At 25.0% G+C, this 144,179-nt stretch overlaps 12 protein-coding genes across 14 annotated transcripts in view; 6 read left to right on the top strand and 6 right to left on the bottom strand.

The window, feature by feature from the left end:
* Positions 1-7,157, top strand: part of LOC112604384 (protein spaetzle 4) — a 10,666-nt gene extending 3,509 nt beyond the window's left edge. Inside the window, exons 2-5 of the mRNA XM_025353405.1 lie at positions 177-322; positions 4,366-4,908; positions 5,716-5,838; positions 6,710-7,157. Coding sequence (XP_025209190.1) covers positions 177-322; positions 4,366-4,908; positions 5,716-5,838; positions 6,710-6,986 — 1,089 coding nt within the window. The 3' untranslated portion in view covers positions 6,987-7,157. The remainder of the gene's footprint in view (positions 1-176; positions 323-4,365; positions 4,909-5,715; positions 5,839-6,709) is intronic.
* Positions 7,158-9,708: 2,551 nt separating this feature from the next.
* Positions 9,709-11,370, top strand: LOC112604194 (eukaryotic translation initiation factor 3 subunit G-like). 2 transcript variants are annotated; one of them, XM_025353122.1, is made up of 3 exons: positions 9,709-9,954; positions 10,021-10,534; positions 10,975-11,370. In XM_025353122.1, the coding sequence occupies exons 2-3, from the start codon at positions 10,029-10,031 to the stop codon at positions 11,318-11,320; spliced, it is 852 nt and encodes a 283-aa protein (XP_025208907.1). In that variant the 5' UTR covers positions 9,709-9,954; positions 10,021-10,028; the 3' UTR covers positions 11,321-11,370. The 2 variants fall into 2 exon arrangements, with proteins under 2 accessions (XP_025208907.1, XP_025208906.1); XM_025353121.1 differs by having other exon boundaries at positions 9,710-9,950.
* Positions 11,371-13,147: 1,777 nt separating this feature from the next.
* Positions 13,148-16,668, top strand: LOC112604238 (probable rRNA-processing protein EBP2). The gene is made up of 5 exons (XM_025353184.1): positions 13,148-13,352; positions 13,668-13,751; positions 14,142-14,249; positions 15,049-15,512; positions 16,472-16,668. Exons 1-5 carry the CDS (start codon positions 13,311-13,313, stop codon positions 16,641-16,643), a joined length of 870 nt encoding a protein of 289 aa, XP_025208969.1. The 5' UTR covers positions 13,148-13,310; the 3' UTR covers positions 16,644-16,668.
* A 12,213-nt stretch (positions 16,669-28,881) lies between these two features.
* LOC112604246 (sialin) lies at positions 28,882-46,041 on the top strand. The gene is made up of 11 exons (XM_025353196.1): positions 28,882-28,905; positions 35,612-35,716; positions 35,799-35,971; positions 42,039-42,308; positions 43,234-43,318; positions 44,222-44,445; positions 44,819-44,968; positions 45,077-45,209; positions 45,316-45,471; positions 45,556-45,641; positions 45,739-46,041. The coding sequence occupies exons 2-11, from the start codon at positions 35,662-35,664 to the stop codon at positions 45,934-45,936; spliced, it is 1,530 nt and encodes a 509-aa protein (XP_025208981.1). The 5' UTR covers positions 28,882-28,905; positions 35,612-35,661; the 3' UTR covers positions 45,937-46,041.
* A 1,580-nt stretch (positions 46,042-47,621) lies between these two features.
* On the bottom strand, positions 47,622-52,242 carry LOC112604247. 2 transcript variants are annotated; one of them, XM_025353198.1, is made up of 4 exons: positions 51,956-52,242; positions 50,903-50,998; positions 50,281-50,515; positions 47,622-49,699 (listed from the first exon to the last, which is right to left on the bottom strand). In XM_025353198.1, exons 1-4 carry the CDS (start codon positions 51,973-51,975, stop codon positions 48,569-48,571), a joined length of 1,482 nt encoding a protein of 493 aa, XP_025208983.1. In that variant the 5' UTR covers positions 51,976-52,242; the 3' UTR covers positions 47,622-48,568. The 2 variants fall into 2 exon arrangements, with proteins under 2 accessions (XP_025208983.1, XP_025208984.1); XM_025353199.1 differs by having other exon boundaries at positions 50,903-51,061; positions 51,956-52,241.
* Positions 52,243-55,050: 2,808 nt separating this feature from the next.
* LOC112604250 lies at positions 55,051-58,049 on the top strand. The gene is made up of 3 exons (XM_025353202.1): positions 55,051-55,131; positions 56,872-57,301; positions 57,449-58,049. Exons 2-3 carry the CDS (start codon positions 57,287-57,289, stop codon positions 57,800-57,802), a joined length of 369 nt encoding a protein of 122 aa, XP_025208987.1. The 5' UTR covers positions 55,051-55,131; positions 56,872-57,286; the 3' UTR covers positions 57,803-58,049.
* A 64-nt stretch (positions 58,050-58,113) lies between these two features.
* On the bottom strand, positions 58,114-60,823 carry LOC112604249. The gene is made up of 3 exons (XM_025353201.1): positions 60,724-60,823; positions 59,782-60,125; positions 58,114-58,611 (listed from the first exon to the last, which is right to left on the bottom strand). The coding sequence occupies exons 1-3, from the start codon at positions 60,736-60,738 to the stop codon at positions 58,185-58,187; spliced, it is 786 nt and encodes a 261-aa protein (XP_025208986.1). The 5' UTR covers positions 60,739-60,823; the 3' UTR covers positions 58,114-58,184.
* Positions 60,824-61,275: 452 nt separating this feature from the next.
* Positions 61,276-69,932, bottom strand: LOC112604248. Its single transcript, XM_025353200.1, has 5 exons — positions 69,545-69,932; positions 66,437-66,851; positions 64,508-64,576; positions 63,949-64,038; positions 61,276-61,363 (listed from the first exon to the last, which is right to left on the bottom strand). The coding sequence occupies exons 1-5, from the start codon at positions 69,856-69,858 to the stop codon at positions 61,286-61,288; spliced, it is 966 nt and encodes a 321-aa protein (XP_025208985.1). The 5' UTR covers positions 69,859-69,932; the 3' UTR covers positions 61,276-61,285.
* An 8,564-nt stretch (positions 69,933-78,496) lies between these two features.
* LOC112604239 (mediator of RNA polymerase II transcription subunit 31) lies at positions 78,497-81,757 on the bottom strand. The gene is made up of 4 exons (XM_025353185.1): positions 81,482-81,757; positions 81,071-81,160; positions 80,906-81,002; positions 78,497-78,844 (listed from the first exon to the last, which is right to left on the bottom strand). The coding sequence occupies exons 1-4, from the start codon at positions 81,492-81,494 to the stop codon at positions 78,568-78,570; spliced, it is 477 nt and encodes a 158-aa protein (XP_025208970.1). The 5' UTR covers positions 81,495-81,757; the 3' UTR covers positions 78,497-78,567.
* A 357-nt stretch (positions 81,758-82,114) lies between these two features.
* On the top strand, positions 82,115-84,468 carry LOC112604423 (target of rapamycin complex subunit lst8). Its single transcript, XM_025353466.1, has 7 exons — positions 82,115-82,356; positions 82,677-82,728; positions 82,791-82,953; positions 83,014-83,164; positions 83,226-83,416; positions 83,484-83,626; positions 84,291-84,468. Exons 1-7 carry the CDS (start codon positions 82,237-82,239, stop codon positions 84,404-84,406), a joined length of 936 nt encoding a protein of 311 aa, XP_025209251.1. The 5' UTR covers positions 82,115-82,236; the 3' UTR covers positions 84,407-84,468.
* Positions 84,388-85,724, bottom strand: LOC112604422 (3-oxoacyl-[acyl-carrier-protein] synthase, mitochondrial). The gene has a single exon (XM_025353465.1). It carries the CDS (start codon positions 85,659-85,661, stop codon positions 84,411-84,413), a length of 1,251 nt encoding a protein of 416 aa, XP_025209250.1. The 5' UTR covers positions 85,662-85,724; the 3' UTR covers positions 84,388-84,410.
* An 8,996-nt stretch (positions 85,725-94,720) lies between these two features.
* On the bottom strand, positions 94,721-100,516 carry LOC112604425 (octopamine receptor beta-1R-like; the record flags this gene model as incomplete). The annotated part of the gene is made up of 2 exons (XM_025353467.1): positions 94,721-96,109; positions 100,278-100,516. Coding segments are annotated over 2 exons (633 nt in total), but the record flags the coding sequence as incomplete, so codon positions are not given.
* Positions 100,517-144,179: the final 43,663 nt, after the last annotated feature.

Consider the following 144,179-nt stretch of genomic DNA (forward strand, 5'->3'; position numbering starts at 1 on the left):
TGCCCGACATACCGCTCCTATATAACACATAAAGCAGGTCATACTTTTCTCAAATTTCAATATTGCGTAGAAATTTTCCTAAGAAAATGTTAAATACTGGTTTCAATTTTGGGTAAATTGTATTTACAAAACAATTATATAATTGTTTCTAAAACATAATATATTGTTTGTTTCAGCTGCCGTTGGAGCTCAATGGTTACGGTTACGACGGTTATAGCACTTGCACGAAACCGTATCGCAATGCAAGAACTAAATTTCCTGATTTGCCATGTGATTTTAACACTCAATCATGGTGCATGGTACCTGGATCGACGTACCCGTGGTAATATATTGTAGTATTATTTGAGACATCAAAGTCTCAATGACTAAATAATTAGAAAGCAAAAACCCCATTGTTACCCAAAAATATACGTAGGATAGACGTAGGTCATTTGTTGTGAATGAAAAAAAAATTGCCCATTATATTGTTTGTCATGATTTATGTAACACACACATAAATGTAGGTGAAAGTATGTCTAATATGACACGAGCGAGTGAAAGTTCTAGATTTAAACGGTGATGTTATTTGTATATGTTCGGGATCTGATAAGACGTATATTCTAGGGACACGGTGAAAGTATACCTGTAGTTTTTATAATTTAAGTCTTTTCAAGGAAAACTAGAGTATTTTCATGTATCACAAATATTTCTGAATTTTTCTTTAGGTCAAGGTCAATCAATTTGTGTTGTTATATGATTTTGTAAATAAAATATTACTAAAGGAGGTTATAATTTATCAACACATTGATAATGATTTAATTTAATATTTTTTAGTTTGATATACCTTTTATATACTATATAGTAATTTATATGTTTATACTTTATATAATGATTGATCAATTATCATTGTGTAATAACTCCTAAGTGATGATTATTCATTTTTATTATAGCAATACATAATCAGTAGGTGCAGATTTTGAATGCCTTAAATATATATGTATAATTTATTAAAACTTGAAACTTACAAAAAAATCCCCAAATATTAGTGATGAATTATTATTTAATAAACGTGTTGAATTAATATAATAATTCAAATAATTGACATCTATACACAATTTGTCTATGGTCATGTGATGATGATTTGTTAATTAAGAAAAACCATAGACTTGTGTTATATTAAAACCAGATAACAACGTTAATTATAATGTATTTTATTTTTTAGCTTATTTTTTGAGCCATTAAAAATTTAAGACATTTTAAAATTAAGCTTTCTTTTTATAAATAGCCGATACTTGGTTAAAAATCTCAAAGATGTAAAATTTAAAGTTCCTCATATAATATTAAAATGTAGGTACCTATGGTAATTTCAAAGTTTCATAAATTAATTTGTCAAAATTATAAACACTTACAAATTATTTTTTAGCTAAGAATTCATGACATTTTTCATTAGTATGCTAAACTTTACAAATATAATACAAGTTTTGTAGATCGCAAGTCTTACAGTATTCTAAAAATATTGAAAATACACATATTTACAATTATTTTTTCAAATTTGAGGTTCTAATTTTGTCGAAATTGAATATTTATTTATAAATTTGTAAATTAACTATAAAAATATATTCTTAGAAATAGAAGTTGCAGATATATCGTCTCAACTGGGTATCATTTTCTATATGATTTGGTTTAAATTTCAAGTATCTACGGTTATTTAATTTTTATTTACCTACGCTAAAAAAACAAAATCGATTTTGTCGAAATTCTATTTTGCGTAAAATTGTTCGTTTTCATAAAACTTTATTTATTTATTATTCTTTGTTATTTGGAAAAGTTCTTAGAATATTTTGATTCTGAAAACCCCTTCCCTTCCCCCATCAACAAAAAAGTACTAACTAAATTGAAATTATTGATACTAAAAGCCACCCTTATAGAATTGAAAATATAAGTATTTTTACTGCACCAAAAAGTGATGACGGGCATAAAAAATAAACGCACGGTTAAATTATAATGCATTCATCGCTCCACTCTGAATTTACAAGATAAAATTATCGATGTAATTTATTGATGTGCTACTTAACGTATATCAGTATAAGTTCTATGACTATATAGGTATATCATATATATTATAAATTGTTGATAGTTATAAACTTTTAATTTATTAAATTAGCTTAAAAAACCCGAAGTACTGGATCTTATTTCTAGTAAATTTAAAGTGTATCTCATCATTAAAGAGATCGTTGTACCTAAAAGAAGATCTGAATGTAATCTGATGTAGTCTAAATAATTCAATAATACCTGGATATCATATGAAAATGATTTTGAACGGGGATAGTCTGTCAGCCTAAAATTCTAAGAATATTTTATTAGATATTTACATTGTCATCACTTCATCAGTAATTATTATAATATTATAATTTATAATAGTATTATATAAATTTAATAATGTATAACCTGTTTGCTGGTAAACGTAATTTTTATTTCAATACTGTAGAATTGTATGAATAGATTCATAGTTTCTAAACTCGGTTAAATATCCAATTTCGCTAAAATGCAAACTTGAAATGAAATGCCTCTAAAAAAAAAAAAAAGTGCACAGGTATTTTTGAGACTTTTATGGTTCAATTGTATGATAACTTTTCAGAAACCTTGAATTAAATACTTAAACTTTAACTATTGTAATTAAAACAGTTATATTCATTTTTGAGTTACAAAAAAATATTGATTTTGTTGAAAACTGGTTTTGCGTACAAATTTCCGACTTGTTAATTTTTTTGAATTATTTTTTTCGACTATTATCAAAATAACTAAGAATTTTAAAGGTTTAGTCCTTTTAAGTACCAACTGGCAACTAGATTACCAAAAATCACTTTGATAGTCAAAGATTATCTGCACAATAGCAAAAAAATGTTTAAAAAACACATCACATTATTGAAAAAACCATGTACCTACTGTTCAGAATTTAAAATATGTATAACCACGGGGCTCAGGTACACGGTACACCGTACATTTAGTTTAACTATAATATTAAATATTGTATGTACCATTTATGTTATTACGTTATATTCGTACATCATATTATAATAACTAGAATATTAAACATAACATTATACATTTTAGTGTTTTACAATATCATAGCCCGGGGATGGTTATTAAACTATCGACACACTTTACGATTTCAGACATTGATTTGCGACAGACGATTGCTATTATAGTTTATTTCTTTATCTTAATCACGTTTTATCCGGTTGTGATCCGAACAATAGGCCGTTAATCGTTATTGACTATTGTAGCAAAGCTACTGCGTTTAAAACTATACGTGACGTTACGCTTGACCTTGAAAAACAGCATTAAAACCACTGATAGAGATACATAGTCATTTATTAAGGGTCAACATTTTTAAGGCCCATGATCAATAATTGTTTTTATTTATGTCTTTAATAATTAAAAATTAAAGGATTATAATTTCATTGCTAATGCATATTTTGACTTTTACGTTCTGTGATGTTAACTTAAATACAATATTACAATTATTTAAAGTGCGCAAAAATTACTTCCCGAGATTGTTTGCATACAGTTTTATAAAATTTTATATCCTGATGGTGAGGTTAGGTATAGAATCATCTAAAATTTTTTTTTTTAGATTTTAAACTATTAAAAGTACACTATTGTCTATTATAGATGGGTATAATTATGCTATAGCTTTTTTTACTTTGTAATTTATAGTCGGAGTATATCTATGGGCGTTGTATGAAAAAACATTATAATTCACAATTTATAAGAAACTATATTATGATGGCGAACACGAAATTTGTTGGTCTATTATGCCGAGTGCCAACTTAAACATAAAGAATTTTATTCCATTTCACTGCATATAATTATTTATTTAATAAATTACAGGCATTTGTTTATTTTGGAATCGTATAATACTATAAGATTTATATTGAACGCTGGGTGTTGAATCTTTCTCCAACTATCACACTACAAACTTGATTTCAAAACCTTTATCTTTCTAGGAAATGCATAATTTCATTCTCCATTTCTCCAACCTTAAATTTGGCCACATGTAGTATGTATTTGTTGTGTTCACAGCATATTTTTGAAGGGAGATGTCTTAAATTAAATCGGGAATGTTCCGCTCAAAACTATTTTTTTTTACTCTTAACAGAAAATCATGGTATTTCTCGAAAAATGTAATGTATGTTTACTACACCTTTCACCAAAAATATTTTCAAAAACATTTTACGTTTTTTTAACATTTTTTACGTTAAGTGGATCACCTGTTATTATATAATATTATATGATTTTCTACCTATATTATATGATTTACTCGTTTTTCCATCGTGATCGTTGTATTATTGATTGAATTTCGTATTATATATTCATGTATAGGCACGCAGTCCGACGGTTCGTTTTCGAGAATCACGGTTTGATGAAACGCATGTACGGCGAACAGCGACACATATCGGTGTTACGCGCTGACATGGACTCCAACGACATCGAAGGAGGTGTCTGGAACCGACGCCGGGAAGAGTCGTCGTTAAACCGCTACGACACACAACCGTCGCCGCCGGCGCCAATTTCAGGGATTTCCGCCGGCAACGCTTCGGCTAGTAACAGTAGCAGCTCTACCACGACGACGACCTCCTCCACCACCACTACCACCGCGACCACGACTACGACCTCCACCGCCCGACCGTTGAACGTTACTGCCGCCCCCGTGGCCGACACCATGCCGCCTACGACGACGGCCGTTCCGGAAGACGTGGGAGACGGTACTGTGGACGACGTTACCGTGGACGACCAATTGCAATTCGAAACCACCACCGATCCGATAGCGTCAACCCAGCGCACCGACCAGGTGCAGGAGCAACCGGGATTCTTCCAGGAGTCGACCGACGGTGGCACGGACAACACTCAGAAATCAAAAGGCATGTGAGTACCCTATATATTTATATGGTTAAAAAAAAATCGATTACTATGACGTGAAATCAATCCGCGTGGTGATACAAATTACAAACATAATATACAAATATAGTAATAAGTACATTCTTTATGTCGTCAATTTATATTTTAAAGTTTAAAATTATAGCGGTGTATTATATTTCAACTTCGAATTCCAACCCTCTGTTAATCCAACAATAAAAATCATATTAAATATTACTGTAAAACGAGTTAATTCGTTTTGGAAAATAATGCTATAAGTATAGGAGGTTTAGTAGTATATACTTAGTATACTGTTGCAGTAGTATGTGCAGTGCCGGATTTAACATTTTTTTAACCTGGGGAAAAATATGAAATTTGTGCCCTTTTATATCAATAACATTATTTTATTTTTTTACTTATTGTATAATTAGAAATTTAATTGGCGCCCCTTTATGAGTAGCGCCTGGGGCACGTGCTCCGGATTGCCTTCCCCTAGATCCGGTACTGAGTATGTGTAGTGTATTTTTGTGATGTGCTTAGGAATATGCCCAAACAAAAGAAATATAAGTACGTACTACGTAGTATATTATTTTCGATTCCTGAATTTAGAATTTTTCTGGAATTTTAATTTAATAACTATGATACGATTACGCTATTATATGAAATTTGATTTGTTTTAAAACAAAAACTCAATCAATAATGAGCAAACTCAGCGTTTTTTGCTGAACGCATATTTACCTTTGAATGATGATACAATAATAATACTATTATAATATATCCTTTACAATTACGTGGAACCATACTTTAATGTTGTAGTAACGCTTGCCCTGTAAAGGAAGAAGTAGTCGCGCCATTCTGGGCGAACAACACTCGTGGCGAAGTGCTCGCGTTGCTCAATCTCTATCCGTTCGAGCAGTACGTCCACTGGGAACGATGCACGTGAGTATTGCGTTTAGTCAATATTTTATAATATATATATGCAAGATGATTCATAGAGAAGATATTTCTGGTAAATTCTTATGTTTATCAAAACCAATGTAATTATCAAATGTATAATTTGAAGCATTTAATATAATTCTAAATTTTAAAGAAAATTAAATTTTTAGAATGATGGGATCTGGCATAATAGGTTACTGCTTAATGCCTTGCTAAAGAACATAATCGAATGTTTAAAAAAACTTTAATAGTAGTTATGGAAGTGCCGTGCTACTTTTTTTATAGTGATATTGGTATCTACCTAGAGCGTACTGTTTTACTTTATTTTATTGTGTTAACACTTCATTTTTCGTAAAAAAAGCATACATTTTGTTACTAATAGCGAAATTAAATTATTTTTATTTTAGTTTATAGGGAAATAGTTTAATGAGTTTTTAGTTTCCTTATATCTTGTCGGAAACGTCAAAATGTGTTGGTAACTACTTATATAAACGGGAAATAATTTATGTCCATTCAATTGGTAAGAATAAAAATGTCTACTTTTTGAAGTAAAAAAAAGTAGCGCCCTTGTTTTAAAAAAAAAAACTCATTTTGCAACGCTCTATATATTTATAAATATATTTAAAAAAAAAATAGTAGTGACCATCGTGGCGAACATTCTTTTTTACGCGTTAGAAGCTAGTTGATACATTGAAAGCATAGTGATATATATCCCACCGTTGGCGGCGTGGATCACATCACTTTGGTCATTTTTGTGCGGTCGTCGAATCTAAAATATAGTCATAAAACTTACGTATCATAAAAATAAAATACAATTTTATTATGTTATGTCCACACGTCTAACCAACCGATGATATGATATTGTGTTGCGCAGGTTCGAGAACAAGCAGATGTTCTGTCGCCAGGGCTGCCGGTGCGAACAGCAGTACCGCCTGCACAGGCTGCTCGCCTACGACCCGTCCAACGACTGCCGCGGAATATTCTCCGACTGGTTCAGGTTCCCGTCGTGCTGCGTGTGTCGTTGCTACGATCTGCCGAACGACCTGAGGATCACGTCCCGCAGTCCACGCACCGACGGCGACGACAGTACCAGCGGCCACGGCAACAGCAACGACCTCGACACGTGGTTCCAAAATCCGTTGAACTCTTAACTTTTACTTTTCTTTACACGATATTGTATTATTATGACATGGCCGTGTATAGTCTTTTCTCCCTCCCTCTCTCTCCTTTGATGGTATTATTTGTGTCCGCGTTTCATTTATAACATAGCGTTGGGCAAAAAAAAAAAAAAAAACCAAAAAGTCCTTTGCGCGACTCTTGTAGATCGATGAGTTATTTGAAAGGTCGTATACCGTGCATCCCCATATATGGCAATCAGTTTGAAATCATGAAATTTCGATAAAAACGTAGGTACGTTCGTTGAATTATTTATCAGTTTATATTAAATGATTGACGTGACTTGCTACCTAACTATAACTAATAGATAATTTTTGATTATAATATTAAAACAACTAAAATCGAGTACCTATATACAGTGAAATCAACCTAACCTAACCACGAATTTGATTTCGTTTCTTTTTGTCATTATTAATCATACAATATATATTTTTAATTATTATCATATTTTATGCATATACAGTAGAACCTCGATTATCCGTGTTTGCGATTAACCGTGCCCATTCTTCCGAACATTTTTAAACATAATACTCGATATCGACAATCGTATTAATGACATTTTTGACGATAACTTCATATTTTAAGCCCTAATAACTTGTAGTAGGTATACAATATTATGGATGTAGGACGTATGTATAACATTATTGTATGTATACGTCTTCTTATGTATATTTCTAATTACAATTGAATCAAAATTTTTAAAATTTCATTATTATAAAATTGTACCTAGGTATTTCCAATTATAATTAAATAAAAAATTTCATTATCATAAAAAGTCTCGATTAACCGTGATTTTCATTTATCCGTGTGACCCTCTCCCCATCATTACCCCGGATAATCGAGGTTCTACTGTATTCATAAATTAAGCAAATGTTCACGTCGGTCTGCAGTAAAATTATTGTTTTTTTTTTGCCTTGCCTGTCGTGTTTAATATACAGACGTTTAGATCTATAAAATATAGAAGTCAGCCATAGGTTTATAATATCATTTTTGTTTTTAAATGTTTATCAAATATAACGCGTAGGTATCATCAATATATTATACATGTTGTACATAAACTTTAGTGTATATATAATATTTTTATATAGTGTTAAGGATTTCTATCTTGTGATACATTTAATTAATTATTAATATTATTTATTTAATTATATTTTAAGTTCATTCATTGATACAATGATGAATTATATGTGCATACTTGTGGTGTAATAACGTGTCCATATTTATATACACTAAAAATTATCACAAATTTGTGATTTTAAACTGCAAAATTTATCGTTTATCTATGAAAATAATGTTAAATAATAATGTTACATTGTTGTTGATATTTTAATATATTATATATATATATATACAGTATAGACCAGAAAGTCGTTCTATAACTTTCAAGTCTTTATACAATGGCCTCTAATCAAAATGTTGGCTTGATTTTTTTAGTTATGTTGTATCTAACAGTTTATACTAGTTTGATCAATGATAACAGCTTCCAAAAATTAAATTTATTTGATTAGTACATAATATACTGATATACATTATAAACTACACGAGTTCAAAAACAGTGTTTAGTGTTGGATTGAATGTTTCCTCTTGTACTATCGTCAGATGCTGGAATACTAGTTACCAGAGTTACCTAGATAGCAGATAGAATAGTACAAATAATTTGAACACATAATATTGTAATTATTTAAATAAAAATATATTCAAATGATTTTTTTAAAAAAATAATTAAATTAATTATTAAAATCAATTGGTTGAATAAAAAATTATTAAAAAAAAAAAAACAATTGTTTAAAAAATATATGAATAATTATTTACATAAAAATTTGTCCTACTGAAAGACAATTACATCAACTGTTATTTCAGGCGCCTACCGACAAAACTAGATTAATCTAGTCTTATGCAATTATCTATCCATCGAAGTAAAAAATTTAATTACATCGAAAATGTTTAACAATAATAAACTTATCTGATATGAATTTTAAATACCTTTAATAGGTATGACAACATCCACAACAATTTATGCAGGTATTTATAACTATTAACAAATATTTATGTGGCTACCTAATATCATAATAATAGCAATATTATACTGTACGTGAGCAATAACTTGCTATTTTTCAAAAATTAAATCCTTTCAGTGCTAATGATTTTATTGCGTATATACTAATTTATACTGTACAATTAAAAATAATAATACAATTATTATTTTGTATAAAATCATGATGATAAAAATAAATTGAATTTGTAAAATAATATGGAGAAAAATAGGAAATCGAAATTAACAAATGTATTTAAATATAATTATATACAATCAGGAAACATAATATGTGAAATGGAATAATTTATGAAAATATTAATTGTGCTTATATTTTTTTTAATACATTTCAGATTTAATGTATTGCACGGCGTTGTAGATAGGCTATAGAATGTACTCACGTCATCTTGAGTATATTATTATAATAGTTCACTTCACACTTCGTGATCTTGATCTTATTAATACTGAATTTCACACGTGGATTCGTGGTTTTATACAAAAATTCAATGACAATAACAAATTCATTGTTCATATTTTTTATGATTAAAAAATATCGAACCAGATTTAAATATTTTAAATCCTAATAGGTATATCATAACCTTTAAATATTTTTATCTTGTCGCGTGATATTGTGTTATCATTATTAATTATTAACTAACCTCTTTTCTCGCTATTTACTCTATTGACCACTTAGCTTTTGGCTGTGGAACACTGATATTGACCGAGTTGATTCATTGATTGCTTACGTTAACGTTGAGTTACGAGTTGCTGACTTGAATAATTTGTGCTACAAATTAACGGCATTCGTTTTTGCGGAAATAGAAATAATCTCGAAGACTTCAAGACTTCATTTACATTTGCATATATATATCATAAGAGTGTCCCATTGGAATTTGTAAACAACTAAGTAGGTAACATTTGATTATCAATATAATATCATAATGCAAATTTGTAATAGTTACTTACTATTTGTATAGGTTCAAAGATGCATACTAAGGATTTAATCAAATCCAGTTGGGCAGATGAAGTTGAAGATCATTTGGAGAAAACTACATTACCGCCAGCAAAAGTTGATACACACGGTAATACCAAAATTATTACTGAATATCGTTGGAACAAGGATGATAAAAAAGAAAAGGTAGTTCGTACATATAAAATTGAAAAACGATTAGTATCTAAGACTATTGCTGAACGAAAAACATGGGCTAAATTTGGAGATTCTCGTAATGATAAACCCGGACCAAATACTTCTACCACAATTCCGGCTGAAGAAATACAGATGCAGTTCTTGTCTGGTAAGGATGGTGATAAGGTTGAAGAAAATCCATTGGACAAATTAAAGAATGTAAACATGAACATTAAATGCCGAAATTGTGGTGGAGAGCATTGGTCGTTTTCATGTCATCTCAAAGGTACTGGTTTGGTGATTGAAGATAAAAAATTGGTTCAAGAAAAAGTGCCGGAGCCTGAAAAGAATACCAGTACCAACAGGTATGAATATATTATCTTTTCATTTATTAAAACATTGATTGTTTGAAGATGTAATGACTAAATACTCTCATCTATTGCACACATGTAATATATATACATGTTTGTGGTAAATAGTATCAATTTATACCATATTATTAGGTTTTTGGTTTTATTTTTGTTTATATTTGTATTATTATTAAGTTTATAAATGAAAACATTAACTTCATTATAGAGTTTTTTTGTATATTAAATATTTTTAATATGTACATTTCGGTTGTGTAGTTTATAATAGCTTTTAAAATAATTAGGGTAACAAAATTTTATAATTATTAAGGAATACAGATTATTTATATTATATGTGTTCAAGATAAACATGATTGTTGAATCCTCTTAAAACTATTCTTGTGTATAGATAGGCAATTATACAAAATAGTATTCTTAGTCTTTTTTTTTTTTTTTAGACCATATATTCCCCCATCAGCAAGAGAAGGAGCTACAAATACAGCTGGAAAACGAGATCCATATTCACGTGGTTATGATGAAGTACCTGCTATCCGTATAGAGAATCTATCTGAAAGTACATCTGAAGCTGATTTAAGTGAATTAGTGAACAAATTTGGTCAAGTTGCTCGAATTTTCTTGGCATCTAATAAGGTCACTGGAGCTTGTAAAGGATATGCATTTGTTAATTTCAAATCTAAAGTGGATGCCGAGCGAGCTATTAAAGGATTGCACGGATATGGATATGATCATTTAATATTAAATGTTGGTTGGTCGACTAATAACTATAGTAAGAGTACTTATTGATGATTTGATGGAAATTTCTTGAAAATAACAATAATATTTTTTCATTATTCTATGGATATCTTATTTTATACCTATTTTTCAGTCAATAATATAAATATATAAAGCACAATAGTTTCTATACTATTATAATTTAAATATAAATTTGTATTTTTTTTCTGAGCTTTTAATACAGTAAAAGCTTTATAGTTGGGTTACAATAACAAAAAAATAGACTTATAAAAGAAAGTATAGAGAATAAGAAAGAAAGAAAGGAAGAATATTATTCTTGATTAAATTAAAATGTTTACGTATATGATGCTCTTAAGAACTTAGTATATTCATTATAGGTTTTATTTATTCTTGAATTTTTTAATTATTTTATGTGGATGCAACTGTTGATATTACCGATGTATATTTTTCATCAGAAACCATGAACATCATAACATTTTTCTGGTAAAAGACTGGTTCACACGCATACACACAAATTAATATAATTATTGTATCAATTACATCTATTGCTCTACTTAAAATCTAAAATAGTTATTTAATACAAAAATAATTGAACAAGGAAACATAAATTATTTTATATTTATATTATTACTGTATATCAATATTATACCAAAGCATGTACACTTCATAGGATAATTGGTATGAAATTATAATTATCAATTTTTAGATTTAGTAGTTATTTATATAAATATAATTTTTCCTTAAAAATATGATACTCTAAAACTATATATTTTTAGATATACAAGAATATATTGTTATTACTGTTCATATTCAGAAAATTTGCATAATTATTTCATATGTAATATTTTTCTGTATATAATAGTAAAGTTATAGTCTACAGTAAAGATTCTACACTTCAACAGATGTACCAAACCACAGAATAAAAACCAGTTTTGGAATAGCCTATTTCAACAGTGTATCAAAAATTTATTATGTACACTCCATATGTTATTAGGTATATAAATAATATTATAATTAATAATACTAAATGTGAAAAGTGCTTAGATAGCTCATAACCCGAGTATGGTTTAGTTGTTGCACTAGAAGCAGATTTTTTAAATTTGAAGAAAAGAGGATTTTTAACACATCCAAAAAAAAATGTATACACGATAATGAAATAAATTGTAATGTGCTTTGAAAAACGTGTGAAGTCACTAAATGTATATGAAGATACTTTTGAAAAACTCTTCAATAAAAATATAAAATTTACATTCCCAAGTAATGAACACATAAGTGATATGTTTACTAATATATTTAATATGTATAAATGAGACAATTCACATATCCAAGGAATCAAAAATTAATTTAAAAATAATATTTCTAAATTAATGATAGTAGTTATCTATCAGTCGATTTTAAGACTTAAAATAATTATAAAAATTGGTTAAATATTAGCTTTATTCACATTATAGTCGACAGTTGTTATGCACAACTGTAGTCTATAAAGTTCAACTGTTCAAAGTATAAAAAAGAGTATTTTGGAAGTTGAAACTACAAAACTACTAATTAGTAACTAGACTGTGTTTGGTGGTATTAGAAAGAAATAAGAACTAAGAAGTAAGAACTTCTCGTGGACGCCTAATTACGCATTTTCCGGAAATCATAGTTGATACTTGATAGTATCAATATTCTATAGCCGTGGATCTAACTATTAACTGACCCTTTCACAATTTAACATGATTAAGTTGGTATTACTATTTTCAAACTTTTAAATGTGATTAAATTCCATAGAACTTATAAGATCTATGTTAAATTCATGGTTTAAGATATATCTTAAACCATGGTTATAGTGTTGGTTGATATGATTTATCTTGAAATTGATAACAATTACAATTTCAAATACGAAGCACATGTTTGAATTGTTTATTCACTACAATTCAGTAATTCTGCATTTAGTTTACACGCAATTGCTTTTAATTTTGGCAGTTTGTAGCAATTTAATGTTCAGTTGTGAGCTGTGACTAGTGTATTTTTCTTTCGTTTAATTATATTATAACTTACAATGCCTATCGAAATGTCTTCTGATGTCGATTCTGAGGAAGAGGTAAGTTATTAAATAAAGTAGTTATAATAATAATTTTTTCTAAATTTCCTCATATATCACTATGTAAAGTACGATGTATGTGATACTAAAATTAAATATCCTACACTTGTTTCTTAATAAATTATGAAATTAATTAATAATTTTAGCTATTCTTAACTTAACAATAAATTGGATTTATATAGGTACTATCTAATTTTTAATTTATTAGTATAGAACATTGTCTTTGTATTAACTTATATTAAACAATTATCATAATATCTATTTATAATTAACTAACTCATATTTTATTTATTGAAATTTTCTATTTTTTTTTAGTTGTTGGAATTATATGCATCTGGTAAATTAAAACCGGGTTTGAATATTCCTATAGAAGAAGAAAAAGTATTTATCAATAATGTTGTAAGTAATATTACTATTATGTATGTTTTATTAATATTTATAGACAATCTTGATATATAAAGAATATTACCTGTTTTGGGAGTTACACTAATATTAATAAATAATAAGGTATAGAAAAGTAACTTGATGAGTGGAGAGAAAAATATTAAAGTAAATTAATTAAGTTAATATAATGGCTAAACAGGTGAGAGAAACAGGTGGATAGTAGTTATCAAGTTGAAGCTAATAAAGTAAAAGAATATTATGTCTTTTATATATGTTCTAAGGGTAAAGGCAAGTAGTATATACCACTTAAGTAGAATAAAGACAAAGAAATATTTTTTTTTACACATAATTGTTTTTATAAATGCAATATTTAAAAAAACTATTCATTGCCTATCCTTCTTTTAGAATGGATTGAAAGAAGCTATTGCTTCATTTCAAAGTAGTTTACCATGGAGCGAACGACTCGATATTGTTGCTGAAGCTGCTCCAATGGCTCCCGAGCTTTCAATGGAAGTATGTATTTATTTGTTCTATTCTTAATATCTAAATATTTTACATTTTAAAAACAAATTTAAAATAGCAGATTAGACATTGGGATTTAATTTTGAAAATTAATTTATGTTACTACTTAGTCTTTTCAATGGCAGAATAAGAATTAAAAACCAAATAATTTTTCTACCTGCACCAAGTCAACACCACTAATATTCTTAGCATATACATTTTATTTTGTACCATACTCAAGTACTTGCACAATCAATCATAATTCAGCTTAGTCTTAGTGTAACAAATGTATACTATCTTGTTCTATTCTTACTACGACCGGCGTAAGAACTATATTTTATTATTTTATATTTTGATGAAATAATATTTACTATTTCAAATTTCAACATATCTAAGTACATTTTTTAAATATGGTACAATTTTAAGAGTTTAACATGATTTGAATTTTTATCATTATCAATTTTTTTTTTATGCTATTAGTTGTTACAATAGTTAACATTAAAATAATATCATTAGTTATTTAATTGATATTATATAACATAGTAAATAACTTAATAAATAAAAGAAGGTAGGTTATTTTAACTGTATTTTAATAAGTATTAATAATATAATTTGTGTATAATCTTAAATAATATTTGTTTTTTTATTTTATGTATATTTTAAAATATTCAAATAAAGTAGTATTTGTTGTACCAATTAAATTAATTTTTATGTAATAATTTAGCGCAATGTATTCAGATAAAAATCTGGTATCTTTAAATTGTTCATATTATTTACTTTATTGTAACATTTTTTTTTTTTATTATTTCAGATTACTGAACAACAACAATTTCTTAAAGCTGGTAAAATTGATGAAGTCGCATTAAATGACTTTAAACGAGAAACTATGTTCCACCGTCAAGCCCAATCAGCTGTTATGCGTGGCATAGAATTGTTAAGAAAACATAATATACCTACACATCGACCTGAAGATTATTTTGCAGAGATGTTTAAATCTGATGAGCACATGCAAAAAGTCCGACATGCACTTTTACAAAGAAAGACTGCTCTTGAACAAACAGAAAAAGTTCGACGTATTAGGCAAGAAAAAAAATTAGCTAAAGAGAAACAAGTTGCAGCTATACAAGAAAAACATAAACAAAAACGTGAACTTAATGAAAATATTAAGAAGTTTAGAAAAGGTTTAAGAAATGATTTAGACTTTTTGGAAACTGATAGTGGGAAGAAAAATAAGAAAAAAGATGATGGTGGTGACAAGAAAAAAAATCTTTCAAGGTATTTAAATTTTAAATTATTATTGAACATTGAATATTATTTTAATTAAGTAGATAACATAGATCATTAAATTAATTAAACATTTTTCATATATATTTCATAATATGTTATATATTAACGTATATTAATATATTTACTAATTTTATGTGAAAACATGATATTTTAACAAACATCCATACGTATAGCTTATTAGTTTTAATATTTATCAATTATTTCCACGTTACAATAAATAATTGTAAGAAATAATTTATTATACTATATACTATAATACTACTATATTTGTATATTTGGTTTTTAAAATTTCATTTTTGTATCTTTTTTATTTAATTTTTTTTGATGCGTTAAAATAATATGATCATACATTTGTTAACAATGTGGTACCTATATATCAAAATAGTGAAAGTATTCTAACTTCTTATTTGATTTAATTGAGTTTATTGGAAATACATTATATGAACTTAGAAGTAATTATTAACTTGTTTAGATATGTCAGTCGACCAATTGTCTTTAATTTATTAAAAGTAAACATGAAATATAATATAATATCATTCTTAACATTAAAGTACTATTGAACATAATTCTTCAAAACAAGTTTTACAGTAAATATTTTTTAAACTAATTCTTAAAATTGAAAAAGGTATTTAAAATGTATACTTAATTATTCAACAGCTATCAATAACTATATAGTTAGGTATATATTGTAAAATTAATTAAGTTATTCTTTAATTTATAGCCATTTTAAAAATTAATTTGATTTTTTTAAATGAGTTGATGATCTGGGTTCCCTTAAAATTTACATAATATATTATTTAAGTATATGTTTTCAGTTTTAAAATTAGTAGTCTAAGTATAATTCATTATCATGGTTTAATTTTAAAAGTATTATTTTTTATATGATTATTGTGATATTATATAATATATCTTAAAAATATATTAATTCATGTTATTTTATTTTATAGATCACAACATAAAAGAAAAGGAAAAGATACAAAGTATGGATTTGGTGGTAAAAAAAGAGGCATGAAAGGAAACACTACAGAAAGTACATTTGGCGGTAGTGGGAAATCAAATTTGAAAGGGAAGAATAAGGGTAGAATTGCTAAAAAGAAGAGAATGTCTTCAAAAAAATAAATAAACCAATTTTTAAAAATTTGAATGTACATAATTGTATTATCTGTGAATGTTTTTTACTGTTTAATCCTGTAGGAAGTTCAATTTCCTATTTAGACATTTCAATACAAAACCTTATATTAAAACAACAAATTATAATTTTTCTTTTTTGTAGTGTTTATTCTACTCAAAATAAAAAAGATAGCTAGCTGCAACCAATTTTTGTCAGATGGGGGTCAGACAATATTTGTTTGTTCTCCCTACTTTATGCTTGGTAAGTAGTAAAGTCATGCTCCTGCACATTAACTAGCTGCCGATTATGTTTCTTAACTTGAACAGGATGTAGTTAATTTATTTATTTAATTATCATAAAATAAGTAAAATATTAAAAAATAGGTATTTAAAATATCAAGTACATTTTATTTCTGCAATTAATGTATAGTAGAGTTTATCATTGTGTATAAAATAAAGTAGGGTTATCAACTGTCAACACAAATTTAACATGGAAAATTCATGTCATAAAATCTTAAAATATAACAAATTGGTGATGGTGTGCACGGCATAAATTAAATAAAATTATTTAGTCATGGTGTATATTATGTAGTATCCATAATGTATACAATACGATTGGTACATTAAGCATAACATTTTTTATCTCAAAATAAAATGAAAATTTAAATTTAATTTAAGAAAAGTTGAATATCCAAATTGTAATGTTCATTCAGGAATAATATATTTTTATTTTGTTAAATACATTATAGACTTAATTTTAATTAAAAAGTGCTGTATAAATATATAGTTGTAATTTAATAATATGTTAGTAAAGCGAAATTCTTAGTTAACTTAAAATTAAAATTTTTGATATGCTTATTTATTTCGTTTAATCACAAATTTATATTATGTCTATGTTAAATATATATGATATACATATTCCCTCAGACTAAATTTAAAAGATAATAAATAATATGTAATTTAAAATAATATTTTCTAAAGTCTTATACTAGAAAAATAATTAAAATGCAATTTATTTATCTAATGAACAAAGAGGTATAATTTATTATTGACTAGGTAATTAAGTATTGTACTACTTTTTATAATCTGTTAAGACCACGTAAATTATATGATTAGATTTAAAAAATGAATAATTCTTAAAATATAAAATTCATTGTAGCAATAAATGAGGCACTTACCACTATAAGTGTAGGTACCTATGATTAGGAATTATTATGCTGTTTGTTTAGCCTTTATTGACCTGCACGATTGTCTTGAATAAATATTACCAGAAAACAGTATGTCATGTTGCATGTTATTAAATTATTTGACCGACAAGGTATTGAGAAATTTGTATGATTAAGGTTTTGATAAATTACTTTTTCATGCTTTTAGTTTCAATTAAGGACAATTGAATTATTTTTTTAGGTACCAAACCATGGATTTACGTTATTGATTTCCTATATTTTACATCCACGATTATTTCATAATTTATAATAATTAATAATATCTTAAGCTATCGTCAGTTTTAACTTTTTGAATATGCTCAAGTAGGTACCTCATATTCAACTACTAATTACCTAATATTTCGTATCATATCAATTTGATTAGATTTTTTTGTTAATTTAACATAATTTAGTCTATGAATTGTAATAGTTGTGTTGCACAAGCTTAAATAAACTCGATAAAAATATTAAAATCTTTTATGCCAAATTTTACTGTCATAACATGACAGAATTATTATTTTTGTTCTTTTGATTTCAATTTTTTTTGTTATTGATTTTTAAAATTTATATTTGTCATTAAATTTAGTACAAATGGTATATTTGTTTGACATATCTATTGTCTACCAACTTAATATAATACATTTACATAATATGTAGCAATTGCAGGTGTACGGAGTACATTTATTGATTAAAATATTATTTGTGAATATAAATTAGGTACTTATACTTAGCTCGACTTAGGTAGTAAAAAACTTATTTATTTTCGAATGATGAACACAACTTTAGATAGGTAGGTACCTAATAATTTTTCAATGATAATTTAAATTTTACCATTGAAAATCGAAATGAACTCGAAACAATCTAAATTAATGATTATTGACTGCGTAAAAAATAAATTATTTGAAAACTAGAAAGTAAAACTGACAGTACAGTATAGTTTATTTGTATACAGTATTACAGTGTAGGTACTATGTTGTTTATATTAGTGGCTTAACCAGAGATGTATTTTGGCCGTTAAAACAACCCCAATTTATCGTACAAAAAATATACCTATGATTAAGATTACTACAAATCGTCAAATGGTTTTATTTTATATTTTATATTATTAATATGAAGGTTGATAACTACAAATAGAAGTCCCCATAATATTTTACTATTTTAGTATAAAATTAAAATAATCCGGGCTACGGTCATGACTATTTATAGATGCCTAATCATTAATAATTCTCAGGACCTTAAATAATTATAATATATCCACCTACACAGTTGTGTGTACAAATATTATATTAATTGTCGCGTTATCACTATTAACTAATCTATATTATTATTGTAATTGTTTTTATTTCATGGCGATTTTTAAGTAAGACGCATTGTCATAATTTCAATACTGATTGCTACGAAATCGCTGGGAATCATTCATCTGACACATCAAATAGATTTTTAATTTTAAATACAACATTATTTCAAAAAAACGATAGATAAATTATAAATAATTAAAAAATATAATTAGGTATATGCATAGGTTTTGTTAAATTTATTTAAATTGTAAACTTGAATCGCACATCATATTATAATTTATGGGTAGGTTAACTTGGGTAATAGGTAGGTAAATACATCATTACAAGTGAAAAGTCGAATTATATTGTCTCTCATTGAATCTACTTTGTATTCCTTTTTTTTTTATTATTATTTATACAAGTACTTAATTTATAAAATCATACTTAGGTATATTTAATATGCTTTTTATCATAAATAAGAAGTTGGTAAGTAAGTACTCACTAATTATTATTTATTACATATTTACATCCCGTATTATAAATTATAATTTTAACTGCATTTAGAATTTTATTAAGTAGGTAGGCTGGTGGTACCTAGCCTACTTAAGTGTTCATCTTTTAAATTTTAATTGTCAAAAGGCACTTATAAAGACATGTAAAAACTTATTATTTACGCAATATTTATTGAAAATTTTTCTTATACAATATTAAGAGTAGCCAATATAGGTACTTATTAATGCATTATTTATGTATACAACAAGATTTTGTTATTTTTATATATATGTAAAAACCATGTGAGTATAAAGTTTATACTACGCGAGCGACTAAAGGAGCTGAGAGTTATAAATATAGTATATTAAAAATAAATGAATGTATTGAAGTAGATGAAGAGTTTTAAAATAAATAAAATGGTTTTAACCAAATAATAATTAGATATAATTTATAATGTCGACTTTATTTTACTGTAATTGTTTAAATATTGCCATCACTGCTGTGTCGATAAATTATTATTTTGGTACCTATTTATCGTAATCCGCTACTACACCTGTATTTACATATTTATTGTTGTCTTTGTTCAACATAAGTACCTAGGTATATGCATAAATGTTTGACATTAAAAAATGTAATGTTCATTGCAATTTAGAGGAATGCCTTTTGCTATCTTTCGAATTTTATTTAAGTGGTAAAACAATATTGTATTTTCTTGACAGAAAAAAAGTATTGCTTAATGTCTATAACCGTCGCCCGTCGGAGATACTTTTGCTCAACCCTTCTGCTGAAGAGGTTTGGGAGGTCGGACGTCGGAGAGCCATTTTTAAATACTTAATTACGTAAAATGTTTAATACCTAACAATTTACTCACATTAAAATAGTTTTCTTGACAGCCAAATTCATCACAAATAGTGATAGAAAAGTGCTCACTGCCTTGAATTTTTTGTTTAAACCAAATTTGAAGGACATTGTTTGAAACGTGAGTTTATTGTTATGCGTAATGTAAAACAATGACAGTTTATAAATGCGGGTTCAGCGTCCTGTTATACCTAATAGTTTTTTGTAAAAATATTCAAATCACAAAAATTAGTAACTTTTTGAGTTTGATTTATAGATACAAACGCCGGACACACATGTAAAAGAATAACGAGTACCTAAATAACAAAATCACGCGATTACAAATTTATTTAATGAACAATTCGCACAATATGCAATAGTGCCTAGATTTGCATAGAATTAATTTCTACTTAGGCTAGTCATCTAATACATGTATGATGATAGTTATATGGTGATAAATGATAATAAATCTTGGCGTGACATCTAGTTATATATCTTTTTAAGGTTGATATAATTTATATATGTAACAAGAATGAAGAATTGTAAATTGGAATCATTAAAAGCGTCTGCATTCACAAAACTAGTTAAGATAAGTAGATAGATATAATCAGAGTTGGATTTAGTCCGTTTAATAATAATAATAATCAATTGATAAAAATAATAAAAAGTGTTTATTAGTGTTTACCTGGTGGCTATAGGTTTATTAAAAAAGTATACAAATGCATTTAAATTTTGATGTAATATTAAAAAGAAGCTTTTATAATCTTACGAGTGTACTTTTAGCTGGTTCATAGGTTAACTTTATAGGTCGAGCATTAAATTTTAATATTAGTTGTAATAAAATATAAGTAATAATATTTACATTCTTGGGTACTTAAGTGCCTCTATTGTGTATACAGTTAAAACACATATTTGTTCATACTAAAACAACAAAAACGCTTGTATGTCACCAATTTTTGATAAAAGGCTCTTATGGCTTATGCCTTTAATGAAAAATTAATTTAAGCCCACGTCTGTGGTCATCATAGCCAATGGTTGATTATTGATTAATTTTGAATTTCGACCAACCATTGTAATAGATTTCTGCTCTTTTTTATGATGTATAATAATAATAACTAATAATTAACCGTTTGGTTATTCGAATGGCGACGGCTCTTTATTATTTGATCGAAATTAGATTTTTAACTTAAGAAGTGTGCGTATAAGTATTAAAATAATTATTTTGAAATTGTTTTCGTCGTTTGTTTATTCAAAGAAAGAAAATATGTATCTATTAAATATTATTGCTTCATCTAAACATGTATATGAAGACAGCTATATCGAAGTTGTTTGTTCCTTAAAAAATATTCATTTATTTTATTATTTGCGGAATTTAATTTTAATATTTTTTTTATGGACTCCTGAAATATTTTTATTTGTAATAATATAAACTATATAAATTATATGTAAAGAGTAAACACTGACTTAATGTCTCATCTTGTTTGTCTTCTCTATTCACTTTCTCCTTTACTAAATATTAAAACTTCAAATTTATAATGATCATTTTTGAATATTGTATAGAAATAATAAATGTTACTGCTTCAGAAATGTTTACAGCACACTTTTGCAGGGAGATATTTTTAAGTTTAATCTGGAATATTTCACTTAAAGCCATTTATTTTACCACGTAAAGGAAGATCACTGTACAGTGTACACGTATTTCTTAAAAAGTGTTATGTTTGTATACAGCTAATTTTTACAAGGAAGATCGCACAGTCTTTGACCATCAATTTTTTCTTCAAACAAAAATATTTACCGTATACGCATCAATATACACAATTTATTATTATATAAATTGTTTATACAAGTAAATATTTATTTTATATAAATTTCTGTTTTTTTTTTTTAAACCTTTTGATAAAAAATGAAATAATTATTTAAAGTGATAGAAGTGCACAAAATATTTAAATAAAATGTTTTATTGATATTATTTAATGTTTTTTTTAACTTTTTAGTACAATACATATTTAATACTATAAATTAAATATAAATTATTTACACAATTTATGATATTTTATTTTTTTTTAAATAATTATTTTAGTTTTTATGAATAGGTTTGAACAAAATCAAAAGTTTACACAAGGTAAATATTTATTTGTATATGTAGTTAATATAATATGTTTAATAATGTTTAAAACGTATAGGAGTACGGTAAAATTTTTTTGTGTAATCTCCATATAAAAATGGATTGTGAACATATCTACATTATACTTTTGTATTGATTATAAAATGTATTTAATAATATACCTATGACACTTTGTAAAAATAGAAGGGTTAGATAAAGGATAAAAATTTAAATAAAATCTGTAAAATATGAAGAATTATATATTTATTTGAATTATATAATATATACACGTAAGATAGAAGGGAAGGTGGTATACTTTTCAATTTTATTTACCTTCTAAGAAAAAAGAATTTATTATTGTTTCACAAAAAATATTATTTTTAGTTCTAATTTTCATTTAATTTTAAGTTCAACTGTATAAAAATAATTAAATGGAGGAGTGTAATTATTATATTTTTTATAACGTAAGACTAAACTTATTTAAGTGATAAATATATACATATAGGTACCACTTACCTGATCTAACTGGTACAAAGATTAGGTTGGTAATGATTATTTTTTAGATTATTGTTTTGATAATTTCACAATTAGTACTTATAACTTATAAGTTATAGGTACTGAGTATAATTATGAATTATGACTATAGAAATCCATTTAAAAGTAGGTAGTTAATAGTTATACAGATGAAGTTGATATTATCTGCAAGGTGTACGTGTATAATGTTGTAGATTGTAACTAAACTATATAATATAGTAACTAGTAAGGTAAGTATAATAAATTTAAATAAGGCACGAAAATTTCCCAGAATTATTGATCGATATCGTATGATACAATTATTAATAAGCAATTAAAATTAGGTTGAACTACATTCATTTTTAAATTATTTGGAACCAGTTACTTTCTTTGCATATTAGTAAAACAAGTCTTCGAGCATTCAGGCATGCATTTAGCTTTAGCGTTTAGGTAGGTACTGTAATCTTACTAATATTTATAACTTACCAATAGCCTATAGGCTATGTCATTTAATAGTAATTATGATGACTAATGATGGATATAAACAACAGAGGCGTGTTCGTTGCATTTTAAAGTTGTTATTGGCACTTTTACATCTTTTGATTTAACATTCTAAACACTTTTAAATTAAAATAGTTTTTAATTTGATTTTATAATTTACTGTTTGTATAATCTAATAAATTATTATTGTTAAGTAATTAGTAGTCATCATATTATTATAACACACATTTCCCTAATTATTATTTACTCTGAAGATTATTTGTTCATTATAATATTTTTGTTAGTCTCGAGAACGTTATATTAAATTTACAATACTGAAATTGAAATGCATACAAGACTACAAGATTATGTTTTTCATTTCTGTTTTAAGACGATCATGTGATTTTTAGATCAAGGCTGTGGCATCATGTAATTATAATAAATCCTAAATAATGGTAGTTTAGTTATCCCAATACGACTAGTTAGATGAATCCGTGAATTTACAATGACGATTAATGTGCATTTTACCTATTTTATTAAGAACGGCTAAAACAGTTTAATTGAGAATTGGAAAGCATTGTAGATGCTGAGAAAATTGTGGCTGTTATAGTTTAAGCCAACGGTTCTTAACCTGTGGTTCGCGGCCCCCTGGTGGTCCCGGGTCCACAATACTCATGTCGAGGGTCCGCGACAGCCATTACCACCTAACATAAGTTAACATCATTAAACACTTGAATTAAAAAAAAATTGTAATATAAATTATTTTATTCTTAATATTCTTAAAACTTAATTTTTATTTACTTAATTAATAAGTGGTAATGCGATGGTTGATATTAAGTAAATATTGCACTCATGTCACGTATTAAAGTTTAAAATGATAAATTACGTTTAATAAAAATAATTATAAATGTATATATTTTGTTATGTCTATTTCTATAATTTGTAATATAAAATAGTTATTTTAAGTTTGGTTATAATAACTTGACATGTTTTGTAAAAAAAGGTATTCGACAAAAATTGGTAGGGGGGGGGGGGGGTCCGCGATTTAAAAAATATTTTATCGGGGGTCCATGTTCTACAAAAGGTTAAGAACCGCTGATTTAAGCCATTAAGACTGATCAACAGAAAATATCATGGTTATCTGTTTACAAATAAATAATTTATGGATGTCAATCACATCATAAAGTCAGTCACATCGACTGTGGTCCATTTAGTATACGGCAGGAGTTATTAAATGGTAGCCTGCTGGCTATATGCGGCCTGTGGACAAACTTTATCTAGTTCGCAAAAATTAAGTTGATTTTTTAAATAATGTTTTTTGACGGTGAATTAAATGAGGTTTACATATTATTTTTTTGATTTTGCTTAAATTTTTTTTCGATTACCTATTACGTATATTGCATATTTCGAATTCCTAAAGTGATCTTTCAAAAATATTAATTAGTGATTCTTGGTAAACGCACGGTATATATTATAATCGCGATCAGGCAACCCTAATATTATTTTATGTCAGCGGTCAGTTTTCGGTATGTCTGCCGCACCACACCGTTTAATTTTTAATGAATTTTATCAAATAATTTACGTAAGAGCGTAAATATTATATTATATCGTATTATAGTAATATTGATTGTACAGGATGACAAAATGATAAAAAATAATCAATATAGTATAACCTAACCTGACGCGTTGCCCGTTTCCCGAGGATTTTCTAATAAGATCGCGGAGCCTGCATTATAAGACTCGTATTGTATCACCCCATATTATTTACACGCTCTATGTTCGTTACTAGATAGACAGTTACAATAGCGTAAATAGAATATAAATTTTATAGGTATATGCAAAATGTTTACAAGACATTGGTACCTATAGACTATAGTAATCGGAGTAATATCACGAACGTTTATAATTACAATTAATTGTAAAACTATAATTACATATTTTAAAATTAAAAAATAAATACAGGAAAAATACGTTCAAAAAAAGAAAATAATTTAAATGTCAATAGATGTAGCAATCAAAATATAACTATATGAAAGTATAGAAATTAGAAATAATAACATTTATTTAAATTCAATGTTCAATAAGAATCTATGTAAAAGTTAGCAAGTTTGGAACACGTCATAATTTGAAGATTTCTGGATGGATTACCTGGAAAGGGTTTACGCAGAATTTTTTTTAACGAAATATGTTATTCGATTGAGACATCGCGATAACTTCTATAGTCTGCAACAAACTTATGTGTAAATATAATTACATATGAAGTGAAAAACTTTTGGGGGGACTATCATAATTATATGGTATGCATACACAGTAATATTCAGGAGACACGAATAAATAATCTATTTAAAAATTGTACGTAAGCGTATTTACCTATTTTTAATTTTTGGCCTTAAGGCGCATGCAATAATTAAAATAATTAGAAATTAACTATATTAGTAGGTATAGATAATTGAATATAAGTATATCCAATATCCATACTATTCAGTACTTATAATCAATGGTATTAGTTATTAGTTATTAATTTATTATATAACAATATATTATTAAAATGAAAAAAATAGAAATAAATAATTATAAATACACATCATATTATTATGTAATATTGTATATGTTTTTAAAAAATAACAGTTTTATTACCAAAATATAAGTAATGGGCTTCGCAGTTCGAGGAATTGTATAGGAGTCATCTCGAAACTGCAGGGCAAAAAATAAATCGTATACGTAGTAGTTTTTTAGACAAAATACGAATGTATAGATATTAAATCAATTGGGAAAAAACATTAAAAATTGTCATTCGTTACTCATAAATAGTCATAATATAGAAATATGTATATATAAGGATATCAAATATAATAGTATGTAAACATTGTAAACACGCGTACAACGCTGTGGGCGTCCTGGACAGTGTCGTTATAGTAATGAGTGTGCACATATTATTACGTATTACATGATGCATACTTATGGATGATAACACTATAATACATAAAATATAAAAATATTTAATAATTTAGTTTACGTCGAAATATTGAATGACAAAATATACAGGAGAAGTACTTACAGATCAGTCAGACTTTATCGTTCTCTCTTCCGCTGCCCTACCCGTCTCTATGTTCCATCACGCCAGTCTGCACGTGACAGAAATTCGCCATTTGTCGGTTTTTTTTTTTTGTGTGTAATCGCAGTTCACTGTCCGCATAAGAATATTTGTATATTATTATTAGATATCTTATTAAAACGATTTATAATACGCACGGAATCCGTAGTAGAAAATAGAAATCAATCGGTGTTAAACAGTAGTTGCCGCTTATTCACCTATTGGACTCACAAAGGCTGGTCCCGTATTACACGCATGCTAACAATTAACAAATTTGAAACAATTTGTTTATTGAATTTACTTCATTGGTTAATGGGATTAATGTGTATTTTTTAGGGCAAATTTTTAATTTTTCTGATTTTATCGCATGTATTTTTGCAATTAATAGTTAATACCGTGTTTTCTACTCATTAAATCGAAAAGCATTAACGTTATTAAAAATATTTTTACTATATAAATTGAAATGATTACGAGACAAAATTGAATATTTCATATTTTTAGCATTATTAAAATATTCATGTATCATTTCTATACGAATGACAATCTACATTTAAAATAAATAATAATAAATATCTAATAGTGCTTAACCAAATTTTAATTTTTTACTTTAATGTGTAAATACATATATTTTTTTTATTCTTGAACTATGGAATCATTCTGCTAATAGGCATAAATTCTGTGGTTCCAAAGTTAGTACAATTAGCGGCGAGTAACTATGTAAACGTTGAAAATTTAAAATACCCGTCGCGTGTCGTTGTCGCAGGGAAGAACAGGCATTGTCTAATTTTTTTTTATATTGTATTATAATTATTTATCCTTATTATACTATTGAACTTGACACTTGAGCGTTGAGCGGTTGCTCTTTTCAAAAAATGAAATATGTTTTAGTGGCTTTTGTGTTTCGATTGAGCGTATAAACACAATTGTTATTCTTGGCACCTATTTATACGTATTGTATTGTATAGATACACTAACCATAAGAAAATAATTGTATGTCTGCACCGATCTAAAAAAAATGTTATGCGCTGTGGAGTAAAAAAAAAAAAAAACATAATCAATTTTAATTTTTATTATACACTTATAATATGGCTCTGATAATTAGATTCCGTGCTGCACACGGGCTCAGGCCACGCAGAACACGAAAATACGTGCACAGGAAAAAATCGAAAAGGAAAAACAACAGTTGGCCATTGCAGCGATTCGATAGGGAAACCATTTACTGCAAACAAGGTCTCTGGGTCGGCGTGCGGGAAACACCATGACGCGGGAGCGCCGCGCTGACGAGTGACGATTCGAGAGTCGAGGACGCCGCTGCCGCCGAAGACACGCGCACGACTATGGGTTACGCGCGGGCTATATTTTGTTATTTCATTTTTATCGTATTTTTTGTTCGACGAGAGCGCGCGCACCTCCGGCAGTTAACCCGATGCCGGTTTCACGTGCGGTGTCTGCTGCGGTTCGCTCGTTCCGTTTGTTTCGCTCACAATAAATAAATAAACGAATATATAATAATACGATCCTGCGCCGATTTACGCGTGCACACCGTATATTATTATTATTATACACGTACAAATTACGGTTGCCCAATAATAATAATAATAATAATAATAATAATAATAATAATAATAATAACAATAATAATAATAATAATAATAATAATAACAATAATAATAAAAATAATAATAATGATAATTATAATTTATCGTTGAATTCTACTGCATTTGATTGTTATTGGATCGCCGACGTTTATTTGAAAATTATTTTTACCATCAGTGCATTTGCCACGCCACTGAGACGCTGTCGTCTTCTATCGACCGTCCGACAATCGACGATGTAACGGCTCGCGAGAAAATTGTTGTTATTCACAGTGCTTGCGCCACGCACCTGTAGCAGAGTGCAGGACGGTTGTCGCTGTAGTGTGCGCGTGTGTCCCCAGTGGTTTTTGCCCACCGCTTTATAATAATATCGTCGTGCTGCCGCTGCTATCGTCGTTGTCGTCGTCGTCGTCGTCGTCCGTTTCAATAATAATAATAATATACATATACACACACACACACACATATAATATATATATAATTCTGTAACCTCCCGTCTTTACCGACGCAAATCCTACACACTACGTTCGTACGTCGCTGCGTGGAACACACGTGTATGCGCGTGTGTAATCGTCCGTCCGTGTCTGTGATAATATTTTTTAATTTTCTTTTCTAAGTTTTTATCTTAAATTCAATCTCATCCACTCGCAATCGGGGTCCAAGTCACACAAACCGTGAGTCTTATATTTTGATTTGATTTCAATTTAAAAAAATCCATCAGTACAATATTAAAACGATGTGCATGTAATGTAGTATTTGTAGTATTTTGCTCTCCGTGACGCGCTTAATAATAGCGTTAGCTCGCATAGACCACCAATCACAAACGTAATACTTGTAATTAATATATTATAATACGAGAAATTTAAAAAAATAAATAATAAAAACGCACAACACGTGATCACTCAAAATACTAATAGCGTAGAGGTAAGCTAGTATATACATAACACCAATCGTTTTATGCGTTTTATCCGAGTGAACACATTTATTAGAGCATTAGGTTTATAATTTAAATAGCCGGAGAAAAATACAGAACACAAAGTATATAAGTGTATCATTGTTTGACCAAACTACACGTGCTTTTATTTTATATTTTATATTTACTAAAAGATTATAAAGTAGATAATTAAAAAAAAAAAATTAATCATAGGTATATTTTTAATGTGTAACGGATTTTTGTTAACTGTCGATTTCAAATGCAAAATCTTTATTGGCTTAAATTACACAAATATTTAAATATATTATGTAATAATTAAATACTTGTTTTGTAGTTTTATATAGCAAACAACTTACTTATTTAGTTTTATTTGTAAATAGAAATTCAATGATAAACGGAATTAATATCGTTGCAGTTATAGTGTTGCATAATATATTATAACAGATTTCTGAAAAGTTATTTTTTTAAGTGTTTTCTACATAAACTGATATACCTACTTACCTACTTTCGTTTAATCTCTTTCTTGTGGATGAAAAGAAATTATTTGTACCTATTCGGAGGTGACCAGTATTTTTGATTCTACCGTAAATTCTCATACTTGTAACAGTAATAATAATAATAATAATAAAAAACAACTAACCTACATATAGTACATAATATTATTAGTATACTACATATATAATACTTTGTTCATAGGTAATTTTATAAGTTTTTATTTTATATTTTTTATAAATCTGAATAAACAATTATTATAGTTATAGATTAATAAATACACAATAGAAAAAAATGGTATTGTAGATAATTTTGCGTTTATTATTTTATAGATTTTGAATATTTATACGATTACGATACTAAAGATTTATTTATTTCATATATCTTATGTAGGTAATCAGCTTTATATTTATAAATATACATCTGTATTATATTATATAAATTCATACATATACACGAAGTGATACATCTATAGATTGTTTACCTTAGAATTTAATTGGATAATTAATAGTTGTAAAATACTACCATCATACAAATATTTGATAATATACGTATACTTTACAATAATATGTATGCAAAATAGATGCTTGTCTAATGTTGAAACTTTAAACAAAAGTTTCTTTTAGTTCAATGAAAAATGAAAATTATAAGATTAGATTTTTAAAATGTATAAATTGTTTGATAAATGTGTGCTAATAACAGGAAGTATAGCTTTAGTCGAACTAAATTAAAAATCAATAATATTTACAGATCGATATAATTTACATCATAGAAGGCACCAATCTATACAGTATAAGTTTGAAGTATAATTTTTAACTTATTATTAATTTATATTAAATAGATATTTACAGTGTTTTATTTAATGTTATGTTAAATCTTTAATTTACTGAATTATGTTTGAATTTATTTTTTAAATAATTATTTAGTTTAATAATTCATAATTTCTTAATTCACAAAATTATCAACTATTCATTACCAAAATGTTATTATTTTTTGAAGGATACGTGTTATTATTGTCAATAATGTTTATTATATTTAAATTAATCTGGTTGGTTTTGAGTATAAAGCTTATTTGAAATCAAGAACTTGGCAATTTTAGTTACCTTATTTTATAAACTATATTTTTGTTATTTGTATCATGCCACTAAAAGATACAGTTTGTGTTTCTTATCTTATCAAACTACTTAAATATATTTTAAATAGTTTAAACAAAATGTTATATAATGTATGCTTTAAATCATGTTTAATTGGATAAATATGCGTAATACATATTAAATAATAAGTCATGAAAAATGTCTTTAATGTGGCAAAAAATTGTCCAAAAACAGGTATGTGCGGTGGTTTTAAATTTGACATTTTTTAATATTGAAAGAGATATTCATACAGATTTGGTTATAGTTGTCGCTTATGTTTTGATAAATGTATCAAAGTTAATTTAGTTTTTACAAAACTCAGTGTTACGTTTATTTTTTTTTAATATTAGAAAATTGTTTGATGTTAAAAATACACATAAAAAATAAAATAAGCGTCTATAAATTTAGAGAAAATTATATGGATACTATATAGTCATGTTATTATTATTATTTAATAACACATTTTTGACATTAATAACAGGTTTTTCGAAAATGGCATAATATTTTATTTTTATTAGATGTATAGTTGTTAATTTCATAAAATAATCTACTTTTTTAATATTTCCGATTCTTAATTAATAATTAATAAAAATCTGGGCATTTTTAATTTTTCTTTATTTTATTAGATATTGTTAAATTTTTTAAAAACTATTAGTTTTGTTTTAATGTTACTTTTTGTAACTTAATATTTTAATGAATTATATAATTTAACATTTATCTACTCTAATTTAAATCTATAATATTGTAAAAAAAAAATGTACAACTAATTAAAACATGATAAATATTTATTATAATTTATACTAATTAATTAGATCATAGTTTCAAAATGTATGTATTGTCCTTGTTTAATTTTTACGTTATTATCAGTTAAAGTCATAAGCGTCCCTAGAGGGGGGAGACGGGGCACTTGCCCCCCCCCCCCCTAGAATTTTAAATTTGTTTCCTAATTGTAATAATTTAATGTTATACTGACGAAATATAATAATGTTCTAAAAATAAAATGTATAATAATAATATCTAATTGTAATAATGACAAAATATGATAATATAATATAAATAAAATGTATAAAAAAAATCTTTATTTATTTTTTAAATTAATCCCCCCCCTTTGAAAAATGTCTGGTGACGCCCATGGTTAAAGTAGTTATTTAACAGGTTTAAATGTTAACAATTTTAATTAAGGTTTTTTTTTTTGTATGATTATTCAGCTTTTATATTCATACACAAAATAATATAAAACTAATACTTACATTAATATAATCTTTTTTTTGGATTTTTACGGGCCGTTTAGGTCCATTGTCGCAACCATCAATTGTTTCCATTTCTCCCTCTTATTTACTAGTTGTTCTACATTTTGTCCATCGATACCAAAAATGCTAAGTATTTTTCGATCCTATTTCCTTTAAGTTGCTTGCGCTGACTTCTTGGTCGATTTTGTGTAGTTTTTATCTTGTAGCAAAACTATAATGGACCCTTTTAATTTCCATGTAAGACTGATTCAACTTAGTCTACTGCTCTTAATGGCTTTGACTATATTTATTTCTCCATGCAGTTTTTTTTTTTTACCTCGGTTTACCCTTACTTCGTAATTTTCTAAGATGGTTTTCTTAATTCAAATATTCTTCTAAGAATATTTCGTTTGAAGTTCGTTTATTTTTAATTGTTTTTGTTTTAGAACATGGTTATGCATGTCTATCTTCATCAACTGTTAATTCAATTAATATTCATGTAATAATACATAATTTATACTCCTAGAAACAAATATTTAATACTTTAATATAGGTAAGTACATAGTAAAATATTGTTTTTTGTGAAGAAAATTGTAAAGGCTTATTTATTTTCAAACGTTTATCATATTTTTTTGCGTTTAATAACAGTAAATTGTTTATAGTCATATAATATATTGTGATAATAAAACATCTATCATATAAGTTCAATTAGGTATATCGATTTTATCAGTTGAAGTTTACTATAGTCCACGGATGCTTCATAATTCGGTATATATAATGATTTTTAATGATACATTCTATAGTTTATATACTGAGGAATTTAATTTACAAATAATAATAAATAATAATTGATAGTTAATACTATATTTTTTTAAATTTATCTACAAAACAACAGATTAAACTTAAAATTATATGTTAATGCTAAAAAATACTAACATTGTATTTGTATATGCATTAATAGGTTGTTTATTATTTTGAGAGTATATATAATATTAGCTATAAAACTATAGTATGTAAAAGAAATGTTCGCTCTATTTTTATTTGAAATTAATTTCTTAGTAAAATCAATTTACTTGAAATCAAGTGAATATAATTCGATCTCTTTTATAGAGATGAGATCAATCACTGTTCCTTTCTCTTTTTTTACTTAAAGAAAGAATTCTTTTAGTAGGTACTTATCTCAATATAATAAAATAATTACTGCATTATTGCAGTTTGTATTGTTATATTTAACTAATATAAGTACTAATATTAAACAGTACAATTATTTCCTAATTCTATATACCTAATAGAATATAGATAATTTACGTTGTAAAAATGATTTCGTGTTTGTATTATTCTTTTTCATACGACTGTGCTTATTTTTACTCTTGATTTTGTAGTAGATTATTGATTATTCGTATTTTAATATCTAATAAACTAGGTAATTAAATTTGTGTATTTTTAAACAGCGATTTATATTAACATTTATATGAAATAAAATACATATCTTAATAATTTACATTTTGAATAGTGTCTTCAAGATTTGTAAATAATATTATAAACGTAATATGTACAAACATTATATTATATGGTACTAGAGAGTGCTTTGCTTACAGTGTTGTACATGATATTATATAGATTTTCGCATAATATTAAATACAGTCTAGTAACACGCACTTGTAAGTATTAAAGTTAAGCTTAAATATATTCATTTTTGTATACATTTAAATGCATATAATTGAATTAAACCGTTTCGATGATTTTTTTTCCGAATAATTATAGAGAAACTGTATATATTTGTTAAATAATAATAATATGAATTATTTGAAAATAATATTTACCTAAAATACATTATTTTTTTGCTCACAATTTAAAAGTACAATAAAATAAACGAATAATATTATTTATTACAAAATATATAGGTATACTTTTTTGATATAAATATTATTTTATATACATAATGCTATTGTTATAACTTTTCCGTAATACAATGAAAATTGAATTTTTAGAACTTAGTTGAAAATGCATTAAGCTATTTCTAGTGTATTTATTTATTTTTATCTTTTTTGGTAAATAATTATGTTTTGATAAATTTGTGATTTGTACAGATTTTTTTTTTCGAATTTATGTAAAAACTGTAGTATCTTTCTTATGACGATGGATGTAGCTTACAATGATTTGAGGCTTCAATTAATTAAAATACAAATTAATAGAGGAACTACATTAATAGACATCCTGGAAATTGTATTAATAAATAAATTTAATATAAATTTATTTTTTCAGAATCTCAAAAAGTGTAGAAGATGCAGTATATCATCATAATAATAAAGAGCTATGTATTTTATTTAAATTTGTTGATTACTCTGTGATACACTCTATTAGATTCAATTTTTATTGATTAACTTTGTAACACATTTACAAAAATAATGATTATATTATGTAAGTTGACCTAGCTTTTTCGTGCAACCGAGATATATCGACTTTCAACAATGAACTTGAAATATTAAATGATGTTTGTGTTACCGATATTTCTTCTATACAGAATATCTATGTTTGGTTCTGAATTTTGTAAATTCTTTTATCGATTGATATACTCGTATAGTATAGTAATTACTATTAACTAAATAATATCATAAATAATATGAGTTATACATATCTAAATATTATATAAATTGTGCAGGTAATAACATTGATAGTAAACTAATTTTTTCTTTGACTAAAATATTCTGAATAAAAGTTGTATTTTAATCCACAAAAAAGTTCCTTTTTAAATTAATTTAAAATAAATTTTTGTATCTTAAATAAAATTTAATAATTTAATTTCATAAAATTTTAAAAATTTTAAAGTTAGCATTGGTATAGTAATAAGGTTTAGATGGACAAATTATTTTTGAAGAGACATTGGTAATTTTAATTAAATTCTGGGCTATTTATTTTGTTAAATTTTTTATTAATAATTAATTTTTATTGATTAAATAAATCCAAACTTTGTACATATTGCATGTTTAGTCCTTTCGTGTAAGATAGTTTAAAAAATAAAAGGATTAACTTTAGTTAAGTAGGTACATTATAGTACATATACGTACAAGGTCATTCGTGATACCTTATTAATATAATTTGTCTTTATTGTAATAATATTTATTTTAATCACAAGTATAACTTTCATTGATATTAATACAATTGTGCTACTTGTATATGTATAATATTAAATGTAAAATTGTAAAATATTTTTATTTAATCATCAAATGTTTATAAAACTGCGTGATTTATTTTATAGTTTAGTATGTTAAATAAAAAAGTAAAAATAAAATTTTTTAAATACCTATTTTAAATCATTCAAAGTTCAACATTTAAAATATAAGAAATATAATTATAGATGTATTAAAATGTTAGGATTTGCAAAAATTGTGTCTTATCTATGAATTTATTTTCTAGCTAAATAATTAAGCGATATTAATCTTCAATCTGTATTTGTATATTATTATTATTATTATTCGCTTTACATATTTAAATTGATAATAGTAATATATACATTTAAACATTAAATATAATATATTAATTTTGTTAATATCATCATTTGTAATTATAAAAAATTATTTGATATTTTTAGGACTAAAGTGATCGGTTTTTTTAGAATTAAAAGTTGGTAACTATAGAAATATGAAAAAAGAAGAACCAGCCAACGTGGAGACCGGATTGGTCATTAAACAAAACAGTAAGTATTTTAGTGGTTATAATACGATACTCTTTAAACGCATATTTTCCAGTTTTTGTTGACAAATTTTAATTTTATATAGAGTCGATGAACTGTTCAAGAGTATTAAATCTTATGGTTTTATTTGGATTTATGGTCAATTATATGCTACGAGTAAACTTCACAATAGCCATTGTAGACATGGTACCGAACCATAAACAAAATGTCTCAATAGAACAAGCCACTAATTTTTCATTACCATTAAATGAAACAAATGTAAGTACAACTAATATTATTTTTATTATACAAATTATACCGATCCACGCAAAATTGATTGAAGATTTTGTCAATGTTACCTATTATAATGATTAGTGAAGTACCTTACTAATCTCATATTCAATATTTTATAATGATATATTTTAAAGTGTTTTAAATAATATTAATTTCAAATATCGGCTATTACGAGAAACACTGCCCTTGAATTTAATTTCACTACTTTATGACAACATATTGCTGGTCAGTTATTTTACATCATTGGCACGAAATCTAAAAGTTTTTGGACCCACACCAAAACAATAAACATTGGTTTTTTATGATAGTATTATTAAAATCGGGTTCTATTTTTGTTGTCTCTGTGAAAACATGAAAAATTTTGCAAATTCAATTAAATTATCAACGAAATAATATTTTGTTTATAAATATTAGTTATTTGTTAGAAAAATAAAATTTGATTACAAGGTAATAAAATAAACTATTAGGAAATAAATATAGCACTCGATTAAAGACGTTGGAAAAAATCATTTATATGGATGATTTTCGTATTTATTTTATAATTAAATATAATTTATGAGTAAAATGAAATAAAATAATATTTAAATAAATATAAAATATTTCATGAATATAATATATACTGATTAGTGATTATTTTCAAATATTTATTAACAGATTTTAATTCTTCAAAATTGTATTTAAAAATATTGAATGAAAACTACATTATTAATACATAAATATATGGTAATCAATAAGTGTAATATTGGAATTTTTAGTAATTTTTGTGTTTAACTTAAGAATTTTTATTGTTCAAACGAAAATTGTTGTAACAACTTGAATACATCGTATACATTTTCATTATATTTATACCAGTTAGTAGTTCATAAAACGCAGGAAAGATATATTATATATTTGTATGTATCATTGATTTAAACGTATATCATTAGTAAATGTTAATTATTATATATTTAAACAATTATTGTGTTTATACATTTTTACATTATTGAGATAAAAACGTCTTAGAAGTGCTAAAACAAACAAACATGTAACATTTGTGGAAAATTAAGTCCTCGTATGTTTCTGTAATATAATATACTTTAAATTTGAAGTTATTTGGGTTTGGAGTTGGATACACGAGGTTAGTTTTATTTTCACTGAAACTGTATATGAAATAATTTAAAATATACTGTAGTCAACTCACGATGTAATGAATTTCAGAGGACCTAAAAAAAAAGTTTGTTACTAATATCGAGAACTTGCTATATTCACATTTTTAAATACATATCAAGATATTTTCAAGATAACGAAAGTGTTGTTCGTTGTACCGAGATTTCCGTTATATCATGAGTTGATTCTTAAATATTTTAGTATATTACAGTTATACTATAATATGCTGATTACTAGAATTGTCCATTTGTAATAATTAATAACCATTAATCGTTAGGTAATAGGTTAGTCATGCTCATTATTAAATTTGGTAAGTTAATTATTTATTATAATCAGTAGTTATTGTCCTATTTTAGTAAATAAATTACGAATGTTTACATGAATTTTTGAATAATATTAAATCAACAACTATTATTTAACAATTATAATATGTAGTATTATACATTCTTAGAATATCAGATTGCTTCAAGGATGAAAGTATAACAATAGGACATTTGCAATTCGCAATGATATAACTTATAATACATTTTACGGATTAATTACTCAGCGTTTAAAGAATGGCGGTAATTAAAATAGATAGACCTTTGGAATATACCAGTAAAATGCTATATGATATCTCAATGGTTTTATTTTTTCTGGGTTGCATATCATGTTAATATCCTTATTATAAAAAGTAGCGTTTTATCTTGTTTTATTAAAATGGCAACTTGATACTTTTCCTTCTCCAATAGATATTCACTGACATTAGCTGTAATATTAATTTTTTGATTTCGCAAAGTTAAAATTGAAATAAATTTAAATTATTTCAGCATTTTTGCGTTCTACTTTTAGGGTTTTAATTTATATTAAAATAATTTAAAACAAAATCAAGTCAAAAGTAGGTACAGTAAGTGACTATGTTATATTGTATATTATTAGTTATTCATTACCAAGTATAAAAACACCAAACTATGATAATTGTATAAATAGTATTGAACTACGTTGTAGTAATAATTTGAAGAATGTTTTGAAGATAAATCAAAGATTTGATATATATTAAGATCAAAGTACGATTTGTTTCACGAATAATTACGTATATATTTTAAACTGTTTAATATAAATAATTTATTGTAAATAATAAATATATTAGTATTTTATCATTTATGCCTAATGTATTATCTTTGTTATTCAATTATTTTCCTCGAGGGAATAATTTAAAATGAAAAAAAAAAAAAAGTATTAGAAAAGAAAAATATATTTGAATGTTTTGATTAATGATTTTAATCCACAGTATAAAACTTCATACCTTATTGCATTTTAACAGAACATTTATTTTTGTTATATTAAAAGCTTTTAATTTTACTGTTCATATTTTGGAAAAATGTAACAAATTTTTTTTTAAATAAGTAGAATATTGCGTACTTTATCTTTTTTTAATGTTATTCAATTTGAAGTTCAAACGCTCATAACAAAATTAATGTTGCTTTACAAAATACTTTCTATTTTAATTATTGTAATGAAAACTTTTGAAAATTCTGTTTTAAATTTTCAAACATAAGCTTTAAAAATTAAAAATGTAATGAATTATTAACTAAAATATGCAGTTTTCGGGATTTTATGAATTTTGTCAATAGTTGAATTTCAAATAGAAATAAAAATTGTGTTTTCAATATTTTTTAATTATTTCAAATAGATTGATAAATCTTTTATCAAGTTACTAAATTTTTTTACTTCTAAGCAAACGATATTAGTCGATATTAAAGTCGAAAAAAAAAAAAAAACCAAATTGAAGTAAAAAATTTCAAAAGATCCAAAATATTTTTAAAAAGTTTTCATATTTGGAAAATGATAACATATTTATTTATATTATATAAATAAATAATAAAAACCTAAACAATTATTGTAAAACCAATAAATTTAATATATTATATTATAATAATACGTCATAATATAATATAGGTATCTATTATAGATATTAAAATATTAAAATTTATGTTTTGATGGATGAATTGGTTGATATAAAAAATTTTAATAATTGTTAGATATTTAAAATACCGTTTTATTAAGTTGATTTCTTTTTCTACGATCCAGTGTTCAGTAAATCTTAAAATTCAGTTTTGATTTAGATTAGTTATTAGTATATATATAAATATTTATTATTTTTATTTATATTCAATAATCAATATAGGTTTATGATGTTATATATTATCATATAAATAAAACACACTTTTCAAAATAATCTTGATAAATGAATATTATATAATATTTATGAATTAAAATTCTTAATCATTAGATGATGAACGAATTTGTACAAAAATTATTACACTGTTGTGAATTCACACCGAGGACACTTAATGTTATGATAAGTAGATAGGTAATTTTTTTATCTTCAGATTTATAACTTTTAGGATAAATGATCAAAAAAATGATGATGATAAAAAAATATAAAACTAGCTATATTTTTAATTTTCTAATTTATGTATACTTAATTATTTATATTGAATGGTTAGTATAATAAAATTATTTACGATTAATATAAATGTATTATGTTTTCTAATTACTAGGTTAAGTGCCCCAAGGTAATGAAAATATAGTTTATAATTTATCAATAATAATTTAGGGCATCAAATCACGATATAGCTTAAGTTTTTAATGGCCATATAACTACAACCAATTTAATTGGTTTTTGTTTTCGATTATAACCAATATTATGACCTTTAATGTTTTAATATAGGTATAAATTACATCTGTATAGTCTACAATATTTTATAATAATTACGTCATCTAATACATTAATTAATTATTATTTAATGATAAATAATATTATGTTAGGATAAGTATTCTAAATAGGCTAAATCATTCTAATAACCAATAGGTGATAACATTTTTTTTTTGATATTTGTTTATTATATGTTATATTTTTAAGTTTTAAGCTATTATAATGATATGTTAAAGATTTTCAAATTGTATACTTAAAGTTTGGAATAATATTATTTTATAATAATTTCTCTCATTTAGGTCATTTTATTGATAAAATTATGTTACTTTTTTACAATTTATAATTTGTTTTATTTAAAATGTAAATCTTAAAATATTGTAATGATTATAAAAAAAAAAACAAAAAAAAAAAAAATGATATTAGTACTTAAAGTAATGGTTATAGAATTAAAATATTAGCTCAATACAAATATAACATGCTATAAATTATCACGATACCTGATACATCGAGTATATATGCTCGTAAATTCTATATGTTTTAAAGATCAGGTTTTTATTTTTTTTTCATATAATATAATAAATACTGTTATTTTTTTATTTCTTTTAATTTAATATGTTTGGTTTTTAAATGAATTGCAAAATTTAATTTAATGTATTGCCTGATTATTTATATATTTCATAAATAATAAATTTATGATATACTAAAATATATGTTAATTATATTTTAAAATTTTTAAATATCATTGTGATCATCCATCCGTTATGGCGCATAGTATAATGACATGCATTGCTAAGGCTACCTATATCCTTGTTGATTTTGTAAAATTTTATTACTGTGACATTCAGTTTATGCATTTTTTTTGTAATTCATATATCGGTTTTGAATAAAAACATAAAATTTTGATAATTTTACTATAAACAAACAATAGAAAAAGAAAACATCATAACTATGCTAATTTCTTATACTTGATTTTTATGAATTTATAGTTAAATAAAATTAAAATTATAAAACTATTCTTATATTTTTAATGTGTCTAAGTTTAAACGTTATTTCAATAGGTACACAATAAAAAAATAGAAGAATATGTTTTGTGATAGTTTAATATATGCATTATACAGACTTTCCTGTTTTCCACAATTTTTGTTCAAATGTGTACACAATTTTATTAATGTCAATTTAAGTATATTAAATTTGATTAAGTTAAGAAATCATCGGTTGTGGGTATTTAACTTTAACTTATATAATAAATAACTTATAGAAATCAGAAGTCATGTAATTTTGATTTATACCTACTTATTATTCATAGAATGTATCTACTATTTGTTTACTCAAAAAAAAAAAAAAAAAAAATGGTAGTAATAAATAAATAATTATAATATAAATAATTTATTATTTTTTAATTTATAATAATTTATGGACATTAATCAATTGCATAAATTCATTAAATTAAATATCAAAAATACTTTCATAAATATTTCAATTAAAATTAACCACAAAAAATAAATATAGCTGTGTATATAATAACATAAATATTAATATATATTTGCAACATTGTTTAATATTTAATATTTGAATAGATATTTAAAAGAGACTACAAAAAATTTAATGTATCTCTGTATTATATATCTAGGAACAATACGTATTATAATGTTTGGTTAATTTACACTAATATAAAATAATATTCAAAAGTGACAAATAATAATTGTTAGTAATTACTAATTAGTAAGTTTTTAGTAGGCACAAGAAAAGAGACGTAAGGGAGTGTAAAAAAAAATCCTCTCACAAGTCTATAAAATAATAATTACTTGGATTTTTCATACGACTTTGATAGTATTTTATTATATTATGCTTTTAGAAATAATAGAAGGCCATGATCAAAAATGTTACTGATGCATGGCGCTAATTGAATTAAAAATTGACGAAGCCTAGTGAATAATAATTGGATTTTAATTTTAAATTGATAAATTAACAATTTATTATCAAGACGGTGTTACACCAATGTTTGGTTTTCGTCTTTCACAATATAGTTAATGTAAACCAGTTAATCGGTTATGTTATGTTCTTATAAATTATTAGAAAGTGATCTCAGGATATAAACAATTTTAGTATAAATTTAAGAAACTCTTGGGTATGTTAAGGAAGGTAACTATTTTTTTAATTTTAGTATTTATTATCTAATAAGTAATTATAATGTATTGATTTTTTCAGACCACCGTGAGTTTGACATATTCCAATCCACCTAATGCTGTGAAATTTAATTGGTCCGAGTACGAACAAAATATGATATTGGGCAGTTTTTTTTGGGGCTATGTTCTTACGGAATTGCCAGGTGGTCGTTTAGCGGAAATGATTGGAGCACGACCGGTTTTCGGCTACTCTATGTTGCTAGCGTCTATGGTTACCTTATTGACACCTATGGCTGCAAAAATCAGCATATATTGCCTAATTTTTTGCCGAGTATTTTTAGGATTTACTTTAGTGAGTATTGTTCAATATATTTTTTACAATAAACATGTTTAAAAAGTAGATTGACACATTTTTTTTTTAGTATGTGCATCTATGAAATGGATTGTTTTATTTTTAGGTATATATATGTTACGCATATAATACGTGGAAAATAGTTTATTTTGTTGTTAAATATATTTATATAATTAATTAGAAAACTTAATAAACTTTCTAGTCGTAGATATGTGGTTAAAAAGTTTATTAAAAATAAATAAATCTCTAAAATAAAATAATAAAAAAAACTATTACTAATTAATAAAAATATTATATATCTAATAAATCTATCTTTAGTAACGTATATAAATTAATTAACATTTGTATTGGACTTATAGAATTAGAAAATACTGAAATAATTGGCATCAAATTTTGCATAGATACACATTCCTAAAGACTCAAGGAATGTTCTTTGCTTTGTTTTTCAAATTGTATAGGTTAATATAGGGTGGTTCACTCATATTTTATTTACGAATTTTAACATAAGCTTTAAAAGTTATTCGTTTAGATATCAGAAAAACTTAGCGAGTAGTTTGAACCATATTCAAAAATATCCTAACTTCTATATAGTTTATTCACCGATATAGTTCCTTATCTTAATAGGTTTATTCTTTTTTATCGGTTGAAGTCGTGTTATACATCTAGTTATTTATAAAATGAAAATTAATTTAACATTCTTGGAACTTAGTTATACTGTTTATTATATTTTGAAAAACTAGGTAATTTATTTAATTATTTTTAATTGTTATTCTTAAATTATAATTTGATTTACCTACAGTAATTTTGAAATGTAACAGTAGATTTAAACATTTTCAATTACTTTCTTCTATCATTTGTTAAAAAGTATGATCAATAAAATTATAATATTATTAAGTAACTTTTATCTGTTTTATTTTTATTTTAGGGAGTTACATGGCCGGCTATATTACCAATTGCTGCTAATTGGATTCCACCAAATGAACGCAGCAAGTTCATGTCCAACATGATGGGTACTGTGACATTTAACATAAAATTTTACTGCTTTTATATTAAACTATTTTTTAAACCATTTTTTTTTTTTTTTTTATTGATGATTACTTTTTATTTATACCTCTTTATTTTTAGCTATAGAATAAAATTACTTAGTAGCAATTTTTATAGTATACTTTGTATTGTTACGTATTTTTAAAACGAATAAGGTTTATTAATTTATTAAACTGCCATAAAAAAATTGAGTTCTTAACTATTAATTATAAAACACTCTGTATAGTATGTAGAAAAATTTAGTTTAATATGCTGACACTAAAAATAATTTGCCAATTGCACTGCAGTGCATTGTCTCGTATCTTGATTAATTCAAATTCATTTTAAAACTGTTTATTGATGTGGGAAGAAATTTTGAATATTTTTATACATCATGCATAAAAATATAATCTTAGAATGATTATTTAAAAAACAAACATGTTGTGAATTAGCTATTAGTCGTTGTACCTATATTTATGATAATAGTTGTATAATATAAAGATTATAGATATGAAAAAATATTGTCGCTTGTAAATAGATAATAGTACTTGTAATCCAACGGTAAACTGTACGAATTATGCATGATAAAACTATGAAATTATTGGATTTTGTTTCTAATTATTTGATATAAATTATATTTTTTTACGAATTTATTAAATTTTTAAAAAAAACTACACCATAAAACAAAAAAATTATTTGAACCCTATAATTATAGTCAATGTTCATACATTTTCTATGTATCAAGCAATAACAATGTCACTGAAATAGTAATAAACAATTATTCAAATAATATAAAAACAAATCCATTGAAATTATTTTTAATTATATTTAAGCTATCTATTAAATTGTTACTAAAATTATCTAATTTTTAATTGTATTGAAATTTCTAGCTTCTACTTTAGGCGCAGCTATTACATTGCCAGTTTGCGGTATACTAATTTCTGCATGGGGATGGGAATCGGCATTTTATATCACTGGACTAGTAGGTCTTGCATGGTCTGTATTGTGGTTTAATTTAGTTTTTGAAACACCTGCCGATCATCCTAGAATAACCGAATACGAAAGAAATTATATTGAAACAGAAATAGCTAAGCAAAGCAAACCTGGTACAAAGGTAATAACGAGTCTCAACAATATTTATTCTAGAACCTATCAATGAAATTAAAGATTTATCATGTTGATTAATATTAAGTACTTTACGATAATATCATATAATAATACAATGAATTTTAAATTATATGAATACAGTAAGATTTAAATACCAAGCCCATTTATTATTTAATTTTATTTCATAGACAACAAACTACTTGAAATTTGAATAATCCAAATTATACTTGTGTAGTTGTGCTATACAATTAATTAGAACGGATAAGAAAATATTCTGTTTATCTTGTACATATTCACTTAATTTTTGATTTAACCTACTTAAAAAGAGATTAAATTATAATTATTTTAATTTATAAGATTTCATTTTTTTTTTTATATAGCCAAAAAAACTGCCATGGATAAAAATATTGACGTCATTACCTGTATGGTCCATAGTTATTACACACGGAGCTAGTGTGTTTGGTTATTTTACTATTGTTAATCAGTTACCTACTTATATGAAATATTTACTTCATTATGACATTAAATCGGTATGCATATAATTAAGTATACATACTATGTTTTATTCATCGTGTTTATTTTTAATTTGTGACATTAATAAAGTTTAAAATATACATTAATCACTATCACAATTTCAGAATGGTTTCCTATCTAGTCTTCCTTATTTGGGCAAATATTTAATGGCATTGTTAGCTGGAATAATTGCTGATCGTTTACTTAATTCTGAGAAAATATCAAAGACAATGACTAGAAAAATCTTTACATTTATCGGTAATTTTTCTTTAAATGATTTTGTTTTGGAATTCCATGTTACTTGTTATAAAATTTATTTTACAGTTTTTTGAATTTATGTAAAAAACAAAGTTTTAATTTACAGGAGTATTTACGCCAGGTCTTTTGATGATCTTACAAGTGTATCTTGGAGATAATCAAGTGTGGTCGGTAATAATATTTACTATTGCATTGACGATGAACGGAGCTGTAACAGGTGGTTATCTTGGAAATGGTCTGGACATAGCTCCAAATTTTTCTGGTAGGTATTCAATATTTACTACCTTTTCTAACAGCTTGTAAAATAATTACTCGATGACATGAATGTGCAATGGTTATATTTCAGGCACAATATTTGGAATGGCGAACACATTGTCTTCGTTTGGAGGGACCTTGTCATCGTACATAGTGGGAAAACTAACGAATAACAATGTTAGTATAAGCGCGTTAAACACCAAATTTTGATTTAATATTTAAAATTTTACGTATACATAAATTATTATACGCATAATTTTACATATACTTGCAGCAAACATTTGAGCAATGGTGTATTGTATTTTGGATTTTGGCTGTAACATACATGTGTGGCGCTATGGTATTTTTAATATTTGGAACAGCGAAAACGTTATCGTGGAATTCGGGACCCAGCGCAGAAAAATCAAATGGTGTTTCATCAAGCGAATTGGAAGTGATGAACCCGTTGAAAACTTCATCAAATTCTCAATGATTTAACGAAAAACGAGTTTTGGAACAAAGACAAAACTATATAAAATGACCACTGTTATTTAATGTATAGATTACAATTTTTCTTTTTAAACAATGTACAAAGTTATTATTTATTGTATAAATATTAATATCTAACACATGATATCAAGTAAAATATTATATAATTATTCATATTGATAAATATTATAAAGAGACTAATAAACGAAATATTTTTTTTAAATATTTTGTGTTGAATTAGCCGTATGCTAATTGCTGATCCTATTTATTACAAACATACGTACATATAAAAGTTTAACGATGGAGAATAGATTACGGTCGATGATTGTTAATTGAATCTTAAATTTGTACGAATCATACAAAATATTTATAAATAAGTTATAAAGAGTGAAAGTTTTAGCCATAATTTTTTTTTTTGAATGTAAAGCAGGATGAGGGCCTCTTTATATCTGGTAACCTTCATGTACTTGGTTTGGGTCTTATTTATTGCATTTTTAATTTTTAATTTATTATTTATAGTTGATAAAATTGACGTTTATATTTAAAAAATGTATAAATCAATTTTAAAATAGTTATAAGGTATCCTACAGGGCATAACGATATTTTCGGCAATCTTATATCATCTAATTGTACGAATAATGTATTTATGTTGTTTTTAGATATTTAAATTACAAGTTGATTTAATTTTTACTATTTAGTATTTTTCACATTTCGGTAATTTTTTATGAAATTGTTATAAGATTATCTAATTATTTAACGTGTAAGTAATAAGTAATAAGTAGGTGTATTACTTAATTATTGAAGCAAAAAAGTAACACGTTTTGATGTTTAAACTTTTTAAAAGTCATTTATTTTAATATGATAATAATAAACTAGTTAATTAATAGCAAAAAACTAAAAAATATAAATGAATAGTTGATCCTGTACGTGAAAAATTAAATTCCTATGAATTTAACCCTACTTAAAACCCATTAAATGTAAACATCACAAATTTCTAACATAGTTATTTGAATTGTTTTGACAAAAAAAAAAAAAATAAAAAAATAAAAAAATATGTATATATATTTCTAAAAAATATGGATCTAAAATTATACATAGGTACAATCATAATAACTATTTTATTTACTATAACTAATGAAAACAATATAATATATGGTAACAAAAGTTTTTCGTGCGAGTAGATTATATTCAAAATTAATGTGTTGAAAAGTAAAAAGTAGCTTATGAGTTTATGACATTATACGGATTATACTGAATTTATAGACGAAAATTTTACGAAAGTCAGTCAAAAATTGTGGATTAAATCTACTGGATTTGCATAAAGGTCTTATGTTTTAGTCCCTTGATTTATATAGTAGAAATATTTATTAATTATATTTGTTTGTTCACGGCGTTGCTCGAGACAAGTTAAATAATGCTAATGGAATTATCCTGTCTTAAACTCTGCTGACTTTTTTCTAGTTTCTGTTACAACATTATATGAGTAGATTCCTACTTTAGACTAAAAACACTAGTGTTTAGTATATTTTAATTAGAAGCGTGTATCAGTGTTAGTGATATTGAATATTGGGGTTTTTTTTTTTTTTTTTAATTGATGTTTGATCTGATATTTTTGAAGAAAAAACATTTAGTGTTTTTGAAATAAAAAAATCATTTCTAATTTAATTTATTATTAATTACTTTGTGAAATTTAAAACATTGATTATTTTATAGTAATTATTAATGAATATCGATAAATCCTAAATAAATTGTGCTACGGCTAACATATTTTTTTAAAGCTGTATGTTTTAAAATATCAATAAAACAATATTGGTTAATAACGGATATCAGGCTTTCAATCGATATATTATTTTCATTATGGTTTTTAAACATCGGTTATCGATTTTATATTAGTTACAACATTTATATCGGTTCATCACAAATTTTAACTTACTTATTTTAAAAACATAGAATTAAATAAACTGAGAAAATATTTATCGATTCAAACTTGAACAATAATTAAAATTATCATGATCAATATAAACATCTAGGAATCTAAGAATATCGAATACAATATTATTTTTATACTAAATATGATATTATAATCATTTTAAAAATCATAGTTATTATTTTTGTAACATTTTAAATAGTATTTTTTGTAATACATTGTGATGTTTACACGTGGAAAATTGAAAGTTAAATTCCTAATTTCTACGCCAAAATTGTTAAAGCTACTTAACTTTAATAATTAGTAAAAGGGTTCCATCTATAAAAGTTGTAACATTATTACGTATTACAGGTAGGCACAGTATAATTTTTAGTAAAAATTTCATCGTTATTTAGTGTACAGTGTACTATTAATACTTATATTTATCTGGTCTTCCCCATATCCTTATAGCTTAACAAAAGATCGTTAAAATGTGTAATAATCATTAACAGACTAAATAATTATCTATAATTTTTATTCGTCATCTCTAAATCATTAAAATAAATTAAATGTTTTTGAATAAGTGTTATAACATTTTAAAGGGTTTTTAAATCGCTGTGATCAATAAAGACATAGTGATAATTGTCACTGGACTTGAAGTGTAAAAAAAAAAAAAATGAAATGATTGTAATTTTATAATATTATAAAATGTAATCAATTGCGATTGGGTCTATGTGACTGTGTAAACGGTTTTCGACAGTACGTTCGGATTGATGTTTTCTGAAAATTCTTCATCGATGGGATTTGGACCAGGTCCCAGGTCCACTGCTGCCTTGTTACCTTGTACTGTTTGCAATCCGACCCTGATGCTCTCCAGCGCCTCGCCAAGCCCGACTTTGATCTCTTTGAACTCCTGTGTGACCAGCGACAATCGTCCTAGCAAGTAGTTGAGATTCTCATCCACCTCCGTCATGCGGCCGGCGATCGCTGACACTTTTCCATTCATGCCGTCCACTGAAGTGGCCGTGCTGTTGACGAACACGTCCGTTTGCTGTTGGAGCGTGGCCAACGTGGATGCCGAGTCTGTGAGCGTTTGGTACATGATGCCGATCTGCCTCCACACTTGGCTGATTTCCGTTTCGATTTTCACGCTCAGGTTGGCCATACCTACAGACTGCGCGTCCAGCACGGTCTTCACCGCCAGCTCCAGGCCGGAATTTACCGAGTCGTTCAGCTCCTTCGATCGATCGTTGATTACCGCCGTCACTTCCATCAGTATCTGGTGCGTGCCGTATTCAATCCTCCGTTTAGTGTCCAGCACGTTGTCGGCTGTTTGCACGAGTACTTTCTCCACGTCTGACAGAGTCTTCACCTCGTTCGACATTAACCGGAAGCTGTTTTGCACGTCGTCTTGGAACGCGGCAGCTGATTTGGCCACTTCCGTCAGCTTTGCATCTGACGCCGCGCGCTTCCGGTCGCTATCGTCCATTCGATCTGACAGCGACTTGACCGCCTCCATGATCACGTGCCTGGTCTCCTGTACTAGTTGAGACGTGGCGTTCGCGGGCTCTGACACTGTGGCGTGGTTCTGTGAGCTCTGGTCGATCATTATTTTGTTCAGTAGTTCAAAGATGACATCGTTTGTCACATTGGACTTAGGAGTCCGTTCCAGAGAATCGAATCGGGTTTGTAGCGCACTGATTTGTTCCGACATGGCGTTTAGCTTGTCGTCGAACGATTGGTACAGCTGGTTCGAAGACTTTTGTTCTGCTATTAACATAGACTTAACCTCGGCCTCAGTAGAAACGATGCGTTTGTCTAAGTTCTCTAACATGAGTTTTGTACTTTTTCTATCGGCAGTCTGAAAATTAAAGTAAAATTTTTCAATACATGAAAAATTGAATTTTAAATTTATATCTCAAAATGTATGAACGTTTTTAACACAAAATATTTTTTTGCTTGGGGTTTCCTGTTAATATAACGTTTCAATCTCAGTTAAAGACATTTCGAGATGATGGTTTAAAATTTTTCCTATTTAGGTAAAATCCTCTCCACATTTTAACTAAAATAAAAAAAAAAAATATAACAATCTTAAAACAATACTTTTTATTTCATAATATATTTGTATTAAAACTTATTCACAATTATCTGATTCATTACTTTTGCAAGCATCTTAACAATTGAGGATCTTGATTTCGGGATTTAAAGTTATCGCATATACTTATTCATATGATGAGGAATCTTTTAAAATGTTGATGCATACTAATGAAAACTTGCATTTTTTCTTTAATGCTTTGATTATTATTATTTTTTTTATAAAATAAATTAATTTATAATTTTTATAATTTTATAAGCGTTTTGGCCTAAAATATTGATAGAGTTTAACCCTTTAAGTGTACTTTAATGATGCAATTTGTAAGTCTTTTTGTTACATTTTCTTACCTCCTCTGTTTCTGCTCTCGTTAATGTGCTCATACTTTCTTCCAATCCTTTGATGGCCATCTCGAGTTCCTTGCCTTCTACATTTTGCTCTCTCTGCTTATTCACAATCGTCAAAAGCATATTTTGCATTTGATCGCTCGATTGTTTTTCACGCCGTTCGTGTCGCTCCAATTTGTCCACATTATCGCGCAACGAGTGTGCGAATGAATATATTGCCGTTCTTATGTCTTCGTGTCTATACATGTTAAATATTTATATAGGTAAGGACATTTAATTTATGATTTTTTTTTTTATATAAATAACGCTAAAATGGCCATTTATCTATAAAAAATTAATTGTTTCAGGAGCGACTACAATTACGATAATAGTTTTGTTAAAAATAATTTGAGCTGTGGTAAATTTTTATTATTTTAAACCAAATAAATGATTCGAGAATTTCGTTAATCAGAAAAAATATGTATTAATAATTATGTCTTTTATATATTAAAATTTTTATTCCGTTAGTGGCATTAAATATATTACATAATTTGGCCTTTTTATACCGTCGTTATAATATATTAAAATATATTTGTCGCGATTTCAATGGTTGAATATATTGAAAACCGCTCGAATCAATACTCACGTGGCATCTTGGGCGGCGAACGCTAATTGGAAATCTGTGACGGCTAGCAGCCATAGATATGCTGTAAAAGTGACGGTTTTCGACCACATTGTGTCCCTGTATTAATAATATATCCTATTACAGTTCGAATGACAATATTTCGGTACGGACTGTGAGCGACTAAAACGATACGTTTTATCTCAAAACAAATGTTCTCATTTCCATTGTCCCCCGGAATGAAATACAAATAATATAATATGTGCATATTAAATGTTTGTAAATCAATATTATTCGTACACTGTTTGTGATAAAAGCCCACGATCCGTTTTGTTCCGTTATAGAACGGAAACGTTAATGATAGTGACGACGCGCGACCGATAAAAAATAGAAATACGTTTATCACAATATTCAAAATAAGATCAAAATTTAAAATGTGTTTGCTATAGTTTTGACAATTATAATGAATCGTAAAGAATATATATATATATTTAACGTGTCGCATTGTTGTGTTGCGGACTTAGTTCATTAATTATTGTATGAAGTTGTATAGTAAATGAGTTTAGTTTTTTCTGGAACATTTTATTTATTTCATCTGCTCCGAAAATTAGGCCAATATAAAATTAACGTGAATTATTTAATAGTTTTCCATTACGGTTGTACGAGTATATTTAATAAAAATATAAATAGCGCCCTACCTAAAATATGCTATACCAAAAATGATTGATTTCAGATTTAAAACTTTATCTCGGAATACTTTGAAAGTACATAATTTTTTTTAAATACATTTTAATTTGATAAAAATAAAAGTTTATTGTCTTGTGTATAATTATATTAATTTCTTACGAACGTAAACTTTATAACTGTGTTGTTAGGTACTTATTGATTATAAAGTTAAAGTCTAATAATAAATTATTAGAATGATAAATATTATATAATATAATTCAAATTTTACGTTATCAAAATATTTTATATACATAAGTTATGATATAACATAATAATCTATATTAATCAATTATCCCAAATTTATTATGGAAAACATAAAAAAAAAAATTAAGATTTGAATACTATACTTACAGTTTCCTTGAAATTTTCATGAATGTTGAAAAATGTAATCATGTGAAATACACTAACGTATAAGTGAATATTTTTTTAATTTGTTTAAAAATAAACCGTTTAATTGAAGATTTAATGCCATTTACATAAAACCAACATCCTCATGCATTACTGATGTAGTTGAATGTAAAATGTGATTGTTATCATAAGTATCAGTCAATTTCAAAAATGTATACTATTAATTGTTAACTATATAGTTTCGATCGCTAACCCCGTAATGTTACAGAACGTGCACTGTATAGGTAAAGCAAATATTTAATATATTTACGTTTCTTCAGTCCTATGTTACGTATAATAATATTTAATATAATAAACTATTAAACGATTTAAATGTTATTAATGTTTAAAAAAGCCATTTATTCGATTACAAAGTTCAAACAACAAGGTTAAACGACTAAGTTGAATTAAAATATTAAAACAAAGTAAACATACAATATTATATATTTTAATATATATATATATAAACATTGTAAACCATTGTAAATAATAAAAATTATTTATGTACATTTTTTTTAAATATCAATTTCAATCACAAAATAATTAGAAGCAAACTTTATTTGATCGGAAAATAAATTTTAAGCTATTACATAGCACAGTTCAATGTGCTATTATTGAATTTTAAACGTCCAAAAAGTTATATGATTATTCGATTGAGTTGAACAAGTGTAAACTATATTATCTGTATTTGAAGAATTATGTTTAATGAGATAAATTTTAAAGTTTAAAGCATAATGGCAATGAACAAATTAAAATAAAATAGGTCAAATATTAGCATTTGTGTCGATAGATTTTACGCGACCAGATTATTTAAATTATTTATAATATTTATTTATAAGTCCATTACATTATTTGACATACTTATGTAGGTATGTGTTGTAAGTATTTTGCCAAATAATATTTGATTTAATGATTTTGGCACATTGTTTTATCGTGGGTACAGAAACTATAACAAGTGCATTACTATCAAATTTTAATACCAAAGACCGGATTTATATGCAAATGCATAATATATGTATTGGAATAAGATTTTTGAAATTCGATGAGAATTGTCCCCGATTTAGATCATTTTTATTAAAATAACACTAATTGTGTTTTGCATATTTTTCATATTTCAACGATTTTGCCTATTTAATACATATTTAATGCATATTAGTTGTTTTAAAGCGCATATTATTATTTATAGCACATATATTTGTTTTTAGTTGTATTTTCACGTTCACAGCCACATAATATCGATAAAACTACGACCGATCATTATTGCTAAAGATAAGATGACATACTCATATGTAACTGAAAAATTTTCTAATATAATATAACAATAGCGAATTGATAATTTGTATCGGTTGGATATACCTATTTAAAATCTAAGCACGTGTTAAATTGATTATGTATATTTCATGTTCAATAGTATATATATTATACGTATTAAGAAATAATATTATTAATAATGAGCTTGTAGTAGATTATAGGTCTACTTGCAGCTATACCTACATTCCACTGATTAGTTTTATGTTGTAATATTATATTGGTATATACAAATTAACAAGAATACTAAACATTATGGAGATATGCTTTAAAAGGCAATTACATTAGTTTTTTTTTATATTGAAAAACGCATTTGGAGACACTAAAAATCACAGCATCTATATGGATTTAAAATTGAACATAGGTCAGATTTAAAATAGGTTATTTCTTAAACATTTTGGAAGTTTTCCAGAAAATGTTTATTTTAAACCTTGATAATTTTTGAGTAGGTACCGTACATATCAGACTTCATACGGCATTATTTTTTTTAATACAATTATTTATCATTGGCTCTGATTATAAGGATACCCATCATTCTGGCCAACTTTTGAGACAGCTATATTAGAGTTTGATTGATAGACAAGTTACCTGGTAAATGAAACGATTATTTAAATCCAATTTAAATCTTCAATTGAATTTTTATAGTTAAACATATCCATTATCATTATAACATGTTTTCAGTAAGTAAGTACCTATATTAATTGTATAGTGTATGTGTGTATATTTTAACTAAAAAATTAATTCTTCTTGAGAAATTCGCTTTGCTGTATAATATAATTTATAAATATCGAATGTGTCTGTCGCCATCGAGTAGGTCAAAACGTTACAATGATTCACTTAATCAATGAATTTGATTAAACGTACAAGATTGAGCTAAGACTTTGTTGGTAGATAGTTCACTTTATTTGTAGTTATTCATACTGTCATAATTTCATTTATAAATATTGAACTATGATATATGGTATTTTAAAAATTTCACATCTCAAGTCGTACAATTAAATATTTCATGTCTAATATTTTTGATATGTTCAAATTCTTATGGCAATTCATTAATGCTTTCTAGAGATTTATATGTAATAAAAATTTAATAAAATAAATGGGTTAGTTTTAGAATAATGTGTTCATATTTTAACAAATTTGATATTTCAATGCTAAAAAAACTATGTCGGTTACTTCATTGTAATTTAAAAAATATAATTTATAGGGACTTGAGACTTTAGGAAAACGTGTAGATATATTATTATTTTACTATATACTTGATGAAATTTTCAATATTTTAAATTAATTTATAGATGTTTTAACTATTTATATCCCAAAATAACTCACATCTTTTTACAGTTTATTGGTATTAACTTATACGGTTATATAAAATACCAAATATAAAAAAAAATATGCAATTTTTTTTGATAATTTAAATAGGCAATAAAATATTCTTAATAATTATGTATATATATTTTATAACGTTATCTATATGTAAAAAAATACAGTATTGATAAGTCTATGCATTTTATTAAGACTATAGCATGTTAATTTAATTTTTAACGATTAATTAGTTACACTAATACATTGATTTAATGTGTTAAAATAAATATTCATACTATAGTACTTCTAAATTATCACAATACGAAGATCACTATACCATAAACATTAAAATTAATTGCGTACAATAAATAAAAATTGTAGTCAGTAAGTACAAAGAACTTAAATAATAATAAATTATATTTTATATCATAAACCAATAAACTAAAGTCAAATTGAATTATACGAAGGAGCAAAAGTCAATGTCTGCATATTCTACTACAAAAAAATATAACTAATGTGTTATATGCAAGGTGACTTTTTTACCAATACGTTAAAGATAAGTACATACATTTTTTATGGCATTTTTTATTTATTACATTTTTAATATCTATGATTATCTTTCATACAGATTTTGATTTCTGAGTAGAGTGAGGGATGTATTAATTTAATATAATAATGTATGTCGTATGTGTCTAAGTTTTTTGTGTTTCTGTCGTTACACATTTTTTTAGGGAAAAATTAACAAAAGTAAATGTAAATATATGTGCTAAACTTGTTTTTGTCAAAACAGGTTTACATTTTTTGTTATATCAAATTCTTTTGCGAATTTTTTAAGACATTAAAATCTTAGCTCGAATTATTATAAATACAATCGTTGTAATTAAGTAAAATGGTTCAGTTTGATAATCTGTATGTTATATTTTTTAGTTGTATGATTGAAATAGGTTAATTTTGATTTGCTTATTGTGTTTTAATTATTTCGATCTTTTTCCTTCCAAATTAAGTTGCTGTCTATAGGCTATCAGTGGATCTTAGAAAACTGTGACTTGTAAGTTTAATTTCTGTTTCTTAATTTCCATTATATAATAATCTAATAATAATTAAATAGACAATACATCTTAATCAAATTACTAAATCTTTAATACAATTTAATTTTTTTTTTTTAATTTATTATAATAAATAATTTTTGTTTTTATTATTTTATAATTATTATAAATTGTTTATGTGTATTTCAAATACAATTCTATATAACTTTCTATATATTTATAACTAATGAGAGAAATATTTAATCTGCTGATATTATTTTTGTTATCAAAAAATGATTTATTAAACTCAATAAATTATTTTTATTTTGACGGGAGAGTAATAATTGTAAGTTTTTATTTATTTGTTCAATCAATAGTGCATTCTGTCCATTTGTATTTAAAATGTAATTCATTCATTACTTTAATTATTTTTATAAACTTAAAATACAATTAAAAATTGTTCTTTGCTTAAAAATATTGTATGGGTTTCATGTACATAATAATAATAATAATAAAAATCAATAAAAAGATAGGTAGGTTCTGTGAATGCTATTTTATTTTCTAAATGTTTAATTGGTTGTAGCTATTATAGAGATTTATTAGTTATTATAAATAAAAACACAACAAAATAAGAAACTTTATATTGGTACCTACGTATAATATGTATATTATGCGGTTTAAAAATGCATTGGCTTAAAACTTGTGTTAATATTATTGCAAATTTAAATTAATATAATATATGTTTAATTATATTAATAAATTTAATCATTACGTAATAATGTGTATTTATGTGGTAAAAATATGAAATGCGTTGCTTATAAATTAACTTATAGTTTTTATAATATTATTCATACATGATTCTAATTATTTTTCAGCTCTATCTCTTACAAGATTAAATAAATATATAAAAAATTAAGAATTATTCAAAATGTTTAAAACTTATCATTTATAGGTAATAAGGATATTTCTTAAAATTTAAATAACAAGTTTTGATAAAATATTTCATAAATCTAATTAATATTTTAGTAAAGTAATAAAAAATTATTATTTAGTGGTAAATGAATACAATTATTTTCAGTACTAAAATGAATCAAAAGCAATAGAAAGTGCAGACAGTTTGATATAATATATTAAGCAAATATAAAATATAAAATTTTTTTTTTTTTAACATCATTGTTATAAATTATTATTATTTTTAAGTTCTCACTCTTAATATTTTTGTTTTTGTTTTTTTTTTTTGGCCAGAAATTTTAACTGTAATTGTTCAACAGCAGTTCTAAGTTAAAATACAACTTGACTAGTGACTGCGTTATTTTATCTTGAGAGAAATAGATAGGATATTAGAATATTTGATTTGTGAATACTTTTGTAACTTGGTTGCTTAAAATAAAGATAAAAAAAAAAATAAAATATTATGTAATTTAAAATTATTATCAAATTGTTAAAAATCAATGAAACTGAAGCACTTATTCATTACGACTAAAATATTAAAATATATAAACAACAACGAATATGCCCAATGTCAATTATTCAGATACATATGGACTAGTTGACATTGAACAAAGACTGGAGCGCTGTTGTTTTTTCATTCGTTCTCCTATAAAAGCCTGGGGGCAACTGATTTCAAGCTCAAATTATATTTCCTACACTCGCTGTCACAATGGAATCTTTTTACGTAAGTATAAACCGTCAAAAAAGCGAATTGATTGTATACATTTTACATTATTATTATGATTATTCGTAAAATACACGTGACGTACATGCATAATATGAACTATTTCAAAAGATAATATTAATAATATTATATTACTATCGTTTGTAGGCAAAATCCGTCGTATTATTTTTAGTACTTACAAGAACGAGCTGTGTTCCAGGAAGATTAGGTACTATCGATCGATTTCTTCCAGATTTCACCGAGACCGATGATCAGTCGTATACGACTACTCCGACCGAGTCGGACGATTATATTTTGGACTACCATGCAGATTATATTACTAATGCGACTCCGAACGACATAACTTTGAAAAACTTAGTGGCTCATATCGAACGGCTCGCTAGACAGATTGGTACTACGAAAGGACATTACCTATACACGGACAGGGCAGGCCGTTCTGTTACTATCGTTTATGTTGCTGGTCCTTCGTCATCGCTTGCGGCGTACATTGATGCCGAATGAAAATTTGGTGTGCATTATCATTGTGTTTTATTTCGTTTGTAACATAGAATATGTTTTGGGTTTCGGAACATTACCTGTCAAAGTTGACGTCAAAAACTGTTTCAAAAATGCTCAATTGGAAACCGTTTATTATGAATGGTAATTAAATTTGACTTAATGGCCATTTTTATCAAAGAACATATTCTATGCACGATAAATATCATATTATGTAGTCGGAACGACAGAAATAATTAGATTTTGTTATATGTTTTAAATAGGTTATTTTATTTATTTTTTTTTTTTTTTAACGTGGACTAGTCTTTAATAAAATATAAAAACAAATCGATAAAAGAACAATATGTTACATTTAGTAGTTTTCTTAGGGCTTAGCTATAGGTGCGCATCAGTTTTGACTGAACGTGTAGCTGAAGCCATCTGGAGATCTGTTCAAGTTAAATTTGCCGGAAGCATGGTTGACGTTGTATGACGAGGGTGGTGGTGTCGGGGCAGAGTTCCATTGATTCCATTTGGCAGTGGTTGGAATAGAGTTCCATTGGTTCCATTGACTGTGTTTTGGCGCCGCAGTCGATGGAGCGGAGTTCCATTGGTTCCATTGACCGTCGTTAGACGATTCTGAACTCCATTGGTTCCATTGACCGTCATCATCGGATTTCGATGATGCAACTTCTGAGCTCCATTTGTTCCATTGACCATCATCGGAATCCGATCCGGTTTCTGAGCTCCATTGGTTCCATTGTCCATCGTCATACTTAGGTGTGGGTGCTGAGTTCCATTGGTTCCATTGGTTAGGCACCGCTGGTGGTTGAGACCTAAAATATAATCAAAATAAATTTAAAAACAGGAAATCAAGTTTCGGAGTATTGTTTACCATAAGTAGGACAGCATTTATTAATACAAAAATGTAATGAAAAACGCACGTTAAAAACCTATGTTGTTGTCATTGTTTGTAGGATACAGTCTATATATATATATATATATATATATATATATATATAACGAGGATCTACGGTTTAAAAATTTGTAATTGTGGCGAACAATAAATAATAATCCATTTTTAACCAAATAATAATATTTTAATCATTCGTTTAGCATAATCATATAATATATGTCAAGACCGAGTATTAAAAAAAATTTACTGTTATAAATACTAAAACAGTATTTAGTGGAGTAAAACAGTATTATAATATATATCGCATTAATTCACAACTATAAAATAATATGATATTGTTTTATATCCGGTTACAGATGAATTAAAAATCGTACCTATGTGGTTGACGATAATAATATTAAAAAGTTATTTGAACGCGTATTGCAATTATAACAAGCGGACAGTGTGAATAAAATTGAACACAGTATGTATAATAATTATGTTATTTTAATATTTCTCTGAACCGATTATATAACTTAAAAAAAAAATAAATATTATCTTTCCGAGAGTCACTAATGTTATTATGTCTCCGAAATCTATACACATACTATAGTACGTGTTCAATTCTAACCATCTCGCGTACAAATTTAATTGATTATAGGTACTTTTTGGAGTAATGTCATGATGATAGACTCATCAACCACGCATATCTACCCGTGGGGAAGGCGATTGTTATAGCTAAGATAATCGCTCATAATGAACCATCACAACCATTGCATGGTATAAAAATTAAGAAAAAAAATCACACATTAGCATCGGTTGCTTGTGAGTGTAGCCCTCTATATATTTTGAATTAAAAAAAGTAAATGCCTATTTACGACTCTTATCGAGCCCAAAAAAATAGTAGAAGCATATAAGTGTAAAAAAATGGATTGGTAACAATAAAAGAGATCATGGGATCAACATTTAAAAAAAAAAAAAATTGCACACAGTTTAAGTGACTTTACATGTGTATTGACTGTCTTTTTCTAACAACATTGGTTATTGGCAACTTATAGCACAGTATAGGGGACGCGAAGTTCATATGTATATATGTAGCTAGTGTACTCACCATTGGTCTTGCCATGAAGCCGACTTAGGCGCGGGCGCAGCGTGAACAGCAGGTACCGGAACCGGAGTTGGGGCTACCGGCAAATGGTCACCGGTGGCCTTGAAACCGTCCTTGCCGGCAGTGTAGCTGACTGTCCGCCTTTGGCCGTTGGGGTCTACGTAACTGTAGGAGCCTCGTCTGTTACCCTCAGCATCCGCTTCCTCCTTAAACTGCACACCATCGCCCTGCGTGTAAGCGGCGCCAAACTGACCGTTGTTGGATAGATACCGGGCATCAGTCAGTATGGCGGCGTTCTGCTGGGCGGCGGCCAACGCCACCGACGTCAACGCCATCGAGACAAATACCTGAAATTTCCATAGTATTCGGTGTAAGATACTTTCAAAATATTTTAAGGGACTGATATCGATTTCTACGTCTTTAAATTATTTTACCTATAGCTACAACAAAAACTTAAAAATTTGAATTGAAACGTTAAAATTACGCTGTCACAAAATCAAATAATATTTATTGATTTAATAGCTTATCGTACGTAAAAAAAAACTGTTTAGTATAAGTAATGTTTTATATTGAAATCTTAAGATATATTTTAACATAATATCGAAACGTTTTTAATTAGATTTTATCATATTAAATACATTATTATATGTTAAAAGAATACATAAACGAGAATAGTTTATATTCATACAAAAATTAAGGTATGCATTAGGCGAACTGAATTAGAGTTTAAATAAAATCAAATGTTTTCAAAGTATTTTTTCAAAATTGAACTTAGAATATATTTATAGCAACTTTAACGCCTTGCATCATAAAATATAATACAACAGTTTTATTGATCTAACAGAGTCTATTCAAACGTACCTATTACATACCGACACTGTAGAGTGAAATATAATGTAAAATAGTATATATAAAGATTATTTTTGTGTTGTAAAGTGTACTTACGACAAATCGGCTCATGATTTCTTCAATATTGTCTTGTGCTACGGCAACTAGTAAACGAGAACTGTACTGCTTGATGTCTGTGAATAGCGTATTTATAAAAGATCGTCGCCCAAGTCCTGATTGCCTTGCATTGCGAGCAAGGTTAGCGGATACGCCCTAAGGAACCGAAGATAATGGAGGGAAATATTATCGATGTAAAATTAAATAATAATAATAATAATAATCATAAAAAAAATCGTATCATTTCATTTACGTAGTGTTTGACTTCCTGGGCGAAATTACACTTAACCTGACCAAAACGAGATCAATCCAAATGGATAAATATGTGACGGTAATTGTTAATATGAATTTTCTGAAGGGCAATGAATGCCTGGAGTGTACGAAAAAATTCCTCGAGACGTGTTTTTATTTTTCATTATTTCATGGGCGTGCCCCAAAGAGTGCATCGGCTGAGTTGCCACCGTGCGCGTGGGAAGTAAGCGAGTGTGTTATTGTTTAGTAAAATTACATTTCTAAATGTATTCATAACTTATTATTATTATTATTACTGATATTTTATAATTTATTCGATAAATATGCGTCCTAAGTCCGGAGCCAATTGTATGAGTACTATAATGTACGTAGCCAATGATATTATTATCTAAAAAAACAATAAAAACACAAAAATGTGAGATTATTTAATTTTTAATACCTACACATTTACTATAATTCCTACACAAATATCAAATTAAATAAAAAATAAATAAATATAAACCATTTCTGATTTAATGATAGTGAAAGTTTGAAGGTTTTAAATAAATTCTTACTTATTAGTTATTACTATAGATTTTAAATTGTACAACTTATTGTTTATTTGTATACAATTAAATTTAGTAAATCAACTTTATAATCGTAAATTGTAAAAGTTTTATTGTTCCAATACTTTTTACACGACTATTTATTGAGGGTAATTATATTACTATCACATATTATACTTACGTTATTATTTATAGGTAAATTGCGATATCTTGGAATTTTTTAACTATTTCAATATTATTGTGTTCGTTTTTAATTATGCATTTTAGGTACCTCAACTATTTAATAATCATATAACTTGTACTTAGTTCATCATTTCATGGAGTTGTAAATCTTTTTATTAAATAAACTTAAAAAAAAATATGAGATTATTTAATTTTAGTGATATTATATATAATTGCCAAATGTTAACATTGACTCTTAATAACAATTAGATAGTAATATATATATTATATTTCTTTTATATCATTCTAAATATCTATATTCTATAATTAATATTTTAAGACATTATCTACAAAAATTCTTAAAATATTTGAAAATGATAGATAGTTGAACACATTAATTTTTAATCGTCAAAATAAAGTTTAACATACGCTATATAATATTTTGTTGACTTATAGGTATTTCCTACAAGTTTTATTTATACGATTTTACATGTCATTCGGGTATATTTTATTTCATGGTTATTATTCAATAATAATCTACCGAAATTTATTTGCACGCATTATTATATTTAACTTCAGTATAATAAGTATGTGCTCAATAGCTTGATCTACAAGACTTGGAAACTTGAAATCCATAAAATTAAACAATGTAAAAGTGCACTGATATAATGATATTTAGATATATCTTAAGTGATGGTGTACAATATAATAAAGATACAATATTTTACAATACAAAATATTATGACGTATACCAACAATTTAGGTTTTATTTTTAAGTATTAATTTTTATCATTATTGTATTAGAATGTCAAAAAATATGTTTTCATTCTGAATGTTTTATTATAATTTGAACGAACCTTGATAATATAATTAGACAAGAATAAATTATAAAGCGTTAAATAATATAGAAAATTATAATAAGTATTAAATTATATCAGTAATACTAATGAATGTATTAATTTATATACTAAACAATAATTTTTTTTACAAATTTTATATTATTTTATTACTTTAGAAATATATTGATGGCTAGTAAAATAAATTTGTAATAGATTCGATCGAGTGATTGTAATTTATTACATGTAAATTATATAACAATATAATGTTGTACGTCAATTATAAAATAACTGAATATATAAAAAATTCAAATAATTTATAATAATAGGTACCTATGTTGGTATTAATAATCATTGTCGTATAAGTGCAATAATGCCACGCAAAGTATTCACTAACGCGTTGGCGTTACATATATGGCTTTTTAACACGTTTAAATTTTTAAAATTTATATTAAGTATCTATTCCTTACTTATACAGTTATACATAATAATGTATGTTGACAATATTCTCGTTTTTATAATTTATAAAAACAGTTATTTTATAATTATTTATACTTATTTCATAAGCAGAGCTATTAGATTTACAGCGATGTTTTGTATGTAGTAATATTTAGAAAAACACTTTTTAAAGTATGTACCAAGTTAATATAAATTATATATTGATATTGAATGTATAGTGCAACAATATTAACTTTGCACAATATTGCCAATATACACAATTCAATTAATTTGAAAATTGAATATAAAAAAAAAAAACATCTTCACTCAGAATATTCAATATTGTTATTTAAGCTGGATAATAATAGCTCGTTTTATATAAATTTATATTTACTGTAATAACATGTATCCATATAACACTTCACCCGAGTAGTTTATTCAAAACGTTGAGTGGACTACATGTTTATTTGTCCTAAGTAGGTTTGTATACTTTTAGAATTTATTTAACACTTGCAATAAAAAGACTTGAAGTAAAATTGTTTTTATTTTTTGTTATTACTATAGATAGAAGATGTATATGATCTGTAGTACACGCAACACCATAATTATAATTGTTATTGTAAAAGATTTTAAGTAATTATTGACTGAAATAGAAAAATAGAAAATGTATTATTTAGTATAGTACAATTAATATAATTCTGAATGTTTTGATTGTCGACATTATTAATAATTTATGTATCTTAGGTAAGTACCTATACCTAATTTTTGAAAGTTTTTTTTGGTATAATAATTTTGTTTAGCATAATATACTTAATAATATTTTTTAATAATATTAAATAATACAATTAATTATTAAACACTGAAGTTAGATGCAATTTATTTGCTGCACCAAAATAATTCTAAAATAAATATAACTAGTATTTTATGAACTCCATTACTCGAATAACGATAATAATTATGATCGTTTTGCTACTATTATATTTAATACTTACTGATGATAGAATAGTCTTATTGACTGTGAATAGACCAGACGCTGTTATAACGGTTTGAGAATTTTGTACTTGAGACATAAAGAAAGTAATCTGCAAAGTATACAGTACAATCATTAACATACATACTTACGTTTTGTTAAGCATATTACACATTATAATAACATGAAAAAATCTAAAACAATTTCTTTAACATAAAATAATTATCAAGAATTAAATTGATTGATAACATTTTACACACTTAACTTGTAGGTATTGGAATTCTAATAGGTAAATATTAAATGATTAAAATAAACAAAAATGTACCTAAATAAACGAAAAATATTTGATATTTAAATAAAAGGAACTCTCCTACCCATACTCGAAAAAATATTGATTTTTATATTTTCAACGTACTTAGAAGCTAAAAAATAAAATATAATGATACAATCACCTGTTATGATTGAAACTTTAAATACAATTTTATAAGATTATATTTATAACATAACTCATACTGTTTTAGGCTTACATTAAGTAGATGATGTTAAAAATTAAAATTAAGTATTTAGAACTTATTATATACCTGTTCAGAGCAGTCTTGAGGTAATTTCCATATCGGTATGTTTCTTAAGTCTGTTATTATTTCTTTGCTCTATAAAAAATCGTATTTAATATTATTTTAGTATCATTTATTTTTATAGTTATAACTAATTTGTAATTAAATTTATAAAAGCTGTGCTTTATTACGTATATTATTTAGTAAGATAGTTTAAGAGATATGTGTGATATAGTTGAAAATTCATTTTTGTCCCTATACCAGGGTTGTTTAAATAATGTTTATTTGGCCAAAATGGAAATATTTCTATACCGTAATGAGTAATATGATCTCGATCAACAATGACGATCAAACAAATGAATAAAGGATTGTGATTTGTGGTGGTATATACTGTAGCCTTTAGGTAAATAGGTATATTATAGTATCGGTGGTCTAGAATTACCATGGAATCGGATAAGACCAAGGATTCCCAACTTTTATTACTATCTATTTCATTTTGAATTTGTAAAAATTCGGAAAACCTACACTGTAATGCGTTTCTCTTTTCTCGGTTTGGAATTACTGGGTTAGAAAATTATTCATTTGATTTCACTAAAATGAATGATACGATTTATAGGGTATTGAATACGTTCAATACCTTGTGAGTATTTTGCGAGCTTTACTTACCACTTCACAATAAATTTACAGTTAAGTAAGTCTCAAAATTGGCGTTGACTGTAATAAATGACTAATAATTTATATAGTATGCAACAGACGTGCATGCTAGATTATGTATTTTTCATGAATTAGACAACGATAGACAGATAATCTGTTTAAAAAAGGTGTTTTGCAATAAATTTAAATGTCAAGAATTTTTTTTAATGACAATCGTGATTTTTTTTTTACTTTGAACACATTTTTTTTTTTTTAATTTCAATATTGTATAATGTTTAATCTCATTGTGATAATATTAAGATGATTAGATAAAATATATTTTATGAAACACTTGGAAATAAACCGACAATATATTATTATTTCGTATATGATAGGTATCAGGTACCTAAAAAACAACTTTAATATGGTAGGTACACAGTACTCTTTACATAGTATAGTTACAAGTACAAACATAATGTTTGTTATATAATTGTGCGTTTCACGAAGAGTAAACATTCCATAATAATAGTGAATGGATGGTAAACCTTGTAAAGTATATTTCATCATTTTTTGTGTATATTAAAATATTAATAATTGTAACATGTTTGTGTATAATATTTAATTGATAACGATGATGTAGATACAAAGAATCAAACTGTGTATACACGTAAGCAATTTGTGTTATAATATTCAAGATATTATATAGTTTTATTTTTATACGGTGAATAAATGTACTGTGAAAAAAAAACATTTGTCTCATTTCACGAAAGGCGTAATAAAAATCAACAAAATCTATTTTTCTATCGTTCTACGGGTTTATTAGACCGTACACGTCCCTTTTAATTTTATCATCATTCTATACTCGTATTCTTATCTATCTTTAGTAGTGGACTATATTTGTGAGATATCAGGGTTCACACAAATAAAAATTAGAGGCATTATTGTGTATGGCTACAGAAAAAAATATGTTGAATAGTATTGAGATTGAAGATTTTATTGACGTTGTTAAAAATTAAAGTACTTAATTGATTAGTTATAGAGAAATTATGTAACTTTTTTTTTTTAATTTAATAATATGGATGGATTTTTAAATATACAATACAATTTGAGGGTAAAATTTTCTACAAAAATTTGGAATAATAATGTATTATACTCTTAAAACATCACTACATAATATAATATCTTATAGGACGCAACAAATTCGAGGGTTGGTAAAAGAGTTTTTTTGTCGATTTTTATTTATATAGTCTAATACTATCTATTTTTATCATTGTGTTTAATGTTTACAGTGACGAAACTACATAACATTATGTATTTAATTACAGATTCGGTGAGCGTATCTGACAGATAGGCGACCAGGAATGTACCGATCCAGGCATGCCCCAGGAACATTAATGAATCAAACATACTGACACCCTTGTTCTCCAGTGCTGAGTACTTGAATCTGTAAGTGGGCATCACGTACGTATCAAAGTAGAACCGAGCCAGATGTTCGAGGAACACGAAAAGCAGGTAAGTGGTGAGCCGGGGTCCGAATGCAACGCGCATCTCCTCGACGAGATCGCAGAGCTGTGCGTGTGCTAATCGTTCTGACTCCAATACTTGGCATGTAGTCCGTGGCGTAGACGCGAGCACCTTTGCCACTTCTATACGCCACCGTGTCCTTAACGATCGGAAACGGATGCACATCTCGTCGCAGAACAGCAAGTACAATAGCGGAAATATGGAACTCATGTACCTGCATTAGTGTAATAAATTGTGGCATCATCGATTATAGCAGTTTAAGCAGTATATATTAATACATTATACTATATTATTTTATGCGTATAAAATAAAATAATTTGATATATTTTTAAAAATATCCATAGTAGGTACGTTGTAAAGTCTCGCATCACTCTAAATATCTTTGTCATAGCTTCACACATTTACATATATAAATAATTTTTTTTAATAATAACCAACAAAAATTTCATTTTAAATGAATAATTTGCATTCTACATAGAATGTGGAATATAGATGACTATTGAAAATATTGTGAATTTAGATAAATATATTAATTTGCCACGGAAATAATTTGAATGATACTGTACTTTTGTGACACACTTTATGTCTTTATAGGTAGTTCGTTTTTAAATATGTTCAATTCTAATATTCTATAATATGTAGATGTAAGAGCGGGCGAGTGGTGCAAACATTTCTGATCATATTTGTTCACCAGCATTCATCAAAAAACGATAAGTGTCATATGTATTATAAACATGTATATGTATAGGTACGCACTTAAAACTTTTAGATAAATCAAATTCTTAATATCAATATATTACACACTAACATCTACACGGGACGCATACTCACTCAATTAATAGAAATGCTTTTGGACATTTATCGTATTTTGCATTTTGATATTGATATTCTGCTAGATCCATATGATTGATCGGGGAGGAGATTTGTAAGTGTAGTAATAGGGTGTAAAAATAATTGTTTAATTGCCCACGACGAATTGACTTGTTGCATTACTTGGAAAAAGTGAAGATATGTTATATTTTAATATTATTAAATAATAGGAAAATATTTAAAAATGTATAAAAAAAACACCAAGAAAAGTCAATTTAATATATATTATTTTTGTTGGTTTGCGGAGAGACATCGAAATTTGTTCAATGAATTATTATTTTAAACTGTTGCGTTCTACTTGTTTACAGATAAGCGGAGTACCGGACGACGACATTTTGCTAGACGAATCTACTCCATCGCAGTATCATCAGTAGAAATGGGTCACATGTTATAAGTTATAGTGTTTATAAAAATAATATATTTCGTATCTCCATTTCCTGTTCTTGTTTAGTTATAAGCAGTGGTATATAGTAAAGTGTATATGCAATTATACATAACATATATTTTAGTATCTATCCGCCCTTAATTCTTTAAATCACCTTAATATAATATAATAGATATAATTATTATGATTATATATCATTTTTGTGTTGAATTATTGTTTACCGTAATGTATCCGACCACCTACCCACCTATCCACCCAAACAATTGACCACATGCCATAAGATCCCTTTCACCACGCCACTAGTTATAAGTACGTACTATATAATATTGTATCACATCTAAATGCGCTGATGCAACCAGTGTGGCTGCAATATACTTTTGTAGTTCTGATAAATTGAAATAAAAATAATATTATAATATATAAAATAGAATTGGTAATAATATTACGATGTTATGTAATAATGTAATGATAATTATAAGAAAACACTAAACACCTACGTCACATGTATTTATATTATTGTCTCTGTTAGTTAATTTCCCTACATGTAAAAAAATAAATATAAACTACTTTCTTTATTACATTTTATGAACATGTGGTTACAAAAAATGTACCTGTTGCAGTGTATATTATTTAAATACACGTGTTCGACTTAACACCTAATGTAAACTGTATGTAATAGTGCTGTGTGCTTAGATAATAATATTTACGATACGTGTGTGTATGTGGATCCGATGAGGAGAAGACAAGTGGCTATATTTCCAACTTCTTTAGCTGTGTTATATTGTGTTTAAGATAAATAAATATTTAATTTCCTAATAAACTAATTAGTTATATTTATTTTGTTGGTTTTCGTTAATTGTTACATGAATAATTGGTCATACTCTATATTATGGTATAGCGTAGAATATTTTAAAATTACTTTAGGAGATTAGAAACGAACTATTTTTTGTGATAAAAAGACTTATTTTCATTAAAACATACTAAATACTAATTTATTTAATTACCAAAAATAGATTTTGAAAACAAGTTTGGATTCCATGTCTTATTGTATATTTTAGATTCTATTAACAACTTTTAAACAAATTTACTTATCAAAGTTTGACTTTAAGAATATAATAAAATAGTGTATAGTATATATTTTTGTATACTAAACAACTAATTACGTTTTCCTAGATCAATAAATTAAAAAAATTGTTTGTATGTTCTAAAGTTAATATATTTAAACATTCAAATCTGGTTTAAAATTAAAATTCATAACATTTTCAATTATAATAGCTTAAGCCAGAAAATGTAATACAAAATCCTTAATTTAATCTTAAGGGAATATCATAGATAAAATTTTAATGTGAAGATAAATATTATGTTTGTTATAATAAATTATGGATAGGAGTTTATAGTCTACATATAAATTTTTTAGTAATCAAAAAAAACTGATGGTGGCCTAGTTTCATTGTTTGTAACTGTCAAATTTTTAATTACATGGAAAAACTATGTTATATAATATTTAGCTATCTACTAAAACTATACTTGTTTTATTTAAAAAATAAAACCGTGTATCCTTCTTTCAGCCTTTTTAAATTTTTAGATTCAGGTCTACGAGTGAGTTCACAGTAGATTTAATATTATTTAATTTATTTATTAAAAAGCTGTACCTCAAAACCGTCTCACAGAACACTGAAATTGACATTTTATTAAGCAAAACATCAATGCAGACGCACGAGAGCAACGTCAACGTACATCCCAGATAAGCGATCACGTAGTAACGAGGGCCAGTTCTTTGCTCCGTGGGCCGACCGTATTTAGAGTCGAAATTATTTGTATTTTCAATGATTTTCGGCAAACGCATGTCGACGTAGAGCGATGTCAGTTGACTTAGAAATTCCCTCAGTATGAAATTAACCGTCCAAAACCATAGGGTGGCCGTCGGATTTTTTATGGCTGTCAATATCAATAGATAGCATGGCATTATGTACGTTACCTTGATTGACAAACACGTTGAAACACAGTGTGATTAAAAAATATCTGTATAAAAATACGTATTGAAACATTGTGTTATTACGACATTACAATATTGTAATGTTTACTTTTTTCGGCAAAAAAACTTTTAAGCTGTTCGATTTATGAATTTTAGGTTAGATATTATGAAGTTTTGTTAATTTTAACTTGAAAAGAAAATTAAAAATTGTGCTTATGAACAAAAGCGGTTATACTTAAAATTAGAACAAAATATGAAGTATTTATTCGTTAAATTTTAGAATAATATTGTTCCGTTATACGTTAAACTAATATTAATATTATATAATAACTAAAAAGCTGTTAAGTTGATAATCGCTCTAATATGCAGTATATGTGTCAAGTTTACTTCGTTATTAAATAAGTACTGTTATGAATATGTATCAAATTTGAATTTAATGATAAATTATTATATCTACCAACTTAACAATGGAATGAAAAAATTATCTGAGCGAAAACTGTTTAGCATTTTAATTATTAAGGTTAGGTTAGATTATTTGGAAATAATTATTTCAACAATGATATTAAAATGTTAAAAAATATTATTATTCTTCCTGATTTTTTTAAAAAGTACTGAGAGTTTTCAATTTTTGACCTCCTAAAAGTATCAACAACTAGATTCAATGTGCTGCAACGAAGTTGATGGTTAGATTATTTTTTCTACAAGAAAAAAATATCCTGAATTCTAAGTTCAGATACAAAACTAAAAACAAAACGCGTATCATTCTAAAATTAATGCATTTTCACTTTGCTGAGAATCTAAAAGTAAAGTACAGATAAATTTATAACCTATTTTGAACGAGTAATATTTGATTATTTTTCTATATTAGGACATATTTTGGACAATCGCACTAATCACAGTGATTCTTTAACTTTATAACTTAATTTAATTGATTCACTGTTCACTAATGAAAGGTTAACTTGTTGTTTAACTTTATTATACATGCATTAATAGTGATTATTATGACAATACTTAATGATCGGTCATTCGATATTTTTACTTGAGTGGTTAAATTTAGAAGGACCTATTAGTCAATCTCCTCTTGTATCAACAAAATATTTATATTTTTTATTTTCATGATTATTGATTTTCTTCACTTATAATTTTATGTAAAAATTTGAATGTTATATTTTTGATGATATATTGTATAATACACAAATATACTATATATATATAATTTAAACGTTAACATTAAACTTTCAATAACTACTTCAACTCAATGTTGCAGAATTAAACTATCATATAAAACTAGAAAAGACATAACAATAAAAACTTTATGTAAAAACATATGTCTATAATATACAAAGTAATGAAGTATATCAAATAATAGACGATAATGATAAATGATAATTATAATAATCTTTACTACTCCAATTTTTAAAATATCTAAGAAATATCCTATTGTTCTGCTATAAAAATACGCCACTTATAATTATATAATAATTTATATTTATATTACTCTGAAAAATAATTTATCAACTAATAACTATGAATAATTAAAAGTTGTTTGAATTAGGATTAAAATAATTAGGTAAGTATTACAAATTATTATTTAGAAAATATGTTTAAGAAGATACTTAAATTTTATATTATAGAGCTTAAAATAATTTTTTTTTTTTTTATTTTGTAAGAAATATACAACTACACAAAATTTTGCACTACAAGTATTAATGATATAGGTGGTTTACATAGCATGATATAGGCACGATGTAGGAGGGTTTCCAATAGAGCTATCTATTAAAGGGATTTTTTTTTTTTTAGGAGAAGGTCTCTGATCCATTTTTGTTGAAGTCTACTTAGGGGCTTGTCGGGGATGTGGAGTGAAGCAAAGTGTCTTATATTGGGGTCAATATGTGTGTTAAATTTTTTGTGTAGTTTAAGGTAGGCAGTTGTTGTAACTTGGTTTACATGTTTAATTTTCAGGTCGGAGTGTAAGGTTTTATTACTAACAAACCAGGAAGAATTTGTTAAAGTGCGTAAGCATATAGACTGGAATAACTGTATTTTTTGTATGTTATACTTGGAGCGGCATTGTCCCAAATATGTATACCGTAATGCTATACAGTACAATAATATAAAATTAAATTAAATTGTAGTTAATTAGCTGATAAAAGTAGCGAGTATTTTAATTAATTATATTTTATATCAATTAATTTTAATTTCTCATAATAAGTTAATAGGTATAATTGAAGAAAAAAGGTATTTCTATAATTTATTCTGTTTTCATATTTAGGTAGTATGTTGTATAGGTCAACTTAATAACAATTCAGTTTTTAAGTGTACGTTTAAAAAAGGAGTAGAAATAACTACATTATGGAAATAGGTATATAATAATAATTGATGATTAGTGTTAAGACTCTAATAAGATTTCTTTAAAATGTATGAAACATCAAAATATTTAACACAAAAAAGTAGTACAAAATGTTGTTATCTAATCTCAATAAGTATAATATTTTTGATGGTTGTAGGAAATCTAATAATTTTATAATTTTTATTTAATAGGTATATTTTTAATTTATAAATCATAATACATACAATAGTATTAGCTAAGTTATACCTATTAGTTATGTGTTATATAATACATACCAAAGGCCATATAAGATTAGATCCCCATTGAAAATCTATTCGACCATAAAATACATTTTTTAGGCTCGTTAGCCCCATAATTTTGTATAGCATCAATGTTGATCTTATATCTTCGTAGAAATCCTTGTTCGAGATCGACATTTTTAAAAAAAAGATGTGAATTGAACGATTTAGTCATGAAAAAAAATCGAATGTATAAGTTTCAATTAGAATATTAGGTATATGATATTATAGTCATGCGGCTGAAACTTAGGTCGTTTATCATGGGAATATTAAAGCCAAAGTGATCAAACAAAATGACACAACCCGCAAATTCATATGTTAAGTTTGAAATATTAATAGAATTTACTTATAATACATTTTGATTGGGAAAAATGTATATTGTGTACATGTATAAACACGTCAATACTTCATCTTTTTAACCATTTACAAGGTTCTAATTTAGATTTCATGAATAGTAAATTTTTGTAACTATTTCTCAAAAATGTCATATTGTACGTGTATGTGTTTATGTGTGGAGTTTTCAACAATAAAAATATTAACTGTGTAAATATTTAAACAAAATAATAATATAGACGTAACTATATTGGTGAATTTATTACATCGATGTAACATACGAGAAAAAAAGAGGTACACGTTATTAAGTTTGATTGTCTTCGATTTGACAATAAATATTTTATCAAGCGAGTAATTGGAACAATGTTTCGATTATTTCGTTAGTTCTGACGAATTAGCATTTTATTTTTTTGGTTTAGCATATTATATTTACTCAGTGGCCTCGAGTCTACATGTTATATTCCACTTTTAGTCTAAATGAACATCGAATAACGAAAGTGAATTTAATTATTGTATTATTTATCATGTCTATTATGTTTCTATCGAAACAATTTTTGTGTTGTGTAGACTATACGATTCCGTGTTATATTACTTCTATTATAAGTAAATAGTTTAATATGTATAGTAAAGATATGGCAAGAATTTAATTTTTCCGATATTTGTAACTGATTGTTATACGCTTCTATGTTCAACAAATTATCCTATTTTATCACTTTATAAACTTGACTCGGTAGTTAATTATAGATGACGATTCAATAGAAAAAATTGAGTAAGGAAATATTATTTTGTTTAGTTATACAATATATTTATATTTTTAGGATAGCCGCAGTATAGTACAAAGTATAAACAATCTACTAGACCTTTGTAATAAATTTAGTACCTATATATACAATAAGACAAGTTAAATTTTAGTTTTTGCTTTGGGAATTGATTTAAAATTTAATTCAACTACAAAGAATAAAGCCATATCTCATCATAATTCAAATAATGTATTATACATTTTATGGCAATTCTTAACCGTAACACATTCATTATAATATCTAGAAAAGTATTAATGTGTTATTGAAAATAATTATTATATACAATTCAAATAATTCATTAAAAATGTTATTTTTTCAAAAATTATAAATTTAATTATTATTTAAATTTTTAAACGACATTATAGGTACATAATTAATTTCACAGTGTAATTTAGTCAAAAGAATAACCTATTATTATTGGTTTGGTAACCATCAATTATTGTGTTAAAAATTCTTAACGTTTTTGGAAATATTTTTATTAAAAATTATTTAAAGTAATTTATTACAAACCTACAGTTTATAAAAAAATGATTGTCTATTTTCACTCTTTTAATTTTTATGTTACATATTTGACTCAATTTTTGATTATAGAAAATTGCTATATAGTATCTTTCTTTAATGATAAAATAAATTTCTAAATTAATAAAAATAATAAATTTATAGAATTGTCATTTAAAATTTAGAAACAAAAGAGACATCTTTCTTAAAGTTTTTATAGGAACCTATATAAAAATCGAATTTTCAGCGACAGTTTATTGATTAAAGTTTGATGTATATAATGTAGACAAGTAGTTTATAAGTTATAACTTTAAAAGTTTTTAAAGTTTCGACAAGCGGAATGGAGTGATACGGAGATACCTTGCAAAATATTGATCTACTACTCCGCTAACCCAAACTTTAAATACTTAAACATTTATTATGATAAATAACTTTTAAGCTAACAGTGTATTATTTTTATTACCTTTAAATGTACCAAAACTATCACTATAATTGTTCAAGTTTTTCACTTTTTTTAATGACATTATACATTTATAATTTCATATTCTAAAATAGAATATTTTTGGGAATATTTTGGTACATAAAAATCGAAATTCTAACTAATAGCTTACTAGTTATAAACATTTAAAGTTTAAATAAACGGAGCAGTAGAACAAGATTTCAACATTTCACCTCTCCACTTCGTTCACCTAAACTTTAAATACTAATAACTTATAAGCTACTGGTTGGAATTTCTATTTTTATGTACCGAATTACTCCGAAAAATATTCTTCTGAGTATAAAATTAATTATGTACATTGTCATTAAAGTGTTGTTCGATAAAATAATTATCCATTAAATTAATAATAATTAAAGCTCTTATGAACTGAGTAAACGTTGATACTTATTATCTTAACATCTGTGAAGTTTTCTTCTTTTAGTTAGTGTGACCATTCTAAATCAGTGCCAATATTTTGTAAGTGCAACGTCCTCTAGCTTGGATACGATAATTTAGAGGTGTACCTCGTGAAGTGTCAACTCATCTATTAAAACTCGAATTGCAGCAAAAATATTAAATTGCAAAGTATTTTTACTGATGGTGTCAGTTTGTCAGTTTTGTGACTTGTTAGGGGTTATCTTCGCAGACAAAACATCTCATTGGGTTTAAACGTTCCTATATGATTTGATATCAGAAAGTTCACTTACAAAATTATTACAATAAATAAAAATCAAATAGACACATATTCGAAATATAGGTATACCTCCTTAATTTTGTTTTTACATACCTATGAATATGTATTTGTTTATCACGAGTTTGGATAATATTTCTATTATATGTGTAGCATAAATCAAAAAAAGTATGGTTGTTTTTTTTAACGAGTTATAATTTATGACTGAGGTACCTATACTCAATATATTAACACGCATTATTATGTTGATTAGGTATAATAAAATACCAAATCTACACCGATATATTTTAGTTAACTACAAACGTAATTGGAACAGAAGTCAGATAGTTGTTTTAATAACCCTGGAAAGCAATCCATAAGATAATATTATTATATTTATATATTATGAATTATTTAACACTATATTATAGCAATTCATTTACCTTTGGGATCCGATTAATAAAATAGGTACGTCCTTTAAAACTCTTTTAAAGATAACTCAAGGTCAATAAATTTACCTTCATTTCATAATTTATATAACACTGCTTTAATATTATATTAACATAATAGATATTATATAATTGTGCGTTTTAAGCTATATTATAAATAGTTTATACTGTAGTAGCCGTGTCAAAACTAGTCTAAGAAACGTATTGCACAACACATATGAATTATCTGGATATTGGCATTTTTGGGTGCGTTTTGTTATTATACAGTTATTATGACGTCATTCGAAAAATGAAAATTAATTAAAAATTTTTTTTATTATTTTTATTTAGAATCCTGTTGAAATTAGTATAGCGTGTTACTGGCCGTATAACTACAGAAATCGTTGATAAATAGAATTAAATATAACTACTTATGAAAAAAATGTTGGTTCTTATTAATATTAATTTTTTTTTTTTTTTGTATACCTATTTTATCATTTTCAATAACCATAAATTATAAAACAAAATGATGAGTAAAAAGTTATCACATAGTTAGGCTATCAATTGTCAATTTCAGCTATTATACTTTGTATACATGTTTTATACAAAATTGTATTTATTTATTTTAGTGTTACTACACTCCTAAATATATAGGTAGGTAATTATTATTTTAAATTCGGTATATTATTAATTTTAAAAGTTGAAAGACTATTATTATATATACCCACTTATTTATTTAATTTTTAAAATATTAGCATAAATAAAATTATATTGGATATCTTAAATTTATATTAAACATGCGTAAAACAAATTAAATTACTTTATTTTTATTTAAAGCTCATTATTAAGTTTATGTACAATTAAGTTTAATATTGTAATAACTAATAAATATGGTGACTTTCTTGTACTGATATGCATTAATAGCTTAACAAAATAATTTTTAAAAAAATTGCAATTATAATGTACGAAAAAAAAAAAAGAAGTTTATTTATTCCTTAATTTTATTGACAATGGATATTTTATGGTTTAGTATAAAAATTAAATTTGAAAAAATGTTAACAGGTTATTTAGGATTTGAGATGTTCAAATGTTCTTTTATTGAAGTTTGTATAAAATATGTCCTATACGGCTATTTACTTCCATAATATTAATAGTTTGGAAATTCACTACCATTCGTCTTATCTCAAATTTTAAATATACTCTAGTTATAACATGTGAGTATGTGACAACTCTTAATCAAGGGAATGATGATCAATACTCTTTATAATGAAGATTTGTAACTATACCATATTACCATAAATCCGATAAAATATTATCGTCGAAGGTTAGGATTTCGAACTTTTTGATTCGCAAATAAAAAATGTAATTATAAAGAGTTTTTTTATTAAATAACACTCATTATTTCAAAATCTGTTAATATTTTTTTTTACATTTCTAGTCGAAATTAAAAACTTTTTAATGATAACGTGCATTTTTAATTTCATATTCTGAAACAAAATATTTTCCGGAGTATTTCGATACAAACAAATTGAAATTCGCACGAGTAGTTTATGACTCATAGTTTTTAAAGTATTTTAAGTTTTGTCAAACAGAGTGGAGAGGTACGGGAATACCCCGCGAAATGTTGATCTACTACTCCTCTTACCTAAACTTTAAGTACTTTTAAATCATTAACTACTCGTTTGAATTTCAATGTTTTGTATATCAAAATACTTTTTCATTCAAAAAAGTAAAACTTATGAAATTATAATGATAAGTAATACTAAAAAAAAAATAGCTGTTTTATTTTTGCTAGAAATTATGTAAACATTTTTTTTTTAAAACGTTAATAAATTTTGAAATAATAAATGTTGTTTTGATAATAGAATTACTTAATAAATAAATTTAAAACAATAAAAGTAGAAAATCTTAAAATCTATATAAAATAACTGATAAAAACTAAATTTGAAAATCATACAGAAATATTTTTTTTTAGATTAAAACAAAAAACAATAACTATTTCTCTAAAATAGTTTTTTGCACTGGGAATTTTTAAATTTAACTCTTCAAAATACAAACTATTTAAATCTAATTTTACTGCTTAAGCCACTCTTGAGGTTAAGATCCAACCATTTTTAAGTTTCAAAAAAGTGATAACAGACATCATATAAATTTAAAAATAAAATATTTTGTTGATCAAACATTTTCTTGATATATTATTTTTATACATTTTGTCGAAATGTTATGATAACAACTTGTTTTGTTACAATATGAATAGTTTATATAACTGAAGAAGTTGACGCAAATTTTATAACAAGTAATCCTGAGAAGAGAAACATTAAACAGTATTATGTTCATATTGTATATACAATATTCATTTTTATATATCAACTTGATATTTATAGTTTTACACTTGAACTATGGCTTTTGTGTACATTACCCAAAAAATATAACGTTTTAGTATCTCTTAGAATGTATTTCATTGCTCATGTAAAATGTAAAATATAAAATAATAAACCATAATAGCAATTTTACTTTATAAGAAAAACTTTTATTATAATTTCAATTAAAATATAATTTAATTTAATAAATTATGTTTTTTATTTTGGTTATCAAACATAATTTATTTTTTATTTCTAAAATACAATCAAGTGCACAACTATGTGTTTTCAAGTCTTTTTTTTTTTTTTTTTTTAACAATTTAGTTAATGTGAAAATATATTATAGCAAATAGTTAATATACAATACTTAAAGTTATTTTTAGATAAACAATTTAAAATTACATTTTCACAGTATTATTAACATATAAATTTAATGAAAATTGAATCTGTGGAAAGATACAACATAATATTATAAGTTATAATAATCTTAAATTATAATAATAAATTAAGGAGGCATAACTTTAGGAATGGGCATTGAAGTTGGCATGATTCCATTTGTGCCATTAGTTTGTGCTTGTCCAATGTTTGATGCACCAGATTTATTCATCATATTCATGTTGTGTTCATAAGCAGTATGAATCAATTTTGTTCTCCGTCTAGTGTAATGTTGCCAAATCAATAACAATTGATCATCAATAAATTTCGAACAAATAGCAGTGGCTATTTCTTTTCTAAAAGGTTCATGTTGTAAGAGATCTAAAAAATATAAACACATGGGATACCTGTAAAAAATAAAAAATCTTTATGAGTACACTCAAGTAATTTAATAAATGACACAGATAATTATTTTACATCATCATAATATATTTTATACCAAGTATTATAGTTAATAAATGTTAATACATTTAATTTTTTTTTAAATCAATTTTTAAATTGTTTAATGATTTAATTACTAACACAAATAAATAAAATTTACTATAATATAGGGTGTCCCAGCAGAAGTGCAGATTTTGAAAGCGCAGTAACTCATTTTCAACATTTTTGGTTTAATGATGAAAAATATATTGAGTAAATGTCCACTTCCACAGTTCCTACAGGCAATAATAGAATCATTGAAATTGGTGATCACTTTTGCGCTTATTTCTTTGCCAATTATCCGCCCGATTTCTTCCTTCAATTGATGAATGTCTTGAGGATTGTTTGCATAAACTTGTAACTTCACATATCTCCATTAAAAAAGTCATATGGGGTGAGGTCACAATATGACCTGGGAGACTAATTCTGATTCCCTCAATTTAGTATCAGGTTAACGTGGAATTTTATATACAACAATGCCATTAACTCATGTGAAGTGTGGCAGGTAGTCTCATGTGATTATTGTCTATAAGGATTGTAAAAATGGACATTAACTCCACATAATTTTTTATTATTAATTTGGAAAAGTTTATGGCTACAATACATTTTTTTCTTGAAATTTATAGATTTTTGCTGAGTTATTGTGTTTTAAAAATGTACACTTCTACTGGGATACCCTAAATTATAAAATCAATGCCTTTAAGTTCTTAAAATTAGAAAAGATATACACATATTTAAAAATTTGATTACATATTTTTGGGAAAAATTCAAAATTATCTTTTATGTTAATCTAATTTTTAGTAACATTTATTTAAGTTAAGTAGTTTATTTTAAATAGTTTTTTAAAATACAGTCAACTCATGATATAACGAATTTCAAGGGACCGAGAAAAAAATTTGTTATATCGAAAGTTTGTTACATCGAAATTTGTTAAATCAAGAGAATATACTAATTGAATTCGTTATAACAAGATTTAAAACAAAAATTCAAAATTTTATTATTCGTATACATATGTATACAGTAAAACGGTACCGATAGGTTACATAGTATGTTACGTACATTTTGCGTAGAGCCATTAATCGACATAAGTCTTATTTTAATTGCGATACTGTACTTGAGTGTACTATCGCGTGATAATCATCAGAAAAACTTCGTAATCTATTATGTGGTAATAGCAACATACTTATTTTTATATATTTTTCATAGAGTTATACACTAGAGACATGTATCTTATCTTAACTAAAATTCAAAATTTGTAATAAAAAGCTCCAAGTTTATAAAAATTTGTTACATCGCGAGGATTTTGATCAAAAATGCTTCGCTACACCGAGGGGACCAAAATACATTACATTTGTTCGTTATACCGCAATATTTTCAAGGGACTGGTAGTTTTATTCGTTATATTGAGATTTTCGTTATATCGTGAGTTGACTGTATAAATGTTTTTTTAGAAAAGTTTAATTTTAAATGTAATCATTTTTTTTAAAACGATATTTTTGAAATACAATTAAATCTTAAATTATTTGTTTCAATATAATTTTCTCCATATTACGTTCAATTAGTAATAGTTTTTCATTTTTATTTGTCAATTTTTTCAGTAATACTTTGTAATATATTTACTATTGAACTTAAATATGGTAAAATACATACCTAATATTTTAATTATTTTAAAAACTTAAAATTCGTGTAAGTAAAATATTTAAATGAGTATGCAGTACTTATTAATAAATCAATTTTAGGTATACTTATAAATTATAATGTAATAACAAAATATAGAACAAAACTTAAAGAAATTCATTTACCAATATGTTGTTATATTTATGCAGGGTTTATTTAATCACAGAATATATTAGGTATGCGACAACCCTTATGTTATAACTAATAAATATACATCTTATATAATACAAACAAATTAATTATTTATAGAGATATAAAATAAATCAGTAATCTATTTAGAGGTATAATGTTTAAGTATTATTATAACTTACTTAATAAACTTTGCATAATCTGGTTCTTTCCAATACAATAAATATTTTAAATAATTAATAAAAGATTGATCCTTGAAATATCCACGTTGAGCTAAAACTATAGTATACAAATTAAAAATACATTTTCCAAATTGTTTCTAAATATAATAATTATTAAAAACTTACAGTTTAAATAATTTGGATTAGCTAAACATTGAACAAATTCAAGTTCTACTTGAAATCTTAATCTGGTTTGTTCTTCAGTTTCAGGACCACCTGTAACAGAAAAATAAATTTAATAAAATAGATAACAACAGTAATTTCTGAACAGTATTCTAGAAATTAAATTCATTAATTAGCAATATTAAAAATTAATGACTAAAATAGGTACATATTAATTCAACTAATATTTATACTATGAGTAACAATTTAAATTTATTTAAATGTAATTTATATCAAAATTTTATCTAGGAATATTTTTATTAACTAATTACGCGATATTGTCAATACCATCTTTCATAAAGTAGCATCAATCACCTATAAATCATTATTCACTTATAAAAAGATATGTAAAATTAATTTATATTTCTGATTTACCTTTATTAGCCATTTTAATTCAATTAATTCTTCATTAGATTTTGTGTTATTCAAGAAAATGTTTGACTCGTGTAAACCGTAGATTTACCACTCGGACATACACAGACGGCACTTGCCACTCGATCAAACTTCAAGTAAACTATAAAAGCAATGAAGTATAAAACTATAAGGCGATATTAATGGTTTATTCACTCAGTAACTAAAAAACAGTAACTAAAATGTAATATTATAATCATCATATTATGGTAGTCTTGTTTCAAGATTTATAGATAATATCTATAAACCTTGGTCTTGTTCTTCGCTTATCAATCTACGGCACCTCAATGAGTGAGAGAGAGATAGAAATTCTTCAGTGTTGTATTGTTGTTTCGTCCTGACGCGCAGATGTTCTACCGTGTAAATTGACAAACTGTTAAATTGATAATAATATTAAAATACAAGACATGATCATAATGAACGAAGATAATAAAAATATGTACTATAATAACTATATTATTTATAATAAAAAATAAAAATACATTCATATTTGTTATTTGAATAATTTTTTATAGTTCTTAAACTTCAATTTCATTTTCATAATACATAATTACTCGTAGTTATTATATACGATCAATATTTTATATTGTTGTAGCATTAAACATTTATTTAAACAGTAAAATATTAAATTAGTTTTTAATTTATTAGTTTTGTTGACAAAAAAATAAGTTTCGAATTATTTATTCAGATCTTCTCTTTCAATGTGTTGATTTAAAATAATGGTAGATAACGCATTAACTGAAAAGGTACTGTTGGCTACTGGAGGATATGACCACACAATTAAGTTATGGCATGCAAACACTGGAGTTTGTAATAGAAGTTTAACACATTTAGATTCTGTATCCTTTAAGACATAATCATAAACATTTAATCTTGCTTTAAATCTATTCAATTATTTTGTTAATATAAAAGTTAAGTGAATCTCAAAATAATTTGAATAAACTTGTACATTTTTTTTTAAAATTTTATCATGTTTTTGAAAGCAAATATTGTGTGCTTGATTAGTATTTCATATTATTAATTTAATCTTTTTAAATTATAATTCATGTAAACTTAAGTATACTTAATGAAAAATTATTAGGTATATGTACTATGGTTGTTTTTAGTTTTTTTTTTTTAAATTATTTATGTGAATAGAATTCTTAACCAATTAATTTAGCAAGTAAATGCATTAGAAATAACGCCAGACAGACAACACTTGGCTGCTGCAGGTAATCTTTTCACTAATTAAATTTCATACTTACCTATTTAATTATGATCTTTTAACACATAGGGTTTCAACATATTCGTATGTATGACTTAAATTCAAGCAATCCAAATCCAATTTTAAATTATGAAGGGATTTCAAAAAATATTACTGGTGTTGGATTCCACGAAGATGGTAAATGGATGTTTACTTGTGGTGAAGATTGTAGTGCTCGTGTCTGGGATTTAAGGTATAAAATAAATTTTTAAATTAAACAAGATTGCAGTAAGTTTTAATAATTTTTTTGCAGGTCTAGAAATTTGCAATGTCAGCGTATATTTCAAACAACTGCACCAATTACTAGTATATGCCTTCATCCTAATCAAGCTGAGTTAATATTAGGTGATCAGTCTGGCTTGCTTCATATATGGGATTTGAAAACTGATCACAACGAACAACTGGTAAGTATATTAGTATATTAAATTAATGCAGTTCTTCAGTTTTAATTTTCCATAAGTTTAGATACCTGAAGTTGATGCTTCTATACAATGTGTGGCTATTGATTCTAGTGCAAATTATGTTGCTTCTGTAAATAATAAAGGAAATTGTTACCTATGGAGATATAATGGAAATGGTACTAAACTAAGTCCTGAGCACAAAATTAATGCTCATAGGAAGTATGCTCTTCATTGTAAATTCAGCCCTGATTCGACGTAAGAATGAAAATAGTTTTGACTTGTAATTATATTAATCTTTGATTAATATTTTCAAATTTAATAGATTGTTGGTAACATCTTCGGCTGATCAAACAGCTTTAATTTGGAAAACAAGTGATTTTTCTTTGAAACAAGAACTAAAAGATGAAAAACAAAGATGGGTATGGAATACAGCATTTAGTAATGATTCGGAACATTTATTAACAGGTATTATTGTGAATAATTATTATAACTAATAAGAGCTATGGTTCACTCATTTTAAGAATACTATTTGCAACAGTTGTTTGGGGGTAGTGGTGGGTGGTTTTATTACCATAGATCAAAGAGCTAACCTGTTAAAAATTGGTTATCACTGATGAACACTCTTAAAGTTAATGGGCAATATTATGTTGAATTATATTTTGGTATTCAACTAATAAGTTGATTTTTTTCCTAGTATAAATTAATTCAATAATTAAAGATTTTATTTTATTATTTTCACAATAAAAATATATGCTTGTTTAGTGTTTACTAAGAAAAAATTATTACTTTGCAACTTAATCTTAGATTTATAAATCTATAAATTTAATTTTTTTGTGATCTCACTGACAATAATCAACAAAGTTATTTACATTAATTTAATATGATAACTTTTATTCAATTCTTTGTAAGAATACACATTTAACAGTTGATTAGGTTACTGCTTTAATTCAAATCATTAGTAAAGTATCAATTTGACTACTAGGATATATTTCATTATAGTTAAATAATAAGTTTTATAATTTATTTACAAATAGAAATGTATAATTTTTTTCCTATATTATTTGGCATTGCTTAATTTTGTAAAATTACATAGATATTATACTTCATAATTTTTTTTTCTTATTTTTAGTTTCATCAGATGCCATGGCAAGATTATGGAACGTAGAAAGTGGCAATATAGAACGTGAATATGAAGGACATCAAAAAGCACTGACAGCTTTAGCATTTTGTGATCCATATAGTTAAACAATTATAAAATAAAATTGGAAAAACATATGCTTGCATTTGTACCTCCAAAACCAAATGCATTTTTTATTGCTATTCTTTTTTCTTGTTTCCATTCTATTGGACTTTTAGTAACACAAATTAAATTTTCAGCTTCTTTGCAAATATTGTTTAGATTTGCAGTAGGTGGAATGACACCTTCATAACAAGCAAGAATTGTAAAAACACTTTCTAAATTACCTGCAGATCCTAGTAAATGGCCATGACTACCTTTTGTAGATGAAACATGTACATTAATGCAGTGCTCATCAAAAAGTCTTTTAATTGCTGTTAATTCAATTGCATCTCCTATTGGAGTTGAAGTGGCATGTGCATTTACATATGTAATTTGTTTCTTGTCTACCTTGGCGTCTAGAATGGCTCTAGTCATAGCTAGTAAAGCTCCTTGGCCATTTTCTGGCGGTGCTGTTAAGTGTGAAGCATCACCAGATAGGCCATAACCTAGAACTTCTCCATAAATATGAGCATTTCTATTAATAGCATGTTCTAATTCTTCTAGTATAATCATAGCAGACCCTTCACCAATAACGAAACCATCTCGATTTACATCAAACGGTCTTGATGCCAATTCTGGTGTATCATTTTGAGTAGATAGTGCTCGTATTCTACAAAAAGAAGCGATTGATAATGGACTTATACATGATTCAGCAGCACCACAAATCATTGCTTTTGCTTGTCCATACTGAATAAAACGGAAACCATCACCAATTGCATGGGCTCCTGTTGCACAAGCAGTAGACACAGCATGATTGGGTCCTTGTAGACCATAAGTCATGCTTATTTGGCCAGCAGCCATATTGAGTAGAATGCGTGGCACGAAGTATGGACTAACTTTACTGTAACTAATTTCCAAAGCTTTGGCTGTTTGACACACATCTTCTAAATCCACCATTCCCACTCCCACACTCACCCCTATATTCTCTTTATCAACTGGAGACAAAAATATTTTTGAATCATCGACTGCTTCTTTAGCAGCAATTAGAGCTAGACGAGTCGAAGGAGCCATTGTACGTACTTTGCTTTTGGGTACTAGTTCTGGTAGATCCTTCAGTCCGTCCAGAGTCGCAGCGATTTTGGAAGGAACGTTTTTGTAAAGGTCATTGTCCAATTTCCTTACAAACGATTTTCCCGACAAAATATTTTTCCATGACGTATATTTATTGACACCAGATGGACAAATGACACCCATACCAGTTATTACGACTCTTTTTTTCATAATTTTATTCTTATAACTCTCCAATAATTAATATTGAGTATAGAAGCATTTAAATTTATGTATTAAAATTAATATAAAACTATTTTTTTAGTATAGAAGAAGTAATAATAATTGTTATCAATGTTATCAATTTAATACACCTGATATCACCAGTATTCCTATAAAAAAAAAAAAATAGTCTGGATTATCTCACTCACAGATATATATTATATAAACGTGTGTGATTCCACCAAAGGTTTACAGATAATAGATTTTATCTTTAAGCTTTGCCATTCCGCGGCGTTTTCTGTCGAATTTAAAGTTCATTGTTTTATATTGGAATAGCTATACACAATGCATGTGATCCGCGTCATAAAATGTCGGTGAGCTTACGTTTTAGAAAACTATTAATTCTACATTGTTTTAAATTAAGAGCTATTAAACTGGTGATGGAACAACACGCGGCGTACAAAACACTGTGCACAACTCCGACCCAAGACCAGGTATTTGAACCACGATGTATGATGAACTTAATATTTCATAATCTGTCAAATGCACTAATCATAATATTTACTATAGGCTAAGTAATTAAAAAACCAGTCCCAGTTATATAAAAAATTCTCATTCATATTCTTTTTGTAGAATAAAAAATGACAATTTGGTTAAAATTAGTTTTATATACAATATACCTTTATATCATATTTTTTGTTTTAAACTGAATGTTAATCATCACATTTTTGGGCAATAAAAATGCTTCGATTTTTAGAGGTGGGATGGTTTCTAGTACCTAACAAATTTGTTGTAATTGGATCTTTATTGAAACAATCAAAACTTCAAGAGTAAAAATTCCAAATAATTTACAAAAATAACAGGAAAAACAAAAAATAAGGAGAAACGAGGCAAGTGTACATTGTATCGGTAAGTGGCATGTCGGAAAAGAATTCTAACTTATTTAAACCATATCAAAGTGTATATTGACTATGGTCATATTAAAGACATACCCAATGATTTAAGTATTTTTTTCTCGTTAATATTTTTATCATATCATGACATCGGTGAAATATATATTTATATTAATAAATATTTATTTTAATATTCTTATTTATATCTTATACATTTATTACAAACAACTTAAAATTTAATGATGTATCTAATTTTAATATTAAATTATTATTAAGATCAATCTAAGAAATTTAATTTTCTATGAGATTTTTTTTCGTAAAAGCGGTCAATATTTATTTTTTGTGTAGTCTTATTCTAAATTATGTTTTTTAATTTATTGTTATTAGCTCGAATTATACAACATTTCTTTATTCGTAGCACTTCTTTGATATATTTTTAGTCTTTTTAGAACAGAAAATGTACGTTCTAGAGTGGTGGAATTACAGAAAGATTAGCAAATAGTTAGAGAATCTTCTTTATAAGTATTTGTAAAAAAGCTCAGTGAAATGTTAAATTGCTTCCATAGCAGTATTCTGTAAAGATTTTATTTTAATTCCCATTGCTCCCTCTACATGAATAACCCTGTTTACAAACATAAATTTATACTAATTAAAAAGTCGTTCTCATAAACAAAAGCAACAGTTGAAATTGGTTTGTCGTCAAAATGTGTTAAATTAATCCTTCCTCGAAAAATCCTCCTAGCGATATAATTGTTTCTAGTCATTTATCAAAACCTAAACGTAATTGAATAATTCGATTATTAAGCGATTGTATGAGCATTATTGTTTTATAATTATCTTTTTGGTATTTGGAATTAAAATATCATTTTGTGTAGTTTTTCTTTCATATATTAGAGACACGATGTTTTTTAAATTTTATTTCAGAAGTCAATTTGATAATATTATCCATTATTTCTTTAAATTACTTCAGTATATAAACGGACGGTTTTTTTTTTATAACAATTATTTTATAATTTAAATTTTAAAGCTTTTGTTGAATGTTGTGGTTTTTTTGCAGTAATTGACTTAATTGTTTTGTATATGAGCAACAAGTAGTAGCCACTTCAAGTTAGACTAAAAAAATATTACTTTTATTTATATCTAGCACTGTAACACCGTTTTAGTTATATTTTTAGGTTTTGATTATATTTTTCAAGATAATATACAAAATACAATATACATAGATTAGTCTACTCCACTCTTACAGTCTGTACATAAATATTGAAGAATATATCTTTAACTCCACATATTAAGTATAGGATTTTATATTATAATTATGTCAAATCATACCATTCTAGGTTTTGTTAAAATGTAAAAAAAAATTTCGCAACTCCTTGGCCTAAACTCTAAAAATTTTATACTAAAACAGTAGAATTTAAAAAATTGCCACAATTCAATTTTTTTTTGAAGAAAAAAATTTGGGAAAGTTAATCTTAGATAAACTTGAAGACAAATTCACTAGATCGATCTAAAAATATATTATATTATTCACAATTGAAATAGAATACTTTTAAATTCATATGATGCACCTGTATTGGACAAATATTGAAAATTACTACCTCCAATCATAATTTGTATTTAATAAAAAATATAATCTTCTTTAATTTACTTTTGACAGAGTTAAAATATAATAGATGAAAAAAAAAATAAACTTTTGACAAATAATTTAGCAAAATTACTTTTTTCATCAACATTTAAATTTTATTTTAATACTCAACTGAAATAAAAACGTAACTAATGATCAGCCTTTCATACTGAATAATAATTTTACTAATACAGTGGCTATCATTACACGTTTTTGAGAATGCTAGAGAAAAATACATCTACAATATAAATATTATTTTCTACTTATCCACCGACTTAAGAAATTCGTTTCAAAAGTAATATTTTACGTTTAATGAAATTTATTCGAGGAAAATAACGAAAATTAGAACGCAAACATAAAATGTCATTTGAATATTACGTGTTAGAAATTGTATACACAATCATATGTTTGTCAAACATTTTTAAATCGAAAACAATGTTAATAAATCTACTTATTTTATGATTTTAAACGTAAATACATATTTTATACATTAGCTTAGGAGGTATATAAAATGTAATTTGATATTACTTTTAGTAAATTCATGTATTTGTTTGTTTTTTATGGTTTGAACTGTATATTTATTATTACTTCTCTTGTTTATTGTTTGGTATGAATTCTTAGATGTAAATAGACGGTCAGGTTAAATTTATATCATAAAAAGGTAGACAATTGGGTACTGTTCTGCTGTGCATTATAGGTATTGATGGGATACTATTATAGGCGTATTTAATTAGAATTCAATGATCTATCATTGTATACGAAAAACATTTCTGAATAGAGACGATCTGTCAGTCTATGACACAAACCTTATTTTATGATACGTTTTTATGATATACGTACATGCTATTACAGTCGTGATTTTACTTTTAATACTATGGTGAGTTAATATAATTTTTTCTGAAAATATTGCATTTATTATATTATTAAATTATTATATATTCTTAACATATTATATCAACATTCAACCTAAATAATTCAAAATTTATCAACATTAATCTATAAATACTATAAAACAGTAAAACCATATTCATATATAATATTAATAGATAATATTTTAAAATAAATCAAAAATGTCATTGCGTGTAGTAAAACTCATAATAAAATAATATACGGTAAAGTAATTATTATAAAATAATGAACATTATTATTTATCATTTAAATAAGTAAATTTGTACTCAGAGAAATCTTGTATTCAATTTTCAAAACTTATATATAAAAGAAAAGATTTTATGAATTTTTAACTATAAAATGGTTTGTATTTCTTGTTGTTTTATCAAAATTCGAACTCCAAATGTATAACATAAAAAAAAATGTGCCTATGCATTTTTAATATTTTTGTACACACAAAAACAACTTGTCGAAGATCTTGTGTTAAATTTTCAAGAATTTTAACCTAGTGAATAATTTTCCATCAACATTCATAAAAAAAAAATTTTTCATGTCTATAAATAACTTAAAAAGGATTGAAATAATTTTATCGTAAATAGAAAGTGATAATAAAAATATTTGGCGAAAATTACAAGTATCGATCATCCTACCAACAAAGCGCTAAATAGATTCACTTTGCATTAAAAACCACTCCCATTTAGAAATTGAAGCATTTTTATTGCCCCAAAAGGCGATGAAAGACAAAAAAAAAACTTCCAAAATCATAATATTACAATTTAATGTGTCCACGTTTTTGTAATTTACATATTTTGTGATAACCCCATATAATACACAATTTATATTTTTCATTAAAAGGTACACATGTACCAGTTTAATTTCACTTAGCAGCGAACTGATTATATATCTTTTATAACGTTCTGCATAATAAAGTTGTTTGACTTTAAAATATATTTTTAAACACCAGTAGGTATCTCATCATGAGTTTTATATATTTTTGAATATTAATTAAATTTAATAACAACCATTAATGTGATACAAATAACAAACACATAAATATGCTAATGGTTATAAACTTGTAACTTAACAGGTATATTACTAATTAATTTCGAAATGTAAATCTTTAATTATAATACATGTATAAAATAAATATATTTATAGCCGTAAATCGTAACGTATATTGCATACTATCAATGCATGATGATACACATTTTATTTTACTATTACAATGATACAATTATGTATAAACAAGATTGGGAAGTTATATTTCAGTTTTTGTGTGATGAGTTGTCGAAGTATTAAATGTGTAATTAGATTATAATAAAATTTACATGTAAATATTACCCATACATTTTTAAATATTATATTTTTACGATAATTTGTACATATTTTTAGATTTTTTCGATTATTTATTTTTGAAAATTAATTATGTTAAAAGTTTAAAACTTTCATTACATTAATTATTTTATTACATATTGCTTTGGTCCAATAAGTTTTTTAACACATATAATAACTTAACATCCACGAATTACTAATTATTTGGTAATTTTTAATAGGCACCTAAGACCTAAGTACATAAAAAAAAAAAACCTTAATCAAGTGAAAGCTTAACATAAGTAATAAATTAAATAGATAAGTATTCATATGGAAAATTATATACAAAGTACAATTAATAACATTAGTAATATGTTGTATTATATGTGTATTATGTAAGATAATATTTAATTATATTACTAAATACATATTTCTACAGGACGGTCGCGTATTAGACAACATTTACTTAAAAACTATAAACAGGTTTAAATCGTACAATTAGATAACACGAGGTGGTGTGTTAGGATAACTATTGTATAATTAAATATAAAGTTTAAGGATATATTCTAATCATATTAGCAGTATACAATATTTTATAATATAGGTAATATGATAAAATAACGTTACATCAATTAAGTTGCAAACCAGATTTATTTCTAAATAGCTACTATTATATGATAAATATTGTAAATTTGTTTAACTATATTTCTTTGATTAGGAAATTGTAAACTCCGCCAGAATATCGGTTAGATAAAAAGGTAATGAAAAGGTCTATTGTAAACTTCACCAGTTTAATTTTCTTACATGTGATGAGTATAATATATGGAAAATCCTTTAGTTTTATTTTATTACTTGACACTTGCGTTAAATACGTTGATATCCATTGCGATGACATACGTCGAAATTGATGAAATTGTCAAGGTTAGATCGATTAATTTATAAATATTTAAAACTAATTTTAATTTTATAATATAAGAAAACATTCCTAATGATGTTATCAATAGAAGTTATTTAACCTATACTTTGACGAATATAATCATTTATAGTGTTCTTCCGCTCGTAAACGAAATATATCCGAACGCATTATGTCGCAACAAAGTTCTGAAATAAAATTAATTACTGGCCAAAGAAGCAATGTATTGGTGTTATTTAAAAACTATAAGTACAATTTTTTTCATATTTTTGATATATTTTATGGCATAACTGTCAAATTGTTATTTAATGTAAACGATTATTAATTATTATTATGAAAATAATTAATTTTTTTTTTTAATAATTTTATACTTATTAATTTAATTCTATACTGCTACTTACTTAATTTTCTTCACTGGTGGAGTTTACATGTACCCAATTTTACCTGTTTATTTTTCTTGGCGGAGCTTACACGCGCCCCTTTTATTATATATGAATTATATATTTACTCGCATAAAGATAGGGTTTTATTGTATGTTAGAAATATTTTGTACTTAGACTTTCCCATGATAAAATAATTTTGTCATCCGATGTGTTATATTGTTATAATATATTTTGATAATCGTATGTTAAGTTATCCGTATGTTTAGTTACAACTAAACGTAAAGTTAAGTTTCAATTAGTATTCGTTTCGTAAATGATGTAATTATTAACAAAATATTTACATGCTCGATTTTAATTGATACTACGGTTGTATACATAATTTATACTAATGTTGTCGCTGTAACAAGGTCTTCACATCTTCACATTATACTCAATCAATTTAAGCTTGTGTTATATATTATGGTACCTAAAGCAGATGTGTAGATCAACCCATCAATGATAAGATTATTCAAGCAGATTCGGCAGATGAAAGGGCAATATTTATGTATCGTGTCTCACGATGAAAATCCATTAAATACTTTATTTAATCTGAAGGTAGATGCAGGAACACATTAACCCACTTACATCCTCTTATTGGTGTAATTCTGTCTCAGAAAATTTTAGTTAACGAAAAAAAATCTGTACGAACAAAATTTACTTTTCATTTCCCTGGTTTTCCTTAAATAGGACCCTCACCCACGCCAATGATATAAAATATATAGCACCTACCTATATTATACGAAAACACATATAGACAAACGATTATGTAATATGGAATGAGCGCACAGTAAACCAAAACGCTTTTCCCTTAACAGTAAATACTAAATACTTATTAACTAACATCCTAACCCAACACAAATTCAGTCTAGGAATAATAGAGATATATTATAAGCACACAAAACATACACTACCAAAACCAATATGGAGATAAAATACTAAACTAAAAATATAGTTATTAAGTGCATTAAATTACTACCACTTTTCAAATATACAAATTATACAATAATATAATATGATGATAAACACACCTGTATAATATTGTACAAGTACCTTTTAAATGAATACATTATAATACGAAAATTTCAGACGATTTATTTATTACTTATTTAAAGTATGTTTCACGAAAAACCTTATATTCACATTATTATTTGATTAAGTTGTTTATAAAATATCTATATGTTTCGAAGTTCTTCTATAGACCTAAAATAATACAGTCTATTTAGAGGCAATACGTAGATGTAGCTAATTATCACCCTCTGTTGTTACGTATTACTTTACTTTTACTTGTGATACCTACTCTTTTTCACTCTATCTCACTAAAGCTCAAAAGTTGTGAGTTTCAATAGCAATATTTTTATTTTAAAATTTTACAAGACATATTGTACAAGAATAATATATATTAATGTACATTGAATTTATAAGATAATATTATCATATTATTATATTTACATAAAACAAAACTAGTGAACACATTTTCACACGTAGTATAGTCTAATTTGTTATAGGAGATATTTATCAACATTTTGAATTGGATATATATTAACATGCTAAATTTAAAACATTTACTAATTTAAATTAGAAAAAAGTAAATATTTCTCTTTAATTATTTAAAAACAAAGAAAAATTGACTTTCCATAAAAGTTATAGTTACATTATTTGTTCTCCGCGTTTGTTATTATTAAATTATTTAATAATTATTAATTTAAACTTTAAAAAATAGAAAATTACGCGAAATGAGAATTCTTAATTTAAATATTTTTTAGGTAAACATAATATATAATAGTCCATATACACACGCACTTATATATTAATATTTATAATAATAGTATACATGTTTAGATTAATTATTTTAACTTGTAGATTCATAGTTTTAAAAATTCGAAAGACATTAATTTATAATTTTGTTAATTATATTTACATTGATAATATTATGAGATGGACAGACGACAGGCAATAGACACAAGATAATAACATTTTATTGCATTTCCCTAAGAATTATTAAAAATTATAGTAATTATTTGATTTGTTAAAAATTATTTAAACTGGATTTAACTCCAGTTAATACAAAAAGATAATATTCTTTATTCGTCATTCATATTCGATTACAATTATATTAACTGCACGAAGTTTGAGTTTGAAATGACTTTGTATTAAGTAATAAAAAAAAAATAAGTTGAATTTAATTGTTAAAATTTGTTAAACAAAATCTAAAAATAAGATATATTTTATTTTAATTTAATAAAAGGATTTATGTTGGTAATATTATAATTAGTAGATATTTTATTTATTTATATTGATCGATAAATTAATTTTTCTATTTTTTTTCTATCATACTACAACTTTTAGTGTGATGTATACATATAGATATATATTTGATTATTTTAATAATTGTTTTAACCATATGTACAGTAGTTTTAAATATCTATTGTATAAATCTATTTATTAAACAATTTGTGAGTGAAAAATATAGTGTCAATATATAAAAATGTTGGCGGTTATGAAATTTATTTTGTTTAAGTTAATAATACTGACTAAAAGTAGGCATATGATTTGATATAAATATAAATAGATATAATATACATATATTGTAATCGTAAATGTAATTTATTTAAGACATTTTATTTAAGATTTGACTTATAAAAGCTTATAAAAGAATGTTTTTTATTTTTATAAATTTACATTGTTTGTAGGTAGGGTTATAGATTAAATATATAATATTGTGCTGTTTAACCACTTTACGTTACAAAAGAGGAAAGTTGAAACAAGTGTATCTCTGATTAAATATTTAATTATTTCATACTAAACTTTTTGCATTTGAAAAATAGGTCACTAAGTGCCAAATTAGTAAATGTAGATCTTTTTCTTTATTAATTATTTACGACAGTAAGAAGTTACTTAACACAATAAAAAACAGTTTTTTCCTTTATTTTATTTTTTTGAATTTTTATTTTAACTCTGGTATCACAACCTTTGGTTTTATTTTAAAACAAGTTTATATTAATATTTACGCTAACATTTTTTTCTTAACATTTTATTTTTATTTCAAAATTTTGTTTTTATTGGATTCTATGGTCACATTATTATGTTGTATACTTGTAAGTTATAACTGGAAATTGAAATACTTAAACGAGTTTGAACATCGATCGAACTGTGGCATAAAAACGAGAATAATAGTTGTAATAATAATGTGTGAAATCCTGCACTATAATATTATTATGTCATTATATTTTTATGAATGCGATAACGATTTGAATTGGCGACGACGAGATTCGACAACGGTCAGAGATTTGTTTAATTATTTAGGGTTAAGGTCACAATATACTGCATGTGTCACCCCGCATAGTCAAACAATGAAATATCGCCGACGGATATTATATAATAATAATAATAACACGCAATAGAACCACGATATTTCACCGAGTCATCAATAAAAGCATAAGTGTTTAGAGTTACCATCATAAATAATATATTATGATTGTGCTATGGCATTGAAGGAATTTTCAGTTTAGGTTTCGAATTCATGCTACAGTTATCACGTGAAATGTTTCATTGGCTTTATTATAATTATTATTTTCACCTAGAGACTGTACATTAATAAAATGTAATATATAATATTATGCAGGTAGACATAATAATACGTAAACGAATAATAATAGTCATTAGTGACGCACTCACAACAGTGTTTAGGTCTGCAGGTTTGCTAAGAGTTACAGTGTTTTTCAGGACTCAGGAGTGTCTAGCATATTTTTAAATGCCATGGGTGAAACTTTCTGCACTCGCGCTTACTGAAAACAATGATAATCTCACTATATGTTTTATAGTTTGAACAACTCTAACTGACGAGGTCCGCGTCTGCGCCTTGGAACCACCACTCCTCAAATTTTATTTGCTCGCAGCCCTATAACCCCTTTGTAGTTTGTATGCTGTGGAGTAGATTGTCGTGGCGTAGGTTTTCGGGGAGAAAAATTAGCTATAGGTACGTACACGTTACACATGTTGCGTTATTATTTTTTTTCTACAGAACGTTTTGTTCGGTCCGACATCCCTTGCCAACACTGTCGCCACTGCCACCGTTGTTTTGGAGCAGAGCTATGGTTGCCGGGTTCATATAATGCACTTCGGAAGCGTTGCTGTAGTTGTACATGTTCTGCTGGCCGAAAGCCGCGGTTGGTGTGGTTGTATCGTTCCGTGATTGCTCGTATCGGCGGCGCTGGCACGGCGGACACCATGGAGGCGACCTGGGCCAGCAGCTCTGTAGCGTCTTCTGGAACGCCACCCGGAATTCCCGATTGAAGTACGCATAGATGAGCGGGTTAAGAGCCGAGTTGAAGTAGCCCACCCAGAACACGAGCACCGTTACCCACCGAGGCATCCACGAACCGGCTTCCATCAGCGAGCTTATCATATACCTGTATTTACGAGTTAAAGAGTTACACGATTTATTTATTGTAATTTGTAATGATGACTAATAATAATAATAATAATAATAGTAATAATAATAATTATTATAATGATTTGTATATTATATTGTATGAAAAAGGGAAGACGGAAGAGTATTTTGAAAAATATGATCTATCAACGTCCTACCCTTATACAAAACATGCAATCCCGATACACGGTAAAACTCGGTAAACATTAATACGAACAATATTATTATTACTAAAACATAATGACTACAAATGCGCAAAATTTGATATTATATAGATAAACACCGTGCGTTGTGTATTTAAAATTAATTATTAATCAACATGTCTATATTATTATTATGTCTGTATGAAAAAATTTAAATGTCATTTTTTTGTTGTAAAAATAACCGTTTGGTTATTAATATTATTGTGTACACATTAGTTCATTAGTATTGTATTAATGTATTATTATGTTATTGCGATAAATTTAAAAGTTATTGTTGAATTAATTTTAAAACTATATTTTAATAAACATTTATACGTGCGAAATGTTAAATGAAGGAATATTAAATTATATCCAAAATACTTAAATATTTGTACTCTTTTTAATGAAAAAAATGTTAGTTTGTTCTGCAGGAAATGTATATTCAAAAATATACTCAATGTTCAAAAGCGATTATTTTAAATATTATAATTTTTTAACAAGTGAACTTTTGAAAAGTTAGTAGGTAAAGGTTTTGTATTATGTATTTTCATATTTACTACCAATAGTAAGCAAAACAATTAAAATGTATTTTAAAACGTTGATAAAGAAAATGGAAAGTAAACTGAAATATTACATTGATTCAATAATATAAGTAATGGAGGAAAATAAATTATTATAAATTATTTAATGAAAATAAATATCAATACAATAACGAATATAAATTATTCAATTGTTTCACTTTTTAGTCATTGAGTTAGTCATGAAATATGTATGAAATATATGCTTCGTATTAGAAATTTATTTTACGTAATACGCAAATCACGACAAAAAATATTTTGTACACTTAGTATGCGTTCTATTGAAGAAAATGCGAGTGAAAGCGTGGGCAACTGTAACTTGAATGCAAAAAGCTCCGCTCAAGTTGTAATGTATGAAAAAAATATAATAACATACACACGCACGTTATAATGATTGCGGTGCTTGATAAATTATTATCACGTCATAGCTATTTCTTCCTCTTCTTTCTACGCTAGATTATTTAGTAAAAAGAGACCAATAATAGAATCTGAACATCAAAAGCCACGTATATGGAATATCAGACATTATTTAAGTGAGTTATTACTCATCGTAATATCCAAACCTTTGCAACCAAACGCCTCGTAAAGTGTTACAGTGGTGGGGATTTATAAAGGAAAACGTGGCTACGATAGCTTTTAGAACAATGTTATTATTATAAATGATGCCTAAATGTAATATCTACGTTTTTATTCCGTTTCCATTCATACGGTGAAAACATTATTCTACTTTAGAGTAGTGTCGTATAGGTATGGTATGCAGAGAACGTTTATTGAAAATTTCTCAAAAAAGTAGAATACATATATAAATCATTACTGTACATGAAAGACTGATATTATGTCTGATACCATAGTTTATATTACTAATAGAAGTTAGCTGGAATAATCTTAGTATAAAACTTAATTAGGCAGTATTTTATAAAATCGATCTTGAACACCTGGAAATAACATTGTGTAATTTTTTTCATTAAAATTTCTTTGGTTCTTGTTAAGACGTTTTCAAATATTTTCACCGAATGGGCTAGTTTTTAATATACAATTACTATAAGTGATGTTTATATAATATATATATATATGAGATAGAAAGTAGATACTTAAATAAATAAATAAACTTAAAAAAACAAAGAAAAGATTTTTCATTTGGTTTACTTGCTTTAATAATATAGATAACTACAATGGTTGCGCAAGGGCCAGGTTATTAATGTTAATGTCAAGCGTGTTATCAAGAGGGTACATAAAATAAATGGTACACTACTAATCGGCTGTTTAACTTTTAACTAGTAGCTAAAGTTTACATTTGTGATCGATAAGAATTTAGAGAAAGCTATGTTGTATATAATACAAAATACAACACATTGTACTTTATTTTTACATTTTATATATTATATTTTTGTTTTCAATTCTCAACTTTTGAGAAATAGCCTTGGCGAAAAATGAAAAATCTATTTAGAAAAATTAATTTATATTATGTATTTTGTTTTTAAATGTACATAGCGTGAGTAAATAAAATAGGATGCTATAAAAAATTGTGATTTTATTTTAGCATACATTTTATGTGTTGGTTGATGGTTTTTTTTGGTGTAGTTTTACCAGTGTTCGCCTAGAATAAGTTGTCAAGAACGAATATACGCGCATTGATGTTAAACAAATTCGATATAAAGTTCATTGAAGTGAAATGACGAATCAACATTGAACATGAGAAATTGTTTTTTTAGCGATGTGCAGTGATGAAGGTAAACAGGAAAGGTGAATAATAAAAAAAAAAAAAAATACTAAAAATCGATAAAATTTATTTTTAAATAGCTGAATAGGTATGTGTGATGTGTTAAACTGTGAGTAATTATTGGTTTTAAGATTTCTAACGTGAAGTATTTTTTTTTCACTGAAAAAACATACAAGCTTAAAAACTATAAAGCTGATATCGATCGCTGAAGATTGAAAAAGTTTTCGTGTTGTAATAGAAATAGCAAAAAATTGTAAAATAAGCACTCGCTTTTAAAAACTTAGCCTTTTTTGGGTGAACTATTTTAAATTCTATTTAGAATGATTTCCTGAATTAAATTATTTATCATTGCTTTGAAGTTTATAAAATCACTTTAATAGTTAGAGAAATGGAATTATTATGTATAAATTGATAAAATTTTAGTAGACCGTTGGAGAGAATATCAAATGGTTCTTAAAACTTCATACATTTTTTCGTTAAATAAATAATTTTGTCATTGATTTATCACTGATACAAAACACATTTAAAATAATATAATATTTTTTTAATAAATGTATTCAACAGTGGTTGAGATAATAAAATATATAAATTTATTGATGTATTTATCTATACTTGGATATTTTATTCATTATTTACTATTCACTATTTTTTGTTTATTATCATGATATAAAATATTTTTTTATAATAGTTGAAACTTTAGTAAAATACTATTCTGAAGCTTTTGTACTTATATACATGTACGTTCATAATATTTTCGACGAGATAGACTTAAAAAGTGATGTCTAGGGTTTAATGAAATTAATATGCAGATAATATCACATATTATTATGTGGAGTGGCATGTGAGGTATGATGACGTTCGGTGTGATGAGAAACGGGTTAGGTGGCCAACTCAATATAGCTCTGAGAAGTGGTGAAGAAGGATATAATATTTTTTAATGTAGGATCCGAAACTTAAATGTTATATTTCAATAGTTTTTGCATAAAAAGTGTTTTGAGTGTTCTGAACTAATCGAGATGAAATTTTATATTTTCAATTGAAAACAAGAAGTTTCGTTACATAAATTCTAGTTATTATAATATAGGAAGTACATATATGTCCTGGTTTAAAAACGCTAGTTTCGTAGTTTTATATATTTGTAATTATTAGATACCTAGTAAATATGTAATTTATTATTTATGTCATAATGCTGGTATATAAAAAAACCCATTATGATGGAAAATATAGTATAGTCGATACTACGAGTATATTAGTGTACCTACACAACTTTTTTCATTAATTTCGTCCACGCGTTTATATATAACAGCTTTTTTTTTACGGATGTTCAATGGATTTTGTTGTTAGTTGTTGCTTATAAGTGAAAACTGTTCCATCACAACTGTGTATCACCGTCTCCCGCAGTGTAAAATATATAACTAATGACGGAAACACCTGCCTGGACTTGTAATATTAAATATTTTTTCTGAATATTGTAAAAAAAGCGCAGATGCACCCGTTGATTTCTGAAGGCACGAAGGACGCACATCATCATACGTTGGGTTCCTACCGGTACAAGTTATTATTAAAAAACAAAAAAAAAAAAAAAACCCGGAATAAAGCTAAAGCGGTAACGTTTTATGTGAAAAAATGTATATATTATAGTATATAATATCAAATAATAACGTTTACCATGTAAAAAAAGGTAGCCAACACGCCAAGAATGCGGACATAATGATACCCAAGGTACGCGCCGCTTTCCGTTCCCGTTTCATTTTGTTACTCGAGGCCGCTGGTCGAAAAGCTCCAGAATCCGGATCCGTTTCCACATCGACGTCCTTCACAGCATCCGAAGTCGATAGCGCTCCGAGTGCGCTTATGCCGTTGATCTGTAGGTGCTTGTTCAGTAACGCTGCGGCCACTTTACTCCTAAAAACGTCAAAAAAAAAAAAAGAAAAAAAAAGACATATAAAATAAATGACATAAATTAATATATTTGAACCATAGACTAGTGACATAGCCAGGATTTCGTTTTTTTGGTGGTGGGGAACTGATAATTTGTTGTAAAAATAACTAGATAAGCTTTAAATAAGATCTCTCAAATTTGGTACTTATAAAATCTGATGCCATGAGTGTAGAATGTTTTACACTTTTCAGAACATTCATGTAAATTATAATTTTAATAAATTATTACATCTAATGTAATACGTTCATAGAATATTAAAAGCACTTTTAAATTTTTCTGAAATTTCGGAGAAGGCTGTAGCTCCTTTAGCATCTTTAACTACATAACTATATTTATTTTTAGAGTTTTAGATTTTAAGTGAAACTTGTGATCGTATATATCAGAAACATTATAAATTATTTAAAATGTTAATTTTTCTGAATTTCAGGAACAAAAGAAGTATTATGAAAATTAGCTTTTATGTCTTCGTATGCAGAGTAGACTTATTTAAGATTAAGTACTCGGAATCTTCTATATAAATACAATGCATCAAACCAATATTTTCCTATTTATAATAGAACTATACTTGTTTATTTATTCCATTATAATTGTATAATTGGTTATTAATAATGTTACTTATTATTTATGATTTTGTATTCTTTTTAAATATGAAATCTGTATTTATTGATATTATTTGAATAATTACGAAAATAATATAATATCTAAACTATATAAATAATGCTTAATGTAATCATAAATTACAATTTGATAATCATATTAACTTATTGATATCTAATGTATATAATAAAGAGTTTATTAGCAATCGTTTATAAAATTATTATTGTTTTTAAAATTTTATTTAAATTAAAATAATCCATATAATGATGACAATCGAATTAATTTTGAAAACATGCTTGAAATTAACATATATTTGTCTGAAAATATGAAAATTTAAACGTGAATTAAAGCAAGTAGAAAAAGTATAGGTATTTATGAAAAATACATAAATGATTTTCTTTTGTGTTAGAATAATTTTCTAATATAAATTTACTGGAAGGGAAAATTCCGTACTTCGGTTCTTCAAAAGAAAAAAAAAAAAGTTTATGTTTTTTTATACTGTAAAAATTATTTTCATTATCTACTTTTTGTTCCGTTTCTTGGAGTATAACTTGTACTTAATAAAAAATATAATATTATGAATATTAATATTGAAATTTCAAACAGTCTTCAGCTACTCGTAAAATATTTTGTCTGTCTTGGTTTAAGATAGTTTAAGTTATAATTCATTTTTAATAAAAATGATTTTGCAAATTTTTTTTAAAGATAACGTTTATCAGTTATCACTTTTATTAAATTATGATGGTACGTATTAAAACTTAAAAATATCTATAATATTAACCCCATACATTTATTAATTTTAAAAATGTATTTGTAAACGGCCTCGTTAAATATTCATTTTTTCTTTTCATAGATCCATATTTAAGGTACGTTTGGTTTGAATCAATCTCAAAAAATAAAACTACGATTTTGTATTTTATTAATTACGTATAGATTGTTATGAAAACTTTTGTACCAATTTTGTATAAATATAACGCTTTTTGAAGTGGCATGCCAAAAACAGTGGCCTATTAACGTATCCTATTAAAACGCTCTCCACTAATCAATTTTATTTAGCTTTTTTTTGTAAAATATTTCTCGTATGAAAAAAAAAAATTAAAATATCTTTTGAAAAGCATTTAATTTTTATTAAAAATTAAAAATATTTTATGTGTTTTTAAAAACATAGTAAAGAACACAATTTATAAAAAGCATATTTTGTATTGTTTTAAAGTAATAAAATCCTAGATATTTTAAAGTTATTAGAAATTTATCATGAAGTCTTTATATATTTTTAAAAATAGTTAATAAAGTGTTAAAAGTATGTTTAAACTTAACATTTTTTGACTATATTTTGTCTGTAATCGATTCTCAATTATTTTCTAATTAAAAAATATAAATATATCAAATTCAGTTAAGTGAATAAACGTTTTAAAATTTTTTTTAAAAATACTTTTGATAATATATTTGATACAAAAATATTGAATATTAAAATATAGTTTTAAATATTGATTTGATAGTTCGAAAAAATAACATTTACGTCAGTCAATATTATTCGATGTATGAAAATATAAATATTTAGAAGCACCTATGTAGGTATATGAAATTAGTCGACACTAGAATTTTTATACAAACATATATGAAATGAAAAAAAATATCAATACCTGTATTATACCTATTGTATATTTATATATATCATAAAATGTAGGAGATTGTTTATTGTTACAACAATGCTTCCAATCAAGGCTAAATATAGATAAATGTAGACCTGGGGAAAAAATATAATTAAAGGCATTTATACAGGTTGAATCAAGATTTTTACTATTTTAAACTTCGAAATTAAAGCAATTGTCTCAATTAGTAATAGTACAATAATAATTTAAAATCAATGTTGCTTATGAATAATAATGTTAAAGTATAAATTGTTTTGATTTTTTTTCCATAACTTTTCAATAGTTGAAAGGAATGTCGAAAATTCAATACATTTTTATGTTATTCTACTGCAATGGTAAACTATTATGCCGCCATTAAACTTGATTTATAAACTTCTGATGAATACAAGTACGGTAATTTTATTTTAATATTTATTTTAGAAAGACAGATCTTTGCATAATTGACTTTTCAGACTCAAATCAATAAAATTTGAAATTGCCTAAAGTTGATTAAATTATTGACAAAGAATATAATTTATGAGAAAGAAAAATATGATGAAGTATTTTTTTCAACCGAGTCAAAATTAGTTAAATTTCATAACACAGGCAATTATTTAGTTGTAAAATATTTATAATTCTATATATTATTATATATTATTTTTTTAACAAATATATATTTAGAGATCGCGTGTCCAATTACGTTTTAAGCGGCGAAGTGGATTACTCGTAAGATTGAGAGAAAAAAATTTTGATATAAGGGGATTTTGGTAGGCTAAAGTGTTAGACTAAAATTTTTTATAGTAAGTCGGAACAAGTATAGAGAGAGTAAGAATTTTGAGATCATCGTGAAGAGTTTTGTTGCTAACGTACCACGAGGCTTTAAGTTATATTTAAAATTTAAAATGTATTTTAGTAATTGTTTTTATTTGTAAGAAATAATAAATGTATAACTTTTTTTAGGGAGCATTTTGACTACAATGACGATTGAATGTAGAATTTTTTAATAACATTTAAATTCAAACAGTCTTATTTATTGATATTTAAAATAGGTTTATAAATTTATAAAGTAATTAGTGAATATATAGTATTAAATAATTTTTAAGTAATTTAAAATGCATTGTAATTTTTATTGCCAGTTAAGCATCAACATAAATAATTATTAATACGATTTTTAACTCTGTAAATTATTGTTATCGTTGATGTATAGTATGCAACTTTTAATATAAAAAATAAAGTATTTTAGATAGGTAATATCAAATGTAAGATGATTCTTTAAAAAAATATTAAGACATTGTGTTACACTCTTTGTTAAAATTAAATAATATCATAAGTATAAAAGCTATTTGTAAAATTAAATAACTTGTGAGTTTTATTTGCAGTATTATTTTGAGGCAATAAATAAGTGCTTATAAAAATAAAAAAGAAAAAACTCAATAAATTTAAAAAGTCAATGTGTAAGACTATGATATAGTTGAAAACCAACGCATTTTTAACAAGATTAAAAATATTATATAATAACATACAAGTTAAGTAATAAAAAAATCTTTAGCCTGAATTTCAGGTTGCAATTTTTAATACTTTACAATTTGTACAAGCAAAATAAAATTATAAAAATTAAAAAAAATAGAATTTTTAGTTAATAAAAAAAATTGATTACTAGCATATTAAAAATAATTTAAAGAAAGCAATGACAGTATAATTTTTAAACAATAAAATGTCTTTGATGCCTTAATTAATATTTTATAGAATTTTATAATTTAATAAAAATCGGACGATTTTAGATTTAATAATTCATTTATTTATTAATATACATTTTTAGTATTTTATAAGTAGTTTGAATTACAATGACAGAGACTGAAATATTGTGTATCTGTTAGTACGTGTGCTTATTAGGTATGGATGTAATAAAATACTTATGGAAAGTTTCAAATTTATTAGCCAAACACTGTTTAAGTGGATTTTACTTAATTCAGTCAATATTTAAGCTAAACAGAATGTAAACACATCAATGCTTTTCAAACTTAAAGATGGGAAAATGTATTAATAGTTTATCTAGAAGAATCTATATTCTAAGACATGTAATATAAATCAAAATGAAAATGAAAAGATAATGATAAATTATTGGCGAGTACTGAAATTTAAGCATATAGCCTTTATAATGGTTTAAATAGCTGTTAAAGTGATAAGAAAATAGAGAGCTATATTTTAGATACACTGGGTACTTAATTATTTTTTGTGATAATCAAATAGTAATTTTTTGGTTTCATTTTAATTTATTACTTAACTATACTATTTATATTTAATGTAAATTGTTCATGGTAAAATAAAGATAAAGATTCATATTGAATATAAGAACATATTATTTATCAATGTAATAAATAATATTGCTACAGTATGAATTTAATTTCCTTTAAATATCATTTACCGTAACATATATATATATAATAAAAAAAATAATTTATTGTAACGATAAAAAAATAAAAATAAAAATACATTAATTTGGTGAAAAAATAGCTATTGTTAGATTCTTAAAAATAATATAGAAGATTTTTTTAGAATTTCTGGTTTTCAAATTTTGAAATTTTAGGGATATTCACTATTCTAATAATTTTAAACTGTTTAAAGTTTATGAAATTAAATTTAAATATAATTAATGTATAATTTAACGTCTTATAAGTAACTAACTAATGATTATATATACAATATGGTTAGATGGCCCATCTCACCACTGAGGATAACCTCTTATCGGTGACGATGGAGTACTATTAAGAGCTAGGTTGGTCTTAATTTTAAAGTTAAAATTGTATATACATATTTTTTTTTTTAATGACAATTTATTTATTTAAAATATTATGTAAATTAATCTTGTCAATAAAGGGTTATAAATTATTTATCTAGTAAAAAGTTAGAGAAGAAACGAAATTTTATTTGACAACTTACTATGGATTAATCATAAATAGTTCCCCATTTTTTTTTTTTAAGAATTTTTTGAATTTAAATTTTTTGTATAGGTCAGCAAGAGTAGTCTAGTTCTATACATCTTTATAAATATAATATCTATAAAAATATAATCTATAGGCTATTATAATATATATATTTATCGTGAATAAAACTGATAACATTGCAATATGATTTTAAAAATATATAAATGAAAACAAATAATTTTTTTTAATTGTTCAAAATATTGGTGTAATATAATGTGTCTTGTTAAAGTTGGGTAATAATAATTTTTTGATAGTGAAAATTATTAAGAATAGAATATAACTGAAAAATAAATTAAGAATAAAATAAGTTAAATCAGTAGTAAAACTTGAATTTTATTTGTAGGTATGCATAATATTTTCAAAAGAATAAAACGATATTTGTTACTTTTATTGTGTTTTGCAATTTTCATAAGTATACAATATTATAACAGAATTTAAATAAACTAATAATGTTATTATAAGAATTAAGCTTTCAAGTACTTATATAGTATAGTTTTATAAATGTATACCTAATTAATTCTATAATCTGCAATGTCGCAATTTCTAAATATTCAACAAAATAAAGTTATTAAAAATTGAAGTACATTTTCGTTTTGTTACTTGACAGCGAAACCCAGGTTTTTGATTATGGTAGAGCATAATTATATTTTTAAGAATAAACCTCTTTTGAAATTACTAAGACAAAATATGAAACGAACCGTAATTAAAGCAAATTTATCAAATTGGTTTATCAAGTTATAAGATATTGCGAAAACGTTAACTTAACATAATATGCTGAGTTCATTATAAATAAACGCTTAATTTTTTTTTTTTTTACGTTGAAAATATATTAATATGCTTAGTTTGTTTTGATGATAGATTTTACTAATATAATATTGTAGGTACGTTTAGATTATTATTTTTTTACTCGTATATAATAATATATCTAATGCATTATTATAGTGAATTGGCGAACAGTGTATAAACGAGATCAGTAGCTTGTTTGAGTGGTAGGTAACAGAGAGGGTAATATGGTAAGAAAGTATGAAGACCATGTCACAGTTAAAATATTCATTACTTTTTAGAACTATATCTACGTGGCTAAATACACATAAATTTCGTACTTATATATTAAATATTATAAACTCGCTTTTTATTTCAGAAGACTGCACTGGTAGCTTATTTATAGTATACTATACGTTATTATCGGTGACATGTTTTCGTTCCACTTGAATTCAAAATTACCATAAGTAAATTGAAAAATGGCAAAATCCGTTTAGTTTCCATTCTAATCATGTGTCAGATATTTGAACGCCTATCAGACTGAAGAAAAATCGTTTATAATCATAACATATACCGATCCGTACAATTTAACGACATGGAAATAATGATAAAATGCTTACTTGTATGTAGACTGATGTCATACCGTCATAATAAATTAACACATTTAATATGACTGAAAACCCAAAAACCCAGCGAAAACGGTTTTAAATAACGTGGTTATTATAGTGTTTTATGTTTTTTCGCGTCAAGAAATAACTTCATAGTGTATGTCATGAGATATCTTCCTATTTGCCAAGATAGTTATATAGAACCCAGAAATAATAAGCTATGTGTAAAATAAGTACCTATACAAAAACTTATGAATAGCATGCAACTAATAGTTAACGGATTACCAACAGGTTTCGTTTTTCCTAGCGAAGTCTATATTTTAATAAATACACGTAATATCATAGTACGTACAGGCACAATGCACTTTTTTGTAAGACATATAGTATTTAATATTTTTATATTTTTTGAGTGGGAAATTATCATGGTTCCCAGTGAATACCATACCAATATTTTGGTGAGAAATCGGTGCGTTATAAACCCTCTACTGCAGGTCAAAGTTTAGTGATGGTAAATTTTTTTTTCGCCAATTATAATGATACATGTTGTGTTATTGTTGATTTGTAGGTAAACATTTAAACATTATTGAAGTATATTTGTCATTGCTATTGAATATGGCGTGAAAAAGTAAAAATATGTATGGATGGTACTAATTTATGGTGCAGTTTATGTAAGAAATGGGTAAGGTTTTATACTTTTATTTATTTATAATTTGTATTTTTTTAACATAGTGTATAAAAAATGAGTGTAAACATTTTTTATACGGGTTTTGTAATAAATGATTTGTGCATAATGATTTTAAAATACTACTGTAGCATAGTTCATATTATATTGTAAAATCAGGGATGGTTTTCAGGTGTTATAATAATATAACTATACGCCAAAAAAATGTACAAACAATTTCATTATATTATATTACTAAAATAATTTATGAAAAATAATGAAATTTAAATTATTTTTTATTAGTATGCGATTAATAATAATGATTATTATATTATAAATCCATTCGAATTAGATTGTTTAATGTAAAAAATAACAACAAAATAATATATTAATTTATTAAAGGTTTAAAAAAATGTAAATAGATGTAATTAAGATAAAAGTGAAATATAATCTTTTCTCATAAAATGTTAAATAATAGGTTATACATTTTAACAGTAACTATCAATTTTTGAATTGCTTAATACCATTTTAAAACACTAGAACTTTTTTTTGAAATTTTATTGTATATCGTTGTTGACATAAAAAAACCTCTTGTGTACTAAAACCTAATTTTTTAGAAGATACAAAAAACGTTTTAAAAATTCACAAATTATCAATGATAAATGAAAATAAATTTTATGATTGTAAAACTATATGATAGTTTATTTCAAAAAAAAAAAAAAAAAAAATAAAAAAAAATTGAAGTAAAAAACACTTAATATTATGGATTTATTGTATAAATTGGCAATATTTTATTATACAGAAGGTTTTGTTAGTCAAATTTTTTTGCTAAAATTACATAGAAGATTTTCAATATCACAAAGAAGGTTTTTCAATATTACATAGGAAGTTTTCTAATGGCGATTAATGTAGTATAGGATGTTGGGATTTCAAATAATTCTATAAAAATAAAATTATTTAAAATATTTTATTGATCAATTGAGATTATTTTGTGATTTTTATTTTAGAAATAAATAATAATAAAAATATAATTATTGTATAAAACAAAAATTTTTCTTCGAAGAATTTTAACTATCAACATTTTTAAAGTATTTTATTATAATTAAATAAAAAAAAAGTAATAGGAATTAGTAATATCTTTTTCTTTTTTTTTTTTTATTCGAAAAAAATTGTGAAGGAGTGCATTGGAGATGACGGCCTATTTTTTCTAAATCTAGGAATACCAAAATCTCAGTATCGTAAAATTGTCACATAGAATGTTTTTTTGTGTTAACGATGTTATATAGGTACGTATAATTAAATGTAAAATGTTCCTAAAAATATTAATTTACAAATTTTTGACACAATTTCTATTTCTTAAAACGTGGCATTCCGTATAAAGCACATTATCATATGAATACATCACGAATTACTTTTATTTTTATTTTTGTCTCGTGAAAAAGTACATCTGGAATTTCAATTATCGTCAATCAGCAAAGTTAACCTTTTTGGCACGTTAGTGATTTCACTTGTCGGGCACTCGATCCATGCTCTCTGAGGAATTGCGTGCCCTCTCTATATTTTGCCTGTTTCGCCAATCAAAAGGTTTTCTGTTTACCGCAAAAGTATGAGATAATTAGGTCCCACGATAAACAAAAACTGTGGTTTTTCGCTCATTCTTTACACAATGTGACTTTTATATAAGTGAAAAATGTTTATAGGTCAATTGTCTTATACGTAAAACACTATATTTTGTGCTAGTTTTGTTGCACTCAAATTAATTGTTGGATTTTTAATATGTTTACGAAAAGTACAACGTATTAATAAATTTAGAAAGGATATTTTTATTGACGTGGTGTATTTGTACATGCAATTTATTAAATAACGGCGAAAATATGATAAATCTTTATAAACACATTACAACATATGGTAACTTGAATATTTAACATTATAATTAAATAATTTAGTAATAATTCCTAAATATGTTGGTAAATATAATAAACTAATTATTGCTTATCCATTATCTATTGGCTATATCATGGTTAGGATAGTACATATATTACATTATTTAATAATCCATGCTATATTTTTCTTTACTATTTGGTTAACAAATGAATGTATTTATTGAAATTCGAGATAGTTTTTTAATTTTAAAAATATTTATTTAGTCATTTTAAGTATTTCAAAATAAAGTCTCTCTCTTTTAATAAAATATTTAAATGAAGAAATAGTTTTTTTTTCTTCAAATTGACAGTATCTATAAATAATTTTATTCGTAAAAAGTGTAGTTTGTAAGTAACAAATATTATTCAGAAATATAAATATTTCTAGGGATCTTTGAACTTTTTTGCATACTTATGGTAATACAATGTTTGAAATATTAGCGTAAAATTGATCACTGTAGTTTGTTTTAGCTAAGGTTATAATTTTAATAAAAACGGCTACGTTTACGTTTCATATTATCTTTAACGCCACACAAAGGTTGTTTGTCTTAACATAATGATTGTTAAACAACCGTAATTAGCAAAATACATTCATTAAATTATATATAATATTAAGTATGTGCTTTCAAGTAAAAATATTTTGTGAATCCCGTGGGTTCATATTTTTAATAATTATAAATTATAAAATGTTAGGTATTTTCATAATATCACAATTTATGACGAATTTTGCGGTCTACACTCTATAGCAATTAAAATGAGTTGTATAAAATGGAATATATTCAGTTAGTATTTTATTATAAGAACGTAATATCAATAACAGAAGTATTTTAAGTGCATGAAAAATAACTGATGATTTAATATAGAATATTATAAACTTTTAAACAATAATACAAAAATAATATTGTTATTAAAATCAATTTTATTTTATACTATTTAATTTTAAATATAATTGCAGAAGATGAAAACATTTTTTTAAACTGTATTGTAAATGTAACTCGAGTATTTGACAATAATATTTTAATAAGTTTCAATGAATTTTAAATAGTAAATTAATTTTATGTTTTTAAAAGTATTCTATGAATGCTTATTTTAAAATCAGAATTGTTAGATTCCAAGAAACAAATAATAATGTGAAAAAATGGGTGTGGTATGTGTGTTGAAAATTATTGAAATTAAAATCAAATAGTATATTTTATATAAAAAATTCATTGTTAAATACTATTTGATAAATTATAAGTGACAAATGTATTCCTATGCTTATAATAATAATATGATATTTGGTCTATAAATTAAAAATATTGAGTTAAAGTATAATAGTCATTATTTTTGCTACTAGGACTATAGGTATATTTTTATAAAACCATAATAAATAAATACTTTTAGCAAAAATAGTATAAGAAAGCTTTAATATTTTACAATATTAAATTTTTTTTCTATTGTGAAACATTGAAAAAAGATCCTATTTTACATTCATCATTACATTTTTATCTATATGAATAAACAGTATAATACACATATTTGTTATTAGTTATCTGTTTAAAAAAAATTTCGATAGATTTAATTTTTAAAAGTTTCATCTATTTTATTTTATTTTTTTTTTTCAGTAAGATAAGCTATGTTATCCGGGTCATTGGTTGACAATTGTTTACTTATATTTAATAATATAATGTTTATTGTTTATGTACACCCTAGAAACTTTTATTGTGAACTAAAAGTTAAAGATTTAAAATAGACGATGTAGTAAAATTATAGTGTTCATTTTATCCAATAATCTAAGTGTGCCATTTTTTTTTTTTTGTTATAAGAATAAATTCAAAATATTATATTATCATGTATTTTTTTTTATGGATATTCTGTAAGGTACAATGTTCATGTGATAGATAGCAATAATAAACGGCGTTGTAGATCATTTTTATCTGATTTATGCATTCATGCAAACAATGAATTTTTAAAAATATATTTAATGGCAAATAAAATGTAAAACGAAAATGTATTTGAGTACCTAATAGTTCGTTAAGACTCAAATTTTAGTTTTACATAAGAACAGAACTTTCCAGCATACTATTATTAACCATTTTGAACGTTTAAACTTTGTACTTTATGTGTGCCATAATGACCAGGATATAGCTATAACGATTAAAGGTTAAGCCCCTATATGTATAATGGTTGCCGGAATTTAGATCTTATTGTCTTCTAAAAACCTAAAAATATATTGTTTTGTTAATATTACACAATACATAATAGTGTATAGCTTATATGTATTGCCATATAAATACAATAGCATGCGCATATATTGTAACTTTATGTTTTCATGTTGTATTGTATTGCGACGAACAGATTTTTATGCGAAATCGTTTTTTACCACCTATATAATAATATGTTTTATCGCTCGCAAATTCAATTACAACGCGACTTGATCCATCCGCTATCGCAATACATTGTTGGCACAAGGCCTTTGCAAATCGTGCAGTGATTCGGCGGTTTGCATAGGTAATCAATATTGTTGGCTTACATATTATACGTTATACAAATACAGCGTCTACCTGCCAGTTTTGTATTATTTTTTTTCGTTTTTCTTAAACGAGTGATGTTTTAGTGATCTGCTGAGTTTTATACGACATATTGACACATTTATACAACATATTTAGACGCATAGCGTATAGTTACACGGTTTCTCTGTCTTCTTTGATGTTTTAATTATAAATTAATTTTTTCAAGTCTGAAAGTGTGATGAATCCTTCGTTCTGCAAACATATCAATCGAACGTATCGCAAAAAAAAAAAAAAAATAATAAATACAGCGGTAACAGCCATGCCACTCTTGTCAATATATAAAATAAGAAAAATTAAATTTTGAAGTGTTGATCTTATCACTAATGATGAACAATAGGTAGGTACTACTAGTTGTTAAATATGATTTTATTGAAATAGTATGTGCTAGATAGATATTTGAAGTTATATAATAAACTGTGATAAGTGTTTTAATAAATGATTTGCTGTGGAAATTGTGTAAAAATTATGAACTAAAAATAAAAATTATTTTTTACTGTTATATATTTTATGTATCAACAGATTATTATTAATAAAATTACCAATGTTGGTTTAAAATAATGAACTATACAGTTTTTTTATTGTCAACTGGACTCAATAATGCATTCGTTTTTTTTTTTGTTTTATTATTTGAGGTAAATGATGTCTTGAGATTAATATTTCTTTTCTTATTATTTAATTATTTGTAAAAAATGATTTAATAACTACTATTATAATTTTAATAGAAACTATTGAGATTTGCGTTAACTTTTACTATTAGCACTATTATGCATAGTTATTGCTCAAATTAAGATTTAAAATATCTAACAGTTTGTAAAATATTCAAATAATTTTAATAAATAATAAACATTGTTCAAGTTTATGCCAAAATAAATACTTCTTATTTTTATTAAATATGAAACGAAATGTAAATAATAATAAAAGTTTTACAACAGACGTATATTTTTGTTATTTTATATAAATTATTTTTAATCATTTGCGAGCTATTTTGACTTATTTATACAAAAGTTATAAATATTGCATTAAGAAATATATATTTGTGTAATTTTACTAAAAAATATCACACGAATGCAAAAGAAAAATCATTTTCGAAGAATATAAAATAATTGATCAGTGAAATTCTTTTTAAATATGTCATGATCGAATTAATGGTTATTGATGAAAAAAATCCTTTGTCGTGTATTATTTAGTTGTTAAAATAATAAATTGTCATTGTTACATTTTTAAAAGATAATAAAATATATTTTCAGTTGATTGTGAGAAGAATGTGTCTCATTTGCGACGGAGAGAATAAAATGTTAACAGGTTTTTTTTTTGTGTGGTTAAGTATTTGTTATGAAAAATGCATACCTTCACTAATTGACCCTCAGTGTAAATGATAAATATCTTGGGAAAAAAACAGAGGAGGTGAGCGATGACAGGTGAAATGCATCGTTTCGAGTGGACCTTAGTTCACGATGTATATATTTCTTCGGGAGTTTGGGCACTTACCAGGGGAGTCCAATTATTACAATGGACATAATAACGGCTCTTGTAGTCTGTATGTAAACTAGACTTACAAGTCAACTAAAATGATGTAGGGTAAGAATTTAATTAAAAAGTAAAATAATTGTATAGTAGTTAGTATTATTATCATAGTAGTATGATAACACATGTGTTAAATTTTAAATCTATATTTTTTATGAATTTTTAAAAATATTTATTGAGCTTAGACATCAATATATTTTTCGAAATTTGCATTGTAAAATATGCAATGTAAATTTAAAAATAAAAATACTTCGTTATCTATAATGAATAATTCATTTTAAGTTATTAAATTCTATATAACCTAACATTATTAAGCTTAATTAAAATTAATTGTACCCATATCATATTTTTCATGTTTCACAAAAATAGTTAATTATTTATTACTTAAAAATATTTTACTATCTTATTCTTGAGAAATATATATCACCAATTTCTTAACTATTTCTTAAAATTTATACTTCTAATATTTTTTTTTTGTGAGACATCAATTTACCTTTTTTATAATAGGTACTTGACACGTTTAAAGCGCTTTCAGTTCAATTTGTTGAAAACAATCAAATAAAGTGTAAAAATATCTGAAACAAACGGAAAATACCTTTGACGTTGTATAATGATCAGTGCCCAAGGTCCCTTTGTTAGATTTTCTTTTTAATAGCTTTGAATGACTGTTGTATATTTTAGAAAAAAAATCTTGAATTCGATTTTTTTTTAACTGTTGAAAATCTTCAATTTTCTCTTAACGAGAATATAATTTTATTTGCAGTGAAATAAAAATAGAATTCATTATAATTTAATCTTTAAAGCAATACACTAGCTATTTGGCTCGTGGCATGCATAATATTTAAAAAAAAAAACAATTTTAAATTTAACTGTATGCGACGTCAATTAATAGTATTTTGTTGACTTTATAGCCACAAAATATTTTAGTGTATTTGTTATCTGAGGTACTTTCATATTTATAGAAGTATTAACTTAAATAAAATTCCGACGAATATTAATTTTTGAAAGATAATTACTGAGGATAAGTGTTGGGTTATGAAACTTAATCGATCTTATGGCAGGTTATTACTTTTTTATTTATATAATAGATACGTTTTAAATTATACAGAGTGCCGGTTGACGATTCGATAATCATGTAATTGAAAATGTATGCTCTAAAGTTTATGTCTCCGGAAAGTTGTGTATTAAAGTTACCGGTTAGAGTTAAAAAAAAAACAAAACTGGTTTACTAATTTGATCTAGAACGTAGTCCAATATATTACTTATATAGTAAACAAGTTTTTTATGTAAAGGTACCTATATATATTTAAGTATATCGTTAGGTGTTGTTTGATAAGTATCGATAAGTAATCGCTAGGTATGATATACGTTATGAAAAATCTATAAATTTCAACATGATAATGTTGATATTTGATAATGAAAATGCTTTGATCTAAAATCTTAGAAGTAGATCTTAGTAAGTAGGTACAGACTGTACAGGGCGATGTATATAGTTGATTGTGCTGCTGAATATTATACGTTTTTAAAAAAGAACATATACATTTTTAATAGAATTTATGGTGGTGTAGTTTAAAAAATAACAATTATTTAAACATAAAAAATAAAAGCTGCATTAGAAAAATAAACGGTAAATGTCTTTTTTATTGGATTTGTGTAAAACAATGTGATGTAAAATCCAAAATTTTTGTAAAAACAATGTATATTATGTTAAAAAAGATTGTGTTTTTTCTCAAAAATCACATTATTATTGAGCTAATCCATAAAACAACAAGAAAAATAAAAATAAAATAAAATGCTTGAGAAAATCAAAATTACACTATTGGAACCTTCGTTAAAAATTAAAGCAGAAAAACATTTATCACAATATTTCGAGGAAACGTATGTTTTGGAAAAATTTGGTATGTGTTTGAAAAAGAGACCAATAAAACAAACCATGTATAATCTACCAACTTTTCCACCAGAAATATGGTCAGCAGCCAGTTGTCTGAATCATGGTTTGCCAAGAACCACAAACGTTGTAGAACGTGGCATAAGAAATTAAATAGACTAGTTTCCTCTAGTCCAAGTTAGTTGAAACAATTAATTGCTAAGAACTAGATTAATAAAGTGATGGATATTTTTTAAATTATGCTTTAGATCTATTTAAATTCATCCAGTTAATATAAAAAATACAAAATTAATGATAACCAGCAGTTAAACTTATATTATAAGAATGGATTTTAAAAATAAGAAAAAAAGAATGTTGATGCACAAAATACTAACTTTAAATTCATTTAGTAAAAATTTACGATAAAGATGAGTTAAATAAATTAGAATTTTTAAAATGCATTGCGTATAATTTAACTTTAAAAATATATTTTTTAATTTTTTTAAATATTTTAATTTTCTTAGTATTTATTATAATGATACAATTATTATTTTATTTTCATCAGTATATTATTAGTTTGTTTTATTATTTTTCGGTAATATTGATCATTATTTATAACTTACAAAATTATAACAGTTAAAAAATATTTATTTGAAAAATAATCCTTCGAACAGATATTTTTTCGAACACATAGTTTATTCAAACCTATAATAAAATTTTGTTTCCATTCATTATTATAATTTATGTAAATAATTCATTGTATTAATCGTGTATAATAAACTGCATATTATATGTTAATTGTTTATGAATTTAATGCCAAAAATTCCTTAACTCCTAAAAGATATTATTCGGCTGTAATAGGTTTTGATGAATAGAATAATAGATTTTATTTTATTTAGTCCTAATTATCTTGGCGAAATTTCAAAATTTTTAAATAACAATAATTAGGTAATGGAAAGTTTAGATATTTTCTTATTGAATTAAATAATAGTAATAGTTATAAAAATATTAGGTTAAATTAATATTTAATAAATGGAAACCTTAGTTGAATGTATTATAATTGTCCATTAATATTAGAGTGTATTCTACGAGAACTATTAATATCGAAGGTATGTTGTTCATCTAAGTATAATCATAAGTCTATCTATGCTGATAGACCGACAGCCTATATTATTTAGGTAAAATTTATCATAATTGCATTCATTATTTCGTATTCTAAGAAAACTACGCATTTGCTTAAATATTGAAATTTTTCTTTAACTATTTTCAGTTACGTAAGGAAAATAAGATAATAATTATAGAATATTTTATACCAAATCGAATAAACTATGATTTATTAATTTTTTTTAAAGCATGATAGCTTATATATTTAACATTAGATTCACTAATGAAGTTCAGCAATCAAAACGAAATCAGGTTTGAAAAGTTTAATATTTCTTAGGGAAAATTAATAAAGGTGATACAAATTGCTTTTATATAAAAACCGGTCAACTTCAAACGATTTTTATAAGTAGTAAATTATCAATGTATTGTAAATTGTATATAATAGTACCTGGTACGATGCATTATTTGTACTTGAATAATTTATCAAACGAATAATACATATATTAAACATTTCTTTTTAACTCTAAGGTTGGTTTTACAGTTTTCTATAGTTTCTCAACTCATCTTTATCACCAGCTAACCTCTGAAATTCCTTGTAATTTATTAGACATGCATTGAATATAATTTTTTAATGTAAGATGTCTTTGGATGTTTTCTATCTTTTAACTCTTGCTATAGAATATATCTATATAATTTATAATTAAATAATTTAGTTTAATTTTCAAGTGTATTTTTGATAATTCAAATTTCACGATAGTTATTATTAATATTAGAAAGTGGTTCTTGATAATTATTTATTTGTGTTAATTAATTATATTACGAAATAATCATTAAATTATTTTAATTTTTAAATAAAATACCAGATATATAGTATTTATAAGTGGTTTGAAAAACGCATCTCGCTGTAAATTATTTCTGTTTCGATTTTAAATTTGATAAAATAAGCATGATTTAAATTACTGGGTGAAAAATACATTTTAATAAACATTTATCTCTGATTAGCAATTAAAATAACACAAAACACATTCTTATATAAAAAATAATTTATTTTTGTTATTTACATTTTTAAATTTTTATATATTTTGTTATTTTATACAATTTTGAAAATTAAGAGTTAAACAGATTTAATTTCTAAATAATAATAGTATATAAGGTACATAAAAAATGTGTTATGCTTTAAAATCACATACAAATAATTGGAATTATTTAAACTTAATAAACAGTTTAATATAATTTAATTTAAAAATAAAATTAATGTAAATCTTTAAAGATCTATAACATTATTTAATGAAAAATAGTAATTTGAAAAAAGGATAACTACTATTAACTTAAAATATGTTATGTAAGTTGATAAAACGCTAAAATTCTGTTGGCTATTACAAAAATAATTATATTTAATTTTAATAATTAAATTTTTAATTTTACGAAAAAGAAAAAACTGTAATTAATCTGTGTATTTTCCTGACAGTAAATATTAATTGTGTAGCGGAACGGAATGCGATTTGGGATATATTCCTGACATAGGCTTCTATCATATTTGTTAATGTTTCGTGCACCTTCCGCCCTCGGAAATAATGGAATCCTGCAATGTCTGCATAACACTATGTTCATTTTTAATGAATTTTATTCATCACCACAGGGCAATATTACTAAAGGTACTTTTTCGTAGTTTAGAAAAATAATTTTTTCTTAAACAATACATAAAATCAGTTAATCTATATTTAAGTGAGATACGGTAAAGTGACGTAAGAAAAATACAATTTAACCATGTTAGCATTTTTTTTTTCTTACAACATACAGAAATTGTTTTAATTTTACAAAAGCGTATCCATATACATTTGTAATTAAATATTTTTAAATTAACGGGAAACAAATTGATGAAAAATTTTATAAATTTTTAGTAAATATAAAAATGTGTACTCTTGTAACTGTGACATAATATCGATATATTTAAACTTTTAATTTTAGATGTAAACGAAAATGTACGTTACCACATTATATGATTATACTGATATTGTGTAAGCCTTAGAGATAGGTTTTATTGATTTTAGTTGATTTTAACGTAAACATCAAAAAAATGTGTACTTTTATTTGCATTAAGTCAATACTAATATATGAAAGTTTGCTTACATTCACCAGCAACATTGTTAACTTTAAGCATGATAAGCCACCGATTTGTTGTTACTTAATATAGTATACTGAAATATGTTTAATTTCAAAATAATATAATGTATGTTAAATTTTTGTATCTTTATCTCAGACCACTTCAATATTCTTTGAAATTCTAATGAATATAATTTTTTCTTTTATTTGTTATTGTAAATTAAAAATAATATGGTATTACTCTTGAAATATTTTGTAATAACAACGAAACCGTGATTTAAACGGTATTACGATTTAAATAATTTTTTGCTAAATTTAAAATTATAATTTTTTTAATTTAACAGAGTTACTCCTATCTAAAATCAAGCTTAAATCTATTATTATTGTCGAACGCAACGATTAGAAATAAACCGTGAAAATAACTGTAAACATATAGAAGGATGGAGTAAATTAATTTTTAAACATGGCACGTCATCGTAATAATATATGAACTTCTTAGCTTACAAATCGAGTGATAACAAAGTATTTAGAAACATTGTGAAGCAGTATTCAAAATCCAGTGTTCATGTTTAGTTCGTACATTTTAATAGAGTTTTTTTGATTTATGTTTGGTATGACTTTTACGATTTATAAATCTTAATATTACAGCATAAAATATGACTTGAATCAAAATTATCAAAATATTTATAATATATATGAATTTTCAATTTATATTATTGAATAGTATTCGATATTTGGATAGATAATTAATTGATTACAAGCGTATAAACAATTAGATCATTCCTATACGATCGTTTAATGTTATTGCATATTTTTATAAGTACTCTAGAGTGGTAAAGTCGCTGTTATTAAAATAAGTAAGTGCATACAATTGTAAAAGAATATTTTATTTTATTATATTTTGTATTTAAAAATACTATGAATTAATATAAAACTATTTAATACGCAAAAAACTAGAAAAAAAAAGAATTTTCTTTCGTTAAAAAAAAATGTCTATTTTAAAACGATTACAATGTAATTTTCATCTTAATTTATCAAAGGAAATTTCATTTTAGTTGAGATTTTTCTATTCTGAAAATCCTTTTCGTGTCGATAACTTTTAATAAGAAAATAGTTGCTATTACTATTTCTTTCGTTTTGATTTCTACTCTGAGTAATTGTTCCAGGCCTTTTCTACCCTTACACTATCAACACCGCTAAAACTTTTATTGTTGTTCAAGTTAACCTAAGCCGAGAGGAAAAAATCGTTTCGTGTTCAGTTTTAGACTCATTAGCTGAAACTAACCCGTCGTTTGACGACAGTTAATCATTTATGTCGATGACGGTGTCTTTGAGTTTCAGTATATCTAGACAATGTGTATGTACAGTAATAATAATAATAATAATGATGGTAAACTTTGCGTATTACAACGGATTTTGGAGACTCCGGAGGCTACAAATAAAAGGATAATATTATTACAACATTGAAACATAACTATTCTAATAGATGGGGTAGGGCTTTTTTTTTGGATATCTAAAATAATATTTTGATTTTTCATTGAATAATTAATTATAATGATATAATATAGTTTCATTATTCCATATTCATATGAGTAATATAATTTTTGATTAGTCCTTGAATAAGTGATTTAATATTAAATGTAATATTTTCATTTCTATCATATGTATATTGTATTTTCTTAGTTAGTCTATAATATAAAAGGTTTAAAATCTGTTTTGTGCATCTGCAATACAAACTTTAAGGACAATTTAAAACAAATCTGTATTAAATAAATTCATTTACTTTTAATAAGTAAGTACATGTTAGCATAACATGGAAACTTAAAATGCTAAAATTTTCAATATAGAAAAAATAAAATAAAAAATATATTAACAACACAACAAGTTTAATTATATTAAACTTAGGTATATTTTATAATATAATAAGAATGTCACACGACCAATAACCAAATCTAGTGTTATTTGCATCGTGTAAATATCACACAATATTTCCTTATTATACACTGCTACTTTATGTTAATATTTTATTTTTGTGCTACAAACTATTTATTTATTTATTTTTCGTCTTCTGTTTTTAATTTTTTTAAATATTCATAATTAATTGTCATACAATGTACTAATAAATAACATCAAAGATTATTTTTAATTCATAATATTTAAATTTATATTAATTACATCAGTATGTAGTAGAAATATTACATTTTGAAGGGATTATAAATCATTTCAATATTTAAAAATTATTTTGGATGAAAAAAATATATATATTAAACGCGTATTTAATTTATATAGTATATTTTAAAGTTTAAAACTAATTTTTCATACAATAAATTAATATACATTCAACAAAATTAGGTGAACGTGTATAGTTTTATATAATTTTAGTGTTTGTTGAAAGGTAAAAGTTTAATTATAATTATTAATGTTAACTGTAATTTGAAACGTTTTATTGATCTTCAACGTAAAACTCATTTATTTTGTTGAGTACACAATTGTAAAGTAATTAGTTTTAGCGAAGTTTATAACATGCGTTTTGACTACCAAATTACGAATAAGAATAAAACGGAGACCAAAAAATCGTGATTGAAAGACTTAATTGAATTTTAATAGTTAAATATAAAGTAACAGTTGGTTTTGATAGTGATGAATTATTAGAAATAATTCAAGATAAAAATGTATCTAATGACTATTATTATTCAAATGATAATGATTTGTTGAAACTGAACTGTCAGTCAAAAAATACTAAAATCTTGTGTAGGTACCTATATATTATTTAGTAGGTATGTATTAATTTATTCAATTAAAATTAGCATTAATTATATAATAGTAACGTATTATTAAAAACAATAAATGTTCATTTTAATTTTTAAAATATAACAAAGAATGTACGTTTTATGATATACTTTTTTAAAATATTTTGATATTATAGATTTCTAAATAAAAAAAGATAGTAATCACTGATAGTAAAAAGTCCTTTTGAATTCACATAATGCGATTGAATTGTTGAATCAAGGTTGTTAACGAAACTAACCAATCAATATTTAAAAGAAGGTCAATTATAAAAAAAAAAATATATTAAAAATCACATAATATTATTTGAATTTTATATTATTCTCATTTTGCTAAACAAATTAAAAATTTTTCTACATAATTATTTTTTATTAAAATAAACACAATAAATATTTATTTGGTTCTTAAAAAGTTTTGTACATATAATGCTTATGCGTTATTTTCATAATTAAATACGTTTCGTTAAAACAACGTTGATATTTTTAAAATATAATAGTATTCATGATGATTGATTTATGAAAACGTTTTGATAGGTATTCAATTTAATTATATTTTATATGTTAACTGTAGAATTAAAAAAATAACAATTTAATGTTTTAAAATAGATAATTGTTTAATTTAGAAATTATACACCGATTTAAAATAAATCATTAAGATATCCAGTTCATGCATTTTAATATATGAGCTTGGAGTATCCTTTGTTATTAAGTGACATCAAATAAGTGTTTTTATAAAAAAGTGAAAACAATCCATAATTTTTTTAAATTATTTCTATAGTACATTATAGGATGTTTAACAAAGACTTGTTAATTGGAATTATTTATCTACGTATTTTTAAAGATTAATTATTCTTATTTATAAAAACTGCTGTAATATCTTAATTTTTATTTGGATTTTAAAATATATTTTTAAAAATTATTGATCAAAGAATTTGGAACAATTTTGTTACTTAGTTATAATTATTTCATTAAGTTCAGACAAAATTCAAGACACTGTATATAATTAAAAAAAAAGAAAACTTTAACTCTAGTTTATTCTAAAATAATATACTCTATCTATTTAGATCCAGTAATTATATTATGTTTATCAAGTATACATATCAGTATACTATCATTATTTTAGTATTTATTAAATACTTAATTATTTTGAATGGAAGTAATGGATTAAAATTAGTCAAGTCATTTTTCTGTGAATTATAGATAAAATTGTTTTAAGTCATGAAATTATTTGTTTTGAATTAAGAATTTCTGATAAAAAGAAAAATAGTTAGGTATAAACTATCGCAATACATTTTTTATTATAATACCTAATTTGATGCTATGCTATAATTTAAATAATTACAATGAACTATTGAATTATTTTCGTTTTGTGTTACTATCATAAGGAGTATTAGAAACCTAACATACTCATAAATTGAGGTTAATTTTAACTGTAATACAAATTTATTATTTGAATAAATAATATTTTCAGATTTTATAAGAAAATCTTTCCAAATAGTTGTAGTTATCTTGGGCACTATTTTATAGATAAGAATTTGAATATAATATTATATATGTGTTATGTGATATTAACATTAAATTATTTATGATTTTCATCAATTAGAAAACGCTCAAAAAGAACGAGAAATCAAAATGCCTAACGATTTGATTTTATTAACAATTATTATAGTTATATTATTATGTATAGGTTATTTTGAATATTGAAGTCTTATTTATAAGCAAATTTACACAGAAAAGTACTTTAAAATAATTAATGCAACGAGTTTAAAATTAATTAAATAAAATTAAATTGATATACATAGTTGTTTTGGTACAGAGACATTGTTGAATAATTTATTTTTGATGAGATCACATTTGATGTTTTAAAATTAGTAAGTATTAAAATAATTAAAGTATAATTTCCTTATTCGTAAAAATATCCTTAATGCAAATAGTTAATTTAAACTTGACAGTTTACGGCTTGTTTCCTTATTTTGGATTTTTTTCGGTTAATTTCGTGATTTTATTTTTGTTAATTAATGTTTTACAATGTAATTTATTTTTTAAATTAAAAAAATTCATTATTAATTTGTATTATTTAAATTAATTAATTTTAGCTTTACAAAATATACAAGTGTTGTATCAATGTATTTAATATTAAATACAATAAATGTTTAATTTAATTATTTTTGAATAAACGATTTTTTGAATAGATCTTGTATTGACATGGTAGATGAATTTTTGAACTATAAAATGCACCTATTATTTTTAAATGATATTGTAATATAAGACAATTTATAATAAAAATTTCGAATTCAACAGAAAAAATGAAAATAATCTAAAAAAAAAGAAAGATTTTGTGGATGAAAGAATGATATTCAAAATGTACGATATGTAACGAACATGTATGAGTACTCTGTAGAAAATTTTTGTATAAAAACATTAAAATTAAATATTTTATAGAAGCGTTTATCAAAAGTATCTGCTCAAGTTTTCATAATTATACCAATGCAAATGAATAAAAGTTTATAAACTATACTCGAGTAAGACACTTGATACACCTAAATGCTTATAATATAATATTGTATTATCATAATATTCATTGAGTTAGTTGTACATAATATTATTATATTGTTATTGATATTTATGTATTGATTTTATCTGTAAAAATTTAAATACAAAAACGTTTAACGGTTTTAATTACATATTTTATAAAGAATATAATCATTTAAACTATTTTTCTTTCATTTTGTAGATCACCTTTTGTTAGGCCACTTGTCGAGAAAGTAATCTTAGTGAACCAGAAAAAGATCACTTACATGGAAAATACATGCGCTTTCGCTATATCCACTTCTATTCTATAATTTAAATTAAGTATTACACTGTCATTATTTGCTTTTTGTACTATACATTATGGCTGTCTACTGTATTTTATTTATTTTATTGTGTTTTTTCTTAGCCACACTACTGCCACTGCCACAAGATATGAATGTCAGTAGAATTAGTTTTTAGTTAAGCTTTAAATTAAAGCTTAATTTAATATTACAAAATTTCAAACGACTATACAAGATATACGGAAATTGTATTTGTGATAATTGAATACCACGGCGGTTAACATGAAATTTCAGAGCACGTGCTACAACCTTAGAATCTGAAGAAATGGCTTATTGTTCTTGGCTGTCAAAACATAAGTTTTAAAACTTCACAACATGTATATTTTTAATAACTAATTTAATACATTTGTCTGTTACCTTAATAAAATATGAAGCAGTGTTTATCATAGTTCATAGTTTATTAAATTAATATACGTTTGTAGGTATGTCATGTACAATTCAGAAGTTCAGAAGCAATATTAGTTTTCTCAAAAAAAGAATTATGTTGCTTTGTCTTTTAATAACGAGTAATTAATTTAAAATTGTTTAAAAGTAAACTTCTTAATTATTATGAGATATGAAGTTTGATTTTTTTTAAATGTTTGATTAAATTTACCAACGAAATTAATTCTGAAAAATATAAATATTTTTACTGATAGATTTATTACATCACCATGTATCTATAAGGAATATAACTGTTACGTACTCAATAAAATATATTTTACTGAAATAAACATAAAATATATAGTAAATTAAAATTATTGGGGTTTAATATTTTTATTATTTTATATTTTGTTAATTTTTGTTAATTTTTATATCTGACTTTAGGATCATGTTAATATATAATTTATCTATGTTTTGTATGTAATATACTTCTATGTTATGCATAATACGAGTATAAGAAGTGGAATTTTAAATTTTTTAACTGGCTATGAAATTATAACTTTAGATTAAAATTTTGGTTTCAGGTTTGTGAAAAAAATGTTTATAAAAAAGGCAAATTAAATAATTTGTAAATTTACGGAATTAAAAGTACCTTTAGTATATTTAGGGACATACAGTTGAAAATAGTTTTTATGGGAATGTTTTTTAAAGAAAATTTTATCCGTGAACCTTTTTTCCCTCATTCTATTGTAGAACCCCATAATTACGATATTGCAAAATTATACTAAAATCTATTAAATTTTAGACTGATTTTTAATTTTTAAAAAGCTTATCAGTTACATCGTTTCAGAGGAAACAAAAACATTTACAAATTACATATCATTTTTTAAAAGTTATCATACATATAAATGCAATTATGATAACTATATATCGTCTTATTTTTTCAGAATTATAATTAATTATACATTATATTGTAATGATATGCTCACACATCATAATTTATTGTATATTTTATCATTTCGTTAAATAAAGTAACGGTCAAGTTGTCGCACGCAGATAGCCTTCAATAAAAACCTATAATCCCTATTGATCACTGACGAGAGAGACGATCTATATTGTTTGGCCACGTGGGAACCCAAACGCTATTGCGACCATATGGCACAAAGCGTTTGACCTATTTTCGTGTGCCGCCAAAGACAAGGGATGGTCCAATGAGGCTCTCTGTTATCGGGGACCCTGGCTGTCTTGATCACGTCGTCTTCTCTAGTCAGTGCATGAGCACTAGCCAAACCATCGAGTGCATGAGCACCAGCCAAACTATCGAGTGCATGAGCACCGACAAAATCTCAGTGCAGGCGCACCATACAAACGAGCAGGAGCTCCTCCCAAGACCCATCACACACCCCACAACTCAAGACTGCGAGCGACAGCTGGACTTCTTTCTTTTTCTAAGATAAAATCAGTGTTGTTTTTCTTATTTAAATTTAAGTTTTCCTTAAATCATATCGCAACTTGCATTATCTTACATCTTTCTCTGAGGATCGTACTACAGGTATACACCGCGGCGAACCAGGTAAGGTGCATGCCCTACATACTTATTGTCAGTACAAAAGATTTTACTATTTAATTTATATACGGTGTATTTGGTCATATTCTCGAAACACGATCTCGAGAACCCTCCAAAGAACAGGAGGAAGGTAATAACGCAAGAACAAACACTTTCAATATTTATTAGTACCGGACTTACATACAAGGCTTGTGTCCCTTGTATCAGTCCGGCCACGTCATTCTCATAACAAATACCTTTTTGTTTTAATTTTGATATTTTACTTTTAATTTTAATTTCTCTTATTTTTGTGTTATTACAATATGGTAATGTGTTTTTAATTAAGATTTATATTTATATATAATACATACCTATTATACGTTTTATTAATCCTTAAGTACTAATTTGCATTTAAAATTATTTTATATTAAATAAAGACTTTTTATTCCATTTTTAATTTTTATACTCCTTAGGACCATACAAATATTTATTTTTTACAGTTTTTTGAATAATTTTCTCATATAACATTAATTTATACTAAATAATATCACCATAATTGTTTGAACATTCTTTAGTTGAAAAGTTTTTTAATTATATGATACACAGGTGCATGTGCGCATGCAGTATTAAACAAAACAATCTAAACATAAATTATATGTGACTAAAAATTTCTTAGTTCATACGACATAATAACATAATAGTATATAATATTTGCTTATAATTTTATTCATACATAATAGGTTCACTTATTTTTAATAATGTTCTTTTGATATCAGAATTTAAATATAAACAGTTAAGTTATTAAGAACATAAATGTTGTGTTTTAGACTTGAATTTGATCGTTAGAAATATTGAATTTCATAAAATTGAGTATTATTCTGTCTAAATATTATATATAATAACTAAATTAATAAGGGGGCTAATAATAGATTATTGATTATTTAAAACTATACTAATATATATAAAAACAATATAAAATTAAGATACAAAATATAATTAACCATAGTTACTTGTAAGTACGAAAATTATTTTTAATTATTTTTTATCATAACTGTTTGACTATATCAATATGTATAATTTATAACCCACCCACACACACACACATAATTGTATTTGGTATATATCATAGTTATGTAATGTTATATCAAGTTTTCACTTGAAAGCGAAATTTGGTCCAAACGTATGCTTTAGTTATTGCAAATATTTGTAACGTTTATAATCCATTTGAAATATTTGTCCTCGATGTAATCAAAACGTTCAAAGTTTCTCATTGTTTATTCGTTATACTTGTGATAGTAGTTAATTCTGTTGAGAACTTAAAAATAAATTAAAAAAATATGCTTATGGGTGTCTTGATTCTAAATAAATTGAACAATGCGTATTAATTATACTATTCAAAGTCTGTGTTCAGACATTTTTTTGGAGTAATAGATATTGAATAATAGTTTCAACGATAACAAGTTAGTACTTTCTTCTAGTTGGCATTCTAATAGGGAAAATTTTCGATTTCTTTATTTTTGTATGTTATTATAATACTAAAAAAAACTGCCAAAAATTAGATCGTGTACAAATCGATCAAAGCTTAGAATTGCAATATTAAACGAATGCAATGATTTTCAAATCCATCGTGTTACATTAATGTAACACATTCACACCAGTTATGGTTAATCCAACTCCTCTGAATTACCTTGGTACCGAAATAATTTTCATAGTAATTTTCCATGGTTATAATATACGTATATGTACACTCTGAAATCGTGTTTAGATTCCATCAATATAATATTATAAGTAAGTACATTTAATTGAACAAGAACGTGTGAACAAAATCAACCCGTAATGACTCAAATGTGTTATTACAGCGAATTTCTAGCATTTTGTTTATAGTTTTAATAGTTAAGTCATTGATCAATAAATATAAAATCTGTGTTATATTATTTTTAATTTTTATCTTAATATAAGTATGTTAAGAGGTTGGTTTATTTTACTAAAAATATCATAATTTTTTAACGCTATTGATCGAAATCTATCCTTCGCATTGTATATTGTATACATAAAATATAAACAATCACATTTCATAATATTTAAAAAATATATATTTCAACTATAGGTAGCAAGTTCGAATTTAATACGAAAAGGTCGTTTTGTTGTTGTTATTGTATGTACATACATTTAACCTGTATAATTGTTTTATTAAACATTTAAACTTTAACTAAAAACTAATGAAATTATGATTATGATATAGACCATAGCAGGTGTACGGTTTGATTCACGGTTATTTATGATAAACGCGTAACTAAAATTATGGGCAAGATACGAGATCTATTGTTGGTTGTTGGTCACCCTCCACTCACTTTCTGACAGGATAGTGCGATTTATAATGATGAAAATGTTGAAATCAACCCAATTTAAACAATGATTGTAAACGTGTCTCAATAAGCGCAGTTTAGTAAGATTTTTGGTAAGTTAAGTTTACACCACAGAATAAGTTATTAAAAAATCGAAAAATAACCTTTAAACTGTTGTACCGTCTTTATGTGGTACACACTTTTCTCTTACGTAAATCTTTTGGTATTGATACTGCTTCACTAGAAAGAAATCCAAGCATAAAAAATAATTGACGCAACTTGATTTTCTCAAAATATAAAATATGATTATTTATCTAATTATCTTGTCGTAGTATTATGCAAATATAGTTGAAATATCACTAATAAATTGTTTACATTTACATTTATTAATTCACAGTAATGTTTTGTTTTACAACGAAATTTAATATATGTCAATCATAATTTTATTATTTTTTTCTGTTCATTAAATAAAGATTAAATTAAAATTTATCATAATTTATAGGTACACATAAATTATTAAATATTTTATTCATGTACCATAATGGATAATGGATACTGTACGTTGTACAAGTATACTCTGTTCTATTTAATGAATGTTCACCCAATAATACTCTCACTAATACATTGGGGTACATAAATGATGGATCTATGAATTCATATATGCAGTGAGTTTATTAATGTAAATGTATTAGTTTTAGAATTGTTATTTATTACAGTTGTATTATATTCACAATTAAATAAAAAAATATTTCTCTAATTAGAAATAGTTAATGAACTAATAAATAAAATAGATGTATGGTTATTTTAAACATATATTATGTATGTGTATTGTGTTCGTAATTTATTTATAGTATGTAATTTAAAATTGGAATGTATGTTTATAATAATGTGTTATAGGTATAAAGTAGAAAAAGGTAGGCTTGCGTTTATATATATTTTTTAAATTTTATGGTTTCAGACTGAATTATTTATAAGTTATAAAAAAGGAATTTTATATTAAATTTTCAAAATTTAAATATGAAAAAAAATGTTATGATATCTAACTTTAAATAGCTTGCAATTTTTCAAAATTGTTTGTAATTTTGACGAATTAAAAAAAAAATTTAACTTCAAATGTATATTTAAAAAAATATGTTTATGTATTTTTAATATTCTAATATGTTTTTATTTTTATTTGTTCTGATATTCTAATATCAGAACAAATTATGTGAGATCTTGTATCAAATTTAAGAATTTTGATCTTTCAAATATATTTTAAATAACAATTGTAAAAAAAAAACTTAAAAAAATTGAAAATTTGAATATTTATTTTAATAGCTTTAAAATTAAAATTTTATGATATTATAAAAATGATGAAATAAAGTTTGGTAAAATTTTTAAATATCTTCTTTTTTTTTTATATCGATAAAATTTATAAAATCATAAAATTTATGATCAATTAAAAATATTGAATCGTAACTACGTGGTAGTAAACTAGTTAATAAATAACTTTTATTTTTTTGTAAAAATTGAATTGAGACTATTTAATTTAAATGTTACCTTGGTGTTAGATTTCACTGTATCAGGTCTGATATGGGTGTTTTATACTAAGAATTCTTTTATTCAAGTATTTAATATATATAACTAAATTGATATTGTAAAAATATTCAATTATACCTGACTGTCTAATATTATTTTCATTACTTTAAGTGATTCATATTTGATTATTGTAGTGAAAGTGTGATTAAAGTATTTTCTTTCGAAATATTGTAGAAATAATTTTTCAGTATTTTTAAAATAATTAAATATAAACGCGTTTTTATCTAACTTTATCGATTATAAGTACATTTATACTTTTTCTTATTCAAATTCCGTTTAATAAACCCGAACTTTATCTAAAATATTAAAACACATTAATGTGAATATTAAATTTATAAAATTTTTATGTCATCAGTCAGATACTTTAAAGTTTAAGTTGTCTTGCACCATTTGTTTGGAATACCTTGTATGAATTTAAACTCATGGGAAAAATTAGTATTTAAATAATTTAATCTTCAGAAAGTTATTTTCCGAGAATTTCAGATTATTATTATTGTTATGGAAACAGCACAAAGAAACTAAATCTATCTCAGAAAGTTTAAGTTTCGATGGTTAAGATGATTTCATAATTTTAAAACTATATATATATATATAGGCTTGCATTACCCTTATCGAGGTGTTCTGTACAATACTCATTAAAGAGTCATGCAAAATAAAATAATTTTATATTAACGTCGTATAACTTATTTGTATTCTTAATGCGATTTTGATATCCACTATATTATTCTGTAAGACATAAGGAATGGGGTTTTCTTCATCGATTTATCAAGCTGTCGTAAATTTTTTTTATTCATTGACTTTTTGGCATTAATATTATAAAAAAGTACATTCATAAAATACATTGGGTTTTTGGTTACATTGATAAATGTATCGTATATTAATGCGGCGTAGTTCTATAAAGAGCGTAAGTACCCATATGTGCAGTTTATTATAAAATGATCCGATGACACTGTTATAAATAATTACGTATACTTATAAGATGTACACAAATATGTATTGAAGCTATACGAATATAATATAATACTAAAGACCCATTAAAGGATCAAGAAAAGGGGTAGCTTCCTAAACAATAAAATAACCTCTAATAACCTTTTCCTATCTCTCCTAAAAAACTCATTACTCATGTTGAACATTTTTTTTTTTATATATAATAATACAATACATTAATTAATAATTAAATCGAAATAATTTTATAAAAATCTGTGTTATTCGTTAAAACGTGCACGCTACAGCCTTAAATTATTATTCCAGGTCAATAATGTTTTATCACGTCGAAATCATTCAGGTGTAAATTTTGAACTCTAATTATGTTGAATATAATCTAGTTAGTACTTCAACAGCTTTACAGTTGTATCAACATCGTCAATGACTTTTTAAATCACGTTTGTCTTGTTATACATTATTATTACACAATAATATTAATAAAACTTATTAAATCATTTAGCTGGGGTTTCAGTATTTTAAAATAAATTTACTAACCTTTAAGTATGCGATTGACCCGATAATATTGTATTACTCAAATTTATAATGTATAATATTTTTTGTGTTCTCACACATCTATTCTCAACTGTTCAATTTTATAATTATTCATTTTGAAATGATCTGATTCATTGTAAAAAAAATAAAATAAAAACATGTATTAATAGATTTCTACTCACGTTTTCGAGTTATGTTATAAATACAATTGACTATAACCTTATTTATAAGTAAAGTGTATAGTGTAGGATAAAATTTAATTTATTGTTTGAAAATGATTTACGTTAAAATACAACTTAATAAGTGAATCAATTGCGTACATTTTTTATACATTGTATATTTTATGACATACATACAATTTTATTATATTGAATGAAATAATCAATAATAGTTTACTTATATATCGTTATGCATTCAACTATAACACTATAGTACATGCGAAAAATAAATTAATAAAATCCAACACATATTTTTAGTAAATATATTTTAAATTATACTTAAATACATGTTTTTCTATTTTTGTGTATTTTAAAAATTGTATCTTAATAGTCATATATTACATTAAAAATTTTGTGCGTATACCAACGGTGACAGAAATGTCTTAACTACAATAGCAAATTAGGTGTTAGATAAATAAAACCATATAATGTAGTGTTCCTGTTTAAAGTTTTAGTGTGTATTTATTTTTATATATTTTTTTTTTCATCACAAATTATTAAGTAATATATTAATTACTAACGTTAAGAAAATGCTTTTCATTTTCAATATCTAAAATGAAATAAAAAAAGTGTTGTAGCAGTGATTTGGAAAATATTGTAGGATATTAATATTTACAAACGAATAAAATTCAACTTGATATAAACCTCAGGTTTATTATTATCGAAATCGAAAGGTGTATTTCAATGGATCTTTTGCTTTGTAGTTTTTACCCTAAGATAATATGAATGGAATACAACTTGGTGTCTTTGGTTTATTATAAACGCCCATTGGCGCAAAAAAGTCAAGTAGTACTTATGCTTCGGATACCTGTATTAAGTATTGGATTTACAATTTTTTCTCTTTTAAAAGAAATATTGTGTTAGTTTTCGTCATCATAATAATAAATATCAGAAATCAAGGATGTCATTTATGTTTAGTTCACTCCAGGGAAAATAATACGAATGATTTCGATCATTCGTATTCTTTGGTGTCCTGGAGCAAAATTATCTTGATCGAGTATACTCGTATTCCCTAGTGTCATTGTTTTATTTCAAAATTTTGCTAATATTTTCATATTATACGTGTCACAATGTTTTTGGTGAAATCTAATACGTTAACTTTTAGATAACTCTCATGAGAAAAAAAATCTTGCAGATCTTATCTTGACAATAATATGCTATAATATTATTTTTAAATAATCAAGTGATTATCAAACTACTTGTTTAAAATGTATTTGAATTATAGAAGTATCTATTTATACTTTATAGTATTTAATTTATTCCATTTTAATATTATTTGTTTTTTTTAAATGATTTTTAGATTGAGTGTTGTATGAAAATACTAAATAGATAATACTGAATTAGTATTTTAATTATACACTTTAGTTTTCAGCTATAGGTCATTTAATATTATACTGATATGAAATTTTAATGAACAATTGATTAAAATTAAATTATAATAATATAGTCTGTCGTAATTGTTGCTATTATCGAAAGTGTATAAAAGCACAACATAATAGCCGGTGTATCGTGTATCCGTTAGATAATTACTTGAAAAATTCGTTTTTGTTTTTAATTTAATTAGAATCTGAAAATTATATAGTTATTGTTTTAGTTATCATGATCGGATACAATAATATACGATATAAACTCGTTGGTTTCTTACACAGTCTTAACATTAAATTTGAAATAAATTAAATTTTCAATATTATTTTTTGTCTTCAACTTCTATTCAATACAAGAAAAAAGCCTCGAATTTACTCCCTCCCTTACACACACACACACACGCACGCACGCACGCACGCGTACACAGTAGCATGTCGTTTTCAGACTTTCAGTTACAATAATGAAAATAGATATTGATATGTCATAAATTTTAAACGGCTACTATAATTTTCAACGGTTATACCATCATTATCAATAATTTTGAAGGAAATAAATAATTTTATTTTAATACCAAACGCAGTTAAGAATATCATTTCTATTTTTATGTTCGCGAAAATCGTGTACATAATACCAAAATGTCCATTTAATATTTTAATATCTTTATATTTGATGAAATCATTTATGTTTTTATTCTTTCGATATAAAATTTGATTACCATCATAAAATAAAAATAACACTGAAAACAAAAGGCATTCAATATTTTTTAAATAGGTACATGCTTACGATAATCAGTATATCATTATCATCTAAATAAATTAAGTGTAATTAGTTGTTAATTAAGAGTATTTACAATTATATCCAAAGTATTTCAAAATTATAGTATTTGCTTTGGAATATAAGGTGTTTTTCATAGTAGGCATGTTTATAAATTATGATTTATTTGTTAAGGTAAAGTTAAGACTATGAGTTGAGCAACAAGGTGGAGCTTTTGAAACATACTCAGAGCTTAGAATGTTTTAAGAGTATTTACATATTTAAAGTACTCGAACTATATAAACTCTAATGATCCTCACTTGGAATTAGACAATCTGCTAATACAGAGGTTATAACATAATGTAAGATTAAGTTTGCATAAGATTAAGACGATACCAAATTGTTACTCGTATATTATGATAGTTTCATTACACGGCACAATGAAAAATTATTTTCCAATTTCCTTAAATATTAGATTTATAATATTTAATACGATAGTATAGTATCACATATCTACTTAATACCTATAATGAAACTTAAAATAAAAACTAAAGAATTATATATGTTTTATAATTATATGATTAACTTTATTTTTTTCCCTTTATTTTATCACTTCTAAATTTCAAACTTGTTTTTTTTTTTCAATTTAACACATACAATTGTTTAATTATTGCATAAATTAATTTAATACATAAGATTAGTTATATTGATTAAGAATAACTATCATGACATTACGTGGACTCAAAACTAAAAAGGATTAATTCGATGTTTTTTGAAATACATTTTTTTACACATGAACGTTTATCAATGTTACCTAGTATTTAAAAATTTATCTAGAACTAAAATGAGGTAAATAAATGTAATTTACTAAGTAGTTATATAATAGTGATTTAAATATACAGTTTATCGGTCTTAACTAAGCGTTGAAAGCAACAATTATTTAATGAATAACTATAATAACCAAAAAATATTATTTATTATTCTTAGTATCAACCATACAATAATCATAATATTATAGTATAATATTATTTATTATTTTTCACGGATACAGTTGCTTAAATGGATGTACTTAGATTATTTAGATATATGAACATCTACGTCTGATTTAATTTATATTAAGTTGTACAATTCAATATTTTTTTTGTGTCTTTATAGAGTCCTAATACTTTGAATAGGTTATCTGGAATTTTACATTTTTTTACTGGCTTCTTAGAATATTTTACAGTGGATTATAACAACGGAAAAAAAAAATTCTACAAATAATTGTATTATTGTATTATTTTGATTTTACCATCATAACATATCTCTTCTTTTATTCAACAAAATTTGGTTCCCGAAAAACATATATTTATTTATTTATTTCAGAGCAAAAGTTTGAATACTAAGAATGAAAAAAAATATATTAATGATCTAAAGTTTCTATCTGTGAAACTTTTTGGTTCTTAACTACAAATTTTTAAATTATTGTTTCTTTTTTTTTTTTTACATTAAGTTTTCCTCTGAACGAAAAATAAATTTCAAAACTTAACACGAAATAACTTAATTAATTTTTAGGTTTAATAATTGTTAAAAATAATTCATAATGAAAAAAATAATATGATTTTAAACTTAAATGTCTATTTCTGAACAGTTTGATATTTTGTAATAGCACCTTTTGGTGATTTGTGATTAGTCTAAAACATTTGGTTTCAAAAGAACAAAATATAATTATTTTTATTTTTTTGTGTACAATTGTGTCTTCAGTTGAAAGTATCGAAAATAACAAAATGTTTTCTGATAAAATTAATCTATCGACATTCATTTTAGTGATAATACATAATATTACATGTGTTATCCTGAACGATCTGATTTGAATTTGCATTTGAAATATTAATTGTTTTTAGAGTATTCTACGAAATACAAATACGTAACATTAAATACTGTTCGTAATGTACAATATTAATATTATCAATATTATCAATTCTCTCGAAATGTGTCAGAAAAATGTCATGTGTGAATGCGTGTTACCTAATAATATGTATAGTTATAACAATGTAATATAGTTCAATCCGCGGTAGGGAGAAAAATATAAGATTTATTATTATACGGTTGTACGTCGGACATGATAATACGGCTATAAAAATAAATCATTACGTTAAACTATTGTTGTATTTCACTATAATATTATATAAAATGTCATTATTTTGCGGAAATTTTTTTTTTTTACGAAACGACAGAGTTTCGTGGCCTTTAATGCCATGCGTGCTAAGTCAAAAATAAAAATGGCAAACCCGTGGAATAGAAAAGGAAATGGATAGATAGACGTATAGAATTATTGACGTTTTCCATTACGGTGCGTCTATAATTTCACGAGACAAACCGTCTGTGAGAATTCAGACAATATCCATTTTCTTATTCTTTTACTGGTTGGTTATAGGATGCCGTCGCGAAATTATACGGTACTCCCAGCAGACGTGTACATTCTTGTATGCCCCGTGGAATTTCGTCGAACAAATATATTCTCTCGTTTCGCTCTACGATTCGTTAGAAAAAGTTCAATAAAAATATGATTTTTACCTGCTATAAAGGACCATTGGTAAAATTCTTAACCGTAGTAGTCATTATGTTTTTCGATTTTGATTCGATATACCTATGTTATCGGTTATTATTTTGCACTGACCGAATTAACGAAAACATTGATGTTTTATTTAATTTATAATGGTTTTTATAAACTAAATAATTAATGTAATAGTTTGTTTTTTAAAATTATATATGTGGCCTATTTTTAAGATTTTTAAATATTATCATTAAGCATAACTTATATGAATTCGATTAACGTACATTTTAGTTAATTGTATTTTTCAAAGGGAATTTTTTTTAAAATTAAATTTCATTTTATTTTTTAATAATAGTTTAATTATATAATATTACGTTTAAGTAATATTTTATTAGTTCTTAAGATCCTTAAATTTGAAGTATGTTAATAGAATACTCGTAAAATAGTATATTCTTGAAAATGTAAAAATTGATTGGTAACGGAGAAAAATAAAACATTTATCGAATAATTATAAAATATAATATAACATAACAAAAATATCTAAAAGATATTATGTGATTGCAAAAATCAATGAAAATATTTGATTATTTTTTTATAGTAATATATAGCGATAAAAAAATAAATATGATTATTTCTTTAAAACATATTATGTAATATTAACCAAATAGCTATGATGTATAATTCTAGTAACTAATTTAATAGCCATAATTTAATATTTGGAGGAAATATTTTATTCAAATCGAATATTTTAAATTCATAGAAATATTTGTGAGAATAATAATATGTATAGAAATTCATCACAGTTCTAATCAAATTAAAGTTGCAGGTAAGATTATAAGTTCAGCGCGCTTTTAGATGACGATCGCAGAGAATAGAGATCGATTAATTGTGCGTCTAGAGGATAAAGGTTGTCTGTAGATACACAAATGAAGTTAGTTGACAAATCTAAATTAACATTCAGAGAAGAACGTAAGTTAGTAAGTTTTGGATGACTAGCTAGTGAACAATCAGCCAAGTGAAATTATTAACAGTACTCAAATAAACTGTGTTACCAAGACTCAGCAAAAATTAATGTCTTACCAATGATTCAAAGGATCATTATAAATTGTTCATTTACAAGACATGTAAATAACAGCACGCGAGATGATGAGTCACAATAGGATGTCGAGCACACATTCAATCGTAGAAAAAGTCAAACAAAAGTAGTGATCAGTGTTGATGAAATTTTGATATTATCGAAGTTTTAGTATGTAGTTTGTATTTTGTATACAATATTCAATGTGGGAGACATTCCGGTGGTATGTAGAAATGAAATACCATATTGAAACAATTTTGTTTATATTATCTATTTATTATTTCACACCGTAAATATTCCGAATTTTTCTTACAAACGTCCAGTATTCATTAATTTATTACTACAGTTTTTTCCTTATAGAATGCAATATAAATAATTACATCGATGATATGACGATCTATACTATTAAAAGATTTTACATAGTAAATGTATTTAAAATAATATTAAATATTCAAAAATAGTCTAACATTATATATTTTTTTTAACAATAATGATAGAATTCTCTTTTAGTATCGGAGTCTTGGGTTGTTTGTTTACGTACATATCAATATATTTTGAAGGAAATTGATCAAATAATACCATATTATAGAAAAATAATGATTAGGTAATAGCATATTAAATTATTATTAATGCGATTTGAATCATCATAGATTTTAGATTAGATTTGGTAAAAAAATATATTATCCCACAGTTATAAAATACCCATCTACTTTCATTTATATTTTTTAAGCTTACTTTTTACGTCGTTTTAGGTACAGAGTTATTTTTATTATTTAATTATTTTTATTCTTATAATATAATAATACACAAATTTCATTAAAAACATTTTAATAAATATACCTATTGTTTTTACTGACCTAACCTATATTATAGCAATTTAAATAAAATTACTGTATAACAAATTTGAATACATAGAAATTGTTTTGGTGGAAGGGAAGAAGACGCTTTTGGTGGCAACGTGTTACCCTTAATAATAAAGAACATGACAGATGTATAAGTAATAAATAAGTTTGTGATATGAATAATTATATTCTTAAAGATAAATAGTAATGTTTGTTTTAGTTTACTAGGTACCTACGTAATTTTTAGGAGAAAATATTTTATCGATTATCGTTTAATTTTCCATGTAATCCAAATTATGTTTGAAAATCCAGTTATTTGTCATAATAATAATAATAATATATGACGTGTTAAATATATGATTTCGCTTACATTACTTTTATTATATATGAATGTATGATATAAAATATTCTGCATTAACGGTTGTATGACATTGAAAAAAATTCAAAAGTCTATAGAAAAATAAGATTTATTAAAAAAAAAAAAAAAATCATTACCTATGAGTTTTATGTCTACCTATTGAGTTATTTAAGTCTATTATTGGAAGTCTCAAACATTTTCTAAGTTCTTCACAAAGTAATATGAAAATTAATGATTTTAAAAGTATGCACTCACTTATACTGCGAAATTTTCTTGGAAGAAAAAGAAAATAATTTGTTTAAAAAGAAAAAAAACCATTGGAATGGTACTCGGTAATATATTAGTTTAAAATTTAAACATACTATATATTTTTTAAATTAACTTATTTTATGTATATAAAAGAAATAAATATTTTTTACAATTTTTCTTATACAAAAAATTGATAAATGTGTCACTTCCATGATAAATGTTTAAGATATTAAACTTGAAATAACTAAAATAGAAAACTTACCAAGATGGGAATGTAATTACGATTATTTAAATCAAGTTAATCCATTAAATACTATAAATTATTGTAACATAATATGGATTACATTTTATTTTTAAAAACTACCTTTTTATGATTAATTTATAAAATACAATAGTTAATATCTTATTAATTCTAATAAATTATTATACGTCATTTCATTTTGATAATTTTGTTAAAAGTAATCGACCACAATTTAATCGTCACGAGAATGAGCGCTTAAAATAAAGCGTTCTCCATTTGATCACTCGTCGCGGCATGATAGGTAAGAGATAAACATTAAGCTTTTAATTTTGAAACTTATTTGTATAAGACAAAATGAGTAAATCTATAGTATATTATATATATACAAAAATATTTGAGATGACTTGAGGATTTTAAAGCGCATTATGAAACAAACTAATTCCATTAAATTTAATTCATACAAATAAAAAATAAAACAAGTAATGAGATTTTAAGATTAAATGTTGTGTTTTATAATGTTGCTATTGATTAAAACAGAATTTCACCAAGAAAGATTTAGTATATAGTTTTAATTTATTAAAATCAAAAATATCTAATTTTTATATTTTTGCACACAAAATATAAAATTAGTTAAGATTTTTTTTTTAAAGCTTTCACTATAAATTATAATAATGCATAAATTGTACAGCAAATTTTTATTATAAACATAATAAATATTAATTCTATACAAGTATCAACTACACAATCTGAATTTTTAATAGAGAAAAAGTAAAAATAATCTTAAAATGATCGTGGTAAGAATATGACAAAATATATTAGTTATCATGATTATATTTTTTGAAATATTAAATAAAATATAAAAAAATATTTAATTTTTTTTTTATAGATTTTTGTTTTTTCAATTATTTTTTCTAAAAATTGTAAATCAATTATTTTATACTTTAAGCTTTACTTATTTGTTACAGTTAATATCCACTATTATAATTTTATGTATAATAATATATTTAAGCTATTTAGAGATACAATATAAAACAAAACATTTGTTAACAACTTTCATTGCAGAGCGTTATTTAAATGTATAAGTTAAAAAATGGTTAAAATTATACATTCATTTTCCATGTAATCACTGCATTTTTTGTGACGGTAACATTTTAATGACTGCACAGCGCACATTACATCATAGTTATAAAAACACACTGTAAAGTTCAGTTCACGCCATAAATTTGAACTTAAAATTATTTCAATAAAACACACAGACATTTGTCAAGCATAATAATAAAAATGAATACATTTATTTTATCAAACATCTACGACCTACCGAAATAACTGGTAACTAATTTAATTTTTAATTTTAAAACAAAATATGATGATAATATTAGGCAATTTTAATAATTATTGAACTTATTTTAATATGATTTATTTGAGTATATATATTATATTTGATTACTTATATTATTAAATAATATGGAAAATTATATTTACACTCATGTTTGACATAATTAATGTTCAGAACATGAACTAATCTCCAAATGTAGGGTTAAACCATTACATAGTAATATAGTGTATGTATAATGTATATGCGTGTGTGATGTGTGCGTGGCATTTTGGCTGAATTCCACAAATATTTTTCCGTTACCTCAACACAAGCTTTCTCCGTTAACAAATATTAAACATAATTTAACAAGGTGAAAAAAAGGAAACATGAATTTAGTTTTGTAGTATAATGGATTTACACATAAAACATTTTAATTACTTACCATTTTTAGTGTTTATCATTCTAATCATTTTAGATTAATAATGATGTGGGTATACTTTTTTTTAGAGAGAAAAATGCTATAAAAGTTTAATTTTTTCTTTTTTATACGAGTGTTTACAATGTTAAGTGGCTATTTTGTGAATGGTATGAAATTTTGAATTCAATTACAAAATGTGATTTTTGGAAACTCTGTATATTAAATGGTATTACATATTTACATGTAGTAATAACAAAATAAAACTTACACTTCTTACATAACTAACATATTATGAAATTATCATTAAAAATTGAAGTATATAATGGTGGGGTTCACAAATCCCAGGAATACTATAATAGTTTCACTAAAATATTATAAATAGTACATAAAATTATAATATTATTTATTAGGTAGGTACACAATCTTATACTGTGACCAAATTATTGTATAAAACCCAATTTTCAATATATTTTTAGAATGTACAAATATATTAATATAAATTGTACAAATATATTAATTTAATTATATAAGTATATATATTGGTCGTTATTTTTGAGAAACAAGATGGCCATAATGCGAAAGTCGTATGTGTATAATTATTCATCAAAATAAATGTATATAGTAAATACTTCCGATTTGTTGTATTAACTGCAATATGTTGTTTTATAATTTTTAATTAACTGCCGTACGAATTTGAAATCTCAATGTAGATACAAGCACAGACACCAAGTTTTCATTACTAATAATATTAATTGAGCGAGTTTAAAGTACCAACCACCATTTTGTGTTGAGAATATTGTCACGTTTTAATATCTTCAAGTAAGTATATAGTAGTTTTGTAAAAATCGGGAGGAAAATTCAAGGACATCAACGTCTCTAGCGCCAACATATCCCTAGAGACGCTTGGATGTCTACACTTCCATTCTATCACACTCATTCGTAGCTTGCCGGGCCTATATAATAGTCGCACAGTAATTTAATGGATGTATCTGCTTCCACCGAAATTTCTAGGTGATTAATCTGCTTGTTAATTGTTCCGGATAGGGTAAAATTCGTAAACGGTGCTTACAATCTCTCCAGTCCATGAGACGAGATTAAGTCCACTATAAAGTGTAAACATAGTTGCCACAACCATCACCGAACAACTTATCTCTTATCGAATGGTGTCGACAGTGTTGATGATGTGGACGAATAATAGCGATAGCAATAGCAGAAATGGCAATAATAGTCATTTACATTGAGTAGGAAATAGTTTATGCTTATATTTTTCGTGATGACATCCAAAATAATAGAATGCTTATTAATTATTACGAGTTCATCGAAATATGACGCAGTTGTGAGGTGGTTTAGTTTTGTGTAATAAGAATGAAAGGGTGGGGTAATAAATTAAGAAAATTTGTAATCTAATTTGTTGGGCACTCGTTTCTTTATATTTAATCGATTTTTTTTTTTTTTTAACAGGTAATATTTACAATTAAATTACTTGGGATAAGGTTTTTATTTATTATAAAAATACGTTAGTATACATTCATTTTTTTTAAATACGAAAGATAATTTGTATTCGTCTCTTCAAAGTGTAAATTATTTCACTGACTGCAGACGATTTTTGTTTAAATAATGCATTTAATTATAAATTTGTCTAACTAATAAAGTTTGTAGATGAAACTCAGATCCATGTAATTATTTTTATATAGTACGTAATAGATGCTTTAAAGACCTAAAAGGCGTCGACTGACTATCTTTATAGTAACAATTTTATTTTTATATACCATAAAAATATAAAAAGGTTGTTTAAAAAAAAATGCATATGAGATAAAAAAAAAAAAAGGATATACTTTTAATAATAAAATATGATAGGTACTTGTAAAATTAAAGTAAAGATTCGATTTATTTTTTTAGTAATTATAAAAGTTCAAAATTCAGGAAAATGTAATTTTACTAATCAACTAAAATGGAAAGCAAATAAAAAAAAAAAACAAACTACAATTTGTGTTATTTAATAATTTATCTTCATCTATGTATATATATATGTATAGTATAATACAAATATTAACTAAAACTTCCGAGAGTTCATTAAAATATTTTTAAATTTATAGTTGTTATAATAATTACTCTCATATTCTAAACTATAAATTGATGAATCACCTTATAAGTGGTTTATTTTTAAATAATAATATTTTTAGATTTAAATTGGATGTTTGATTTTATGCAATAATAAAAATAATATCATAAATTCTCAATAATGCCGAAATGCTTGTAGTTAGATGTAAATTGTTATTTAGGTATATTAGCTGTAATATAATCCCGATTATTGTAATTGCAGTAAGCATTTTATTACTTTATAAAATTATAAAAAAAGTAAGGTTAGAGACAGACGATTTATAAATACAATATGTTTTTCATAATGGAAACTGTCCAATGATAATTAATGAATTCAGCAATATAGTTAATTTACCCGAGATCTGAGATAACATTTGTAGGCAAACCTTTGTATGGATGCTTTACGTACATTTTCGTTAATAAAGGGTCTTACACAGTAGAATATATATTCAATTTCAAAGTATCTAAACATTGTTTTTGTTGGTTTCTGGACTCTAAGACAACATCTTATTTGATAAAATATAAACACCTTGAAAAGGTTTGAAATGTTTGAATATTGTTGTTCTTGTAAATTATTGGTTAAGTAATACATTTATTTATAATATATATTATACACAGGAAATTTATAATTTAAAAAAAAATGTTAACTTTTATTTTTTCTATTAAAATTAATTTAATTAAATTATAATTTTTGGAACTTTTAAGTATAACATTGATTAAACAATACTAAACTCTTTTTTTTTAAACAATAATTACCTTACTTTACTATGATATGTCATGAAGATGATTTTTTAAGAATAACAATATACTCAAATAAAAATCCAATAGTAAATCCAATAATGTGTTTTATTATTTTCATTCATTTTAGAAGTAACC

Source organism: Melanaphis sacchari, unplaced genomic scaffold (genome assembly GCF_002803265.2).
Source record: "Melanaphis sacchari strain LSU unplaced genomic scaffold, SCAv2.0 Contig11_pilon_pilon, whole genome shotgun sequence".
NCBI classification, from domain to species: Eukaryota; Metazoa; Arthropoda; class Insecta; order Hemiptera; family Aphididae; genus Melanaphis; species Melanaphis sacchari.

Coding starts and splice junctions, on each gene's coding strand:
- LOC112604194 (XM_025353122.1), top strand. CDS start 10,029: ATGCATACTAAGGATTTAATCAAATCCAGTTGGGCAGATGAAGTTGAA. Junction 10,535..10,974: donor AAGAATACCAGTACCAACAG/GTATGAATATAT, acceptor TTTTTTTTTTAG/ACCATATATTCCCCCATCAG.
- LOC112604248 (XM_025353200.1), bottom strand. CDS start 69,858: ATGCCATGCTATCTATTGATATTGACAGCCATAAAAAATCCGACGGCC. Junction 66,852..69,544: donor TTCTGTGAGACGGTTTTGAG/GTACAGCTTTTT, acceptor ACACTAATGCAG/GTACATGAGTTCCATATTTC. Junction 64,577..66,436: donor CAGATACGCTCACCGAATCT/GTAATTAAATAC, acceptor GATTTTTTATAG/AGCAAAGAAATAATAACAGA.
- LOC112604239 (XM_025353185.1), bottom strand. Junction 81,003..81,070: donor TAATCCAAATTATTTAAACT/GTAAGTTTTTAA, acceptor TGTATACTATAG/TTTTAGCTCAACGTGGATAT. Junction 78,845..80,905: donor GATTATGCAAAGTTTATTAA/GTAAGTTATAAT, acceptor TATTTTTTACAG/GTATCCCATGTGTTTATATT.
- LOC112604249 (XM_025353201.1), bottom strand. Junction 58,612..59,781: donor GCTTCATGGCAAGACCAATG/GTGAGTACACTA, acceptor ATTATATTTTAG/GTCTCAACCACCAGCGGTGC.
- LOC112604422 (XM_025353465.1), bottom strand. CDS start 85,661: ATGAAAAAAAGAGTCGTAATAACTGGTATGGGTGTCATTTGTCCATCT.
- LOC112604238 (XM_025353184.1), top strand. CDS start 13,311: ATGCCTATCGAAATGTCTTCTGATGTCGATTCTGAGGAAGAG. Junction 13,353..13,667: donor ATGTCGATTCTGAGGAAGAG/GTAAGTTATTAA, acceptor ATTTTTTTTTAG/TTGTTGGAATTATATGCATC. Junction 13,752..14,141: donor AAGTATTTATCAATAATGTT/GTAAGTAATATT, acceptor TCCTTCTTTTAG/AATGGATTGAAAGAAGCTAT.
- LOC112604423 (XM_025353466.1), top strand. CDS start 82,237: ATGGTAGATAACGCATTAACTGAAAAGGTACTGTTGGCTACTGGAGGA. Junction 82,357..82,676: donor GTTTAACACATTTAGATTCT/GTATCCTTTAAG, acceptor CAATTAATTTAG/CAAGTAAATGCATTAGAAAT. Junction 83,165..83,225: donor CTGATCACAACGAACAACTG/GTAAGTATATTA, acceptor CCATAAGTTTAG/ATACCTGAAGTTGATGCTTC.
- LOC112604247 (XM_025353198.1), bottom strand. CDS start 51,975: ATGAAAATTTCAAGGAAACT. Junction 50,999..51,955: donor ATGAAAATTTCAAGGAAACT/GTAAGTATAGTA, acceptor TTATTAATACAG/GGACACAATGTGGTCGAAAA. Junction 50,516..50,902: donor TTCGCCGCCCAAGATGCCAC/GTGAGTATTGAT, acceptor TAACATGTATAG/ACACGAAGACATAAGAACGG.
- LOC112604246 (XM_025353196.1), top strand. CDS start 35,662: ATGAAAAAAGAAGAACCAGCCAACGTGGAGACCGGATTGGTCATTAAA. Junction 42,309..43,233: donor TATTTTTAGGATTTACTTTA/GTGAGTATTGTT, acceptor TTTTTATTTTAG/GGAGTTACATGGCCGGCTAT. Junction 43,319..44,221: donor GTTCATGTCCAACATGATGG/GTACTGTGACAT, acceptor TGAAATTTCTAG/CTTCTACTTTAGGCGCAGCT.